The 119713-nt window shown below is 35.8% G+C and overlaps 5 protein-coding genes and 1 pseudogene across 5 annotated transcripts; all 6 read left to right on the forward strand.

Moving 5' to 3' along the window:
- The first annotated feature begins 306 nt into the window (after window positions 1-306).
- Window positions 307-50927, forward strand: LOC135695021 (uncharacterized). The gene is made up of 21 exons (XM_065213958.2): window positions 307-720; window positions 2575-2692; window positions 6857-6935; window positions 8963-9109; window positions 14805-14868; window positions 15521-15595; window positions 16401-16545; window positions 17345-17417; window positions 18076-18121; window positions 18414-18497; window positions 19864-19979; window positions 21205-21274; window positions 22094-22199; window positions 23363-23472; window positions 24073-24225; window positions 26547-26729; window positions 27420-27654; window positions 28462-28493; window positions 42842-42934; window positions 47932-48006; window positions 48587-50927. Exons 1-21 carry the CDS (start codon window positions 556-558, stop codon window positions 48692-48694), a joined length of 2277 nt encoding a protein of 758 aa, XP_065070030.1. The 5' UTR covers window positions 307-555; the 3' UTR covers window positions 48695-50927.
- A 1038-nt stretch (window positions 50928-51965) lies between these two features.
- LOC135695025 (solute carrier family 71 member 1) lies at window positions 51966-63038 on the forward strand. Its single transcript, XM_065213963.2, has 12 exons — window positions 51966-52465; window positions 53039-53134; window positions 54571-54633; window positions 55548-55675; window positions 57104-57218; window positions 57791-58009; window positions 58791-58904; window positions 60120-60191; window positions 60710-60822; window positions 61250-61347; window positions 61639-61802; window positions 62484-63038. Exons 1-12 carry the CDS (start codon window positions 52355-52357, stop codon window positions 62721-62723), a joined length of 1533 nt encoding a protein of 510 aa, XP_065070035.1. The 5' UTR covers window positions 51966-52354; the 3' UTR covers window positions 62724-63038.
- Window positions 63039-64187: 1149 nt separating this feature from the next.
- LOC135694850 (dynein light chain 2A-like) lies at window positions 64188-68571 on the forward strand. Its single transcript, XM_089109754.1, has one exon. It carries the CDS (start codon window positions 66834-66836, stop codon window positions 67377-67379), a length of 546 nt encoding a protein of 181 aa, XP_088965880.1. The 5' UTR covers window positions 64188-66833; the 3' UTR covers window positions 67380-68571.
- Window positions 68572-68723: 152 nt separating this feature from the next.
- LOC135695028 (uncharacterized) lies at window positions 68724-76748 on the forward strand. Its single transcript, XM_065213966.2, has 7 exons — window positions 68724-69816; window positions 70829-71023; window positions 71429-71625; window positions 72796-72972; window positions 73513-73707; window positions 74529-74664; window positions 76219-76748. Exons 1-6 carry the CDS (start codon window positions 69512-69514, stop codon window positions 74660-74662), a joined length of 1203 nt encoding a protein of 400 aa, XP_065070038.2. The 5' UTR covers window positions 68724-69511; the 3' UTR covers window positions 74663-74664; window positions 76219-76748.
- A 3402-nt stretch (window positions 76749-80150) lies between these two features.
- Window positions 80151-110180, forward strand: LOC135695018 (RNA cytidine acetyltransferase). Its single transcript, XM_065213951.2, has 30 exons — window positions 80151-80493; window positions 81544-81635; window positions 82494-82665; window positions 83085-83207; window positions 83546-83607; window positions 84164-84278; window positions 84959-85066; window positions 85721-85854; window positions 86099-86192; window positions 86983-87081; window positions 87828-87964; window positions 88507-88788; window positions 89524-89620; window positions 90219-90335; window positions 90538-90639; window positions 91535-91609; window positions 91961-92086; window positions 93437-93570; window positions 94195-94243; window positions 94772-94871; window positions 95738-95848; window positions 97429-97542; window positions 98878-98933; window positions 99500-99550; window positions 100197-100265; window positions 100750-100848; window positions 101796-101869; window positions 102214-102294; window positions 106227-106251; window positions 109887-110180. Exons 1-30 carry the CDS (start codon window positions 80386-80388, stop codon window positions 109953-109955), a joined length of 3075 nt encoding a protein of 1024 aa, XP_065070023.2. The 5' UTR covers window positions 80151-80385; the 3' UTR covers window positions 109956-110180.
- A 4126-nt stretch (window positions 110181-114306) lies between these two features.
- Window positions 114307-114705, forward strand: LOC135694849 (dynein light chain Tctex-type 5 pseudogene; annotated as a pseudogene).
- The last annotated feature ends 5008 nt before the right edge of the window (window positions 114706-119713 follow it).

A 119713-nucleotide genomic window follows, 5' to 3' on the forward strand; every position in this document is an offset into this window, starting at 1 on the left:
CAGAATTGCAATATGATATTCTTAGGATCCGAATCTCTGGGAAAATTTTCATTACCTCTGTAATCATTTCTCCAAGAAATTTCCTTTCACTTAGATATTGTATGCCCCTCAACGTTATCTAAAGCTGATAGGCTCACTGTCTAACATCCTTCTTTCAAACCATAGGAAATTAAGGGTAATCTCGGGTAATCTCGCTAGAAATTTTTTTTGGGATTTTTCCCACCCATTGATCACTGGTTCCCACCACATAGATGGAATCGAGGCTTGCGGACAAAAGAGGTCTCTCCAAATCTCCTCGAAAAGCATGACAATTGTGAAATGAGAAAATGAGTCGAACTGAAAGGCTGGGTCACGGACATGGCGAATAGTAGCAGTGCAGCTAGTGGTTGAGACAAACACTGAAGATATATATTTGTCTCTTTTGCATTATTCAAGTTATTACCATTATCAAATTAGAATATTGGATACTAAAAATGTAGAAGTGGAAATAAGACACTAAGGATTTTACTCTGGAAGAAGCAAGTGCTGTTCTACACAGTCTCGTTAAAATTGACGATGTCGTTTTTGAGTTGCTTTCGCGGAAGTGCTGCAAAAGAAACTTACCCAGTTATAGACTATAGTCATTCAAATTTGCTTACAGTTCCTCCAGATATCTATGAACATGCAGTCTCTCTAGAGGAGCTTTATTTAGATGGCAATCAGTTGCAGGAGCTTCCGAAGGTACGTTGTAATTGAACGCGAACAGGCTCGATTTTGACATCATATTGTCATTAAATTTTTACCGCTCGCCACTTTGCTACACATTCCAAGAGTGTCAGATGTCGTATTCGTTATTTAATTGAAGTCACTGCAGATCACTTTTGAATGAGCCTGTTCATCTAGATTCCATACTAAGAAGTTTACTCATTGGAATATCAAATGTTTTGTTGAAGCAATAAGTGGAGTATCATTTAAAAACATCTGCTCAGCCTTTATGGATTTTATACCCCACTGTTTTCGAAGGACAAGAAATATTTTTAAAAAATTGTCCTACGCAATTTTTTGGTAATTGTTTTGATGCCATTATAGTTCTGCTCGACTAGGCAAACGTGCATTTTAAACTTTCTTATGTATCGGTATTTCTCATCTCTTTGTTTAGCACAACAGATGCCAGATTCCTTTCCCTTGACCGCTTGTAGTTTTCAGAAATAATTCTAGTGACATGGAATGCAACGATAGAAGAGTGATTGCTTTAAGAGCTCGTAACAACAATGGCAAACTATATAAGCTGGAAACCACAACTGCGAGGACCTATTCAAATTTATTTTGTTATCCTGAATTGATTTCGCTCTGTTTCAGAAAATCTTTAAAACGCCAATTGAAGGCGATTTTTTTATTGATAGGAAGTTACGTTTGCCAAAAATTTAAAGCTTTCACGTATTCTGCTTCTTTTGAAGTTTGCTGGAGATTTGAATAACTTAAGTGAGATTGTCGGTTTTTCCTTTCAGCTAAAAATTTCTGCAATTCCAACTGTCCACATTCATGATTTTCCCATGTGAACCATCCCTATGGACTGTCCAAGTGATATTTCCCTTTAAAATGATTCAGGCTGAGTTATTTAAAACACTGAGGCTAAATTTCCATGACATTACTAAAATTTTAAGTTTGTCAAAAAATGTTAAAAACTTGCAGGTTCAAAAGTACATAGACAAAAATCATAAATCAAATAGACACAATTCTCTTTAAATTACCTATAATCACCTCATCATTCCTTCAAAAATTTGCAGGTCTAATCTAAAAGAATAAGTTGACAATTACAATGGATGAAGTATTACTGTGAAATCCACCAATTTGTCCACCAAGCAAGTTCTCAGACCAAAAACAAACTGTCTGTCATATTTATCATAGAATAATAGAATTTGACTATGCTCATAATTTTCAATGCTTTCTGTTGGAACGAATTAATCTATTACCAATCCTTTACACTCTTCTTTTACAAGAACAATTTTATAAGAACATGAGCCCCAAATTGATCCAAAGTTAAGATCATATTAAGAACAAGCTGAGGCTGAGACACTGTAAAATTTCATTTTAAAAAATGTTGTGAAACCTCATTAAAAACTTCATCTGAAAATAGATGTAGGTAGAAATTACACTGTATATACCTTAATAATTTAATTATAAACAGCAAGCCTGAACTTCAATTTACTGGTTCTTATGAAAAATAGAGTATTGCTGCCACTAACACCATACACCAGAATTGCCTAAGCCATGCAGAGTTTCCAGCTGATATGCAAATGTTGCAAACACTCTAATTTACAGAGTTGTAAGATAAACTATCTATGATCAAGCAAAGCACAAAAGTTTTTATTAGAATGTAATTGCTCATTCCCAGTTTGTCTTAACTGCTACCTGTGAAATAAAACTGTTGTTTTGTCAAAGACAACAAGTTTGATCTACCTTTAGTTAGAAATAAATTCAACCTCCTGTTATCTGCTTAATAAGTTGTTGATTTTTTCAATTTTTTTAGCCTCTGAGCATGGAAATCAGTGTTCAGGGCCTTTTTTAAATTGTGATATAATATCTTCTTTTTAGGCCTTATTCACACTTCAAAAGCTAAAGAAATTAGATATCAGTGATAATGAAATCAGAGCACTTCCATCAACAGTGTCAAACCTGATCAATTTGATAGAATTTGATGCAAGCAAAAATGGTATGAATTTCTTTTGTTTGGATTTTTTATTTCAACTTGTGTAGGGATTTCATGTATAGTTTTTCCTGAAGTATATGATGTACTTTTTAGTTTGGTCTGGTGTTTAAAAAGTTCATATTAATAGATGTCATGTTTGGTTTGTCCACAGTGATGCCTACCAAAAAATCCCCCCCCCCCCTCCCCCTGAGTATAGCTCCTGGAGCTAAAGACTTGTCTAGTCACAACAAATTATGGTTCTGATTGTGACCCTTCCATATTTTCCTAAATAGAATCTGCAGCTTTGAAAAGAATTATAGAAGATGGTTTAAAAGAATCTCTATAATATAAAACCGTTCATTTCTTCTGCAAATGTCCATAATCAAATAGGATTTTTTTGTTAAATGCCTTTTCTTTTGTAATATCTTTTACCTATAGTCATCAAATTTTAAGAGATAGGGCTGGCTGATAAATGCAACATTGATTGGAGGGGGGTTTCTATTTTAGTTAATATGGTACCAGCTAGAAGTTGAATTTCAAGCCTAATTTCAAGCCATTGAAATCAATGCTGCAAATCTTCAAGACATAAAGAAAGTTTCCTAATGTGCTTCTTTATTTTAATCTAAATATAAAGATCACCTACAATATATTTGCCCTCCAGAACATCAATAGTTTCAAACATGATAAATTGGTGATTGAGTTAAAATAACAATATTGCCAAATGCTAATTGTTAAACTGCAAGATTGCTTCTCTTTGTAAAGTCAGGTGTTTAGATTTCTCGATTTTTGATAGCTGTTATTCATATTTTTGATTTTCTCTGCCAAATTATGTTTGACTTCTTTAACTAATTCACTTGACTTTTATGTCATGATTGTCCATCACTGAAAATAAAAAAGAACTTCAAATGTTAATTCCTGGGTGTAAATGGCAATAGAAATATTTAAAAAAGATTTAGAACAGCTGTATCCAAGAACCGTCTGCTTGAAAAATCAGATTTATTTTTAATCAAAGTCAAAGCTTAGTGGTTTTTTATTGTTTGTCACTAACCACATGTTAATTTGCTTTCATTTCTGGAATCAAAATGTTTTCAAAGCAAAGCTCTATCAAAATCTTTTCAACTAAGTTTGAAATCAATGATTACAAAAAGTTCCTTTCTTAGGCTAGAGCAAGCTCAGAATATATTTTGTTGTCATGAAAACTGTTTCTTTGAGATACATTTGTTTAGTTAAAGAGCAACTGCCCTGTGGCTGTAAATTTGATTTTGTGGACATATTTATAAAATAATTATCAATTTATTCATTGCTAATTCAGCAGGACTTTTTGCAGTGGCTTTTGTTTATTACAAGAGAAAGCTCTTCTTAAGTTTGAGCATCTGTTTCATTCAAAAACAGCTCTTGGAAAGTGCTTTCAAATTTTGTTGGGTAATCTGGGACAGTATTGTAACCATATTGCAGGGTACCTGCTGAAAGTTTGATTCTTGTCAAGTATTTCAATTGTGGCACAGTCATGGGGTGTTCTTAGCACATTTCAGTAGCTGTAGCAGTACCAGGCCTTGCAAACTTTTTGCTTTTTGTAGGTGGGGCAGGGGGCCATGTCCCCCATAAATTTTGGTTGCCCCTTGTTTTGCCCCCCAGTTTTTTCAAAAGTTTCTGTTAAAAACTCAATGTTTTCTTCCAAAGGTGTTCAATCGTCTTTTAACTTTGTTAGGGTTGCTCTCATTATTTTGCTCAATGCAATCTTTACTGCATTTATCTAAGAAACTAGGGCCCCAATAAGCGCTTTGGTTTGTAACAGAGGTGAATATTAATGAAATTTGGGAAAATCGTTTCTGTAGTCACAAAGAAAAATTCATTCTTGACAATCACCCCACCCCAAGAAAGTGTATCTTCATGATAATATATAACAAATATATAATTTAAATGATTGTCAAGAATGGCCGCACCGGTGCACCGCAGGGTAAGCCCAAACCAAGACTCTCCGCATCCCATTGAAAACCCTTCTCGCTCTGGAATCCAGTGCAGGGAAATGCCAATACCATCCCAGTATACCTTGGTAATCTACTATTGCTTATCGAAATTCAATGATCTTTCCAACAGAATGATTTGCTTGATCTCATGGAGGTTGGATATAAGACATAACTACTATGGAAAAACTTTACCAATCAAACTCACAAAGCTATTAACCTTTTTATTTTTAGAAGTATAATTTTTCTGTTGAAATTCTAATGCTCATGTATTATTGTTAAACAGATAAAACTCACTGGAGTAACGAACCAAAGATACCTTTGATTAAATAACAAAGGGGTCCAGAACTTTTAGCAGGCCCCAGCAACAATTTTTCTTTGTTTCCAGCAACAATTGTCAGCTTCAATTTTAATGTTGTGGCTCTCTTGTTCCATAAAGTTGCTCCTCAAGTCTTCATCGTTATATCATATTTGTCCATTTGATAACACGTATTGCCGTGTTCATGTTTGATGCCATTTAAAAGCTCTTGCCTCTTCTGATATTTAATCTGTTATCTTTTGTCTTTCCTTGCTTGTTTCATTGTTTTCTATCAACATTGGTCATATTCTATGTGGTAATTTGTTTTACATAAGAGTGTATGTTAATGTATTTAATTTCCCGATAGAATATATCTCTTCTATTGCAATTTTGCTGGCTATTTATAAAAATGTTTCTTTTTTGGGTACTGTAAAGGAGAACTACATATAAATGTTTGAGGCATAAGCTTTTTTTTTAGTATGAGGCATATCCAAGCATTAGAGAAGAGGAGCAAATGCCAAACCCAGCATCTCATCACCTTTCCTTTTTTCTTGCTTACCTATTGGCATATCTCTTCTGACCTCAAAATGCCTTTTTGCCACCACAGTTTAGTATTTTGAAACCCTATGACAGAGTAAAAGCCTACTCTTCTGTTTACAATCCCATTTCATCCACCACCATGCACTAATTATAGGCTGCTAGAGGTTGCTGGGTTTCTTAATGAAACAGTCACGGTATCGCGGATTCTTAAGGATTAATCTGCATTGCTTCCAGGTTTTTGCAGTTTTCCCTTAAGCTTTCGATTTCAGAAGTATCAAACACGATTCTAGTATTATTCAAAGACGCCCTTTCCATGCATTATTTACGTTGCTTCATCTGAATATAAAGTTTTCCGAAACCAATATTGCTCCTTTACATCTGCTAGTTCCCTTAAAAATGCATTCTCTTGTGCTATCATCTAAATTGTGGTACGCAAAGAGGCATTTATTTGTTCAGCATTAAATCTGTCGTCAGGTGTGATAATAGCCACACCCGTAAACACAAATTGTGATGGCTAATACGCAGCTTCAGCGTCCAGGGAGGTGCCTTATAGCAAAATTTTGTTGACCACTGCCAAACTGAGCCATCGATATTTTCTGGATTTGTTTTCTGTTATTCTGTTGTTTTGCAAAATCCCACCTTTCTTCCACAGAAGTATCGTCATGGGTGAATGAGATATTTAAGAGATATCTTTAAGCTGATTAGTAAATTCCCTGTAGTTGTAATTTATCAAGGCATTAGAGCAATAAAATTCTTAAACGTTGCTGCTAGATGAGTCGAACGTTTCTGACCTCTTTGGCTTGTGCAACTAACGAAATTTGGTATCTAGTAATTTGGAAATTTGTTGTGGAGTCAGCAGTCAACTTTGCAATCAAATATGCTAGTGGGGATGTGCTTTCTTTAATTAAACTTATTTTAGAGTCAGCTTCGGTTATGTAATGAGACTTGTCGCTGTCTTTGCCATCTTTGTACTCCAATATTTTTTGCAATAAGCAACAATACAACATGGTAATAAAACAACACGAAAAATATGCCTTAGTTTGAAATCTTCCTATCCATTAAAGGCACAAGGAGTCGGGACATTTTTGTTTTTTAATGGATAGATTGTCCTTTAAGAGCAGTTATCTGAACACTTTTAAAGAGTCATTTCTAAGACATCAATTCATCGGCCTAGATATCAGAGCAGCAAATCCCATTTCACGTGACTAGAACCGTTAGATTTGCCTATCTATGAGATTTTTGAGACAATCCATAAACGTTGTTTGTTGAGCGAAAATCGTTACACGGTTTAAGATGCATGCAAAACAAACGACTTATTTCTTAATCCGTGTCGTCTGGAATATCTCCTCAAAGCAATTATAATCTCAATTCTTTTTCTCCGAATAGGATTTTTGGAGTTGCCTGAAAACATTCGTGGATTGAAATCCTTAGAAGTTTTTGACGCGAGTGTCAATCCTCTTGGGTCGTAAGTACATTTTTCATTTTATCTGCGAATGCGGGGATTGTATTTCGAGCCTATTTGTTTGTATAATAAAGAAATCGTTTCGTTTAATTTCGGCCGAGGTGGCTTCTTACCTACTTATAATTTACCTTTTACAATGCATTCATAAACTTATGTACAAAACCTATGTTTTCAGGAACAGGACTAATTTAAAGTGATGATATAGAGTAAGGAACGCGATTGAAAAATTATTATATAGAAAAGTAATCAGTTTTGAATTATTTTTCTTCTGTGATGAAGGAATGCCTTAAAAGCTCTCAAGAAACCTGGTCACATTTTCTGTCCCCTTGGTTCATGAGCCGAATAAAGATATTTATTTTCTTGAAAAATTATGTTGATATTTATCTTTCAAAAATCAAGCATTAAGATTTGATCTAGTTAACTGGGCACGGGTAAAATGGTATGTGACACCCCAAAGGTTGATATCGTCGTAGGTGAAAAAAAGCTTAACCTATAATTTGCTGAAATTTTCAGAAGCCTTTGCAGAAGTTCGTGTAGGATATTCACAAATCGTAAAGTTTTCATGAAGAACTGCAATCAAAGGTCAAGTTTGGGTTTAATCCTATCGCACACTGCAGGTTTTTATCTGTGATACCTGTGAATTACACCATTGAGCACTAAATCGCGGCACTATGAGCTAAAAAGATTGTAATCGTGAACGAAAGATTCTCAGATCAAATATGTTTGATTATTTTTTTCGTCGCTGACGACCAAAGGCAAAATCGTGCTGTGTGTGATGCCCAACGATAAAAATTGTTGAAGATTGTGAAGAAGACTAGTCAGATTGTAGCAGGAAAAGCTTAATTTGCGAAGAAGCACCATATACTTTCCTTATTGAGAATGCCATGGCTCAGTAATATGACCAAAAGACGTCTGCTGTTAGAAATGTCGTATTAATCATAGTTTGTATGCTCTGTTAAGTTTCTGAATTAATTTGCTATTGAAACCTTGCTGCATTATTTTCTGCATCCATGAACTAACCAAAAGTTTCTTTCTCTAAGAAATTATTATCTTGTAGAGGATATTTGGATAACCACCATTACACTAGACTTAGATTTCTGCTTGGTCTGCCTTTTTTCAGCAAATGAAATATGAATTAGCTTTAAAACGATTTTTGCTGCGTGACTGGGCCACGGAGGACCATGGAGGAGACGTTATCCCCTGAAACTCTGCAGTGCGTGTTAGGTTTTAGGGACTCTCATTGGCCTCATTGCGTTGGCCTTTTTCCGGTTGTCTTCCTCTGGCAATCTCCTTAAGTATCCTTGATTGACTCATATTAAGCTCCGATGTTTTTAGTGGAATCTATTTGGTCTTATTTAACATATTTCCCAATGTAAAAGCACAATGGTCTAAAACTCATATTTACGTCTATAATGAACCTAAGACCCAGCGCCGTGTCCATATCCATCACAACTATTTCTACGATCTACTTATACATACTTCTTGTGCTTTTTAAACCCGTTACGGAAGAAAACTTTTTTGGGTAAGCAATTTTTATGGAAACACCCATATTTTGTATTAGAGAGATATGTATCGAAGGCCCTTGGTTTTTTTGTCAAATTTTTTGCGTTAACGCTGATGCGTCAATTGGTATATTTTGAATGTCTACAGGAGATGTTTTTGAATGTCTCTGTTTTTTCATTGTATTTGTGTAGACGCAACGGAATCAAAGTTTTGTGTTTTGCAGCATCTAGGTTGAAGGGTCTTAATTCTTGTTTACTATAGAAGTAGTTAAAAAAGGCCTTAAAAGATGTCTGGATATTTTCCCAAAAGTGGTATGGCTATGGCCCCCTTATTTCCATTTCTAAATCTTTCTTTGCATAAAATATAGCGCAGGTTTGATATTGATTTCATTAATTTCATTTTTGACTTTTCAGAGCTCGCTATCTTATGAAATCCATTTCCTAAGGATACAGTGTCTTCGACTGTCATTTTATTAAATTTTGGTTTGATTATTCGCTAAATAACTGTTTTTTTCTTATTTTTTCTAGGTTGCCAGATGGTTTTACATTGCTACTTAATTTGACTTATTTGTCTTTGAATGACACGTTCCTTGAATTTCTACCCGCAAATATTGGTAGACTGTCAAAGCTGGAAGTTTTAGAAGTCCGAGAAAATCATCTTACTGCACTGCCAAAGTAAGTAAGACGTATTTGCATTGTCTGTAACTGCCTCGTGAAGGCACCCATTGCCAGCATAGCTAGTCACCATTGCTAATGATTTTCTCTTAACCTTTCCTAAAAACAAAGTAAATTCTGTTTTGGAGCTTTAGGAGAGAAAACCGTATTAATGAAAAATAAGCCTGGGCAATGTCTGCCGTCTCCAACTGCAGTCGAATGAATCAGGCTCAAGCGATTTTTCTTGTTGTCAAAAGCTTTTGGAATGAAGCTTCAGACACCCTCAGACAGTAATCTGCTAACAGCAGTCAATATTTCTAGTCTTGAAGGTGCGTCTGTTATGAGGTCAGTGTTTCTCGTGATCAATATTTCTAGTCCTGAAGGTGTGGCCGTTATGAGGAGTTTCAACTGTAACATTTGCAAAATTAGTCAAATTTGTCTTTTCTAACCAATTTGAATCAGTACTTGTTTACTAAATCTTCAAAGAGAAAAGCGAACAGTGTAGTCTGATGTACAGTGTGGTAAATTCTGGTCATTTTAAGCTTAGAAGGCAAATTTGACTCGTCTGTTAATGTTTCTTCTTTTTGTTTAAACTTATGAAACATCAGCTTGATTCAAAATTTCCATTGGGATAACATATCTTGCATTGTCTGTATACGTTATACATTATTGCATCAACTTTTATGCAGATTCAAAAAATCAAAATAGGAGAGTTCATCCTTTTAGCAAAGAATAAAAGACAGTTATTGCAAGCTTTCTATTGAAAACGCCCTGAACTGCAGGTCTGCTCAAATTTGTTATCAGTAAGCATAAAATGTTTGATTTTCAAAAAATTTCTTTTCAAATCTGAAAAATGATATTGTCCAAAGATTCAATATTTGTTTCTGAATTATTTACAGCGTGAACTATGATTACTTTAGCTCGTTCTACAAATGTAGAAAGAAAAGCTGGCAAATATTTGATTTATGTTTTTTCAACAAAATCTAGAAGAACAAGCTGAAAAATATTTTTCACCCAGCTTCTATTAATTTCCACGTCAACAGTGATTTTCAATGTTCTTTTGTGCCATTTTTAAGTACCTGTCTTCTGTATAACAAAACATCCCTTTTTTCTTTAATGTTAGTATTAGTAGGTAACTCATAATTGCCAAAATCATTGCACCTTTGTAAAGCTCATTCGGTTTCGGGTTAGACCAAACCTCTTAAAATAAGTTAGCCAAAGGGCTCGTGCCACTGTAGAGGGGCAAGTAATGTAAAGAAAGTTTTCTCTTAACCCCTCGCACCCGTTGTTTTGTGGCAAAATTTTTGACGACGCTGTTTTACTTCAGGACTTTGATTCAATGTGTTTGTTGTAATCTATAGGATTATCTAAAAGATAATTTAAGCTGATTTAATCTGGCCCCCTTGCCCTCCTGTGGTGCGGACCCTGAACCATCTATAGCCTTGTCATTTTCTATCTCTCTCCTTGAGCATCTGTAAAGGCAATCACCTTTCGAATTTAAACTTTAAAGTTGATTTTAAACCAGGGGCGGACACTTGATCAAATATTGGGGGGAGGGGGGGCAAGCCTATTGTTTTAATAAGATGACGTCACATTTCCCATTGTTAAGAACAAAATACCATTGTCCTCTAAAGTATTGGGAGGCGGTCGCCCCCCTCGCCCCCCAAGTGTCCGCCACTGTTTTAAACGATAACTGATATAAACTATGTAGTCTGAGATAAAGGGTTTGCGTTGTTTGTCTGGTCCGTGTCAGTCACATGATTGGTCTGGTCCTGTTAACCGAACGATTTTTCTGGTCCTGTTAACCGAACGATTTTTCTGGTCCTGTTAACCGAACGATTTTTCTGGTCCTGTTAACCGAACGATTTTTCTGGTCCTGTTAACCGTATGATTTATCTGGCATGTAACCCATACGATTTGTCTGGTCTTGCTATCCGCAAAATTTGTTTTGTCCTGTTACCCACTCGATTTGTCACATGTTATCACAACCAGGAGCTGCTATTTTACATTTTGTAGTTTCTTCTAGTGCCAAGGTATGCATTACGTTTAATAGATATCCTTAATTATTAGTAAGTTCAGTTCAGTGAGGATACGAAAGGCATGCATCTGGTCCTTCTGTCAACTATTTTATTTTAAGATCTTGTTTTCGCTTACAATGATAGGAAAGGAACCATAAATTCTTATATTTGCAGTCCTTTTAAAAAATAATGCTACTTTCCAAAATCTTTTTAATTGCCAAATTCTTGTTAAAATTTGTTCTACATTTCTGCTGATTTTTATAACTTATTCTAATTTCTATATGATCGAATTTTTCATAATTAGCGAAGATTTTTAAGTTTATTTTCAAGGGACAAAGATTGCCACGAATGCAGTATTTCGAGCTTTAAAAAATTGAGAAAATTTATTATCTACGTCTTACGTATAAGAATCTTCAAGAAAATTCCAAAGTTTTTGAAATGAAAGCTAATACTTTATTCTGTACTAACGATACAAAAGCTAAACCAAGGGTCTTTCTCTGAGCGTTATTTGTACGTTAACGATGTGAAGCTTATGACGCCACCTGCTCTGCCTTATTTTTGTAACTCTTTTTTATCCCATTTCATCTATCATTGTTATCAAAAGTGCATCTTCGAAATTACAAAAGTTACATTTTAGCCCAGCGTCTGCATTGTAGTATAGATATGTTCACTGACGAACTTTCAATGACATTGCATGTTCTTCTAGCCAGTGATTCCTTTAAGTTATTTCAATATGAAATAAAAATTTTCAAAGCATCTGCAGGTCTGTACAAGTGCAACAAATTTTTATAAATTTTCTGCTGTAATGATAGAGATAAAGATCGAAGTGGTCTTCAATTTTTGTCAGTATATGTCGTTAAAATTCATCGTAAAGTTGTTTGGGTGCCTCTAAGGCTGCCATCTTGAAATATATTCCCGTAAGATCTCAGAGTGAAATCTAGAAGAGTTTAGTTATGGAAATGCATTATAGAAAACATCAACTTTTACTTTGAGAAGTTCCCTCTGCTGTTAATCTATGAGTATAATGTCGCTATCTAAGTACATGCAACCTCTGGTGATAGCTAATGAAAAAGTCTTTGAATTTATCAGGATGAGACTTCACTTAACTACGAGTATCCGACGGTTAGGCAAATTTTTTGAAGTTGTTCTTGTTTTGGATTTACACCAGGAAGCTGCAAAGACGACGATATTAATGAATGGATTTTCTGATCACGGTTTAATCTCGCGCCTCTAGAACTTTTCATTTGCTGGTAAATCTAGCCAAATCTTAATAAGCAGAAATGAATCATTAATGCTTCTGGATAAATTGTTTTTGACGAAATCAAAGCCTAAGATTTTCTTCTGCTCTGTGGCTTACCATTTGGCCTATCGCTTTCTGAAGAAGATCAAATTGGCTTAGCCTCGTTATCAGTTCTCATTGCTTCCTCGTTTGTCTGTGCTAGACAGCTAGCTTTCGTTGCAGACTCTACGGAAGAGAAATAAAAATCCAGGCATGAGAAAAGGAATGAGGAATTCCCTTTTTTCTATGGGTTTCCGTTCTTCCGCTGTAAAGTTTGCAACGCAGGCTATTCGGCAACATCATCGAGAAAAAGCACAAAAACTTTGGACACTGTGGGTGGTCATGCTCTAATCACCAATGGTTGTCATATATGGTGTAGAATAAACCCAAACGTTGATTTATGCTATGAATAATCATGTATTGCCATGGACGTGAGGTAGTTAGTTACCCTCTAAACTACCACTCACACCTGTCACCAAGTTGGTGAGACAAGAGGTCTGACGTGAGGTGAACCTTTCCTGCCTTTCGATCTTTCGCAAGATTTCAGCTGTCAATCTTTGTTGCTGCTTGATAGTTTTCTCGCCCCAGTTCTGTTGTTTTGCGACTAGCACTGAACTGTTTCGAAAATTGTTTCAAGCAGAAACTGCCCACTCTATTTTCCACGTATTTCGGAAAACGTTATCTTCTCATAATATTTACCAACGATTCATGCATCGTTTTTACCTATTCTAAACACATTATCCCACCTTTGACTTGTCCTTAATCGTACCTTAAGTTTCAACATAAAACATGGCATTTTTATGTGTCCCATCTTTAAATGCCTGTCTTTTCTCTTTGCTGTGGCCAAGCATTTTATAATGCCCTTCCTTTTCCAGAATTAAACATTTCTATGATGTCACTGAGATTTCTTTGAGCCTGTGCTTATTAGGCCAAAATTTGTAATAAATCTAAATGATTTTATACATCTAGAGGCACTTCGTCATACTCTATTAAACTATTTGCTCTAAGTCCAAAACTTCTTAAATTCTATGTTTTTGACGTCATCACTCAGGGACTCTGTTCCTTGTACCTTGTTGTTAAAGACGTTTTGTTTTCGAAACAAACTAGCACGTATTCGAGGCAAGACATCTTCCTCATGTTTGTAGCAGCAGTATGTCTGCTGCCAGTAATAAGAATTTCCTGATTCTAGCTAATCCCCGTCAAGCAATGATAATAAATTGGTAGCTCGGAAATGCTTCTCTTGGTAGACTTTCGACGAACTTAAACAGCATTAAGCAATCGTAGCAAACTCTGAAGTTATCCTTTGCAAAATGGGTTTTGAAGCCATTTCGTATACAGAAAAGCCAGTCTCTCTAAGTTAATAATCGACTTATTATATACTCAATTACGTACTTAATTAATGAATAAGATAAAGCAGCCACAAAAAGATGATAGTGCTAAATCGATTATTCACCTATCAACATTCATTCAACCGAATTCGGTTAGCGTAGATTTATCCTGAAAACAGGACCTATAAAATTAGCTTTTTGGCTATCAGCAAGGCTTGATGATCGCATATAGCGTGCAGTAATCCTGTATAATTGATTAATTTGTTGGATCTATTTCTGTCTTTGGTTTCATGGTGATTACCTTTCTGATATGATAGAAGAATATCTTGTATAAATCTGCTCTTTGGACCGCAAATCACAAATTATAACTGGCTTATGCGAACGATTTCCACGTCACATGTTCCATTGATTCTATTGCGACCCGAGCTGCTATGAAGCTTTTGCGAGCACTGGGTATTTCTATTTGGCTCTTTCTGTAAATTAGATATCCCCAATAATGTCCCATTTAGGCACCAGTGTGTTTTACACTTCGAAAAAACAAAAGTCGCGTAGCTCTTGATCATTTCGTGTCTGAATTTGCTGCAGCAATTCTCTTGTCATGGATTCTGGAATGGGTCTTGGTTGCAAGGAAAAGAGGACAAAGGGCATTTTAAAAAAATTCAAAGCAATCGTGTTCTTTCGGAACCTTATTCTGACGTTTTATGCTCTGAGGAGTGTCAGACGAAAAAGCTTTTAGTATGTCGTTAAATGTTTGCTTTTTTCAAAGCCATTTTAAAATTCTGTACCGCAAAAAAATTGTTCAAAGCAGATTGTTAGGTGTGTTGCAAGTTTACCGCCCTCATTTTGTGAACAATATTTCAAAATCTCTCTAGAAGAGCCCAGTTTCCGGGTAAAAAATGTATTTTGTTTATAACTTTTTCCCACCTTTTTTTATTGAAGAAAAGGCAAAGTCTCGACCCTGTCGCCCAGTGCCCGTCCTCCGGATATCCAATGCTTTGACACCACTAATCCTTGCTTTGAGACCACCTTAAGAGCTTGAATTGAACTTTCCCGTTTAATTGAATTGCTTGACTAATTTGTTGTTGTTGCAGGTCAATGAATAGACTTGCTCAACTAAGAAGACTCGATATCGGAAATAATGAATTCATGGAACTGGTATGTTCTTTTAATATTCTCATACACAAAGTAATGTACTTTTACTTACCAAGCCAATATCTGTCTTTGACAATCCTAGCACGTATTAATTGTATTTATACATGCAGATGGGCCTTGTAATGTCCACTTTGTAAAACTCGTCGAACTGTTCGCCATGTTTCTGTTCATGTATTTCATGGCAATTTTTTTCTGCATACTTGCTCTTTGTTGTGCAATGCTTACTTTTTAGCTGAAAATTGTATATATCTTTTGGAAACTCAATAGATTTTTATCCTTACATCCATCTGTAAATTACCCCTATCATTGTCCCGCATTTCAGAATCTTCTGATGTGCATTTCATTTTCAAAACAGCCGTTGATGCTTTTGAGCATCGCTCTTCATATCATTGTCCATTGAGATTTTGATATACTGCTTGTGCTTATTTGCATACATTGCTTATGCTTCTTTGCATCTTTGCCTTAATAAAGATTAGCAAATTATCCTTCTCGCTATAGTATCAATTATTCAGATTTGAAAGTAACCAGATTTTGGAACGATAGGCTGATTTCATGCTTTTTCGACCCCATGCAAAATCGCCTATAGATGGAACATTGTTATCATATGACAGTTATCGGTAGTTACGTTTATGATGTAACTTTTCTCGATTTTCAGCCCGAGGTTATTGGAACACTAACGAGGCTGCAAGAGCTGTGGATTGATTGCAATCAAATTGGGAGTTTACCAGCTGTGAGTATTTGCAGGAATATTCATTCTCCTTCAATACAAGGCTCCGTTGAGACAGATCTTTTACTTTTACTTGTAAATGATCTGATCTAAATTTTGCTGTCAGTGTTTTTTATCAATATTACGATCCTTGAGTCACTACATTAGGCCTAAAGTTGAATCTCATTAAGTCGGACCTTCAAGGGATAATAAGGCTCCGACTAAGCAAATGTACGACTTAAATTTGATATGTCCTTTGACTTGAATGAGGTTGAAAGGTCAAATAGGTATAGAAGATCAATCCGTCTGAGTGAAAGTCCGGGTTATCCTTGCTACAACTTAACGAGATTCAACTGTGTTACAACGTAAAATGACAAAAAACACAACAATGAAGGGTTAGAGCATTCGCAGAAAAGATGCTAGTTTGTGCATTTATAAACTAAAACTCTTTAAAACATTGACCCATTATAATGATTGATACATCTGATGACAGGGACACAATCAAACGTTACTTTCGATCGATACCTGGATACAAATTTCTGCTACATTACCCGACGTTTATACTTCGAGAAGTGTCGGAAGAAAAGCGAGAAGTGTCGGAAGAAAAGCGAGAAGTGTCGGAAGAAAAGCGAGAAGTGTCGGAAGAAAAGCGAGAAGTGTCGGAAGAAAAGCATTTTTGGCAATAATTTTGTTGCTAATTCTGGCGTTTACTGTAGGCAATCAATTTAGCCGTAAATGTTTCTATTATTCTTTTGTTTAGCTCATCATGAGTATTGCAAACATGAGCTACACTAACGGAAATGAAATGATGACTGACCTTTTTTTCCAGGAAATTGGAAACCTTAAATTCTTAGAAATTCTCGATGCGTCAGAAAATAGAATAGAATGGGTTGCTGACAAAATTGGAGATGCTGATTCGCTTACTGATCTACATCTGATGACGAACCTTTTAACGCTTTTACCTGAGAATTTATGTAAGTTTACGTTCTTGCGTTCACGTAAATTTATTTTTTTACTTTTTCTTTGGACAGTTTAGTTTTGGTTAACGTTTTTCGATTAACTCTTGCTTTTTATTTGAGACTCTGAGCTTTTTATTAATATATAGGGTGTGTTGTAATTTTGTACTTATTTTGTTCTCATTTTGTTTTGTTTTGCCGATTTCTTTTAATTCTTCCTAGTGCCCGAAGTATTATTAAGATAAGGTAAAGCTTTGTTAATAATGTCATGCCCCTTGCAGCTGCTGCTTCTCAAATCTAAGTGATTGTCAGCTAGGAAAGGTGTTTAGTTATTGTTTCCAGTATGAGAGCATCGTATTTTTAGATTTGTCTCCTGTAGATTGGCAGATTTTTCTAAAAATTCACTGCAGTGTTTCTTGGCTGTTAACTACAGTGGAATTGTTTGCACACTGTAACCCCTACAATGAATTCGTGAATTTGCTCTCTTATTATTCTCAATCAAACTTTCCAAAACGTCAAGTGATGGTGAAGAAATCTTTACCGCTAGCTGATGCCTCTTCACAGGGAAGATGATCACAGGGAAGATGTTTTTTGCCTTGCAAGTGAATTTGGCAGATATTTTTTCTCTGTATTATTTACCTTAGCATGAAATTTTGATAGGAGAACGTACTGTGTGGGTTGACAGTTTTTCGGTTGAGTTATGAGGAGCTGAAGTTGGTTTTGGAGGGAGATGGATATTAGCTCGATGCAATCCTGTTTATAAATGGTTTTTATGCACGCAAGGAGTCGTTCAAATTGAATATGGTTTTTCTTTTAGGTAAATTGAAAAAATTGGAAACACTTCGGGTGGATGATAACCATTTAACAAGTTTACCGACCTCTATTGGAGGGTAAGTTTGTTTTTTCAACACCTTCATCAATCTTTATTGACTTCCCCCTTTTTTTCCCAAAGGAAAAGTCTCGGCCCTGTCGCCCAGTGTCCCCACCTTATTCTCCGGGTCCACAGTTGCACATAGACTCGGCCTTGGTCCTCAAATATTTAAACAAGATTGATCTACTTGCTTCAGTCACTTTTTTAAAGGAGCAAATAAAACCTATAGAATATGGGTTTTTAGAACCGAAAATGAATCATTTATGTTTTTATATCGCAATTAAACTGCCCGTTCAGCTTCGCTTCTACAGTTTCTGTTTTCATTCTTTTTTAACAAAACCTATTGAAAATTTGACGATAACGTTTGAAGAATATTGCAGTCCTTAGGCGATACCATTGAGATCAGAAGACCGTATTATGAGGATGATAAAAACTGCTTAAATCTCACTCAAATTAGATTTTTGTTTCTTATCTACGTAGCTTACCTATACTTAAAACTGATAGTTTTAAGCCCAGTGACAGCTAAACGTTTTTCATTGCCTGAAATGAGTCATTGCCTGAAAGTATGTCTCGGTATGCCAACTTTTTGAAAACCTTGAGTATATTTTTAAAGTTCATGGTCTGACCAAAAAAGTAACAATTTTTCTCCAGTTTTACATTTTTCAATGTTTTTGCAGGTTATCAAGTTTACAGGAGCTAATTGTCAGTGGAAACGAGCTAGAGGTTCGTCATGTCCAGTTAATTCAAATGCTTTTTTCGATAGAAAGATATCAAATACACCTTTCAATAGTTCATGTTTAAAAAGCATTTGTAAGTTTATATATCCCTCTAAAAATGCACTCGGTTTTTAAAAAAAGAAATTTTGTTTTTATTATTTTATAGTACTCTCATTCTAGTTGCCTATCAAAATATTATAACTTTTATCGTATAAAATTTTTTTTACAAAAATTTCCTTCGGTTTTTGCATTTTTCTATTTATTTGAAACAAGTAGCAAACCATACTGTTCTCTTGCAGACATTACCTCCAGGAGTAGGCCTGCTACGGGATCTTGTAACACTAAGTTGTGATGAGAATTTCATTGAGTCACTCCCACCAGAGGTAAGACTTAAGGCTAACCCTATATTTTATCATAGCTTACCTATACTTCACTTTTATTCAATAACTACACATCTACATATAAGCAGAAATCATTGATTGCAAAGTCAGGGAACGTTGAATTTTTGACTTTTTTGTACAATTTCTTAAGTGTTGGCATTATTTTTTTAAATGGGATACTTGATATATGTATAAGTCAATGTTTCTGTATCATTTGTTACTCTTCTTTGGTCATGGTCGATTTCATTCCCTTACAAAAATAGCTTTTCGTTTATGTTTATTTTTTATCTTTTTGTTTGTTTTTATTTTTTGTTTATTTTTATGTTTTTGTTTCTGTTTATGCAGTTTATGCTTATGTTTATGATAATGCTTATGATTATGCTTGTGTTTGTTTAAAGGCAATTCGGTGTAGCTTTAGTTACAAACATTCACTTAGGGAGTCGGGGTTTTCCTCGTGATTACCCCTTAGGGATTTAGATTAGGAATTCCAGCAAATATCTAGAGTGCTTGTAAGCTACAGTGGCGTAGCTAAGCTTAGTTGCATTGAATTTTGGCTCGATAAAACTCATTTTTGTTTGATTAAAATGTTATAAAAAGGCTGCTTAAATGACATGGTCTTGCTTTCTTTGCAATTTCCAGACTGATACATTTCTACAACATTTTGTTTTTAATTGAATGACTTTCATTAGATGAAGGTGAAAATGATAAAGATGAAGAAAGAAATATCTAGGCTTGAGAGAAAAGCCTCCTCGGTCTTGCAGACCAAACATCAACCTTATTTCTGCCACCGAAAAACAGTTACTAGAAAACCCAGATTGTGCCACAAACGATAATAGTCACATGATTCGGATAATTGGCAGAGTCCGGTCGTCGTTCCTTCTAAAATCTTTGATTTAATGTACATGAAAATATGAAAAAGTCATTAATGTGTAAACAGAAAGAATTAATTTTCACCCTTTGACTCACCCATTGGCAAAATTTTCTTTAGGCAAGTGTCACTGATTGGCCCATTTCGATCTGCAACTGATTTGTATATTTCCTAGCTTAGAGTCATTTATATGACTTTTTATATTCTGAAGAGTGTTAGACGAGAATCTAATACATGCTATACTTTTTGCTTTTTCAAGCCTTTTTGAAAGTACAGCAAAGTTTTAAACTGAAATTATATTTCACCAAGGCGCTCTTCTTGATAAATACCAACTACATCCCACTCTGGAGACATTATGCATAACTCTCCAAGTGACGAATCTTACGTTTTTATGGACACAAATCGTCCTTTTGCCGCTTAAAAACATTTTTAATTTTCAATTTACTTATTCCTTAGGCAAACTTTGATTCCGCCGAAGTTTTAGCTTTCTTTTGTTTTTAGATGGGAAGTTGCTGTAAGCTATCTGTGCTGTCATTACGGAAGAATAAACTAGTGTCTTTGCCAGACGAAATAGGCCGATTAGCCAACCTCTCGGTGCTTAATCTCAGTTCAAACGCGTAAGTCATTTGTTACCACTTGTACCTTCTCACGTCAAATCGGCATTCTTTTCTAGTCAGTGGGTCTTGCGCAATCCTCAGACGCTAACTTGAACTTAGTTTTACTCGCAGATGCACCGTTTCATTACAGGATTTCGTCTCACTATATTTACTGCTACTGCAGGTAATGACGCACCTGAAAGCCTATAGTTTGGTAACAAGTCTTTTGCAGCTTCCACACACTGCTAGTTTTCATCCCTATCCTCCTCATTTTTTGAGTGGAAAGAAATATCTTGCTTAAAATTAACAGATAAACAAATGTTTTTATTTGTGGAGCAATGCTTGTCCTACCTTGTTGTTACTCAAGTGCTCATTTCTGACTTCCCCTGTTTTTTAACATATTTAAAGAGATGTAAGCGTCATTACCCAAATACTCAAAAATTGGTTAGCTTATAACTAAATTATAGAAGTCCTTATTCATCCAAGGTTGAAAATTTTATGAAAACCAGAATGTTTTTTCCTAATGTTAATATTAAAAAGACAAGCTGCATTTTTTTCTCCACTCCTCTGAAAGTTTTTGTTTCCAAAACCTTTTATTTAAGTAGACTCTTATTGTCTATCGTAGACTCTTAGCAACATCATCGTGGGCTTTCAGGGCCGTATCATTGTTGTGCTCTTGTCTTTGGGTCATTCCAACATATAGGTCACAAGTGAATCATAGCCAGGCTTTACTTTAATTTTCAATCCTTTTTGGTGGATCAGCAAAATAACTCAAAAGCGTCCCGATGAGTCTTAGAAACCGCCTGGCTGATGCAATTAGATTAATTAGAATAATAAGGGTTCATCTTGAATAAGATATATCTACTCTTGACACCTGTCTTTTGCTTTGAAGCAGTCCTTATGTTTTTGGTGAATTTTTAAACCATCTTTTCACCTATAGATAAAAAAATTTTTAGTAAGAGTATAAAGCAAATATGTAGTAAGTTAAATGGAGTGATATTCATGACAACTCCTCTTTACTTTTTTAGAGTCGGTATCACTCGGTATTACTTGGCAACGCTTCTTTTTCAAACTTCAGATCAAAACGTCCCTTGCATTGCCCTTGGGTCACTGTTAAGAGCTTTTATTTCTGTTTTTATCATTCATTAATTATATTCAATTTTGTGTTTGTCCATTCATTTATATAAATACTATAATATTTTTTGTGCCTACATCATGTACATCGCTCTTACTTTTTCTTTTTCAGGCTTGAGAATTTGCCATTCAGTCTTATGAAACTGAAAAAGCTAAAAGCGTTATGGCTATCAGAGAATCAGGTAGGAAATAAATTAAACTTAAATTTGATAATTTTCATATACGGCAAGATATTGGTGCACCTTTATCGTATAGCCAGTCTTCGGTTTCAACTGCTATCGTCCAGTACAACGAATTGGCATAGTGGTATTTTTGCAGATCAGTTTAACCCACATTAGCCAATGTTTCCTTAACTCGTAGTGAAAAAATATAGAAAATTTGACCTAATGTTGCAAAAAATTGTTGTAAATATTGTAAAATGTGCTTGGAATGTAGTTTTATGTCTACCATTCCTTTTTATTTCTGCCTGTCAAATGGCGTTGTCTTAAGGCAATATTTCCCTTCCAATATTACGAGATGGTGCGTGTATTTCGCTGTTATCAATGTCTTGGTTAATAACCGTCTTGATTTTGTGTTAGGCTTTTCATCCAATATTTCCTAACCTTTTTCAAAGCCGACTTCCTAACTTCTTTCAAAGCCGACCTTCAGTTGAGCTTTTCTTGTGCACTCTCTGCGTCCATCCAAAGCCCTGCCGTCACTTGAGCAGCTGAAAACAGGCGCGCATAGTGCCTGGAAATTGACTCAAAAATCCTCTCTGTGGCCAAAGGGATCTGGACAAAGCGCATGCTTAAGATTGGTTATACCGCGCGCGCGAGCAAAACCTGTCGAGTGAAATTCGGTCTCTGGAGAAAACAAGAGCTTTGTCGAATTTATTTCCCAAGAGCTTTGTCACTGCTATTCAAAAAACAGCATGGCGTCAAGTATAAGCCCTCTACTGTGCATATTAATAATTACTGTGTTGAAATCTTAGGCTTAAACCAACAATTCTGTCCATCTTTCAGTCCAAACCGTTGATTCCGCTGCAGACAGAGTTCGATCCTGTAAAAGAGAAGAGGTTTCTCACGTGTTACATGTTTCCCCAGCATTCTCTTAGCGAAATCGAGGCTGGTAAGATTTTATAGTCTTCAAATCACATTTAACGATGTACAATAATCTATGTCTCATGGAAATAGAAGAGCAAAGATTAGACAGAATAAAGTTAGCGGTGAAAAGAGGCTTAAATTAGAAAAATTTATTGCAAATTTTAGTTTTCTTATCGATACCTTAATCCGGTTTTAATGTGATAAATCTCAGATTCCGTGTTCACTTTCCTTTTTGACTTAAGCCATAATTTGTTGAAGACGCATTCATTTTCAAGTGACCTGGAATTCGCGACGGTTAAGATCATTTGATTTCCAACCTACCTGTTTTTAATCGGTGTTTTTCGTCAGATTCCAAATATTTCTATTAATTATTTAATCTTTCCCAAAATGGATTACTATTTCTTGTTATTATATGAAAGCCTATTTGTCTTGTATGTTATTACCAAGGCGATTTCAGTCTACAATCAAATAAATAAGAATAATTGAATAAATAATTTTTCTTTATCACCCGCATTCATCATTGCAATAAATGCCAGGTCATAGTGTTTTTCATTTAATCTATCAATTGGCTAACTGTACAGTTATGAGTCGAACCAGCTTTGAAACTTTGTCTGACCTAGCTACACTTCTTTCTCTTTTTTGGAAATCATTCAACAAATATTAACCTTTTAAAAGCCATGACATGTCTTTAAATTGTACTTTAAGAGCCTATATGTCTCGGTTTTTTCACTTTTTTATATAGCTTATTTTCTTTTTCTTCCAACCCACAAGGAACCTACCAAAATGGCTCTACTGAATCCTCCCACATTCTCTTAAGAAAATTTGCAGGCCTAAGCTAATAAAACTCATGACCGTTTAATTTAACCCCGGTTAAACGATCCCGTATTCCATCCAAAATTCATCCAGGAATTGTTGAGCAATAAGTTGGATGAGCTTTAAATGAAATGCTTAAACAAACGTGCGGAGAATTTTAGTATTGTTATTGTTGTATAATTGTACCATCCTAAAAATGAAAGAACATGGACAATTCTGAACTTTAGTTTGCTCGCGAATAGAGAAAATGGTTAGGCTTTTATTATAAATCGTGTGAATATCCTGTTACACAGTTTTTTAGGCAAGATTGCTCACTTAAATTGTTACAAAAATGGTTGTCATTTTGCACAAAAAAGTGATTTGATTGTTTTGCAGAAAGTGTAACGAGATCAGATGAGAAAAGCTTCCACGCATCGTTATTCGAAGAGGAGTGGAGAAAACGAACTTCTGTTAACTTTGACATTGATGATGCTGACAGTCAAGCGGTATTTATATGTTTATCTACAACATCCTAAGTTCTGATTAAGATTTCCATCTGATGTTTTTCTTCCAATAACGCTGTTTATTCTCTGTATTATGGAGTCGTTTTTGTCTTGAAACGACTTCAAAATGTTAGATCATTTTACTATGGAAACCACTGATATGATCGTACTTATCACTCGTACATCAATTCAAACACAACAAAAGTCTGTTTTTCAATACAGAAAAAACTTTGTAACTTTCTGACCAAAACTAAGACATTAACAGTTCTGTTTAGATATAATCTTCGATTAACAAAAATATCAAGTTTGGAAACTACAGTTTTACCTGGGTTAGGATTGTGTTCGATTTTGGGACTCCAGTAGTTCCTATACGCACACGGGCACTGATAAGGCTACCTTACTTATCACGTGATTTTGTTCTGCTTGGTCTATTTCAATCCCCAACTTAGCAACTTAGTACTATTTTCAGCTTCAAATTTTTAATTCCTGTTCTGGCGTTTCATATTCTGAGGAGTATCAGAAAAAAGCTTCAGTATGTTTTAAAATGTTTGCTTCTTGTTTTTAAATAAGGCTTTAGATTGAAATCTGTGTCTGACATTTTAGGTTCGACTCTCAAGACAACCAACTCCTTACCAGAAAGACATTCGTGACAAAATTCAGCATTTCAGGGACGTAGCCATTGCCAAACAGCATATTCATCGTGGTGAATTGTCCCAGGTTTACGACAATCCATTAATTTTACAAGAGGAAGAAAAGGTATGCTGCATCCTGTTTTTATGCATTTCCCTTAATTTATTCGATATTTTTGCTGGTAAATCCAACATTCCAATTTATATTTACATTTAAAATCAAAGCATACTAATTTGAAGAAAAGAGTAATCGAGTGCTTTATTCCCTTTCTACGCAAACCCTGTGCATTGCTCCTCACCCATTCATTCATTTGCTTCTTCCCCTTAAGTTTTTTGTTTGCATTTTTTGATATAGAGGTTTAAGTTTTCAGTGTATGTATGGATGAACTAGAAGTAAAATTGATTTTGGTTGTATAATTTTATACAGCTAATGTAGTTCTCCAAATCCAATTCCATTTGAGTATTGCACCAAACTTCATTGTTCACCTTTTCGAGCTCATATTACCAAATATTTGGCCAATTAAAGATTTGGAGTTGCAAACGCATGCCTGTTATTTTGGCTAGGGTCATAAAGTTTCTAAACCAAGAACAACTTAATTTGATATGAAAGGGAGAATTGCCTGTACTCGTGAAGTCATATCTCGGCAAATTTCTGACGCATTGAACTGGTTTTCATAGTAAGAAATAGGTCAAAATTTGATCTTACACCAAAAGCCTTGAAATCTCGTTTTAAATGAACTTCTATTTTATTGTTCAGAGAAATCATTGCTAAATAAGCATGTTCAAAATCTTAAAAACAAGTAGAGCCTGTTACATAACACACCTCGTTGTTTTGCTGACGTAATATTAATTGTACTTGATCTCCTTTAAGCGAAATATATCGCTGCGATACTGCGCCTAATCTCTATCCTGTGCTGGGCACTCTAGAATCGAACTAGGTATTCAAGCTATTATTAATTTTTGCCTTATCTCAATCTCGTCTTACGTTCTACGTTGTATTTCTACTACGTTCCATATAGTTAATCTTTCGACTCTACCGTTCTCTTCACTTCTTAACACCTTATCTTTCTATTCTTTTTTTACCTTATGAAGAGTTATGCTCGAAACGTCGTACCAAATATTCATTTCATGTACAAAGTCGTTATTTTATTGTATGAAATTTTGTTCTTTTTCGACGTACAACACACACAACTTTATTGATAAGGAATTCAATTAGGCACTCAAGGCCGGCATTCAGCAAAATTCTATGCATTGCGCATTTAGTTTATGTGCGTGGAGGGCTAGCAACTTATAATTTATTGTGTTTACTGCGTTGAAACATTTATTATATATAATGCATTCCAACTGAAAATAAAAAAAAAGCCTTTAATTTTCTGGAGAGCTTGTCTTAAAAAGTCAAGCACGTCATTTCTTTCCCTTACCTCCCTTGCTTGTCTGTTTTCTAAAATATTATGCAACTTTAGGTTTAAAATCCTGGTCTCAAAAGTCAAGAAATTTAGATTAATTTCAATTTGCATTAAATTTTTTGACACGGACAAGTACAATTTTTATGGTTCGATCTTTACTATATGTCTTCTTTGCTTCTTTATTTAACTGCAGCCTTTAAAATCTTCCTTTTTGCGTTATACACTCTTTTTTTTAAATAATATTGTCTATTTTGTAAAAGAATATCATCTGTAGGAATATTCAGACTCCAAATCCTACTGTTCTTAAGCATATAATGGAAATATTGCACAGCCTCAGCTCGCATGTTTGTGTCTCATTTATCAGCAGTTGCCTATTTTGCAATGCTCATAACAGAGAATCACATGATAGACATATCTCGTTGTTTCAAAAAGCGTGGTTTCTGTGCAAGAGCTGACGATGTTCCCGTGAAACCATGTCATGGTGCGAGGATGGCTTAGTTGTTAGAGGCGCTGACTACAGACCCAAGGGTTCGTGGTTCGAGTCCCTGGCATGACCAAACTTTCACCCAGAGTGAGAAGCTCTCTGTAATTCCAGGCATAGGAATCATGAGGTGTGGTCACATCGAGAGGAAGGACAAGGACACTGTTCGATAAGCACGAGCTTCTCGGTGTCCTAAAACTACCTTCGGATGCTAGGTAGAAACAAATGCAAAAAAACCATATCAAATTGATAAAAACAAGAATTCTTGAAGAAAATTGTTAGCCTTAAAGAAAACTTTTTTATTGAATATCGAGGCTAAAACATTCATAGCATTCTTATAAAAGTTTTGTACTATTCACGTATGTCCTACAGAGAGAAGTGGTCATGCTTAATATATTTCTATCGTTGGCGTAATATTAATCACTCCAAAGCCATTCTAGCAGGTTGACTTTTTCGCGTAGAGATGCTCTTTTACGTCATCAGAAAAACAGCTGTTACCGTATGCTCTTATCTAGTATTGTTCCATCGGGACTGAAAAGTCGTTTTTTTGTCTTTGCGTAGGCACCGTTGTCGCCAACCAGTGGTGCACCCGTGGGCAAGGAGGGCATAAATGGGGCTAGTGATGACGTCACTCGACAAGAAGAGGAAAGGCTGTTAAGAGACCTGCAGAATCAAGCCATAACGCGAAACGATGATTTGTCTAACCCCACCTCCCCCGTCCACACGATGACTGGTTCGCCAAGGGTAATGTTGGCATCTTTTTATAATCATTTGGTGTAAATTGCCAGAAACTAGTTTCAAATTGAAGTGTTTTAAAACGTCAAACAAGCGGGTTGTGTTTGGTTGGTGTAGTTATACTCCTTGTCATGCATTCTCTGTTCCGGGTTGATTTCATCGATTCTGCATCTCATTATCTTCAGACCTTTCCCAAAAATAGACTTCAGATTTGAAATCTTCATCTTGAAATTAGTTTCTACTGAAAACTTTGTGTCGTTTGGACAGTTCGGTCGCGAGTTACTTTGGTTTTGAATATTTAGATATTTCTTTAGTTTCAGCCGGAATTTTCTGTTATAATGAAAACGTTTCGCTACATCAACAAATTTCATTAAAATTTACAGGAATTGCTAAATTTTTAAACTGGGATAATGCACTGCCCGACAATCCAAACAACATGAAATTTTCGGTGCAAACTAATTTCAACTTGAAGATTTCCATTCTATGATCCATTTTTGGCAAATGTGAAGATAGAACGTTGACCGGAACATATAATATGTTCTTGACCAGTTGCTGCAATGGTTGCTGGAAAGTATGATTCCTTGTTATGCACCTAAAGCTCCCGGCAGAATTAATCAGCTTTCGCCTATACTGTATTCACAGTAACTTGCCCGGTGTCTTACAAATCGAGCCTAATTTGCAAAATTTGCATTTTTACAGTTCCACAAGCATCGTCGAGACGTCAATTCGCCGCCGCTACTTAGTCGAATGGATCATTCCAGCTCCAGTACAAACTCAGACCACGACAGAACAAGCCAGGAGAATGGACACGAGTGCTTTGTGTCCGACGGCGCGCACTTGGGCGAAGATATAAATCCTAAGAACGTAAAGTCTAGCGCAGACTCGGGACTTGGCAGCTCAGAAGTTGTGGACGAACAGCAACATTGGAGAAACGGTACGACGGATTGTCTTGTTTAATCGTGTAATTTTAAGCAGACTTCCTAGATATTGAAGATCAAAACCCAAATTGTACGGATTGTGTGTTTTGTCACGTGACAAAGAGCACAGAAAATCATTATTCGATTGGCTGTTGTCAGTGATAGGCCTGCTTCGACTGCTCAAAAGAGCTGTCAGATTTCTCTTGGCGATAACGTGGCAAACTAGTTCTTCACAAATATTTCAATCGCTCGGTGATTTTAGATGTCTGCTGCCGCTGGCTCTGATAGGAATAAGATTGATTAACAGAAACTGTCCATAAAGCTCATGAATTGTTTGAATTGCACAATGCTAATGTATTTAATTTTTCAAGTTGGCCTTGGGCAGTTAAGCTCCTACAGAATGCATTTACACCCTTTTTTTATAAGAACAATTTTATAAGAACACGAGCCTCAAAACTGGTCATAAATTAAGAACAAATTAAGAACAAGCTGAGGCTGAGCTCTGCAAAATGCAATTTTGAACAACGTTTTTTCTCAAAATCGAGGATTTTTAGCGATGTGGTTGTCTCACTCACTTTGTTGGTAAACAAGGCCTGAACACCTCCCTAGAGCGAAAAAGCTAACACTCGCACTGCTTACACCCTATTAGATTAAGAACAAATTAAGAACAATCCAGCCTCAGATTTTCGAAAAAATTAAGAACAGTCAGCCTGAACTTAAATTTACTGGTTCTTATAAAAAAGAGTGTACCTCCTTTACTAGTATAAAGATCTACATTCTTTCGACAGTCTGCAAATTCTTGATAAATTTAATTCCTTTTCTAGAATGTCCTTCTATTCCGGAGCAAGGTGAAATGGTAAGTCACTAAAGATATGGTTATTCTGAAAAGAACTTATTAAAATGGCGGACTTAATTTATTCCTTTATTGAATAGCGACAAGTGGTCCATTGGTCATTATTCTCACAGTAAACAGTTTGAATTCCGTTAGATGTCGAAATACGAAGCTGATTTTCTTTTTGCTCTTCAAAGTTCGTTTACATTGAGAATGGATTTCCGGTTAAAAATACTCAGGCCGCGTTCGAGCTATGGTTTATTGATATCTGCAAATTACTATACAGCTCTGTGCAACTCCCACCAATAGCAACAGCAATTGTCATCGAAAACAACCTGCCTATATTTAAAGTGTTTTCGTTAGTATTCTCAGGCACATCACAGACTCTCTGACAGTTTCCAAGCAAATCACAAGGATAGACTCAAAGGTAGGCTCCAGGTTCTGGAAGCCATGCTCTTTTCTGCATAGTCCACCAGTCTTACCTACACCTTTCTTCCTATCTTCCTATTCGTACTTTTTACCTATATTTGTGACGGGACGTTGAAGTATAGTTCTTGTCATCGCTGTCAAGCATCCATTTTCTTTCCTAACAAATTGAAAATGAGTAAAACCGTCCATATCATTTTTCAAAGAAACTTTCTTGTCCATGACATTCTGTTTCGTTCACTTAAAAGCTTGTAATTTGCTCGTCAATATGGTTTTATACTAGGTTGTGGCTAGGCTCTCAAAGAAGTCATTTTCCAGAGTATTATTTGTGTGATCTAAATAATTACTTCTTTTCTCGCCGAAATGCGAACCAAAGCTGTTACGGGCGGATGGTTAAGTAAGAATTACAAGGAATGTTGAAATAAACAGGTCCTAGTGAATTGTGGAGGATTTTTGTTAAATATTTTTTAAGGAAACCGTGTTGCTGACTTCCATTGATGGAAAACTCCTTTCGTTTTGACTAGGTTTTAAAAAGAGAAGGTTCTAGACATAGCCGGCCAATTTGGCGTATTTTCAGCAGCTATGCTTTGCTTTTCAGAACATTTTCAATGGCTTGTGTAATGGCTACAGCTGATAAGCTGATGTGCAGTTCTTTAAATAGTAAAGCTGATTTGCAGTTTTGAAATATATGTGCTGTTTCTCTTAGACGTGAGCCGATGTGAATTTTGATATCCTGGCGTGTATACTGCATACAATGTATTTCCCTTGCTGTTATGAAGAACTTGCTTCTTCAGCCCTTGATGTATCGATCAGTTTCATGCACTCATCTCTTGCTGAGGTGTAATGCAAAATATCGATTTTGTAGACACCTGTATCCTACTAAATGACTAACCCAGACACCTGCCATGTTCTTTTACTTGAATTTGCTTACATATTTCATGTCGCGACGTAATTTGCCTTCAACGGACTAGCGATTGCTTTAATGCACTCTAATTACTTCGTGCGAAGAATCTGCAACCGCTCCCACAGCGGTGCTGTGTAGTTACATCGACTGTGTCTACGACTCTCACACTGGTGCTATTATGAAGCATCTGGATGCTATTATGAAGCATGGTTGTCCCATGTCTTCCGTGCACCTGAATAGAAGCGCAGTTACTGGGAAGAGGTACTGAGTTGTTCAAGCATAAATTTTGCAGCAAATAAGGGCGAGGTTTGGGAACAGCGAAAGCTATTTCCCCTACGCTTATGAAGCGTGTTTCTAAGATCAGAAGGCATATGGAGTTTTAAATGACGACGCCGAAAGTAAGTGTTTTTGGAATTTTCAATTTTGACCGCACAATCAGAAAGACCATTATGAAATGTCTCTATATGCAAAATTAGGTACATGTATTGGAAATTTACTGAGATATGGCCACATTAACACATACATTTTCCCCAACAATCAGTATAATTCGACCTTGGTTTTCAAGTAATGAACCTATTACAAACAACATTAATCCATTAGCAAAACTCTTTTACCTACTATGTCTCAGTCAAGTTGCAAAAGATTTAGCTGATTTAGCACTCGTAGAGGTATTCGATGGTGTTCTTTCATGTTTTGTAGTCAAAAGTCGAAAGTTGTATAAAATGAGTCAATGATGTTAAACTAAGGTACTCTATTTTGCCTTGTAGTAGAACTGCGCCCTGAATCTTGTTTCGTTCACTGCCCTCGCTTTTAAACTACATAATTGTACGAAGCTAAGATATTAATTAATCCCAGCATGCCAGCCCCCTTGAATGTTAGGCTGACAAAATACCCAGAAAAATGCACATATCTGTTTTTGCGTGAAGATTCTTTGGCTTCTTCTGTTTGTTCTGACTCGCAAACTTCTTTTAGAGAGGGGGAAAGGAACCGGGTCTTATAGACTGTATGAGTCTTTGTTATTAATTTGTTACTCCCTTTTACATGTGATTTAAATGTATAGGTAAAACGCTGGCAATCCAAGCGTTTTTGGAAAACGGGTCACTTTCGGAACCAAAACCTTCAGCATTCAAAATTAATGATGTTGTGATATTGCAAAAGTCGCAAGTTCCAAACGAAATATGTTTCGACTAATGGACAAAAACATCTTTACAGTCTTGAGTGTGTCACAACGGCAGAAACAACAGTTTTAGAGTCGGTTGGAAAATACGTTGGCTTATTTAGGAACCTTGTTTTTGTTTACACATAAAATGGGATTTGTATAAACCGACATCGTCTTTGCTCGACTCATCTTTGAAAACCACTGGCTTGGAAAAACAAGTAACGATCGAGTTTTTGATAATGTAATATGTTCATTTTTTATGGCTCATAGCCTGATAAGAAGTGTACAAGTAAGAACTTCAGTATTTTCCAAAATCTTCAGTCGTGAAAACCTTCCTTTTTCCTGTCAAAGAAACTGCACAATGCCTGATGTCAGCGGCAGCCTCTAGATGAATCCGTTTTGAAGCGTATTGATTGAGCGTACTTAGTTTGTTCTCAAATTTGAAAACCTCATTACACTCTCTGCAGATAACACAGTTCTGCCTTTTGCTACAGTTCATCCATATAACTTTGTATATTACACAAATATGACCCTTTTTGTCATCAAAACACGTCTTTCGCGTATCCGTGGTTTTCGGCATATGCTTTTAAGCCTAACGAATAGACATCTTTAACCAAAAAACGCAAGCATATTTTTCAATAAATAATTCAACTTCTGTATATATGTTGATTTGGAAATCGTTCAAACCTTCTGCCCAAATAACAGCAACATCGACGTTTATATTACATTCTCATCAATAATTCTTATTAAACATCTTTCGGGTTTTGTTTTTTGGTTTTATTTTTCATTCAACATTTTTCAGCCACGAAATCCATTCAGTTTATTAAATAACGATAAACGTAATATATTACAAAGAAAGTTAATTATAGTAAAAGGTTGGACGGACAACTGTATAGATGAACCCCACTTCAAGAATGCGATAATACCTAAGAGTTTTTTATAGGGGCAACTTTCTGAGCATGTCCGCCATCTTGAAAAACCACTCTTCAAGATGCATATGTACTAAATGGCCGTTGAACTGCCTCTGAAAACGATTATCGATCACTTTCATTGAAAACCAAGTATGGAGGAGCGATTCTCTCACATTAATCTGTTTATAATTAATTATAGACTAATTTTATTTATTTGATATATTTATTATTTTCATTACTTTTGTAATTGTTTTCTTTATTTATAATTTTGTTTGTTTATTTTAATTCTTAATTTTTTTAATTGTAAATTCCTAATCTTAATTTGTAATGTTTTTTTATCTGATTCTTTGAATTTTTCCCAATTACTTTGGTCTATTGGCTGTTATTCCAGTAACTTGTTTCACTTGCTTCACGAATATAGAAATTTTGTGACAATTGTCAGCGAAACACCGAATCGATGGGTGTTTCAAAATCTGAAGAAGTATAAAGGAGTCCTAAGACTTTTAGGGGTCCCTTTTTGTTTTTGGTGATTTACCTTACTTTCTCGTGCAACGGTGCTCTACTTGGTTAAATCGAACTGCTGATCTATAAAAATTACTGGGTCGAGCTTATCCAGTTACAAGATTGTTCTCATCCAAGAAGAGGGCCCCAGAACAGCCACTTTGAGGTGGAGGCCTTAACTATCATTCCTAACAACGTTTTTGGGTCCATCGACTGTCTACATCAGTCACAACGTTGGTTTTGAGCAATGGCTTCCCGCCTCTGTTTACGGTCTCATTTCTTTTGAAAGTGACTTGGCTTAAAACATGCAAGAAGACAGTATGGAGCTCGATCCACTCTACTTTATAGTTGAGCTGGTTGAACTGGGGCGGGAAGCCACTACCTACCCTGGGTTCCAGAGCGTCAAGGGGGTCTCTCCCGCAGCGCCCTATTTCCTCGACGCTCCACTTTTTTTTACCCTTGACGCTCTGAAACCCAGGGTAGTCACTACCTAGACCTTCTGGAGAGCTTTGGAGGATCTTTTGACATACAAAACTACTTAGGATCCCTCCTAGGCCCACTGATCTCGACAGTAAAGTCCCGTTTTCAGTGGGTCCCGTGGTGATTGATAGCCGTGAAAACAGGTCGCCCTCAGAACAAATCTACACTTATATGTCAGTTCTTATCAGTTCTTATTGTTCTAGCCTTCTTCGGCATGTTTTATTCCCAATCTGTTTCTGAATGACGAGCACGTGTTAGAAGAGACCTACAAGATAAGTAAATGGATTCTTACAGAACGTCTATTTGATATCTCTTTCAAAATCGCCGAAAACCCATCCATGATGTATGAGCTCGTTGGAAGTGTCTCTGGATATTCATTTTTTTCAAAGTCAAACCAACGCGCATAAAAAACCTTACTTGCAAAACTTCTGTTGGTTAGCCTCTAGTTTTTTTACCTTTAATAAAGATGTAACTTCCTAAAAATCTAATTTGTATTCAGCTTGATAAACCTAGTGTCGTTATACTTATTGAAAAAATTTACCTATAATGTTTTGAGATATCATCTTTTGAACGTAGACCTATGCAAAAAACTGACATGTCTGTAATGAGGGTAAATTTAGCCTCGTCTCCATGATATACTGAGCTCAATCTTAGGATACAAAGCAAGGTAGATTTTTGCCTCGATATACACACACTCGTCGACAGATCTTCTACATACGCAGAGTAGCCAGTAAGTCATGCATCTCACGGATCAAACTGTAATTTGAACAGATTTTATAAGTTTGATTATACGACAACAATCAAATGCTGTATAATAAACTTGGACCCTGAAGCAATTTCTGTATGGTTATTATTTTGTTGAAAGCAACGAAGATTGGTCTAGTTGGAACACAATGTTCCTAAAACTGATGAAGTCGTTATCTCCTCTTTCCCATGTTAATTCCTTTATCAAAGACTTTTTACAACATATGGCAGTAAGCTAACCAATAAATCTAATATATAAACTGATCATCGTTTTATAATGGAGATAAGAGGAGATACAGCCTAGTGTGTCATAGTAAATATCCTCAGTAAATATGCTCGAATAACCATGACAAGGATCATAGATACCTATTGTTTTCTTTATTCAATGGATATGGTTGTTAGACTACAAGAACATAACAGTCCTTTTCTATTTTGCTGTGTTTGCTCTGAGAGATTCTTATAGCTTTCCTAAACATTTGCTAGATTACAGGGGATCGGTGGATCATTCTGTTGACTAAGACAGGTATTTATTAGGTTCTACATAGGCCTTTCTAAGGGGTGTGTCTTTACAATCTTTGTAGATTAAAAACCTTTATTAATGGAGGAATAATTGCGGTTCACAGAGACAATCTTAAAGTTTCTCCTCGCCAGATACTTGGATGTAATCTGTGAGGGTAACATGACAATATTTTTATTGATTACCATAGAAACAAGGCTAAGCAAACGTCTTTCGAAACCCTTAAAATATTGTTGACTCTCTTTTTGTCACACTTGAACTTCAGTTTGTTTGAAAGGGCCCTTGTTAAAGCTCTTAGATCTTTTCATTGAAGCAAGGCCTTAATGCCAGGCTCTTTACACCTTGTTATGAGCTGATGGAAGAGAGACGTTGTAGTGTAAACCTGCGTAGTAATAGGTGCCTACAATTGAGAACCATAAAAACCCTTATGAAATCGTCATGAGCAGAAACCATGAGGGCGGCTAATGAGAACAAAAACAGAAAGCCACACCCAAACTCCGCCTTTTTTAAATTGTTTTTTTTTTCAAAGACATCCAGTTCAACAGGTCATCTAAGTTTTGTCGTTAGAAAGTTGGAGCACTTTTTGGACTTTTATTGACCAGACTAGAACAATGTCATCATTAATACACATTGGTCTTAATTAATTGGCAATTGTTCTTCATGGTCACGGTCTTCGGGGTGTTTCCTGACAAGGCTGGATCTTTCAGAATTCAGACAACAAAGTCACAGATAAAGTTTATCAACATGCAACGCCCTTTTCTCGGAACTGTCATAGGAACTGTCTTGATGCCGAACATCTACTGCTATAAATGCCCCATGAGCTAACGGTACTGGAGCTGCGATCCTGCAATCCATTAATATTAATTAATGTACAAATTGGTCAGGAGAGTTTATTTCTGGGCGTTGCCACTCAGCCGTGTTTCCCCACCCTTAATTCATAAGAGCAGCTTGAAGACCTAAACATGAATGAATGCACATTAAACTTTTTAGACACCAGGAAGATTGGATACGTAATTTTCTCCACCAATTATTGTGATCTTTCAACTAAGATAAGCTGGAGCCATCCTGCTAGCCTTTGCAAGGCGTTTAATTTCATCGTCGGCAATTTCTGTAACGTAGATTGATTACCTTCGTTGATATGAGACATTGCATGCGTGGTTTGTGATTAAAGCTATCGCAAAAGTTGGAAATTCTACGTGGGTAGGTTTTGATTAATATTACTAATTGATTCTGTTCATTCCTGTGTTTGCTTTGAAACACGAATCTGCGTTTAGTTAATGACATCTTAGTCTTAAAAGGATATGCCATACATCAAAGTAAGATTGCCTACATTTCAGGGGATTCTATATTTTCAGCCTCCGAAATGGCTTTAATTTCGTTTGCATTTACATGGTGATTGTGTATTTGCATAGTGTATTTATTTGTTTGGTTATGCCTCATTATATGTGGGTGATGAAATTTTCTGTTTCTAATATAAGCCATTTTCCCAACAATAACAAATTTCTACCGTGTCATATAAACACAAAGGTGTTTTAAGGGATTCAAAAAAGATCCTGTCGTCTTCCATAAATAATATTTTCTGTTATGCCCTTGCAACTTTGGTTAAGTTTTTGTTATGCACATTATACAACGTTTTGTTATACAACGTTGCAACTTTTTGTTATGCACATTGGTTAGCACTTTGCGGAGTTAAGTTGATGTTTGTTGCCAGGGTTCATATTGTCCTTTCTATCGTATTTATCAATCCAAGTGTAGTTAAATTTCTGATGTAAGTTCAGTACTTCACCATAAGCTGTTTTCTTATCAATCCAGTAAAAGCTTGCTGAAACAAAGCTGAATTTAAAAGTTTCAACCTCACTTTGTTTTGGAATTATATTTCAGCCTCTTTTTCATATGATATTCCTGTTTTATAGCTTATTCTTCGGAATCTTAGTTTCCTAAAAAGAGCATGGCGATTATAAGTTGCTCTGGCGTTGTTCTTCCTCCGAATCAACAACAATTCTAGGTTGTAATGTAATTTCTTGGTTAGAGGTGTAACTTTTCCCCCCTATAACATGAATTGTTTTCGCGGGACCTGAACTGTTACGGTTCCATATAGTTCATTGAAGTTAAAGCTGCTGACTGCCTTCTTGGCTCACAAGCAACCTCATGGTTTTGTTAACAGTAGTCTAAAAAGTTTGTTAGTGCTCCAGACAGATCACGCACAGTTTTCTGCCTTCCTTGAAACAACTTTTTAGCTTTTGAGGTTAAGCCTGAGGTATTGATGGCTTTTGATCATAAAAATATTTGAATGAAGGGAAGTTTTGTTGTCTTTGGTAGGAAGAAGATTTCTGAATTCTTTTGCAAAGGCTTTGTAGCTTGCAATATGGTTAAACTTGTGGTATTTTGCGAAAATATCTTTCTCGCAAAAGAATATAAATATTGGTTTTGGTTGCTGTTTGGCTGTTTCTAAGCAAAACTTAATCGTGAATTCATTGGGTCAGCAGGTCGAATGTTTTTTTTTCGTGCAGAGATTCTTATTAAAATGCAATAGTGTTTTTATCAGACAGTCCGAATACAACAAAAGCAGTCTTAAAGTAATCATCATTATTATTATTCATAGTTTAAGCTAATTTAATGCAACAGTAGAGAGACGATTATTTTTTACTTATTTAAAATTAGATTGCGTGGGACCTGCCATTGTTAATAATGCACTCCCATAGCTGATGTGAATTCATGACGAGGTTCACCCTCAATATTTTATCATTGTAAGGGGGGCTTATCGAGCGAAGAATTAAAGAGAATGGCTTCTGAATCATCCTGTTGCCAAGGTTTGCCACTGAGACATTTTGTAGCCACGATCCTGCACAGCTCTAAGATCTTTTGAAACGTTTTGCCTCTTAGGAAACGTGTGCTCAACATGTTGAGCAATTGATTGATTGTCCCTATCGTCATTATCGTGTATTATGTGCCTTGTATCATCATCATGACATGTATCATGATCGTCAATCATGATCATTAATCATGATCATTAATCGTGATCATTAATCGTGATGATAAATCATCCTTATCATCATCACCATCATGTATCATTATCAATACCAACATTATTGTCATTATGATCACTATCCCGGTATGTCATTTACATCATCATCATTTATCATTTGGCGTGTATCATCATCATCATCGTCATTATCTTCATTGTTATCGCCATTATCAGCTTGAATTTGTATTTAGCCCCCCTTGGATACTTCTTTCCTCGATCTCAAACACGTGGTAGTAGTTTTATCGATGTAAATATTTCGCAGACATGTCATTAAGATTTCAGGATCGCATAAAGGCAGTTTTGATAATAGCAATTCTGCTGCAATGAAGTAATAATATGATTAGATGCAGGTGATTGAGACTTGCATATCCTACATATATATCCACAAGAGGTATAAGTTGCTCATGTTCCTTGTACTTAGGAACGCACTTTCACATTTAAACAGTAGGGTGTAATAAAAGTATGGAAATGCTAATCTTGATAATTGTAATCAGATTATAACTGTTTTAACAATAACGGTGAATGTAATGATAACAAACCCAATCCAACGATCCAATTCTTATTTAAAGTGCTGTGCTCTTATCGATGGGCCTAATTTTTAAGCCATTGACTGTCGACATCAAGTCGGCTTCGACCTGTGTCTACTAAGAGTTCATGCATTTCATTTCAAATATTTTTGAACTGAATAGTACTAGTAAATCCACTCTTGTGTATAAATAATCTTGATTTGTAGATGAGATTGCTGACTATGGCTTTCAAAAAGGTTAAATGACACGATCTGCTTAAATTCATATCGTTAGCTAAAGATCATGCTCGTAAGTGTTTTTCTCATCACCAGTTTGGCTGGTCAGTCTTTCTCAAACTCAACGTGCGCAAACAATTGATTGATAATGAATTTGCCTTCAATAAATCTTTCTTGACGTACATCCTTTAAAAAACAACTCGCTAACCGTGTTAAGTAGACATGATTTCAGGTTTATAGAAACACAGCCACACTTGTGGGACATTCTGTCGAACAAGGACAAAGATTTCATTTAGGGCCTGTTTATACGAGAAGAGATAGCCCACTTAGTTAAGATGACGCAAGACTTAATTCATATGGAGAGCTTAATTCATCCCACTTGAGTTTTGGCCAGTCAATCATTTGTTAAGTCCCTCGCCTCATCGCAGTGGAGCTGGCTCAGTCATCCCTACCCTGGAATTCTCAATATGATAGTTTCATCTTGTTTAATTTAGCTTGTGGCTATTCTTATTGTTAGTAGGGTGTTGCCTAGTTCAATTAAAGAGAGTTTTGCTCTGATGAAGTTATATTATGTTTGAATCGCAAGCAAAGCCACAGTCACCATGAGTAAGGTGAACTTTTTTCCAAAATTTCTAATAAAATCTTCACAGTATTTCTTCGATTGTCTATACCTCAATTAACTGAACCTCTATTAACTTTCGAGGTCACCCGGAAGCCATCGTTCGAAAACGTGTCCCTCGTTGCGTTACGAGAACTTGCCGCTGCCTGCAATTGGACATAAAAAATAGTAATTTTCTGGTGAATCTGCGTTGTATTTCGGTTTGAGTTTATATCAACCGCATCAACATTTGATTTTTATCATTTCAGTTTTTGTGACCAACCACACCCCCCCCCCCAAACCGAACAATTTTTGCGCCGTTCTTGTGAAATTCCCAGAAAATTCGGTTAGCCGGCAATTTTGATCATACAAACCGTTACAAATCTGCGTATGCTTCTTTCAATCAGTTACAGAAGGTTAACTCACCTATTTCAGCTTCCTTCTGAAAACATGCTCTCTTTTACAAGACAGTCATCCCCCCTGTCAAATGGCAATTTCGCTCTTATTACCCCCTGAATTTCGCAGACCCAAAGCATTCTTCATTTTCATTCCTTTCGGCCTCTCCACAACGCGATCATGCTGCCTGAATTGGCTATGTCGACTTGGTGTGTTTGTCAGGTAGGAATCATATCAGGTGTTTTTCTATATCAACCATTCCTTTCTTTGTAGGAAATTCTCCGATATTTTGAACTCCTCTTTTTATGGAACTATCTAATGACATGTATCACTGCATCTGAACTTGACAATAAGGAAATTTGTGTTAACTGAATCCTTCAACCCATTATAGGAAATGTTTTTCGTTCTATTCGGAAGTCAGAATTGCAAGTACAGACAACTGACAAACAGAGTTACAGACAAACTTTAGAGTGTTTCTTCAAACTTTTTTATTAAACTTGACAAGAAAACGACTGATATTTCATCACCAATCAATTCCTTGAATTTGCGCGCTTTGTTGATCAAAAGTAAACTGTTAACTTTAAACATTGTTAATTCGACACTCAATCTTTTGTTTATCTCATCAAACATTTTACTGAAAAAGATCTAAAGAGGAATTTTCTTGGACTAGAAAGCATTGCGAAATTACAACTTTGCGTTGGAGTCGTTTTTTGTCTTCTTTTTCTGTGGCAGGTATTTCCCATAAATTCAAATTTTTTGCTCTGTTTTCTTTCTTGTGAACAATGACAATTGCAAGTGATATTTTAAATAATGCAACTTCAATATTTTAATGCTATTGTAATGGCTTTTTTTTAGCAAACCTAATTTCACAACTGTTGCTATTTAAGATGCTTTCACTCCCTAAATGTTAATGAATTTCTCAGAAGGTTGTTTTGATAGTTTCAATCTAAGCTGAAAGTTGATTATATAATTCATATTTGAAAGTCTTTTTCCAACTTGAAATACTATTCAAAAAAACTTCTGAATTATGGCTAATTTTTGTAACTTTTGATGATCTGGAATTGAAACACAATTTTCCTTTTCGTTCCTTCTATTGATGTTGCGATTGCGAGGGTCTTTCAGAGAACTGTTTGATGCTATTCCTGAGCATTGTCAATCGTCTTTCTAAGAATTTCTTCTAGTTTTTCGTAAAAGATCCCCTATATATTCATCTTATAAGAGAGTTGTTCCAGATTCACACAGTTAGATACGGAGAGTTAAAACCCACGGGATAGCATGAGCTCTACAGAGAATAGTCTTGGCTTTGTTGCACCCTTGCTTGTGGTTGTGCTAGCAGCTGAACTTTATTAACTCTCTTTATGTTATCCAGCGTTGATAATCTTCTCCCTACCTTCAAATTTTCTTGTTATATATTATTTATTATATATATATTATTCTCACTATGCCGTATCACTATTAATTATATATACTTTCTTGTCGATAATTTATCTTCACCAATTTTTAGTCTTGTATATTCTCAGCACAGTATTCATAGATTGTCTTTATGGATTATGATTACGAGAAAATACCCTCTACATAATGAGTATGAAAAGATTATGAGTACAAAAGCATGATATCGTTTTTAGAACTGGGAGCGTCATAAAGCTATGATAAATAGAAATATAGCTTTTATTGGCTACTTTTTCAGTATTCTCATTTTGATGAACTCGTATTTATTTATAATGCTTTTTAGTAGGTTATTTTCATACCTGAATTTGGATATGTTATAAAATTCACTATTGCTTCTCTACTCGATTATGGAGTTTCGGCAGCCAATGTTATTTTCACTTTTCAACGCTCGTATTATTCAGATATTTCATCTTTTATACTAATACTGCAAAATTTATATAGCATTCCATACCAGTGTACTGTCCCTTTGAAAACGTAAGGCCTAAAATCTTACTTATAAAACAAAAGCTTCCACATTCTTCTTGAAAAAGTCATCAATCTAAAATCTTGCAAAAAGAGTACCACTAGAATACTATTAAAAAAAGCAAAATAAAACGATCCTAAATATTTTTTTACATCTGATGCCTTGAATGATTGTGACTTTAGGAGCTTTTTAAAGATTTCGACTTTGTTGCTTTTCTTCACATTTTCTGGAAATTTATTCCATTATTCTATGATCCTACGCTGGTTGTACTGCATACATAAACGGTCTGTTTCCTTGGCTTTTGGTACTTTCGTGTTTTGAATACAATGTACCTGTTAGTTCTTTGGAAGTATCGTACAGACAGCGTATCGATCTTTGGAAGAAGGGTAAAGGAAATATTTACGATTGGACAATCAAGCAAGATTTTGTGAACGAAGCGCTCAATTCAAGAAAGAAGTCGAAAATTCACGCGCCTAGTTTTAATGTTTTAGTGTACTTCAATATCGAATAAACTAGAGCATTTTAGTTTTTATAACCTACATATAAGACTCTCTTTTTGTTCAGTGTGAATTATACATACGCAGTACTCAATTATCAAGTTACAGAATTTAAGATTAAGGTGTAAACAGAGAGACTGAAAAGTTAAGAAAGGACATCATATCGCGTGAATCGAAGTCCCTCAAGTCTGTTGCAGTACATGTAGCAACATGCTGTAAATAATTAAACTCTGCTGAAAGAGCTGCGCTTGTCTGTTTCTACCGAATATGATAGCGAAGAAGAAAATATGCAGAACGCTTTCTTCTTTTATCTTTCTGATAACCTGACTATGTGCAGGGTAATGCAAATTCACGATTCTATTGTTTTGAAGAAAACCAAAATTTTCTACAGGCGGCCGCCTCAAAAACAAAAACAGGTTTACTTTTATTAACCTTTCATATCGTTTCGAGGACTGATCCAGGATTCAAGTGTCTTTAGCGGCACCAAAAATATTTTTGTTCGCATTCTGTTATTTGCTCGCATTGCATCGCATTATTTTCTTTCAGATAGTGACGTTTATAATGTCAATGGGCGTTGGTTCTCTACAATTTGCACACAGTTCGATGCACAAATCTTTGAGCCTCTTTCTCGCAATGCTTACTTCGTTTTTTCTTTTCACCAATGTTTTCACTTGTAAATTCTCTTGGCGAATTCTTAATTGTACAAAAATCATTTTACTCTTTCTATGACACTCCACAAGATGTAACATAGAATTCACGGGTTTTAAAGTCATGTCTTTAATTTTTAATACGTTTTAATATGTCTTAATATATTTTAAGACGCATTATATTCAAACCAAACGAGATGTTTATAACCACCAACTTTACGGTTTGATAAAATTATTTGTGCTATAGGTTGTTTGGGCTTCTTTCTGAATTTAAATCTTTTGAGCCTATTACGTCTTAATAGGATGGATCATTTATAACCATGTTGATAACAACCTCTTTTTGCCTATCATCGACGACCTTGAAAGAATCTCATTTAATGAAAGAATGTCACACTAATTCAAAAGAGAAAACCGTCTCTCGCCCAGGTATGCTTGAAAAACGATTAGCTCGTCATAGGTGCAGAGGGCAGAGTTTCGTTGTCTTGAATTTAATTTACCTGGAGTTTAATAAAAGTTGTCTCCAAGTCATATGCTGGTAAAACAGTCCATGCAAAAATTCTTCCTTTTAGAAGATGGCACACCATCCCCTGTGCCCCATAGGCTTAAGGGAGGGGATGATCGCCTCCGTTGCTCCCATCGTGAACCATGCCTTGTTAATAAAACAGAAAGACCTTACCAGCATAAACCTCTTTTTAATGTTTGGATCTCATTTCATCAATAGATTATTGAGTTAATTTGTTTCCAAAATGAAAAACCTCTCATTTTTCCATAAGATTGATTTTAGAAAGGTATCATTTTTTGAGACGAGGAACTCGAATCCTGCCAGCGACACTGCAGAGTCTCGTTCAAAGCTCACTGCTACTACAGAGGACTTGGATTATTTTCTCAATCTGCGTTGCACATTCTTTTTCAGTTTCGTATTGTGTTGAAGAAGAACCCACACCTTGGATTCAGCATATCAGGAGGTTCTGGTGCTCCGCCTAACCCGTTCAGACCAGGCGATCAGGTGAGTCTAAGAATTTCTTTGTCATACTCGATTCGATGAAATATTATATATTGAAATTTCAAGTTTATATCTTTAAAGGGATTTGCTAATTCGACAAAAATCCAATCGTTCATTTCGTCGCACATTCATTTTGAAAGAAGACTCGTTGTTGACGACAGGAATTTTAGAAAATCACATACTGGCCTAGCTTTGCCGAGATTTATCCTGCTTTCCCCCTATAGTCTTTCTGGCCAAAGAACTTTTTCATTCATTAACGAGTTCTTTTTCCTAGGACTAACACTTCCTAACAAATAGTGTGGTTTTCTCCAATTATTTTTTTTCTAAACTGGTTCAAGCCATTTCATGAACTGCTATCAACCTTGGCTTACATTGAATCATCACATCAACTTTTCTGAAATGTTCATCTTCAACCAAAATTTTCTACTCCGAATGAACATACCACTGCTGCCGTATCATTCCAGCATTTTGAGACTAAGTCAAACAAAAAACGATGTTGAGCTGTCAGCGATTCTGTTTACTTTGCCGGAATTCTCTGCATAAATCGTCCTCGTGTTTCTAGAAACAGCATTTTAGTTCTTCCTTCAGCGCACATTTTTCAATCTCTGACGTCAATGATGATAAGTCACCTTTAATTTTTAATGCTTCGCTCGTTATGCACCTGTCTTGGGTTACAGTAAACTCGTTCAAAACAAAAATTATCATGTTTTTACATCGCGCAGTTTATTTATTCTGAAATCCATCGTCTTATAGATAATGTCATCATTTGCTTCAGTCTTGACATTGCTTCTTTTACTTCACATTTGGCTAAAAAGCAAAACATTTTTCAACTTCATTCCTCTGTGCGTATTTTGAATTATTTTTTCTGTTACTGCGGACAGTTTTTGAGATCTTGATTCGATCGCTTGCTGATTTTTGCCCTTTCTTTTCCAAAATTCTCCTATGGTTTTTGCTTCTAAAAGTCATGAACACTGATAAAGGACGAGATTGATCGCGGTTTGTCCCGCGGGGCAGTTGGCACGCCTCGTGATTTTTTAAGGGAGCCAAGATAAGAAATTAAGCTGCAGCATCTCTTAAGTGGATTTCAAAGCGGTAAACTGGGAGAAACTTTGAAAGTTTGAGGTAAAATCTTTTTTAGGGTTTCGGGATAAAGATTGAAAGATCCTGGTTAAGTTCATCCTTGTTTTAAGCTGGCGCGAATGGCTATTCCGTGTTTGGTTCAATCGAGCCAACAGAAGAAATAAAGGATTTGTAGACTTAATATAATTCAAGGATTTGCAATGGTGCATGGTTTAAAGGACCAGATTTCATCTCGGGTTACGCATGTTTTCAGATTCTCAAGTTTACGAATTGTTTTGGTTCTACTTTTTTAGCGCTCTAAACACTGACCTAGACCTGCTCTTGGTTGCAACATGCACAAACTTCGAAGTAACCCACTATATTTAGACTGTTCGACTTAGAGAGACTATATTGATGTCCTGTTGTTTGTTGGGTTTAAAAGCGTTACATGTTAATGTGGTCAAGGCTACCGCTTAAGGCCAACCATATTTTTGTTTGATTCTAATTGTGTGACGAAAAGCGAAATGCAAGTATCTATATATTTAGCGTGACTGCTTAAGATGGATGCCCTGCCAGTACAGCAGATTCTGCCTAATTCTATTTCTTTTCAAATTTGAAGTAAATAGATAATACACTCTCTTTTTTATAAGAACCAGTAAATTTAAGTTCAGGCTGACTGTTCTTAATTTTTTCGAAAATCTGAGGCTGGATTGTTCTTAATTTGTTTTTAAATTAAGAGGGTTAAGCAGTGCTATTGCTAGCTTTTTCGCTCTAAGGAGGTGTTCAGGCCTCATTTGCCAACAGAGTGAGTGAGACAGCCTTAATTTGCTGACAAATTTGAATATTCACCGAAAAAGCACTCACACATCGCTAAAAATCTTCGATTTTGAGAAAAAGCGTTGTTCAAAGTTGCATTTTGCAGAAGCTCAGCCTCACCTTGTTCTTATTTTGTTCTTAACTTTTGACCAGTTTTGAGGCTCGTGTTCTTATAAAATTGTTCTTATAAAAAAAAGAGTGTAAGCAAGGTTTCTTTTCGAAGTTACCGATTTTCAGGATGTCAACAAACCTGCAGTAGAAATAGATTGAAACCTGTTTGCCAATGCCTGATCAACATATTTTACTGAATGTAGCTGCACTCATAGCGATTACTTTATCGCATGCACTGTCTTTTCTGCTGTGCAAAAAACAGCCGTATGCTATGCAATTTCTTTAAGCAAACGCTGTTTCTTCGTTACTCTCTGCATGCAAAGCCTACTTTTTAGATATGCTGTTTTTCTGTTCATTTTGAAATCTCTGTTGACCTCTACGATCCAGGCTAAATTATCTTGTTTTGCTATCGAATACACTTAAGAAAAGGTTGAGATATATCTAAGTGGAAGCTGGACAAGATAAAAGGGAAGCTCTCATCCAGTTATTCTCCTTATGTTAGATTATACGTGCATAAGTGTCCTTGTGTGTTTGCGTTCCTAAGTGTCCTTGTGTGTTTGCGTTCCTAAAGGCTGATTTCCACGAGGCGAATACGCAGCGAATTCGCGGCGAAATCTGATGAAGGCATCAAGGCATGCGCAGTTTTGATTTTTGATTTCGCAGCGAATTCGCAAGAAAGTAGAAAAGAGTTCTACTTTTTCTCGGCGAAATATTTCGCAGCACCTCATAACCAGTCAAAGCATGGTAAATTTGCTTGATTTGTAAGAAAACAATCTTGGAACATTCGCCATGCGTGCAGGTCTGAAAATGGGCGCCTTAAAGTTGAGTTTTGGCGGAAAATATTATATAATTTCGCAGCGAATTCGCAGTTTCGTGGAAATCAAAGATAATTTCGAAGCGAATTCGCCTCGTGGAAATCAGCCTTAAGGGCCGGTATGAGGTGTCCTAGAAACCCTCGTCGCGTCATATTTTTGTGTAAAACTCGTGATTATCATCCGTATCTACTGAGTTAAGGTGACAATAAATAATTAAAATGTGCTTGTCGTTGTGGTTTGGTGTTTGTCGCAAGTGTTTCTCTGATAAAAATATTAACGAGCATTTGTAGGTTAAGCCCATCAGATATCATTGTATAACCATAATTTTCTCTATTAGGTTCACCTTCGTGTGCCCTAATCAACCAGTATTCGGACAGGTGTGCCCAGCTAATTTCTAAACACGCTGCATATGTCATACTGCTTGTTTGTCTGTTGCGTTTTAATTGGTTCAGCGGCATACCACTGAAAATATCATCGTTCAGAGATCGATCGTCATCTGGAATTATGAAGGATTAAAAGTTCCCAAAAAAGATAACAGGGAATTTATTTTTGTGGTACAATGAGCGCCTTCTTGACCCTAGTATGGCCCTGTGTTACGATCTTATTTAGTAGTGTTTTGGCAAAACAAGCTTTTTGACTTCAGTTTGTTAGGCGAGGTAAAAACATAGTCGCTTCTTGACGCGTTTACATTGAAGAATGTAATCTGCGGTGTTCTGCAGTTGGCTTGGTCCCAGTTGTATTACGGGGTGTGTTTCGTCAAAAGACTTTCATTGCATGATCATACGTCATAACTTCTTTATTTTCGTTTCTTCGTTAAGACGTTTCATCGGCAATCCCTTGTCTAAAAGCTCTTTCAAAGAGATATATGTAGCTTCACTTTTAAATGAGTGGCTTTTTTAGCAATTTTTCACTACGATGTTTGCATTCTTTGCAGCCAAACCTTCAGCTCTGCTTCTTTCATTAACCATGCCCATGATAACAATTAAATAACATTCATAACAATTCATTTCTGGTTTACTCGCCACACTGACAGACAGATATTTTTTGGAAATCAGAAATCACCAAGCCTTAACTATCTGGTTTTTTCATTAGTACAACCCAAATTTTGATTTGCAACCACAAATCCAGTATGAATTCTTAATCTGAGAAGAGCTATATGGAATTCGAGTGAGATCATGTCAAACAAAACATTTTGTGTATGTGTAATAGTTTTTTGACACTGGAGAAAATTTGACACTTGACACAAGATGTTGACACGAAGCGCATTATACGTGAAAGGCCGTATCAGTTTATTGTAATAAGTTCTAAGCGACTTTTATTATGATATGCTATCTTTTCCTGACGAAAATCAGCGCTATGAGATGCATTGAATTCTAGTTTATATCATTACAGTATTGCTTTCTTGCACAAGCGAGTAATGTTTTTTCGAAGTTCCAAAGTAAACAGCGAATGAATTATAGTTCCACAGCAGTTTTGGTTGATTTCCACAAGACTGAAGTCTTAGTCAATCCTCATGACTTCAATCTTACACAATATGATCTTATTCTCAAATAACCATTGTTACTTCAGTTATTTTGATATTACCTTATTTTGTGTAGTTCAATGGACTAGATGTTCTATATCTAATCAAGGTTGATGTAAAAGGGACAGAAAAAGGTCTTATAACCATTTGAGGGTGGTTCTGGAGAAGCAGGTTCAGTAGAATGACCTTTTGAAAAGAGAACTCATGAAATCCCTACCCCCCCCTCTCCCACTCCCCCTCAAGATATTCCATGTTTACTAAGAAAAACTTTGCTCTATGCCCTGGGTACCAGGGTCTCATGAATCCGGGGATAAAGTATTGTAGCCGGCTGCAGTGGCAAAAAATTGAGTGGTTTCCTAGCCTCGCTCAGAAAATATTTCTGTGACTAGTTTCAAACTAATTTGTTGAGACTAAAGAATGAGTTTTTTGAGAGATACTCTGGCACCCAGGGTATGTGCTATGTTGCTAAAAATATTGATATACAACTGCCTTAATTTGCTGGAAACAAAACTTTTTGAAATGTGAATGTGCAAATGACCATTCATTAGATTCGACTCCTTTCTAACGCCCCTCCCCTTAAATGGTTCTAACCTCCCCGACATATGTTGTCGTTAGCCACCAAAGAATCAATTTTCAAACTCGCTGTTCAAATTCAAATTTGCTTTGCTGTTTTGCAGGGGATTTTCATTACAAAAATTTTACCAGATGGTCCTGCAAAAGGAATTTTGGAGCCTGGCGATAAACTCTTAAAAGTGAGTACTAAATATATTAATATTTCATGAGAAGTAAATCTTTTAGCTTTATTTTAAAATAATCGCCGTTTGGAACGGCTTTGATTGATGCAAACTTCAATTTTGCTGTTCTTGGAATCAGTATCCTCCAAGATAATCTCTGTTTGCCTAGTGCATAAGTCCGTCTTACACCAAGCAGTGCTTTCATGTTGACCTGACGACCGTTGCCTTTCAAGATGTAGGGGGCTTGAGTTTATGAAAAGCTTTATCAATCTGTTAAGTCAGATTCAAAAGCTTATTTATTTTTAACGACTGCACAGGAAAAACCTTAACATCTTTAGAATGTGATGTTATATCAATAGTTTTGCTAGTTGCTATTTACAAATGTTATATTATGTTTCGTGAATTTTGGAGGCCATGACTCTTCTTTTAAGTCAGAGATGACATTTTAATTGATCATTTTTTATTGTTTCTTTGACAACCATACTATTGTTCGCCTATGCGTTAAGTCTTGTCATTTACAATATTGTAACTGCAAGCAGTTAATTCATTTTATTTCAAGTACCCTTTTTTAAAGTATATACAATGTTTTTTCTTAAAGGTAAATGGTTATGATTTTACACAGATCACACATTCGGCGGCCGTAGACGTATTAAAATCATGTGACACCGTAGAACTGGTCTTAGAGAGGCCACTCGTCGACGAATGACCTCTTCTGGGTGGAATATTCAGTGGCCTCGTAGTAATGTTCTCTATGAATTTAGTGCATCGAAAATGTTCAGAGCGTACAGTCAATGCCTCTACAAATAAAGGTTTTTGATCCCACTTCAGCAGATCACCCTGTTTCGTATATTAATGTTATGTCTCGACAGAACTGGGCAATTGTATAAAGATCTTTAAGTCTATTTTTTATACACCAAAGTGTTCTCTATGTTTGATACGATTCGCCATTAATGGAATGATTGGCTGGTGGCACCCATGCTTAGCTTTTCTGCAGATATACATAAATATTCTGTTTGCTGTCCAGCCTTGTCAACTTTCATATCAAAGTCATTTGACAGTTTTCAACTCCGTTTCGTTCTGAATTCCCTTCTGCGAAAAATTTTCTGAGAGCCCGAGCCTGCTCCCGTTGATTGATTGCTCTGCATTCATAGAGAACGCTTTGAGATGAGGAGATTTCCTGTTTATTCCTGCTTCTACGTTTTGAAACAGAGTCGATCTCAGTTTTAGAAGAAAACGTAACACGGCATTTATTTAGTCTTCATTTTGGATTTATCACTCTCGCGTTGTTTAATTCCTCTAATGTTATATCATGTTCCACAAGATACTGACTGGATTAAAAACCTGGACCTTAAAGTATGTAAATAATTAATAAAAGTGTAGAAAAATCATTGATAAATTTTGCATATACATTTAGGAATCACTGTACTAGTTAGTCCCATAATTCCATAGGACAATGCGATACACTGATGAGGCGTCTTATCTACCCCCAATCCTTCTTAATTACTAGAGAAACTGTTCAGAATCATCACCAGCCGCAAGAACCCTTGTGCTTTTCCCGGATGCTTTTCCCAAGCTACCTTCTCCAGTTCTCTATTCTCAAAGTTCCTAGAAGCATTTCATAGACTCGGTTTTTTTATTTTCGCAAGCCATTCTCTCCTTCCAATGCCAATGTTACCTGTTCCAATAGCTAAAACAATTTCTCTTTGATACGCAACATAAAAATACCCAGCCAACAACAGCCAAATGTTAGCCAAATTGCCAATAGTTTACCTTTAATCAAAATGATCATTTAGTAGTTTTTATAGTTTCTAGTTTCCATCCTGTTATTTATGCTGCGGAAAAATCACACTGCAAACTGATATCCGTAATGTTATCGAGACAGTTTACCATCGAGAGCGAAGTAGTGTAATCTAACATTTTAACCAGAACATTTTGTTTGAAAGCACGGATGTTATGATATTCTTATTATCAGTGATGAAACCTTGTAAATAGTTTTTGTTGCTGTATTATAAAATGGGCAGCCAGGCGATTTATGACTTGCAAGATGTTGCTCAGGCAGAAACGCAGAAATAACGCCGAAATAACGCCGAAATAACATATTGGGACAGCATAACGCAGAAATACAAGTTTGTTTAAGCCAAACTCTATCGAAACCAAGCGGCCTTACGTCTTTATTCCCATAAATGATCTGCGCTATGGTGATTTGTTGTCAAAGCTGTGCTCAGCAAAAAAACTTCCAGAGTTAAATCCAGATAACTGTTTGGTATTGTCCTGCTAGTTGTGCAATTGATTTGGTTTGAGGCATATACATTAATAAGAAAATCTTTAGCTAATCAAAATAGGCCTTAAATGATGATGAGTTTAAATGTTTTTATAGCGAAGTATTATCAGGATAGGTGTATGGAAGACTAACTTAGTCCGCTGTCTACGCTCATATATAGCTTAGGCCTAATTGCGAGAACTGTTCAAGACATAGGATTAAAGCATCTTGCAATACATTGTACTGGAATTAATTTGTATTTCAACATTTTTAAATTCTTATTTAGGCCAGTATACATCTAAATAGAGTTATCTTTTCACAATTCTGAGCTCTGCCTTGACTTGCTAATCATTTTTGTAACAAATGTGTCATTTGGGGACTTGCAAATACGCTGACACATTCATTTTTGCTCTTAGACCTTCATACTTAAGTCAGGTTAGCTTGAAGAAAAATCAAGTTAGATTTCTTAGAGTACGATTGTTTTTCGGCTGATGCATAAAGGCCAGTGTTTTTACCTGTGAAAAGATAATGTATGTGTTGTTAATGAATTAATTGTAATATAGGCTGTCACCCTTTTAAGTCGTTGTAAGCATATTTTCAAGATTAATCGACCTCACGGTTTCGCGATATAATTATTGTTATTCTTATTGTTATTATTATTATCAATTTTAATACCCAGTTTCTCTCTTTATGTCTTTCTCGTGTTCCCTGTCTATTGACATTCTAAGAAACATGTTTACTGTTTGACTCTTTGCAAAACCAGTTAGCGGCCTGCGTCAATTGTTTTTGTTAGGTATGCATTGTGTGAAACGATAGGTGATAGTTTCGTTCAATCAACCACTGGCAATTGAGCCAAAGAGAGGGTCTTTGAAAATGTTCTGGTAAATGGGATTTGCTTATTTAGGCATTGGAATTTGGACTTAGGTAACTGGAACGAGAAAAATCATCTCGACACGTTAGTTATTTCAAAGGAGTAGACATTTTCATAAACGAATTGAAAAATAGAAACTGCATTGATGTGGGCGTAGTCAAGCATTGAGGAACACGTGATTTGGATATTGCAAGCTATAAAAGAAATTGGAAAAACAACATTTGAAAGAAATTGGAATGAAGAGATATGCTATGAATAAAGGTAACCAGTATAGAGAAGCAAATAACAATGTCTAAGATAAATGAAGTTTGAAAAATTGTCTCTTCGCGAAGATAGAGTGATGTAATAATATTCTACAAAGTCAAAATGAAAACTGAAGTACTAGATATGTATGTTCACGCACATTTCTATGTGTGCAGAATACAGGCGCGTTAGTCCTTCGTTCTTAGCACAATAAAAGCTGTCTTACAAGTAAACCAAGAGGAACTCTTAGCTACTGAACCAATGAGTGGTTTATAATTAGAATGTTTCAAACGTTATGGGCGTGACTCTTGCTTACATTTGTAACGCTATTCTCTTTCTCTTGTTTAAATTATGAAAGATCAAAAACGATAATAAATTATTTAAACTAAACTATACTTTTATTGGTTCTTGATCATTGCCGAGTTCTTGTCAGATTTCTTAATATTCTTAGGTATGAAATCTTTTGGAAAATATCACACTTTTGACATTTCTTGATTTGAATTTTTCATGCTCAGATTGATTGGAAACGACATTATCCTCTCTTCAAGAAAAGTTGAGGAAACGAGGTGGCATTTCTTCCCATTATTGCATAATAGCCTCTCTCTCGCAAAGAGGTTGATAGAACAGGACAACAACTATGCAACACATCATAGATGCATGTTATTTCATATTTATAATATAAGGATTGGTCCGAGAGGTTGGATTTCACATTAGATACAAAAATGCCGCGGCTGTGTAACAAACATTGATAGTATACTTTTCAATAAACAGTCAATAAGCAGAGAAGAAGTTGTTGCTACAAAAGAGCTGATAAATAATACGAGATCGAATCAAAATTTGGTGGTGCCATTAGGCCTGAGCGGATGTCGGAGAAAAGACTTACCGGTGGCAATATTTTATGCCCCTTTCCAAAGCTGACTGATTCGACTCTGTATCTATAAAGACACTTTATTGAACGCATGTGTTTTGTTTTGATACACTAAGCTGTCCAGATGATTAAGATATCGTCCGGAAAGAAGAAAATAAAAAGAATCCTGGCGCTTCCAGGTGCCGCGGCCACGGGAAGAAATTGGCGTAGAAAGGAAGACAATAGGGATGGTTCTGTAAGTAGATTAATTGCCTTGGGAAACTTAATTACTTTCAGAACTTCATGTAACTGGTTAAAGATATAAAAAAAGCTCTTACTAAAATTCTATTTAACGAAAATAGATTGTGGCCACTCCAGATAAAATATCTTGCGGTTTCAAGAAAAGTAACACTCAGTGATGCAGAATATGGAAAAGCTAGGGTACCTGTAGTAGTGATGTTTATCAGTTCCATTGATCACGGATTAAGCCTGTTTATTTTCAAATAGTTAGTGCAATTTTGTTAAAAATTTATACGAAAAATTTGGATGCATACCCTTGCCCAAGAATTCGGCAAATATACTAGTCGTTGGTTTAGGGAGCTTTAAAACAACTTGGATACTGAATGATATGTAATTAATATATTACCTGTTGAAAAAAAATCTGTCAATGACATGATTAAAGCATTTCATGGTATATATTTATTTACTTTGATTTCCTTTGCCTTTTATTAAATTCATCCATTTATTCATGTTTATAAGAAATTTTATAAGATCATTGAAATTTTTTCATATAGAAAGTTTATAAGATGATACATATTTTCATACCTAGAGTGAAGGAACAGGCAAGCCAAGTGTTTATCATGCGACTGTTATCATCTTCCTGGAGTTCTTTGCATGGGGCCTCCTAACCTCTCCTTCAATCACAGTATGTTGTTTTTTGACAATTCTAATTTTGTATATCTGCTAAAGGCATTGAACCAAAATCTGCTGAGTCATGATTTTTGTGCTGCAAAGCTTTTGGTTGACCTTGAACTGGTCACATGAACTTGCCTTGCACTGATCAACAAAATAGTTTCCATCAATAGCAAGTTGGCGACAACAGATGCCAATATCACATGAAACTGCAGTGATCACACCAAAACCAAATGACGCCCCTGTAAAGAAGGACTATTTAGCATGACTTAATTCCTTTGATTTATGAACATATTTTCTATATTATTAATGTGTATTAATCTATGTCTGAAAAGTTATATTACTTTAAGCAGCCCACACAGAGGTGGTACCAGAAATTTTCCAACAGAGGGGCTGGAGCTTCCGACAGGGGGGCCTAAAATGACTAAAATAAGCAGTTTCATACGTTATTTTGTCAAATTTGCTCCGACAATAACCTAAAATTTCCTCCGATGGGGGGGGCTAGATGCTTCCAACAGAGGGGCTGTAGCCCCCCTAGCCCTCCCCTGGTGCCACCACTGAACCCACAGCCTACCATTTTAAAAGGCTATGCAAAAAATTTCTCAAATCTAAATGTAAATATTAATGTGAGATAAGATCAAGTTTATTAAAGTTACTGAAGTATTTAACACCTAAGTCTGTCATATAGCTGCTGTATAGGCAGAGATATACATACTTTTGTGTATAAAACTGGACCATTCTATGCCGCAACTTTGAATTTCAATCTTGAAACTATCATCTGGAAAAACTATCGTCTGGAAAAACTATCAGTATCAGTTTATGTATTAATTGTGATTTGTTTTTCAATTTCCACTTAAGTAAACATCATTCTAGATACAAGTGATATTTATCAATATTCAGGAAATATATTTCCAATGAATCTAAATATCTTTTAATTGTTTTGCAAAAATGGCTATTTTCTTTCTTTGTTTTCTTTTTGAAATAGAAAGTTTTGATAGATTTTCCTAAATAAGACACTTTTCAATGGCTTGAAATTATTTTGTTTTCCAATAAGGTAAAAATATTTCTATTTAAATCATTTTTCATTGCACAGTTCCTGGCACTGCATTTATAAAACTGCCTTCCAAAATATGTTTTTCTTTCTAACCTGAACCTGGATTTGATGGCAATGATAGGTTTAAAAAATATTGGCAAGGCTGGAATTAACATGTATGCATATGGTGTCAATTTGTAGTTTTAAAGATGTCTTATTGCAGCCTTTGTATGGTATATAGATCTATATATTGGTCATTGCTTGCACAGATATATTCGTAAATTATAATCATAAATTGTTGAAGTAATTTGTCTAAGACAATGTTTATAGGTAAATATAATATGCCCTTTGATGCTTAGCAAATCAAATATTTTGTTTGAAAGCCTTTGACATTTGCTTTGCTCTTTTTTTACTAGGTCCTTGGGGAAACTTTTGGTGAGCACACCTTTTTAATGAATGGACTTATTCAAGGAGTCAAGGTATAAATCAGTTTCTCCTGACGGCTTTTTCTGTGTGTATCAGTTTTGTAGTCATAAATTATTTCCATTATTGAAAGCCTATAAAATGATATCTGCTAATGAATGATTTCTTATTTTAATTACAGGTAAATAAATCAATCCATTTTATTTTCTTAATTTATAGAAAAAGTTGAAAAAAAGGTTTGAAAATGTAAAATTAATTCAAAAAAGAATTTCTCATTAAACTATGATAAAGCAATGTGAACAACTTACTATTATTAAGATGGCAAAATGTACTTTAGGTTTTACAATTATCATCTAAAAAAGTACTATCATGATATTCTTCCCATAAAGTAGAAAGAAAAAAATTGAGATTTGACTAAGATTTCATATTTTTGTAAGCTGGTTTTTCATTTTAACAAATTTCCATCAAAAGATCAAACTTTTGATTATTTCAGAAGTAATTTTCTAAGAATGAGTGTTTTTCTAAATGACAGCTGCATTTCTCTGTTTAGATAGAATGTCATTGCCATCGTTATCCTTTTTCATGTGCAGCAGCACTGTGCCAGATAGACAAAAGTGATAAAACAATTAACTTGATTGTAGATCTGATTAAACTTATGATACAAATTATCATACTTATAACAAAATGAGTTTCTAAATTAACATATCTTCTGTGGGAAAAGCAAGTGATAGGAAGGGTGTGTCAAAGTGAAAAGTAAAATGAATAGCATAACAAAGATAAAGTAAACAGGAAAGAATAGCAGAGGCATAATGTGAGAGACTGAGAATGCTGTAACGTGAGCATGTGATGGAAGGAATGAGAAGGAAAACTAGTTTAAATAGGTCTATACAGAGAGTTACTACAACTTCTCTCCTCTTATTCAGAAAAATCTTGTTTACTTTCTCCTTATTCGTATTTTTACCTCTTCTAGGGGCTCTTGTCATTTCTTAGTGCACCTCTCATTGGTGCATTGTCAGATGTCTGGGGAAGAAAGTCATTTCTGCTAGTTACAGTATTTTTCACTTGCCTTCCAATCCCTATCCTTAGGTTTAATCCTTGGTAAGTTTTATTTGCATATTTGCTTATATGTATCTTGAAACAAATATTTCAGGTTTTTAGAACAAAATTTATGTTTGGGGACAGGATACTTGAATAGTATCAGTCTTTGATGTTTTCACAGAAGTTAATATATCATGAAGATAATGCAGTATATGCGAAAAGAGTTTTCAGAGCATATTCATTTGAATCATATCCATTAACACACTATCATGGGCATTAGACAAGCCAATATGTGCTTCCTCTACCATAATCTAGAGCTATAGGCACATAGCTAATTGCCATGACCTAGCTGCTAATCACAAGAAGTTTGTCAATAAATGTTAGATGTAGAATGAAGAATGGAATCACATTTCACATCATATGTCACATTTCATAATGGATTTGATTGTGATAGGTTACTGCAGGTAAAAATTTTCACCCAAAAGGATTTCTTTGGTCAAATTTCTCATAAATTTGTTTAAATTTATGTAGGTATACAATTGATATCAAGAACATTAGCATCATGAAAACTTATGTGTAGTCTTAAATTCAGGCCCTTAATTTCAATCTGAAGTCAGAAAAATGTTTTTCAAAGTATTTTTCAAAATGAGGCCAATTGATTGACTGTTATATCATGGGCCGTGCTAGAGGGGTGGCTGGGGGGCTTAAGCTCTCCCACTTTTTGCAAAAAGCTTGTTAAAGAAAATAAAAAAAAGAAAAGAAAAGAAATGGAAGAAAATTAAGTGCGATAAATCCTTTTATTGCTTAATTTCCAAGTAATATGCTGAGGTCTATGAAGCCTTATAAAGTAATGAATTTCATTTAAAGACAGGGATTAATCAAACATACTAAAAGTGTGCCTTAAAAGTAGCAAAATGTTTTTCATTATTGCAAGAAAATCGAGCGCTGCAAGAAATATTCTAAAATGTATTTTTAGCTTATCTAGAGGGTGTGGTCGTAAAAAATTTCTGCTCTTTACGCCAAATGTATAACTTTACTTTAACCCTGAAATTGGAAACAGCTGTATTTTAATAAAGTATACTTGTTTGTAAATTAATTCTGGAATTTCCAAATGTTTGTAAATCAATGTTGGAATTTTCAAAATATTTTTGTACATATTCTGGTATGTTTTAAGATGTTTCATTTAATAAATATTTTGATTGAATATTGTTCATAGACATTAATATATTTGATATTTATTGATAAAAATATTTAATGAAACTTTAATTCATCGTTTCTTTTCAATTAACAAACATTTAAGTGAATAGTTTTCAATTATTGGTGTTGGTGTTGAACCATGTTTTCCATTTTTGAGAGAATATAATAACATCCAAAGAATGTTTTGTTATCTGTCCTTTTGTTGTGACTTCTGTAGCTTCATTGTGTTATTCTACTAAGAGCTCCATCTGTCATTTGTCCGTGAATTTAAATTAAAGTCTTTTCTTCTAGGTGGTTTTTTGCCTGTGTTTCAATATCTGGAGCATTTGCAGTCACATTTTCTGTAGTTTTTGCATATGTTGCTGACTGTACAGATGAGTCTGAGAGAAGTCAGGCATATGGACTGGTAAGAAAATCTTAGTGTAGATTGGTCTCATGATTTGGAGTGTACAGTTGAATACTTGGATTGCACAATGCTGTTTATCTGTCTGTTATTCATATTTTTCTCTATAGTATTTTAGAAATTTTTTGCTGTAATGAACTTTAAGTAAATTATTGCACATTTGTGCCAGAGATAAACTGCAAGGTAAAATGAAAGAACCATTAGCAAAAACACTTTTTAATAGGGTCATAATGGTAAAAAGAACTTTTTGGCACCAAAGTTGTGCAATTGTGTGTTAAGACTCTAACTATCTCTAACCAAATTAACCTGTGCTGAAATCTGCTGTATGTATTGAATTCAATGTTTTTAGTATGAGTGAAGTATTTGTTTACTCATTGTGAAATTTGATGCTACAATTAGAATGTTTTGTGGCTTTTTGAACATTTGATTGTTACATATGCAAGTTGGTTAATCAAACCAGGATAAAATTTGGTGGGGTGAAGGTTTATATGAAAAATAAAACGTTTTTCTCCAATTTTTTTTTTATTCTTGAAAAGTAGTAATATCATGCTTACAGTGATGCAATTCTCTTGCAGATATCAGCGACATTTGCTGCAAGTTTGATTACAAGTCCAGCCCTTGGTGCTTATTTAGAAAAATATTACCATGATGGTTTTGTCATTGCCTTGGCAACAGCCATTGCATTGTTAGATTTGTTGTTTATTCTACTGGCTGTTCCAGAATCACTTCCAGAAAGAATGCGACCAGTTTCATGGGGTGCACCAATTTCATGGGAACAAGCGGATCCATTTAATGTAAGAAACCATTATATTTTGTTACCTAATTTGGTTTGTTGTGAAAATTGTGAGCTTGCAGCTCAAAAAGATTATTTTATATTTGTAGCTGTTTTTTGAAGTACCCCAAAACTTATTCCTAGGCTCTGTCATAGTCCTAGCAAAATTTCAAATCCTGTGTGAATTTCACAATCTTTTTGCAAAAGTCTGTTTAATCAATAGACCATTTTCAAGAATTTTGCAGGGTTATCTCTCTTGCTTTTTGAGTATTTACATTTTCAAAATGGCAGGCTGTGTTTCTCACAAAGGTTTGTCTGAACCAGAGAACAAAAAGGACTAAAACAACTGTAGCTTTTATCCTAGATACAACAAAATTGCTTGTTTTGCATTGCAATTTTTCTTTGAAGCAGAATGGCCAAAAATAAGATATTAATCTGAAAGCACATATGAAGAGAGCTTGAGCACTACTAGGAGTTTTTTTTAAAAACCTTCATTGTGGTTTGATTATAGCTACAACTTCTCAATCTTTATGTTTCTAAGATGAATGATATTTGTAATGAAATACTTGGTATAATAGTCATCAATTAAAACTACTTCATCACTGTCTCCATCTTTGCTTGATGTTTAAGCATTTGTCTCCTCTGAAAAAAACATTGATAGCATTATCTTTTTAATTTGAACTCAAAATGCAAGTGTACAAAATGCAAATGTACAAAATGGAATGCAAAATAAAGAACATTCTATTTTGTAATTTTCTATGAACTGGATGTTCTTTGATTTATTGTGTCTTTTTCTCTTTCAGTCTTTAAGAAAAGTTGGACATGACACAGTCATACTTCTTCTATCAGTCACTGTATTCCTGTCATATTTACCAGAAGCTGGACAATATTCTTGTATATTTTTATACCTAAAACAGGTAAATTTAACTCAAAAATACTTTGCTCTTCATACTTACAAATGGCCTGCATTTTCAGTATTTTATCCATAGGCCAGTATTTTTTCAGTATTTTATTTGCCGTCTTTGAAAGCTGGGACCATCCCTCAGCCTGTATTTCTTCTTAAAAAAAATGCAAGTTCCAACTGATATAAATCCTTGCTTTCTCCAACCAATTTAAAGATTTTTAAGGCATTGCCTTCGAAGCAAAAGATTGGATTGTTTTCAGCCCTTCCTTATAGTTCATTTTATTGCCTTTGAACATAAATAATTAGGTCAAAAGGACCCAGAGGTTGCTCATATATATTTAGGAAAGCGGTGCTCAGCCTGGGGTACATAACATTCAACCAAAAAAAAATAACTTCTAGCTTAAAAATACAAATAATTTTTCTTCCCTCTGCACAAGAAAGTTTGCAATTTTTCTATATTTCTTTGAATTTCTATATATTCAAGACCCCAAAAATAAGTCATAATTTCCTGAACTCAACAAGTAGTTTTACAATTGACTGGCCCAAAAAAACCTTACCACTCCTATCCTAAAAATATTTAAATACCCCCCCCCCCCCTGGCTGAAGGTAAATGTCCAGATAGTAACATAATTTTTTATTAAACTTATTAGAATTCAGCATGTGATCAGACTCAGTTTGTAGAGGAGACGTTTCTTTTTCTGATCAATTCGGTAAATCTAACGAAATACTGAGAGTTTATCAGCACACCTTTCTCAAAAGCTGCCAATTGCGATCCAAACTGAGTTAAATTGTAAAACTCAATTTTAATAATTTTCTTTTAATGCCATTAAGCATTCGTAAAGTCAAAATAATCTCCTCTGGGCGATAATACTGCTTAGCTTTCAATGTTATAAACCATCTCCTTTGATCATAGCAATTTTTGTCTGATATGATTTTCTCTCTCTCTAAACTTTGTTTCTACCGTTCTCTGTCAGGCTCCGTTACATACCTCCTTTAACAACAATTGTAATTTCTTTCTAAATGAAAAAGTGTTTTAAAGTTTTTTCATTAGAGCTGGGTTTTTTAACATATTACTGTTTTAAGTTGCTAAAACTTTTTTAAAAACTATTTTTATTCTAGATGTCCTTTCGTAAACCAAAGTTTTTTATTATCATTCCAAAATTTCGAAAAGTTGAAGAATATATTGTAATATTTTCTTCTATTTATGTAATATTGTTTTGCTCCGTAGGTCATTGGTTTTGACTCAGAGGACGTGGCAACATACATTGCGGTTGTTGGTCTTCTCTCTGTCATAGTGCAGGTGTGCCTTGTTAACAGATTAAGTAGTCACTATTTAGAAACATCTTAAGTTGCAGTCTTTCTTTAGCAGGATGCAAATCAGGTTAATTTAGCGAGAAAAAAGTTGAATTATTGGTTCATAATATAATTCTAGCTACTTATGACTTTAAATTGTATAGATTAAATACAGCGGCATTTGGCTATTGTAGGGATGCTGACCAAGCATGAATAATTAAACGAAATTGTTAATTTCATACTCGAGGTCATTGCTTGTGGTTAAAACTCTAGAAACGATTTTTTAGATTCTAGAGTTTTATTCAAAATATTATTTTCACTCAGAGGTGCATTGTACTTAGGGCCACCCGCATTTTCTTTTGTTCAGTATTGCATTTTATCTTATATATAGGCAAGGTATTGGAAGCATTTGATTGAAAATGCAAAAGGGCCAACATTAACCGTAATTGTCTCGCAGAATAACTATGTAAATGCAATGCTTTGATTATTCTCAGTATTGTACACTCATTTGTCTTTGCTTTCTAGACTTTGGTTCTTGGAATTCTCATCAAAACTCTAGGACTAAAAAATTGCATCTTGCTAGCTCTTTCTTTCCAAACAATGCAGCTCCTTTGGTACGGCTTTGGTACACAGACGTGGTGAGTGGTGTTTTTGCTCTCTTCGGGCTTGAATTGCTTGAGCTTTTGAAATACTGAAATCGTTTTCCCAGTGAACAGGAAGAACTGATTAAGCTTATATTCAAGATAAATGTATAGTTTTGTAGTGGTTCAAATAAGTGCCTATTTTTCTACACATTGTTGTCTCTTACTACCTGTGCACCTCCAAATTTGAAATGAGTTTTCGTACAGCAAAATTTGAAGATTGCACCAAACATAACATACTAAAGCATTCTTTGTCCGACGCTATTTAGAATTTCAAACATCGGAGAATGACCGAATGTAAGCTGAAAATTTATATCCAGACCAAAAGCATTCGCACCTGCACAGTTGTAAAGCTAAATATCTAAATATCGAAATTCTTAAAGCCCTAGAGATTGAACTAACACTATAAGTCTCGTTTTTCTAGGATGATGTGGGCAGCAGGCTCCCTTGCTGCAATGTCAAGTTTGGCATACCCAGCAATCAGTGCAATGGTGTCATGTAATGCCGATCCGGATCAGCAGGGTATGTTTCCAGTCGATCGGATTTTTAACTGATCGTCTTTTTTTTGGGGGGGGGGGACTGCTTTGTATTGGCCGCTGTAAATTGTTTGGGTCTTTAGCCAAATACAATGTATTGGCGATGGCTTCGTAAATTGTACTCTTGTTGTTCCTGCTTTGATTTCTAAAGTCGTTGTTTTGATAATGATATAAAATGTGTATTTTTAGTGTGCTAGTTTTTTAATTGTTACCTGGCATGCTTGTTTTCTCTAAAGACTCTGTAATCAGCGTTTGATAAATGCATCTCAAATTTTAGGTGTGGTTCAAGGCATTGTCACTGGTATTCGAGGTTTATGCAATGGAATAGGCCCTGCTTTATATGGCCTAATATTCTATCTTTTTCACGTGGATCTCAGTGACAAAAAGTCCACACAACTACGTAGCAATTCAACCCTGCTCCGTGGCTTTGATTCAAATATTGTAAGTAGCATACTTCTCTTGTTCAGGTTTTTTATTTAGCAAGCCAAAATGACTATGGTTGGGGCTGTCTGTGTGCAAAGGTTTCTTTGATCTGAGGTTTGATATTTAAGGTGGTTGTATTAGCTGTTTTTGAAAGTTTTTAGTTGTTAGTTGTTGTTTGGAAGTCTTAAGTTGGCACAGGCTTCATTTTTCTTTTTGTTACCGAGTCGATTTCTTTTGTAAAATTACCTGTATTGTGACAAGCATAAACGTACCAGAATAGTGCTCTGTTTTCATGAAATGGTTAGGAAAAACGATGAATTTTTGGAAATTACTGTGTTTATTAGGTAAAAATTTTTGGTTCCCCTGTCACTTGATTGGTCATTCTTTGGTTGGCAGGTTTTTAATCAATCAGATTTAGTAGCTGGTTTCTGGTACATTATTCAGTAGCTGATACTTTCCAGGAAGCCTGGAAATGATTGATTTTAAGGGCCGTTTTTTAGTTGGTAATGTTAGGGAAAGGCCTGGGAGCCTATAGCGAATCCCGCACAAGGGAGGCGTTCCGAAGAGAAGGAGGAAAGATTAGCTTGACAGTTGTTTACAAATTAATCTGTGATGTAGATAAGAACGTGTAGTGCTAAGTCCGTCTATCTTCCATTGCAATATTCGTTCTTTACACAAGGTATTCGTTCTGCTTTTCAGACCACAACGATACCCGGACCTCCGTTTGTGTTTGGCTCCTGCTTAGCACTGCTAGCTGTTCTTGTTGCATTTTTTATACCTGATGGCAATGGAATGCCTAAAAAGAATAGCGTGGGCTCTCCAGGCAAGGCACGCCAACGATCAAGGACTTCGCTTAGTGAGTATGAAAGCGGTACAGATACACAGCTAAGTAATCAAGAGAATGTTTGTCTATTAAGTGATAGTAACAAGCCTGGTTGAACCCGCATCTTCATATATGTGTTCTCCTATCCGGTATAAAGCTCTCCACCCCAGATGGCTTTTGAAGAGTTAAGTCAGCAATCATCATTCGTGTCTAGGCCTCCAAGGGGTAGGACAAACCGAGGCTGCTGCTATCCGCCATGATCATATGGAATTTACTACGAGTCATTCAACAGTCATATTGAAAACATTCCATTGAAAATGAACTCCAGTTTGCTAGATTTTAATTTGTACGTATTTTGGAGCTTTAATCCATCTTGAATGTGTAATAGTTTTACTAATGTGCCCCTTGAACTTCGGAAAATGACGGTAGGGCTAGATTTTGATCCCATAATGTCATCTGTGCCATGATTTGCTCATCTGGCTTTTAAGTGATCCTGTATTGGCAGGCCAGCCCATTGCCCAAATCTGCATTACACATATCGTTGTACTCCGTAGCAAAAAGGGCTTTATTTTATTCGCCTCGTATCTCCTTCCTGTTTGTCTCGTTTATATAAAACGTTGCTATATTGTTGGTATAACAGCCAGAGTAGATGAGTGCTTTTCCAATACAATGCTTTCCATCCTTACAAATTTAACGAAACTGTGCATATATTCATAATTTTAGACACGTATATACAACTACTAGAGGTACGTGTGCGTGTGTTTGTACAGAGACTGACCCCGAAACACTTGCTAGGTAGCATGCGTGAATAGTGCACGCATTGGAATGTCGAGTTAGTAAAATCCTCGATATTTTCCATGTTGGATTTCAAAACAAAAAAGCAACACTATATTTTTTTCTAATTCTCTCAACATTTATACCCATCTGGGTTTAAAATAAAGTTCTGAACAAATTAAAGTTATAAAAAAGATAGAAAATTGATTTTTGTAATAACTGTTACGCTTTGATGTTTTATTAATTTAAGACTACTTTTTGTTTCAAAACGTAACTTTTTTTAATCGAATAACTACACGATATGAGAAGAAGCAAAGAGGTTTGATCTTCAAAATTCACTGCAAATAAAGCGCATGTTGCAATTTCAAGAATTGCATTTTAGATCCAAAGAAAAAAATAGAATAGATAGTTAGAAATTTATGTATCATGAAGAGTAATTTTATTATTTTATTCATCTGATTAGATGTTTTTCAATCAAGTGTTTAAATATGGTGTATTCTGTTTTGTTTATTTTGTATTCAATTCCCTTTGCTTTTTGTACCTGGGAGTGCATTAATTTGCCGGGGGCCAAGACATATTTATTTTGTATTTTTTCCAATTCCATGTTCATGCTACTAGTGCTGAGGTAAAGTAGAATGTGAAGTACCGCTCTGTTGCTTTTTTCCCTGTTATATTTTCTTCACCGCAGTGCAGTACGACCTGCGCAACCGAGAAGACATTGTTATTGTTGCTGAATATTCTGATAGCAAATAAATTCCGAAGGAATCTCGCAATACTTAGAGCTGTTTTGCAAGCTCTCAAATAAATGTCATGACACATCCTTGCGGCTTAAGTCGCCTTGGAGCAATGAAGCTGCAAGGGCAGAGAGTGCAGTTTGTTCTACTGGGCGTTCTTCTGTTTTGTCTCTAGGTATATCTCTAGGGGCGAGGTTTAAAAACCATTCAGTTGGTTTAGTCCTAACAGCTAATTCTTGTTTCTTATCGACGACATAGAAGTAGTGGGCTGTTTCTATGGCCATGAGACTGTTTAAGCGTTCGTAAGCGTTCGTAAACATGGTCGTAACTCTAGGTCCTAGAACGCCGTAAAAGCATAAGCGTTTTTAGTTATGTATGAAGTGATCTGCAGCTAAGTTTGTGTGTTTCCTTTCGGGCTCATCCTGAAATATGGATCAGGGACGCCGGATCACATTTTAGAGGAGGGAGGGGGGGCTCTATGCAAACTATTATGGTAGTTTGGCATCATTATCTTTGACGTGAAATGCTTTAGCAAAGAATCGAGGGGGCTACGGCCCCCGCCCCCAGCTCCCCGGCTCTGGCCTGCCTGTGGATTATGAGAAGACAGAAGCAATTGCATATAATTATTACTGTGCAAATTTCTAGACCTTTTCTTAAAACGATTGCAAAATTCTAACCTTCTTCTTTGATTTATTTTTCTTTTTAACACATTGCAAATTATGGTTGGGTGTTGGTCAACATGGCCTTGCATTGGTGAAGTTTAGTTAAAAATATCACTGTTTGCGCAGCAACCTTTCTTGCGTTATATCGCACGCCTTCACCCCGTTGGCGTTATCAATATTTACCGGTTTAAAGAAAGATTGTGCTGACAGTCAGTCTCTCTACTAATGTTGAGGGAATAGAAACAGGGGCTGTTACTCAACTGCAGTATTAATATTCTTCTATCATTCGTAAATATCAGTTGAAATTGTTGCTGATATTCAATAAGTATTATACGAAATGTCCTACGCGTGCAATTTGCAAAATGTAATTAACACTGCAATTAAAGTTTGAAAACATGAAGAAACTGATCGGAGTTTTAAGAAAGAAAAAAAAGGAATATTAATCATTTGTAGAAAGGCATCTAGACGGAGGCTTGTTTTGAAATAATCAGCAAAGTCGAATAAGAAATGCTCCAAAATTGATTGGTAACATTAGGATTCTTCAAATCTCCTTTAGTTTGATAAAATATGCTGTGCCAGAGCCAGGGCCGTGGCTACGGTGGGGTGTAGACTGTGACACTCCCTTGGCAAAGATTTTTGTTGCAAAAACAAAGGAGATTCTAGCCATTTAGGGGTGCTTAGTCGCTAAATTTCCAAAATTATCGGCAAATAAAGGATGATCCGACAAATTGAACCTGATGTTCCCCTATGAGCACAATAGCTAGCGACGACCCTGTAAAGGATTTTGTTTCATTTGTTGCATCTTGAATTTTTATTTTGCCTTTTTTTATGGTCACTAATTTAAAGTGCTTTTGATAGCAGGTAGATTTTGAAGGTATAATTTTAGACTTAACTGCTTTTATTAGTAGAGAATAAAACAACTAAAATGAGCTACAAGCAGTACTTACGAACTACGAATGTAAACATACGAAATTCAAAAAACTTTCTTCCAGTTGGAGAGGAGCAGGGATTGCGCACCAGTTTAAAACAAAGGGGCGGAAATGGGTGTCCCAACAATTTTTTGAGGCCACGCCCTCGGAAACGCTGGTAAACACCCCTTTTAGAAAATATTGCTTGTTTCTATTCCTTTTTTTCAACAGTTTGGTTCAGTAAGGATATCAATAACTTTGAAAATAGATTATCACGAAGGTAATAAAACATCAACCAAGTTAGAAAATACATCCTATCATTAAACAAGATAAAACACCTAGAAAATGAACAAAAAAGGTTTCCCGTCAATAAGAACTGTTACTACATAGGAGGAAACTATCCAAAGTTGCGTTAGAGTAAACCTTCCAAATTTTTTTTAGCCTATTATCGCAAAACGTGAGGGGGCTATAGCCCCTGCTAGCTGCGCGGTGCCTGGAGAGGAAGAGACTCCTACAAGTGACTACCACTACATTAGGTACCAGAACGCAGAGCCTAAAAATTCGACTTTCCCTTCCATATTTTTTTAGATTCTGGTACCCAGGGATCTGTGTAAAAGGGGCCAACAGACTATTGCTAAAACGGAAACTTCTGATTGCTTGTGTTCTTCTATCGACGCCAAAAGGAAATTATTGAAAATTTTTATCTCGCGTCATTCGAGCTACCAAAATAAACTTTAGCTGTAGATTATGGAATGCACAAAGCTTTAGGAAGCTGATATAGAGGCTGATGACGGGGTAATGTGTCATTTGTGGCACAAAAACAATGCGGAAGCAGGCAGCAAAATCATTAGGGGCTTGATAGCCTGACATGAAATCAATATAAAAACATGTTAAATTAGATTAGTAATGTCACAAGAACAGCTTGGAGCTGGTGCGGGTTATCATCACCGTCAGCTGGTTCGTATTTTAATGAAATATTTATAGCTACCGCTGCTCTTAAAGCGTGAAATAACTGCGGTGATTTGTTGACGTGTTCAACAGGCAAATCATCTCTATGGCCTAGCTGTGTATGGTCTAATCATTGTTTTTGCTTCAGATTTTTGCTTCAGATTTTGCTCAGAATTCCGTATTGTCCGAAGTAGAAGAAAATGTCTGGCCAACGCGGAAGCATTCGCCACAGAAGTTCCAGCTTCTTCGACCTTGAAGAAGTAAAACTTCATGTGCTTGAGAAACATGCCTCTCCAAGTTTAAAAGGGAAGTTCGCCGTGACCCACGAAGAGATTCCTGTTCATAGCCGTTCGTCGTTATCTGAAGAGGTTGGCGCGGTGAAGAAAAGGACGGGAAAATCGTTTCAAAATACTTTCCAGGTAGACCCGCCAAGTCTCTTTAATCCTTCGAAAGTCAAGCAGATTCTGGAAAAAGAGTTAAAGTTTCTCGAAAACGTTGATTACGAGCCTGAGCAGGCAAGACTTACAGCTATCGACCTCGCAAATACTATAAAATCGCAAGTGAAGTTGCTTTTTCCGCGATACAAAAGTGTTGTACAAGTCACAATTGGTGGAAAAGGCAGTCAAGGAATAAAGGTAGTAAGCAAATTTTTCTGGGACCAAGAGCGAGATAATTACGCATCACACACAGTTACGAGCTCTAGTATTTTCGCCGTCGCTACTGTTTACGGCCTGTATTACGACTAAGACATAAGTCTTTGGACGTCTCGTGGCGTTATTACGGCAACGGGAATCATCCTAGCACGGAATAACATTAACAGGTACAAATCGTTGAAGATGTAAACTTTCCTGCAATGGGGGTGAAAATGAACAGTTGACGTGGATAAACCGACGTCGTATCATTCAATGAATCCAGAGACGCCGAAAGAGTTTAATTTTTACATCAAAGTTTGCATGAATTTTAGCATCAAAGTTTTTCGTGATTTTTACATCAAATTTTTTCTTGAATTTTTACATCAAGGTTACAAGAAGCACCATCCAGCGGAATGAGAATAAGTAGAGTCCCTTTTAAGAACTTATGTTAATAAAAATGGAAAGATAACCCGGGATTTATTAAAAGGAGCTTGATCGGACATAATGCAAACTATATGTGTGGAACATGGTAGGAAACAAATAACACACCCTCTTAGAATTAAAGCAACCAGGTCATCGCATCCGGGTGCTTTAAAAAAAATCAAAATTCCATGTATTTTTCAAAGGATTTTAACTGATATTTTCCATCTTTCGGAAATGAAGGCTACAAAAATGTAAATTCCTTTTTTAATATTCTGATAACTGTGATTCAAATTACCGAAAACCTTGCTTTCCCACGGTACCGTTTCATCTCCCACGGCACAATCGGGGTAGTGTCATATTCCAGTCTCATGATTCTTTGGAATGCCGCATTATTTCGTTAAACCAGGGTTAGGTTGTTCAATTATGTCAGTCTCATTTCATCCCTCGATCAACCCTTAGGCTTCGCACAAAACAGTCATCGTGAATGAATAAGGCTTATACTCAAGAAAAGCTTCACAACCAGGGCCCGCGCCACAAGGGGGCGGGTATGGCCATGCCCCCCACTTTTTTCCGAAGGAAGTAGTTCTACGGCTGCAGAAAAAGGGGTAAGGTGCCTTGGCCCTTTACTTTTTCTAGCCTGCCCCCCCCCCCCACTTTCAAACTCGTGGCTTGGGCCCTGATAACTGCCATGAACAATTATTTATATTCAGATCATAAATTTATGGATAAAAAATAGACCTTCCTACATGTATATTAAAGTATATTAGAGATTTATTAGAAATATTTGCCATAGCTGTTTGAAAAGAAGAGAAATTTCGTAGTTGTAAGTAAATCTTAGTGAACTTAGAAATCTAATTGGTTTCTTATATAAAACTACGAACAATAGTTGCAAAATTTTTCAAGTGTTTCCCTTATTGATCTTTATAAATGCCATTACCAACTTTAACATGCTAAGCTTTATTGATAAAAAACTTATTCATGATTTTATAAATTGATAGCAAAATAACGACGAATTTATATAGCGCCCTTACTTCTATCGAAATGCACGATCATTCTTGTAAACTGAAGGAAGAAGATGAAATTTATCGACCATAGTTGCTGTTTTTTTCAGGGGCTCTTTGGCAGGGTTTTTCCCCCTGTGGGCCAATGCCCCCATCGATTTATGTGATGTCATTTCCCTGAATTTTTTACCCAAGTTTACACAGCAAACTCTCGACATCTGAACAGAGCCGAAGAATTAAGCTGCTCTTGCCTTTGTTTCCTCGGTATGTTTGGCATGTTTGAGAGATCTTCTGCACCGTCATTCTTTTTTGGCTCTTGCCTTTGGTAAACTGAATGTTTTAAGCCGCAATGTTTAGCAGCCATTTAGAACCGCAAGCCATTGACAAGTTTTTCTCGATCAACTTAACGCTAAATGAAGATTTTTATTGCATGAAAAAGTGTCATTGCGATGTTACGAAATATCAGCTGTCAAATATATTTTGACTCGGGAAATTTACTTTTAGGTTGTAGTTAGGTTTTATGTCTGATTCGAATGATCTATACTTCGTTTCCTCCTGTTTACTTCATAGTGCGCTGCTTCTAAGAACTTGTAGGAAGTGCTTCTTTTCAAATGAAACGAACATTGAAGAGACCCAGAAAAGTTATTCAGTTTTACGGGTATTCCTTAAATTGAGGGATTTATTAACTAGGTCAAAGGGACAGTTACGTCTTTTGATTGTTACCCCGGCATTTTCGTGATACGTCTCCATCAAAAAATTCCGCGAAAGCCTAGCCTCGTTTTAGGCACGAAATCATTATCAAAGCAGGATGACAACAAAGTTATGGCCGAAGTTGACAGAAGATGTTTGCTAGTTTCAGCGGAAGGAATCTGTCTTGTCTTTGTGCTACAGTGTGTGTTGTTGAGATGCTCGTCCTGTCCAACTTCTACACAGTATTATGCAGTTCATTCCAAAGCTTCTATATTTGTACGGGGCCTAAGCCAAAACAACATGGACTGTTCCTTCAATATCGCACGTGGCAATGGATTTGGGGAAGATTATTTTCTCGAATTAAAATGGATAGATCTTACTGTGCCAGATAAAATGCCAAGCTGTGAAGAGTCGTACATCGAGGTTTTTTTAACGAGGTACGTTGGACGATTTTGGACAGTGTGATAGGCTAGGCCATTTCAATCCAAATGATATCAATATCAAACAAATCTAATACCCCTGTGTAACAAGTCCGGTGAGCTTTTTTCTTCACGGGGAATAGTGGGTAAATATAGCAAGGGCAGCGAATTTCGTTTCGGACTGTCAGGGGTGGGATGTTATGCTAAACACGGAACTTAAGATTGACTCTGGACAAAAAAATCAGCTTGTAGGGAACGTAGGGAAATTTGAAAATGCCTTAGGCATTTGATTTTTCGAAAGGGGACTCACCCTAGACAAATTTCTCGCCGGGGACGGTTCTCACAAGGCTTGTTACACAGGGCTTTATTATTGTTTATATTTGTTGCTTTTATTTCGCGTGGAGACAATATATTATACTGCCTGCATACTATTACTTTACAATACTACTTAAACTGCTTCCGCTTACGATACTGCTTTAGGGGGCAAAATCCAATGTCTACTAAATGCAAATTACACATTTCAGAGAGGATGGACCCAGCTAAGGAGGCCAAAATGTGTCCCCTGTATAGCACACTTGCTGTTTCTTGAGGGACCTGTTTGGTTCGGTTCATTCAATTTCAAAGTCATTTAAAACCCAGTTTTGATATAATTTGACAATATTGTATACAAATATATGAATACATAGAAACACATACAAGTTACAAACTGCATATGAGAAGGTATCAAAATTATGTGGTTTATTGCATAGGGAAGAATTTACTAAGGAGGAGCTCTCTCAGCAGGTACAATGATCACAGTAATTGACAGGCACCACAGAGTAGAGGGGCTGGGGGGCTAAAGGCAAAATTTAGAAATGAATCACCAGTCAAGCCTCTTTTTATTCAGTTTTAGCCCTCTCTACTTTTCTCAGTGCTCTGTGGTGCCCTATTTGTTTCATTAAAAAGCTCTTTATCAAAATTATTCATAATTCATGTTACTTCTTTATGTTTACTTTTTTTATGAAACTAAGGTATTTTCTGTACTGCACAGGTCCTACAACAGTTTGGGAAGAATTTGTACAAGCAATATAGTTAACACTTGGTATGTATTCACAATGTATTCATATGATGGAAATGCAGAAATTAAATATCATGTTGGAAAAGAAGCACAAAACTTTAAATTCCATTTGCAAATCAAGCTACGAAGCAGAAAAACTGAGTATCTTGGTTCTGGAGTCAAGTGCTAGTAAGTGAACTTTTTCAATGAAATATTGAAAATATTATTGCAGTGTTATGATATACAATATTTTGGAGCCATGTTTCCTCTCTTTTGGGATGAGAACATTGAAAATAATGTTTTTCATCTTTGTGACCCAGAGTAATGATTCTTCATAGCACAATACAGCCTTGGCCTGCAAAATGATTATAGAATATCAAACCAATAAGGAAATTTCAAAGACTTGAATTTATGTAACTGAGGACCATTGAGTCTTTTTCTTCTGTTTTCCACCCTACTTGTTTATGTCTGGAACCAGTTTCACTTTTTTGGTTAAATCTCCTTCTGAAAGTGTTAATCTGAGTACCCTATGATAATTTTGTGAAAAAAGGGAGCTGGATGGTAACTGATGCTTCCTTTTAAATTTTCTTGCAGCAATGCAAGATTGACCCGTGGCTCTGGAAATTTGTTCTCATCAGGGTGGCCAAGAAGAGGCTATAATTTTAGTTCACCTCCTTGTACACATGAAATTGAGCCTAATTCAGTTTCTGAGACCAGACTCTATTTTATGGATATCAGCCTGAAACGACAGTTCTCTGGCTGTGATAGCAATGATATTTTGGTCATTAAAGGTTTGTTATTGTTTATATAGTACTCTATGTATTACCTGGAAAAACTTGCGAGAAAATGTTGTAAAATGTAATCTACTTTGAAATACAAATTTGCCCCTTTAATATACCAGTTTATTCCAGAGAAGTTTATGATTCAAAGATCTAATATTTGATAATACTTATTATGACCAGGGCAACTAGTTGAGATATTACCAAATGCTGGCTGCATCAGCACAAAATAACAGAAATATATCTAGCTGGCTTGACTTTGTACTGTCAGCATATTCTGCACAGCAAAGGAATGCTATCCTTAAAAATTAGCTGGAGGGCTGTGCTCGATCCTTGAGAAACCACATCCCTGATCAAAACGCTATAACTTAATAATGGGCCAACACAGAACTCCTCCAATAAAACATGTGCTTGATTGTTAAGGTTTGCCGAGGCAAATTACTCTGAAGGTTTGCCAAGCCCAAAAACCCCCCAGCCCCCTCCACATCATGCACTCCCTGATTCTACCCTTTATATGATTTGACAGTTCAAGGGGTCAGTGTCTATGATAAGCCATTGTGATGATGAAACTGATAAAAGAGAAACAAGAAAGTAGATAAATACAGTTCAACAATGGCTCAGAAACAAAAAGCAACATTTAGAAAAAATAATCACTAAATTAGTTTTACCCAGCACTTTTTCAGAAAATTTAGAATCGAAGAGCGTGGAATACATGAAAAGTGATGTTGTATTTTTAAAGATATAAGAAGTCAAAAATAGGCTAAGTAAGAGAAAACCATGTGGTCCTTCCCAACTACGTAACAGGGCCTCCGTCGAAGGTAGGGGAATTCTTAACACTTGAAACTGCTTGACTGGCTACATTTAGCTTTCAATTTATCAAATTTTTTAACCACACCGCACCACAAGTAAAGATTGCCCTAAAATTCAGGCATTAAGAAGGAGAGAGGGGAATAACCATGACACGTTGCTAGAGGTTTTTAAGTTACATGATACGTAAAGAAAACAAGAAGTTTGCCATGAAATGTAACAACGGTGGTCAGGCCAGAAATGTCGGACAGGAATCTAATCCTTTCAGTCACTTCAATGCCCTTCACGAAAGCTTATTATAGTTCTTCTTGAACCATTTAGAGGACCCTTGACCCACTCCATTCCTTTGCTAAGATTCCACTATTTTGTTTACAGGTGCAGAAAATCATGAATCATATGAAAAAAGCACAACCATCAGGAAGGCGATTTGTGGCGACAAATCCTTGTTAACTTTAACAGTGCAACACACGAAGGTCTATGTCCGATTTATAAGACATATACGAGGGAAGAATTACAATGCGAGAGGATTTGTTGCTGGATACTTGAGTTATGGTAACTTTCCAGCTTTTTTCAAGCATCCCCCCCCCCCAGCCCCGTTCTTATTTTCGAACATTCCAAGTGCTTTCAATCAAATTTCAATGAAGAAAATGTTGAGAACGGTTTGCTATACACCCTTCAATATGGTGAAAAAACTCTTGCATCAATGCAAAAATCATCATAAGATGGTACTGAAAATTTACATGTTCTCTGATCTTGGATATTGCTTGCTTTGCTATTTTCCATAAAATAGACCCAGATATTTAACAGTTTTCAATGAGAAATTCAAAACCACGATTATGAATCCTACTGTGCCCTGTGTAGATTTTATATTTCTGTCTGGTTAAGGGTTTTATATTGCTTGTTTTGATTATGAATTGCGCAAACTTTCTTTTAAGTTTAGGATAAATTCTTCAATAACATGTATTTTAAGGTTTTGATAGCGTTGACTAGCGTAATGGATAGAAAGGAACCGAACGTTAAAAAAAGAAGTTATTGATATTATCAATTAATAGTATATTCATGCTTGTTGATTCTCTGTTTTCAATTTTTTAGAAATAGAAGAGAGCTCTATGAAGTCGGTAATGATAGCACTTGTTGTTTGCTTGTTCGTGGTTTTGGCAATGCTTATCGCTGCTTGCTGTTGGTACCGTGTCATCAGAATTAGGAGGCGTAGGCACCAAAGTGCGGTCCCTTCAAATGAAGATGCCACATTAAGGGTAACGCAGGAGCCTGGAAACAACAATGGAGGTCAGTACGTCATTGGGGGCTGCCTGTGTCTTATAAATCATACATGGAACTTCCTGTGTCAACAAACATAAATGATAATTCCCTGTAGAACGAGCGTCTGCTCAGTCATAAGCCATCAATTTAAGTTGAGCTTCTGACGCCACTCATCCTCCCCAGGGTACTACTGCTGTTCTAAGGTCGGTTTAAAAAGTTGGGTGCTACCTTTAGGCTGGCTCACTTAATCTTTGTTTGAAAGCAATCTACTTCCTTTCTAAAATGCTAGGTTAATACTTCTGGAAAATGAAAAGATTGAGCTGCAAAAGACTAGGTTTACACGACTTGCATAGCTCTAGTAGTCGGGTAGCCCTACCATCATGTTTTAACTTATCCTTGATGATTCGTAAAATGTTACTTCAAAACTGCTTCTTACTATCTTACTTCTGCCACTTTCAAACCCAAAGAAAAAAGTCAAAATCTAAGCCTGCCAACAATCGATCATACACTTTTTCTGTTGATAACATGCAGCCCGAAAGGTAACACTTAAGAATTCTTCGGGCCTCAGAAGTAAGGCAAATTTTAAGGACCTGGCAAATGAGAAGCATTCTTAGCAACTGTAATCGTATAAGATGAGGAGTTGTAGTCTGTAACTTTCAGAGTTTAGAAGTCCTCATTTATAAGTCGTTAGAATAAAACACCAATGGGGCAAACAAATCACTGATGAAGACCCTGAATTCATTTGTTGCATGGACTCATATGTTTGTTACCCACAAACTAGATTCGGAAATTCTTTCCTTTTGGCTCTGTATTTCTTATGAGACTCAACTTGTTTATCATCTTTGTAGAAGAATCCTGTGTCGCATATGTGTTTGCCCTGCCACCGTATTCTGCCGAAGATCCGTTCCCAAGATCACAGGATCACTTACCTCCTCCTTATAACGAGACAAATCTCAACGAAACGCAGTCCACAGAAAATTGAAAGTAAGTTCCTCTGTATGTTTTAGATGTAAATAATATTTTGGGTAACATACATACACAGAAAAGTGTTGAAAATTCCCAAATACTGCTGTAACTCGTTAAAGCTATACCATTGGCTCCTACTTACATAACCCGATATATACACGTGAATATTTGTTGAATATTTTCTATTTCTGAAATGAAGCCCAAAGTAAATACCACGGAAGCACCACGCTGTACCACGGTGTTAGAATCTTTGATTGAACAGTTTAAAATAAACTTGATTTGAAACCTAATGAGAAACCTCTTTTATTCTATTTTTGATAATTTCTTTGAACGGGTTTTTTGTTTTTTATAAGCAATTTTTTTAGATTTCTTGAGTGATTACGTCACAAAAATCTTTCTGAATTTTGATTCCACAACCTGAAACTCATCATGAAATACCTCTAAATGTGCAAAATAAGTTTTATGTGTGACAAATTGGCTGAGATTTGGCCACGTGAGTACCGGCTATTTTCTCATCCAACCTTTGTTATTTGGTTTCTGTTCATAACTTTATGAAGAAAACAAAAAATAACAATAACCCATTAACAAACTTGAAATATTCCATTGGCAATATCTCAACTGATTTTTTACATTTAACTGATTTTGCATAATTAGTATTTCATTGTGTTTTTAAGGTTATTTGTTTTTTTAAAATTTCAAAAATATATTTTTCATGCCTTCAAACTTAAGAACTTTATTGCAGGGTCCACTGAAATTCAGCTACCTAAAATGAGTCACTCAGCCTTTCAACGAAATATATGACACTTGGTCCCAAAATATTCTTAAAAAACGATGGCAAAATGTTCTATATCCTAAAAATTGTGTCCTAGATGCAAAAAGCAAAGCTTTGTGAAACACAAACATTTATATATTGTCTTAGATTTATTTGATCACTGCCTAAATATTATTAATGCAAAAGTTTTCGCTGTTTTCAAAGAATAAGAATTTCAACAACTACATTATTCATTATCATAGATGAACGGGCATCTTGTGTATGGTTCAAAAAAGATTTTGCAATAAAAAATGTCTCCATCCAGCAATTTTATGTTTAGTATACAAAGTAACAAAGCTTTCATTTATCGTTTAGAACAGCTTTATCAAGAACCTGTCTTCAGCTAAAATGTGCCCTTAGCCTTTTGGGGAGGGGGTGGGTGGTTGGAGGGTCGTTTCCACAAAAAGGTTTCTTGGTTTTGTGAACAGTGTCCATTATACATTGATATATAGTTAGTTTATGTACTCATTTTTTTCGGTTGAAGCAAGGTAAAAAATTCAACTAGTTGAAGATTTAATATGCTTATTCTACCTATACTTCTAAAAATTATATCGTCAAACCAATCGAAAACTTGTCTAATTGGCTGTTTAATGCCATGAAATCACAATCGATGTTTTGTAGCGTAAGGCGTAATTAGGTGAAAAAACTTTCAAGTTTCCTCTTCTTATGTTTAGCATCTATTTTCAGGTAACTCATACTTTCAATTGTTTTCTAACCCTTAAGTAATGTTTTAGACTTTCTGAATGCTTGTCTGTTTTTAGGACTTTTTCGACATAGATTCATCATAGAAAGTCATTTTGCTCTACAAGAAATCATATATCCAACTACAAAATAGAAGCAGATTCCTATACAGCTATACAGTTTTTGGTGATAAAAACAACACAGAATATTGTGCCTGACATTTGTATATTCATTCCGTACTCTAAAACCCAGTGGCGGCGCCAAGGGGGTATGGAGGGTAATTACCCCCCCCCCCACTTTTGTCAAAAGATGGTCTCCATATTTCTTCTAAAACTGGATTAAAAAGTGCTAGGTACTTAAACAACACAAAAGAGGAGTGGACTTACTGGCCACGCCAATTACCCTCCGACTTTGTAGTACCAGGCGCCGCCACTGCTAAAACCGTTTATGTATAATAATGAACCCTGTATATAACTATGTACTTTCAAAATTTAATGAATGCAAATTGTAGTTAGTAGAATTGAATGGAGAAAATGTTAGTGTAATATAGTTATATAATGATTTAGTCAGTTTTGCAATTTTAGTTGTTGTCAATATATTTTTGTAGTGTCTCAAAGTGCCCTTTCTCCTCTACTCCTCCTCAATATATGTGGCTTCCTCCCGTATGATCATGCAGTATGGATATTTCAAGTCTTTGCTGGACATTGGCTGTTTTAAAAAAATCAAACTATATCCGCCATTCCTCGAAAATATTATCGAATGTGTTATATCCTTAAAAATTCACTAACTGGGTATTGACAGCGTGCACAAAGACCGGTAGTGTAACGTTAAAAAACTGGCCAAGAACTTAATACGCAAGTTCCGTAGATCGTGTTTCACCTTATACACCTGTTTTTCCTTTAAATCGTAGAAACTCCTGTTCAAGACTTCGTTTGATACTAACAGGATAGCCAACCGGAGTTCTATTTCCTATGTATTTACTCTGCTCTGTTAGAATCGACCTATTGTGCATTTTTAATCAGGTAAATAATTCATGCCACTTAGTCAATCAATAGTTATAATTGGGCTTCGGTACTTTATTACCAACAGAGTTTATTCCATCTAAATTTTATTATAGTAATGTTATCAAAATTTCATCAGGTCATTTATTAATGAAGTATTTGGATCCCCCATAATAGCTTGCTCTTTTCTAATCTTGCAAACATACCTGAACCCTTTATCTAACGGTAATTTGACATCATTGGTGGTATGGCAGACCACCTTCTAGGGCTGAAATGGGAACTCGATGTGGTTTAACAAATTATATGCTCTTTTGTGAAACATTCTGCAAAATATTTCAATCTTCCTTTAGTATTTCACCGGGAATTTTAAGAGAGCTGGTTCATTAACCTCCAGCAACCTAGAATCCTTCAATGTTGGAAAATCTGCTACTTTCTGCTTTGTTCTTTGAAGGGCTGTTGCATTTTCGTGAGTGGTTTTTATATCAATATTTCTTGTATATAGACATTTCTTATATGAATGTTTTTAAGTTATTTAGAAAATAAACTTTGGCACCATTGATATTTTATTCTCTTGTTGACGTGCTTTCACTTTTTGTTCTGTATATTTTACTTGATAAATTGCATTCTGTGTTTGGTGGCGTATGTTTATAAGAACGTTGGACGGTTAAAAGAATTCATTCACTTTCTGACTTGTGGTTACTATTTTTGTCTCGTTTTCATGTATACCTCGTTTAAGATTCAAGTTACATTTAATTGTTACAAAAACTATGAAGTTGTTGAGCTTTCCAGAATGAAATTAGTTGATCCAGATGCAAAAAGACATTTGAAGTGGGCCCACGCAGAGTTTGTTGCCAGGCAGATTTTAGTATCACACCGGTGCGGACATTTTTGTTCCTATTTTGCCTACCGTCGCGCGATTTTAACCCCTAATTTCGATCCAGACCCCTCTCTAATACGCCCTCCCTTTTAGCAATTGCAATGTTATTTCTGCAAGTAGGGCATTCACATGAACTAACATATATAATCTAAGAGTTTTCTGCTATTACCACAAATAATGGGAAATAAAAATTATCATTTTCATTTTAAACCAGTTTCTTGATTCACAATGAAAATGCTTTTTTGAAAGACTCTGTACTGAAAATGCCCCTCCCCATGCTAATTCAAATCATGACGATATACCTAATTCATTTTCAGTTACAAAGAAATCATACTCATTTAAGAATTTAACAGGGCGTCCGAGGAAGGGGGGGGGGGACATGGCCTCCCACTTCTTGCAAAACAATAGAACTTTTCACAAAAACGTTTGTTATAGGTGTTAAATTTTCCCTTGCACCCATCCCCACTTTTGGAGCCCATGTTTAGCGGAGATGTTACTAAACAAAACAAACTTACTGTATTTCTTTTTAAAAGAATATTCGTAATGGGTGCCTCTTGTCAAGCTACAGTGAACTTACATTATTAACCAAAGAATTTTTATGTTCATTATGTTCATAGTTACTTGTACTTCTGTATTCAATCCTGTAAAGACATTCTTACAAAGCGATAATTCAGCTTTGCACTTTAAGAAACTAAGCAACTGAAAACGTTTGCTATGATTCATTTGGTGGGATAGCTTCCACTGTGACGTCATCATCATCTTCAGTTTTGACCTGGTCCTTCTTTATTTCTCCTGTTGTTGCATCTTCTTTTAACTTTGTAACGTATTCTTCGTCAAGTTCTTCAATTTTTAAACCTCCTCTTTCATCTGTTAGTTTTTGTAGTTTAGGGACGTCAACAATAAGATACCCGTCTTTCGAGAAACTAGCTTTTACCTTGGTCAAGTCTGAATGTTTTGGAAGCAGATATTGGTACCTGAAAAAGCTCCTCTCAGAACATTTTTTGTTTTCGTCCTTGCAGCCTTTCTTTCCAGAAATTTTTAAGAAATCATCCTCGACCTTAACTGAAATTTCATTTCTTTCAAAACCCTTTAAATTCATGGCAAAATTGAACTGTTTGTCGTCGTTTTTGACAACACGAGCAGCTAACTGTGGAATAGCGAGGTCCTTTTCTTTGGTCTTTGTAGTTTTCTTGCAGCTGCTTTCTTGGGTTTCATGTTTTTCAGCTTTTTTGCAAGACTGTGAACTAGGCTTTAGGACTGGCTGGTCAAAGAAGTTTTCGAAATCGTCGTCGTTGAAAAACGGATCACTTGTGAAGTGGTCAGCGAAAGCTTTCGTCATCATGTCAAATGTTGTCCAGGGTCTCAAAAAGAATGGATCATCGAAAAATGAACGTCTTCGTAGGCCAAGCCGTCCTTCGGTTAATGACATGCAAGAAACAGTAATTAAAATTCCAAAACAGATAAATTTTTCCATTGTTACTGAAAATTGTTAAACTCAAGAAAAATGTGTTCTCGATTTTATTATGCTGCCGCTAGCACCCCAGATGTATCGAGAGTTGACTGCAATTTACTGCTGCCTTCCTACCACAGGCAATTTATTCTACGCTACAATACACGTGGCAGTACAAGAAAGCCCCAGCACAACAAATAAACAACATTGCCTTTTCTCATGCAACCAGGAAACGTGCAATCATGCACACGCACCTCCGCAGAAAATCGTTTTCTAGAACCTACTGCGAGGCACTGTCAGTGACTGCGAGGGCAATCGCGAGACCTGCTTTGTGAAAAAGAAAAGGCCATTATTGAGATAATTTTAATCAATTTTATTCAAATAAAGGATGTGGCCATTACCAAAACACAAAATAGACATTTAAAAGTCGAAGAAAACCCTAGAAAACTATTGACTCTCTTTCTCGACAAAATTTGCGAGGTTTACAACTCGGATCGGATATGTGGTGTATTTCGCAGAAATAATAAAAAATCAGCAATAACAAAAATGAAAATTATCCAGGAAACAAACAGAAAAGAAAATTCAAAAATACCCTAAATGATCATTTAGTAACCACTGAAACCAACTCTACAAAGAATCGATGAGATGATAAAATCAAAACAATCACAGAATAATCTCGTTTCTGTGTCTGATAGTGAGGTTTCTTGAGAAGCACGAGGGCAAAAAACAGAGGCCTCGGCAAGATGTCTAAAGTTTGTTCTGCATTTGTGATTTGGGAAATAAAAGTATGAAAAGTATTATTTATATCGCCAAAGATAAATTGAGTACGTGAATTTCAAAGCAGTTCAGAAGCTGACACCAAAAGAAGTTAAGCACTCAAGTCGCTGATTGTGCGAAACAGTGCTAACCGGCAAACAAAATGGTGCTGAAGAAAATAGACAACAGAATTCGAGTGCTGATCGAAAATGGGGTTTCAGAAAAACACAGGACATTATTTTTCATAGTCGGGGATCATGCAAGGGATCAGGTATTGTATAAAATGCCTATTTTGTACATGTTTATTTGTTACCTTATCCATTTTACAACAGGGGGTTTTTTCTCTACAATCTGCCAAGCTCCTGAGATGGTTGGAATTGGATGGTTCCTCCATAAGAAGTTCTTCTTCATACAATTTATTGTCTGATGTTAAAATCTCAAAACATTGCTTTGAAACTGTATTTGTACTTAGGCCTACTTTTTATTGTATGTTATATTTTGTTATTAAATTGATATTTTGTACTTGGTCCAGTCTGCATTTCTTGTTTTAAGGCAGAAGTTAAGCAATCTATACAAAAGAAGCAGTCTCGACCAAATTTGAAGGGCGTGATTTCAAGAATTTTTTTCCTTGGGGCAAAGCTTCTTTCCTGTTCATCAGATTTTTTTAATTGGTGCTTCAAATGGATGAAAAATTACTGTGCTATGGTCTTCCCGTTACTGGAGCTATGAATGAAAATTGGAATGTAGAGTGGAGTTTTAAAGAAGGCAACAAAAACTGAAACTGAGTTTTCCACTTTTTTGGAGGGGAGATGAAAGAGGGTTATGTTTTGCAGTTTCAAGAATGATTTCTTGTTTTTGTTAAATATTATATGTACAAACTCCATATTTTCTATATTTAAGACAGAAACCAATTTCCATTGCACTCATGTTCAAAGCACCTTTTTTAAATGATGCAGCCATTATACTCCATATCAGGAATTTATACTCCTTAGTGGAATATAAAATTGTCCTTGTGAGGCCTGAACAGCAGTACAGCTACTACTACATGCTCTACCTGAAAATAAAAAAGAAGGGTTCCAGCCTTCCCAGAGTTGACAAAACTGTCAAAATTAATTGCTTGTTGCCATATCAAGCTTGTTGCCATGTGCTCCTTACTTATTTTAATATAAGCAAAAATATGCAGTGATAAAGTTCTTAGATGCAGCGAAATTCAATATTTAGCTGATGCCTGAGGCAAGATGCCTGATATCTTGTCAAGTTATATGTATTTTAATCAAATATTTTCAAGGAATGCAATAGACTAAGGATTTTATATTTTCAGGTTGTAATTTTACATCATATGCTGTCAAAGGCACAGGTAAAAGCAAGGCCTTCTGTTTTATGGTGCTACAAGAAAGAATTGGGATTTAGCAGGTTTGAAATGTTTTCAATTTATTCATTGATATAATCTAATTTTTGGCTATTATTTTTTACTAATGACAATTTTAGACACAACTTATATACTGTTAAATATTTAGGCATAAAATTGATAAACTCAATTAAAGTTTGCTAAAGTATTGAAAATTCTTAGCACATCCACTGGATCTAGACCAATTAAAATGTTGGAGAGCTAAAAAAGTCCATCAACTGGTTTCCAATAAGCCAGAGTTTCAAAAAAGAAAAAAAGAAATGTATCTTTACTTTTGCAAACTCTTTCAAATAAGAAACTTTTACATAACTAATCTAACCTTTATATTGTTGGAATCATTTCAAGGCCACAATACACATTACAATGTAAGGTTTTCTGATTAAACTTATGAAGCAGTAAAATTTGCAATTTTCTGGGTGTCCTTTAAATGAGTACATTCATTTTAGAAGGTTATTATCAGGATCACCCGGTTGATAAATGTTCTTTCCATACTATAATGTGTATTTTCTATGGCTGTCATATTTGTTGCTGAAACTCAAGCTACTGAAGTTACAGATTTTCGTATATGTAATTCTAATTATTTTTATTGCTACATTGAAATAGATTACACAGAACGCTCAATAAATTGAATTTTTAAAGGCTGTTTTGTGTTGCAAGCAATGTACTTTAAAACAGAAGAAAGTGACCTATTTCTGCATTCATTTCTTTCTGACAGCAAAGCAACCTGACAGATTCATAAAAATAATTTAGTCAATGTAAAAAACAAGTAATATCAGTTATAGGCCTTTCTGATTAACTTTTATAGCTAACCTTTAAATCTATATTTTGCTGTGTTGTGATCATATTTTGTATAATATTTACAGTCATAGGAAAAAGAGAATGAAGCAACTGCAAAAGAAAGTTAAAAGTGGTACTTTGGATATGAAAAAAGATGACCCTTTTGAGCTGTTTATTGCTGCAACTTCAATAAGATACTGTTATTATCATGAGACCCATAAAATTTTAGGCAGTACTTATGGAATGCTTGTACTTCAGGTAATTTGTAATTGCTATTTTTTTGAATTACTTACCTCATTTACTTTCTAATAAAATACAAGTTTGCTGAGAGACATAAAAGGATTCCGTAACCTGACCCCCACATTCCAGTTTTCAAAACATTTGGCATTTTGGTTTATTTCCTAAATTTTTCCCATTCGTTTTTACATTGATGTGAAATTAGATCCAGCTAATGGTTGTTGCTATGTCAATCATAAGGATTTTTCAAGAAGGAACTTGTTCTGCGATATTTGAAATGTTAATGGGATTCTTCAAATTTTATCCTTTTTTGTCTGTATTTGAAAATTACCAACATATGGTGTTTGGTTAAGCCATTGTATGAAATTTCAGTCCTAGAGTCATCAAATTATGAATGAGCAGTCTGGGTGGTTTTTGGCATTACTGTTCATTTTTTGCAGGATTTTGAAGCCATCAGTCCAAATCTACTTGCAAGAACAGTTGAAACAATTGAGGGTGGCGGAGTTGTTTGTATCTTGTTAAAAACCATGAAGTCACTTAAACAACTCTACACAATGACAATGGTATGCAATATTTAAAGAATCTAGTTATATCAAATACTAAAAATATGTAGAAATGCCACACTTATGGTACCACATATAATTTTTTGAAGCTATTTTCCAATAAAGAAAATTTAGTTAAGCGTTTCTATGTAATTTGAAATTGTCTTGCTAGCTTTTTGCTTTTGTTAATAATTTCAAAGGCTTTTGAAGGGCATTATATTTGGAGTTTTAAGTTGTAATAGTCTTTATTGTCATGTTAGTTTTTAACTCATCTTTATTTCAAGATCAATAATCATATTTGTGAATTCTTACACAAATTTCAAGAAAATGTGTTGGTTAGCTTTGTTCCTTTCTTGAAGGATGTTCACTCAAGATACAGAACTGAGGCACATAAAGAAGTTGTAGGTCGGTTTAATGAAAGGTAAATTCCCATCTTTTGTTCTTGAACTCAACAATCAAAGTGGCACCCTATTTAGAAATGAAAAATGCAAGGGGTTTTCAATTTTTCTTTGAAAACTTTCTGATTATTTTTTGTTTTTTATTTTTTCTTACATTTTGTTTTGGTTTGTTCGTGACTATCAAAATATTTTTTCATTGGAGAAATGCAATGGAGGCAAAGAGCTTTGTCACAGTTTGCTAAAAGTGCTTAATGTTACCCACCATGAGACAGAAATTTATTGGAGAGACAAAACAACATCTAAGCTCACCAATATCATACACAAACGAGAGCTGTACAGGACACAAGGCCTTAACTATATAATTGATTATGTTAATTTATGTGCAATGAATATTTCGAGAGTAACACTAAAGTAAGCTTCAGCCTGAGGTCTGTGACACTAATTTATGGTATATAGAAAGTATAAGTCTGTGTTACAGAACTTGTCACTCAAGGACTATAAATGTTATTTGTTGGTTAAATTGCCTTTTTTAACTCTCTGTCTTCTTGAGAAGTTTACAATTGACTTGAATTTTGGTAGGTTTTTGCTATCTTTGGCTTCATGCAAGAAATGTCTCGTTATTGACGATCAGCTCAGAATTTTGCCATTATCAACGGACAGCCGCAATATCACTGCACTTCCACCAAAAACGAAGGTTCAGTGTTTTATTGTTTATTGATGTTTATTGATGTTTATATATAAGGTAGTATTTCAACTGTTTCATTAAAACTGGAAATCCGACCCATGAGAGGGCAATGGTTATGTTGTTTGTTTATGTCCGCTGCTAAAGCCAGTCCACTCATTTGCTCTTTGAAAACTACAATGTAGCATCACGGGGTTGGGGAAATTGCCACACATAGTTTGTTCTCCAAAAACCTGCTGCTCTTCAAGAATTGATGTCAAATATCGGTTATCTCTCTCTCATGTAGGGATACATAATTTTAAAATTTAACAAAAGCCATATCACAGCTTCACAATGTATTTATCTCGTAATATATTGCTCACATTTGCAATGAGGCTAGGATCGAGGAATATCCGTTCTCTCTGCAACTGATCATTAATGTACCTCCAGCATTTCAAACTGTCCCTGATTTTTGCCGAAAAATTTCCTTAAAACGTGTATCATTTTTTACCATTACCAAAAAATTGTTTAGCCAACTCAAGCAAAGTTTTATGTCTGTTCATTTATCATCAGGAAATGTCGTTGCAGCTAAGATTCGTTGTGTTATTAACCCTTGATTGGCATTCCAATATTCTAGAATCAAGAGCGTTTAGTGTAAGATCAGGCGTATTTGTCATTGATTAAAAGACCTTGATTTTGTTCCTTATGTACAGGAGGAATCGTACACCCCAGAAGAAATCGAATTGAAAGAATTGAAAGAGTCATTGCAGGATACACAGCCTGTTGGAAATTTAGTGAATCATTGTAAAACTGTTGACCAGGTATTGATCGTATTCATTGAGTGACCAGGTTTTGATCGTAATTCAAATTACAAACTGGTGTTTTGTTACATCTAATCCTCCTTGTAGCGAGAATATCATTACATTGAGCTACTATCCATTATCTGTTATGCTGAAGATTTTGAACGTGCATTAAAAGCTTTGGGAGTAATGACATATACTTAGTTTTGTTAAGTCCGAAGGTGCGATTAAGTAAAAACCGACCAGGTGGGGTGCTGTTGAGCACATGACGTCAACTAACGAGTTAAACGAGTTGTATGTTATATATTTTAAATGAATGAAATGTCATCTAGCTTATCAGTTGAAATTCGTAGTTTCTTCCCTTACCCTAACCATTAATGCTTGCAAATCCATTATCCTAATGATCAGCGTTAGTTTAACCATTTGTCAAAAAAGTATTATTGGCAATATTAGTAGAAATCAGTGTTTTGCCGTGCATCGTGCACTGTAACTTGAGTGATATTTCTTTATGGTCTTTCCTTAGACTTTCGAAAGTCTTTTATTGTGATGAATTTAGTGACATAAAGAAATACACATTCTAAGTAAAAGAGCCATCTATTAGGGCGCTTTCAATAAATCGAATCAAACCTTTTACTACTTAATTCATTTGTGCAATGAGAAATTATTTTGTTTTAGGCCAAATGTTTGCTGAAGTTCATCGAGGCCATATCAGAAAAGACACTTCGTACGACAGTTGCTTTGACTGCTCCAAGAGGTCGAGGGAAGTCGGCATCAATGGGCTTGGCGATGGCTTCTGCTATTGCTTTTGGGTATGTCATTTATTAAAAACATTCTCTGTTAGCATAACAAGTCAACTTTATGTCGTCATGTCAATGATTACATTATCACTACAGGCTCTTACTTGAGGAATAATCCCTGGTTTTTTGGTTTACAATTTTCGTTGATTTAATTCATTTTAAAGACCCATATTACATAGTATTTTCCCTGATGATATCTTTTAATGTCGTGCTTGTTCCCTTGCTTAATTTTTTTCATTCTCTTTTTTTTGCTTAGGTATTCGAATATTTTCGTGACGTCACCAAGCCCAGAAAACCTGAAGACTCTTTTTGAGTTTGTTTTCAAAGGATTTGATGCATTAGAATACCAGGTTTGATGGTTTGAATTGCTGCAACTTTGTTTTGAACTGCTGTAAGATACAGCGTCTAGTATTGAGGGGTGGGCATTAATACCTGTAAAGTAACTTTGTCTTATTCTAGATACAGTAAGCATCCGTGTGTAGGAATCTAGTGGATTATACACTCGTTTTAAGAACCTTAGGGGTGAAATTTTGGAATTAGACTCCCTTCAACAAGAACCAACTCAGCCTAAGAATTGGAAAAGGTTGTTTTGCTGATCATTAGAAAATTAAAAATGGAAAATTATGCAACAAATACGTACCAATTCTTCGCTATGTATTTAGTAAAATAAACATTGAAAAGTTTAACTTTATGCAGTCGTTTGTGAATTTAGTGTTTTATATTCCTACTGAAAATATTTAATGGTGTTGATCCAAGAATACGTTGTGGTGTTCAATAAAACTCTGGAAGAACACTATGGATATGAACAAACTTTGAAAAAATGTTAATGCCCCACTGTCACACTGTCAGAGCTCATAAAGCCAAATTTTCCGTTCAATCTCGTTAATCGTTTTATAAGAACTCATTCAGCCTGAATGGCAAGGAGTCTTTTACGCAGTTTTTGCTATAAGGTACATTTTATGACAGTAGCCAGTAGTAAGATATTGCAATGAGATTACTTTTTGAACTATGCCATGTAGTTACAAGATTAAATTGGAACTAAAAGATGTACATGTCTTTCATAGGTCTCATAGGTTACTTTTTCAATATATACTCAAAATACCAATATTTGCACCAATGAGATGTTTCTTTACGGTCTAGGAGCATCTCGATTACGAATTGATACAATCTACAAATCCTGATTTCAACAAAGCTGTCGTTAGAGTCAATGTATTTAGGGAGCATCGACAAACCATCCAGGTAACGTTGTGAAATCAAGTTAGAAAGATTACTGTACTTATTGAACCTAGTGAAGCACACATGTCTTAGCGATTTTGCCTACTTAGAAGCAGAGAAGGCCAAGGGCCGCGGAGCATTTTACAGATTGAGGGGGCTTAAATGTTTTTTGGGGGATGCTTAACATGCTAGAATCAAATACAGGGCGTATTTTTGTAAAGCTTTAAGTCTATTTTGGAATTTATTGGGTAGGGAGGGGACTACACCCCCTGCTTCCACGCTACCTAAGAAGGCAGCAGTTTTGAATATATATACACAGAATATTTGTCAATCTGCCGATTAACTGCACTATTTTCCCCTCATTCTTCAAAGCATTTACATTTTTCAAAATGTTGGTTCGTAATTCTTGCCTGTGATGCCCAGCCTTCTGTTGTCTCAAGTGGTAGTGTACTCTCAAGTGGAAATGCTTATCTTGTTTTTTGAAACTGGATTTCAGGAATCGCTCTATTTATTCATGCAATTGAATTTTTAGAAAAGCCTGTCGTTCAGTTGGTTTTTGTCCTAAAAAGTGTAAAAAGATTTGAAAGCAAAAGATTAGTAAATTGTGATTGCAGCATCCTACCGGATGGAATTTGTATATGTCACACTCTCGGTCATAGAATTGATAGAACATTTTTTGGAAATTCGTGGGGGTTTAGCTATTACAAAAACCAACCAACTTTCTCAGCTATTCGAGTGCTGACTATAATTCACAATTTTGTTTTTCTCAGTACATTCACCCATCTGATGCACACAAACTTGGCCAAGCTGAACTCGTTGTTATTGATGAGGCAGCAGCCATACCGCTACCTCTTGTCAAGAAGCTACTTGGACCTTATCTTGTGTTCATGGCATCTACTGTCAATGGGTATGTTTAGAGTCTCTTTGCAACGACATTTTTTTGTCAAATGAATATACATAAAGGCATGCTCGAAAACATTTAACTCTGCTGTATGCCCTTAATTTGTTTCTTTTTAATTTGCTCTTAGACTGGTTTCGTATAAATATACTATGTTTTTTCACATAGGAGCTTTAATCGCAACGATCCCACTTAAAGCAGTTTTTGTTTACTGCAATTTGACTTTTTAGGTTAATAAGCATGCTTTTTAATTTGACTTGTATATGACGTTTTTCAAACTATAATCAGTGCTTTAAAGAAAGGGAAATCTGAGGAAGTAGTATTTAAAAAATGAAATAAAATGGATAAAAACAAGCCTCGTTTCTCTTAATTTTGCCAAATAATTTTGGTTGGCATTATATACTTAAAGCATTTAGTTATTTGTGTGGTTTTTTCCCATTAAAAGTTATCAATCCTTTTTTGTTCTGTCAAAGAGAAGTATCGTATTATACTCTTTACATGATAACATACATGTAGAGAAGCGTTAACTGCTGGTTTCTTTCTTTCTTTAGTTATGAGGGCACAGGGCGCTCACTTTCCCTTAAACTCATTCAACAATTGAGAGAAAAGAGTGCAGCTAGTAGCAGAGCAGCCTCCAAAAATGGAGACGCACCCAAAACGACGGATGCTGCCACGCCGGGTGGGCGTTTGTTGTTGGAACTGTCGTTGAATGAGTCAATCAGATATGCAAATGGCGACCATGTTGAAAAATGGTTGAACGAACTATTGTGTTTGGATGCTAGTGTTGTCCCAAGGATCCACTCGGGCTGCCCAGTTCCAGAAAGTTGCGATTTGTATCCTTTTGTTTTGTTCCAAATTTATTCAAGTCAATCCAGTTTTTTTCAGTTTTATTGAATTTCAAATGTTGCTGCGAAAGCTGTGTATGAATGTGATTAGTGGAGCTTTTCGACAAATTGTTCAAAAGACATGTTTGGACAGTTTGACTTGCAGTGTAGCATATTACTTTCGCACTCGCAGTACCCTTACTTTGACACATGCTCGTACTGCTGGTATCAGGGGCGGATCCAGAGCGAACTTGAAGGAGGGGTAGTTGGTAGTTGGGGCGCTAAAAATTTTCAAAAACTGATGACGAGAGAACGCTGTATACAACAATTTCAGATCCATTTTCAGAATAAACAACATAACTTTGAAGTAATCCTTGAAGCAAATTAACCTATTGGTCTCAGGAACTTTTTCACCCGATTCTCATTCTTCAAAAGGGGCGCACAATTTCCAAAAAAGGGGCGCCATACTTGCTTCAACTCGTCGAGGGAGGGGCAGCTGCCCCTAGTTGCCGCCCCTTTAAATCCGCCACAGGTTGGTATAGAAACTCTTCAATCTGGAACGTCATGGTTTTTAGTTTTTTTAGAGATAAATTTCAGCGATTTCTGTTTGTCAATTTAAGACATTCAGTTGAAAAAGTGTGACATTTCCATATGTATAAGAGAAACTCTTTTGTTCTGTTTCTGAATATTGTTTCTTTTGTGTAATGTGTTTTTTACTGATGCATTTCCCTTGACAAGCTTTAGGTATTATGTCAACAGAGATACCTTATTTTCGTACCACAAGGCGTCAGAAGTATTTTTGCAAAGAATCATGTCATTATACGTTGCTTCTCACTATAAGGTAACAGTATTTGATGGATACAATAGTATCTGATATTATATATTCTATAAGTATAGTTGTTTCATTTGATGTAAAATTTTGATAGTTAGTCTAAAGTTGCTATCGATATGTAGGCACTGTAGCTTGCGTTTTTGATTCATACAACTTTATGAATAGTTCCAAACCTTTCAACAATCCATTTTACAGACAAATTAAGTATTGAATCAAGTTTAAGTCACTAAAAAGGGCCGTCGGGACCGGGGGCACAGGGGCAAATGCCCCCTCAACATTTGGAAAAATGCACATTTTCTTTGAAGTTGCCTCTTGAGGGCTTTTGGAAAAGGTCCCTCTCTAAGACATAGTGCCCCGTTCATATCGCTGCCCCACCAACTTTGAAATGCTCCTTACATACTTGTCACTACAGGATCTCTTGAAAATGTTTTGAGAAGCTTCTAATGTAGTTTCTCCACTGATCATCAACAATGTACTACTTTTCCTTCCTACATTTCAAATTGGCATTTATAAACTGAAGTTTTATTTTGGACATTTTTTCGTAGGCAGCCGTGTATTCACTTCTTAAGTGTGAAATGTTAATGACTGTATGTATTTGCCCTTCTAGAACACACCCGACGACTTGCAACTCATGTCTGATGCTCCTGCGCATCATCTTTTCTGCCTTCTCGGCCCAGTGGACCCTAACCAAAAGACCCTTCCCGAGGTTCTCTGCTTCATCCAGGTGAGACTTCTAGTAAATCAGTGTTTCGTATGGTTTGGTTTGATCTTATCTCTTGATTTTAAATAAAAATCGTAAGCGAAAGGTAGTTAAGGAAGTCAGAAAATATCCCGGCGTTTTGAATTTTGACCTATTTATTTTTTTATAAACCATGAGTGTAAAATTTACCTTTTGGCTTAATCTGTTTCTTGCGTGTTTTAATCAGGTAAGCCTTGAAGGGGAAATATCAAAGGCAACTGTAATGAACAGCCTAGCAAGAGGTAAGCGGGCCTCTGGTGATCTAATACCCTGGACAATTTCTCAGCAGGTGAGCTCTTTGTATACTAAAAGTATCCTCACACTTTATCTCACCGTCCAGAAATGTACTCACCCTTCCGCACGATATTTTCACCAATATTTTAATCTTCCTCCAAAGAACATTGAAGACAGAGCGGGGTTTTGGGCGTGATCTTTAATTTTCTTTAGTTTTCAATGGCCCTCATCACGGTCTTCCAACCTCCTCCCTGCAGGGACTGCCATATTTTTTGGGCTATTCTTTGTTTGTCAGTATTTGTTTGGGATTCATGTCATTCAACATCGATCAATTAAAAATAAAAAAGCATAGGTATCTAAGTCTAATTTTATTGCGCACACGCTCTAAACAAAACACAGAGGGCTGGTCAGTAGCTTCCTCGTAAGTTTGATTCAATTATTGTTACTAGCAACACTGTTTCACGATGTACAGTTTAGAAAGAGCACTTAAAATTGGCGCCATAGAGTAGGAGGACTTAACGTATTTAATCTTGAGTATAAGGTCTATTTCAATGACCAAGTAGCCCTATATCAATTTATCGCGAGTACCCCTTGATACTGAATCTGATAGAATTCTTTGTTTACGTCTTATTGGTTAATCTTGATTCAGTTTTTTTGTATCGTTCAATGCTTCAAACTAAAGAGTAATCCAGCCAAAATATTTGACTACTTTTACAGTTTCGAAGTTTCTGTTGCATTGAGATTGATGAATTTTGTTTTGGAAAAAATAAGGCTATAGGGTTAAAAAGCTACCGAAAAAATCAAAAGCTGGAAAAGACGATTTTCGGTAACATTTTGGACGTCACATGGTTCGGTTTTCGTTCACCGTGAATGGCTTTGGGCATCAAAGTATCTTTAAAATGCAACCGAGTTAACCGAAATCAACCGATTTCATGGTGTTTCTCTTTCAGTTCAATGATAGTGATTTTGCCAGTCTCTCTGGTGCAAGAGTTGTGCGAATCGCCACCCACCCAGAATTCCAGGGGGTATGTATAAAGACGTTGCTGCTTTAATCATACTTGTTCATACTAACCGTAAAAGGAGTTATGCGTTTTCTCGTAATTTCTTTAAGCTGATTTTTGCCATGAAGTGTAATGAACAATATTTATTGCGACCTTTCGTTCCATACCCGAGCTACAGTTGCCTACGTGATCTTCTTTCGCGAAATTTCTCATTTCTTGAAAAGTTTATCTTTGGAACAAAGAAACACATTTTTAAATTAACATTTTTTTTCGCCACATTATATCCACGCTCAATATATTTTGCAGATGTTTCATGCCATTAACTATATGGGCGAGTTAAAACCTTTAATTATTTAATTCATTTTTCTTTTCTAGATGGGATACGGCAAAAGAGCCCTTCAGCAGCTTGTGGCTTACTACGAAGGCAAAATACCAAATATAACTGAAGATGGTGACGATTCAGATGCAGAATTAAACAGAAATACAGAAATTGAAACAGAGGTATCTTGTCTACAAGAGCACAAGTTTTTCTGTATTGTCTAGCCATTTTGAATAGTAATTTTGGCTGGTCTATAGTTGGGGCTCAATATTTATTTTTTTAGATTTTTGGCGAGTTTACTCCAGTTTTTAAATGTATCATAAAGACAGTTCGATAACAAAACACTTACGTTAAACATAAACAAAACATAAGTTAAAAAACTTTTTTTTACATTCTAAAAAGTTTTATGACAAGTTACTGAAATACCTTTAACTACTTTACAAACACTACAAAGACGATACCCCGGGGAGCATCAACTCTGACTACCCTGGGGCCATAGCATAAAGGGAAAATAAGAGGGGGTGGGTTGGCCTATGAGAAGTAAGCTTCAAATGAAGCGTTTGGTTTCAAAAAGATACTTAATTGTGATATTTAAAATTAGCTTGTTAGCTTCAAAGGCCAAATCTTTATTTCCATATAAAAGGATTTATTGTCATCCTTTATTGTCATCTGGAGCCTCGGGTCTACCACAAGCTTTGAGTACATTTTAAACACCAGCGAGGAGATTTCTTCTAGGTTCCTTAAAGGAATGGCATAGCAGCAATAAACGTTCCGTGCTTCTATGCCATCGTTTGTTGGACATAGTGGGTTTATTGTTTCTTTGAAAATATTCTTGAATTTATGGAAATTTAGTTTGCTTAGTCCCACCTTTAATTAGTTAAAAGAAGGCACACCAACAATCCAGTCTCAAAATTTAGAATCAAGGCCGTCGTATACGGGCAGTCTTCTATAAACTGATCAAAGTATTTTATGGAAATATCGTAAATCCTCGAATCAGCTCCCCGAGGGCTTATTGATTTTTGATATTTTTGGACGGGGTCTTATTCAAGGGGGGGGGGGGGCTTATAAAATTATTGTTGGCGTTAAGAAGACATTATTCAAAGACCTCGTTTATTTTAGTAGGAATTTCTTTCTGGGCATTAAATTAATCAATACCAAAAACATGAATTTTTGTGGTAATTCAATAAAACGTCAAAGGCAACCTCAGATGGCAACTATCATCGAATTTTGGGGTCCAGTTCGAGAAGTTGCAGTAGCAGTGGGCAATTCGAGAATTTGCGGTATATGCACTGAAGCTGTCACTGTCTGGTACCATTAGACCTTACTTTTGGAAATCACGTTTTATTGTGATTCTAGCAGGCTTTTAGAAGACATTTTTACCAGCATCAAAATTTATGTTCTTGGCCAGACTGAACCTCCATTTTAGCTAATTTTAAAATTTAACTACTTTATAGGGATAATTTCAGAAATGTTTGTGGAATTTCTTTGGCATGTTTACGGCTGTGTAGTCAAAAAGTTAATTTTTGTTTTAGGATGCTGATATACTTGAGGAACATATCGAGCCAAGAAAAGACCTACCTCCTCTTTTGTCAAAGCTAAGTGAACGAAAGGCTGAAAAACTGGATTACGTCGGAGTTAGTTTTGGCCTAACTGCAGAACTACTCAGGTTTATTGCTTTTAGTACAATTTCCATTACAGATTCATTTAGCCCCTCTCACTGTGAAGCCCTCCTTTCTTTCAATCACTTCATCCAATTTAATAAAATATATCTTAGATAAGACCCTGTGTCTTTGGGGGTCTCCAAATCTTGCATTAGAAAGTTGATAACGCCAAGTTCAAGAATTTCTAGAGTCTGGTTATGAAATTTCTATCTTGCCTTTACTGTCTATCTTGCTCTTATGCCCATACTGGACAAAAAAATATATTGAATGTTGCCTTATTTGAAATCATCTTGCTTGTTCCGATGGATCTGAATTTTTTGAAGCTTTATTCCCTTCAAATCTATATTTTATCGTAGCTCTAGCAGGCTTTGTTATACAAGGGCGAATTTGTTCGTCCATAAAACTGAATTATGCAATCTAGAACTTCGCTTGAGTTTTTGCCAAATGCCCTCAGAGTCTTTTGCAACAGAGATATAATTATATTTCCGTCGAATATTTTCGTCGATAAGCCCATCCTCCTTTCTGCTGTGTCACTACGATCGCTGTTTCATTCTTTTTATGCCTTAGAACAGAGTTTTAAGCTGTTCCTGATGCATTTTTTATCAATTTGTGTAACCTTTTTATCGCAGATTTTGGAGAAAGAGTTTCTTCATTCCGGTGTACGTACGTCAGACAGCTGTAAGTGTCTTGTTTTTATTACACAGTGCACGACAATATTATGCAACTTGCGATGTCCTTTGTCATCTTATACATATGTATTTATTTTTTTGCTCAAATCAACATATTTTGAATTTAAACATAAATTATATCTCTGTCTATTGATCTTTCAAAATGAATCTTTTGAGCATTTTGAAAAGTTCATTGAACGAAAGATCGTTTAGAGCCAGTAACATAGCCGGATTTTGATCTATCTGCATGGATTTTGACTCAGTATTCAAGCAATTTTGATCATAAAATAATTTGAAAAAAAAACGGTCCAAGAAAAACACTTTATGAATCCTATCAAAAACTTTATGATGTGAATACTTTTTCATAACTTATATCAAATTGCACTTTTTGGACAACTTATTGTTTTTCTCATTCTTAAACCTTCACATATCCTCTCTAAAAACTCTGGCCACGCCACTGCTCGTAGCCATTCCAGTTTCAAGAACTACGTGTTCTTTATATGTGTACCCTATAGAGGATGCTACTTTTGTTTTCAAGAATGACTTAACTGGGGAGCATACATGTATTATGCTGCGGACGCTAAATGAAGAAGAGATAATTGATTCGGACGCCCTGTGGCTGAAATCATACTGGCAAGGTACCTTTATATATCTTAAAATAGTTCTTACCATCTTCTCTGGTTTTATGTATGTAGTACATTCAGATGAATTGGTTTGTTGTTTGAAATGCGGAAAGAAAAAATATTGTATGTTTGAAAAGCCACAGTAAGTTTGCAACCAGTTCCACAAAACAAAGGACTCGTCTAAACAACGGACTAATCAAGCAATGGAACGTACCTCAAACAACGGACACCTCCCAATCAACGGACACCTCCCAATCAACGGACACCTCCCAATCAACGGACACCTCAAAACAGCGGACACCTCAAAACAGCGGACACCTCTTAACAACGGACACCTCTTAACAACGGACACCACTTTACAACGGACACCTTCTAATCAATTCACAAATAGTCATGAAAGCTCTTTCCTATTGATCTCTATACAGATGTTTTGCTATAGGGGTGTTGGAGATTAATTGGCAGTTTCCAGACATGCCCTCTACAGTCCTTCTCAAAAGCTCTTTTTAGCTTTCAAATGCTCATACCGCATAATTTCACAGTTAACTCCCCTTTCCCTAAACAACACTGATTAGCATTCGTATTTGACATCAAAAGGCATGATCTTAAAGCATTAGCATATGAATAGCCAACATTGTTTTGGGAGTGCAATGTTTTGCAGGGATGGTTTCTCTGGTTTTCACTGTAAAGTGAACGAAAAAATGTTACGTGAAATGGCTTTGTATAATTACTGGCAAAAAATTGGTTATTCGATATAAAATGTTGCAGACATTCCTGACTGTTAAAACACTTCTTTATGTTAATAACGTTTCCTTACAACTTGCTTTTATTCATGCAATAAGTTATATTAGCTGCTTTAAAGTGCCTTGCTCTTTTCTTCTCAGACTTCAGACGCAGATTCATTGCATTGCTTTCCTATCAGTTCCGTGAATTTACCGCTTCTCTTGGCCTTGGTGTTCTACAAAACAAATTCACAAAAGAGTCTGATTTTTCAGGTACTTGATGGATAAATTGTTAATTAGATACCAAATGCAAGGGTTTTGCTTTCCTGAATGTTTATTCCAAATCACAGCTTTGAATTCAAGCGTTTATCCGGTTTAAACGAAGCTTACAATATCACATCATAATTTCAGAACCTTGTTACTTTACAAGTTTCCTTCGTTAGAGTGCAGTTACCCAGTAGCTTTACATTCTATATAATTTATGCTCATTGAAGTCCATCAGTGCTGTCTCAGTCGTAAATTTGAAACCCGGGAGGGAGCCTTATTTTGCCAACGTCTATTAGGGGGGGGGGTTTATTCGAACGGAGGGCGTATTCGAGGACTTAGGTACGTGTTTGAAAGTCTTTACTAGCCCAGACTAGCCCAGACTAGCCCAGCTTTCGACTTGGCAAATTTCGATGGGACTACGGTTTGCTTACTGATACAACCTCCATTATACAAGCAGTGTGGATATTATCTGGACCATTCCGGAATTACCTGATTTTACTCTGATAATCGTTGTCACATGAAAGCGTTTGTACATAAAAATACCCCTACTTTTGGTAATTTGCAATCACCTTCCTTGCGTTACGAGACCTAAAACGTCATTAGAAGATCCGTGGAAACTGAGAAAATAATCTACAAGGAGGAAAGAAGACTACAGGATTTCACTCCATATTCACTCTAGATTATTACGTCGTTGAATCTGCGGTGCATCTTAAGAATTTTTTTTTCGTTTGTCACAGGGTGCGATAACGCAACGTAGTCACATTCCATTCCTGTTGGCAGATACATATCCTGACCAGTCGCATTTTCAACTCCTTCGCTAGCTCACAATTAGTATTTTCGAATCTCTACAGTCTAACTACTGTTATTTCGCAATCATGGCAATTTTGTGGGCTGTTTTTTAATTGTAACTTCGAGTTACACAACACGGCCATCTGCCGAACTCAAACATGGTGGTCATACGGTCACAGACCTCGAGAAAGGCCGAAAAATACAAAGGAAATCGAAGTACCACACACCCAAAACCCTGCTTTGTTTTCTTTGTATTCTGAGAAAAGTTTTCAAAGCTTGGAGGAGAAGCTTTGAACTTTCTAAGGGCTCAATTGAAAGCATATCACGTGTTGAGAACCGTGTCGTTCTTGTTTCCAAATGAACATTTTCAGTGTGATTATGTAATTTTTGTTATATAACTATCTGCAGTTTTACTGTAAGGAGATGCCCTTTTTTTATATAAATTATTCACAGAACTTTTTTTTCAAGCAATTTAATATTTTAATATTGATTTATTTTCAGCATCACATCGTGAATTTTTACGTTCTTCCTTTATTGTCAAAAATTGTGACACTTAAGTAAAGATTAGCAAAAACGACGCGCTTTTGGTTATTCACAGCAACACGGAGGCAACATACCATTGTAGACTAAATGTTCAGCTGCTAGCAATGTTTTGCTTCTATGCAACTAAGTTATAATTTTTCAATTGAAGTTGATTGAAAATTTTTTAAATTCACCCAGCATTTGATTGAAAATGTAAGATGGATGCTGTTTGCTCTTTGTTATCATGAAGCTTGCGTTCTTTTTGTCCTCTTTAGACGTTCCAAAAGGCGAGCTCGATCTTATATTCACAAAATATGATTTGAGAAGACTTGATCTCTACTCACGAAATTTGGTTGACTATCATCTTATAATGGATCTTCTTCCTGAAGGTAAGATATCTGTCCAGTTTGGAAAGTTAACGATTATGCTTGTGCTTGTTCAGCTCGATAGGTGAAATCATATGGAGGGGAAAGAATGAGCTAGTAGATGTTAATCACAAGTGAAAGAGTTGCTGAGTGATGACCTTAAAGAATCTAATTCTTTACAGTAGGAAACAGGCCCCATTCTCTTTACAGTAGGAAACCCCCATATATAGGAAACAGACCCCATTCTCTAAAAAAGGGGTCCTTTTATAAGAAACAGTTTAAGGCCTGAAAAAAAATGTTACTTAGTTTCAGGTTTTTCATAGTTTATTCCCGAATACCAAATGAGGAAGTGTAATTGAAAAATGCTAAGTACTTGCAGAATGCAATAGAGCACTTTTCAATCATTACACTACACATTTTTGGTGACACTCATTTTGCTATACTAGTTGAACCCAGGGGAATGATGAAATGGTACAATATTCTTTATTCTCAAAAAGGAGTTTTAGGATGAAAAATTTAAAGAATCTGCACAAAGAGCACTGAAAATACTGACATGATTGGAAAGAACATAATTACTCAGACAGAACATAATTAATTGTTTGATAAGTTAAATCTCTGTTTGGTTGTATTAGAATAATTTTTAAGCAACTGTCTTTATTAAAACATTTTAACATTTTCAGAGCATTTCCATTTGGTTGAATCTGATTATAACAAGTTAAAAATTTTCTGGAACCCAAAATGTATTTTCTGTACTTTCCAATGTGTTATTGATCTTAAATGCATGAAACATTTTAATGATATTAGACCATTGTACTGTGCAGTATGTATTGTACACTACTGCCAGTAATTTTCAATACACATGCATGCATGGTACATTCACATACCTTGACTTGACTTGGTTTAACTTGATGGTACTTATGTATAAGAAACTTTCACCCTGATTATTAAAAGGTCTCTTTAAGTAAGAAACTTTCTGAGGCTTCAATTTAAAAAAGTGGTTTCCATCAACCTACTGTATCTAGATTAATCTTGATTTTGTTATCTGAAAGAATTGATCCTAATGTCAAAAGACAAAAGGCTGAGATCTTTCTACAAGAGCATATGCTCTTTCTATGTCGAATTGTTATTTGGAATAATATTGTTTATTAGGTTGTATAGCCATACAGTTTTAAGAAGTAATCAAATTGTTTTGTGTTGATAAGAAGTACGAAATATTATCGATGAGAACACATGGTTTTAGTAGATAGAACGTTCTGCAAATTCAGTATCCACAATTTCCGCCAAAAGTCTTGGTATACTTGGATAATGTTTAGTGCCATAATGTTATGTAACATTAAGATGTTTTTTCTTTTTTTTCAGTCTCCAGACTCTACTTTTCAAACAGGATGGATTTCAAGTTGTCGACAGTGCAATCTGTGAGGAAATTTTTTTTAGCTGAGTTCACCATGATTACATTTTAATGCACTGTTGTTATGGGAAATGAATTTGGAAAGACTGATAAAAGTGGGGTATAAATACTGATAAAAAGTGTAAAGGGGTTACAAGCAAATATAACGGTAGCAAGACGGGGGTTACAAGCAAATGTAACGGATAAAATGCGAATAGACATCTTTAGAACACATGTTTTTTCATCCAAAAAGGGTTTTTAGTTACGTTCACTTGCTATCCTTTCTGATCATCTAGTGCAGAATTATTGTAATAGAGTTTGGTAGAAAGAACCATGAACTTAACATTTGTTAGTGGTTTTCCAAGGGGGGGAGGGGGGGGTTTATTCAGTCAATTTGATTTTCAGTGTTCGTCTCATGCTTGCAAGTAGGGCTTTAGACTTACATATAAGGGTTGTTTTCTTGCCTTAGTTGTTAAACGTTATTGATACTTGAAATGAATAGAGTCCATAATAAATAAATTGATAAATTAATAAATTAAATAAATTTATAAATTAATAATAAATAAATAATAAATAAATTTTATTTTCAAATAGGCTATTCTTCTGGGGATTGGTCTGCAACACAAACGTGTAGATGAATTGGAGGTAATTTCAAATTTTATGTTTTACAGTCTAGTGGATATTTTACATTTGAAGTCTCGTCGTGGTTTCTTTTCTGCAGTGAGCTTCTCAATATTTAGTGCTATAACAAAGTTAATGCCTGTAAAAAGCAATCGGTATTTCAATAATCCCTTATAAAAACATTCGAAGAGTTTCTGAAATATGATCCTTTTTCTTTAGGATCTTCAGTGCACTCCTTATCTCCAATACTTGTACCATTGATTGCTATCAAACCTTTTTCATACTGAAGCAAAACAGTGATCTTAGGTTATCAATTGTTAGGTCTTATGTTCTGAAATCTCTGGCAAAAATCCCTTCTGTATGACCTCTAATGTTCCCTGCTATCTAATGAATTATATCTGACCGACCAACTAGGCATCTCTGTATCGTTGGTATTATAATTTTTACAACCAAAATTTCCTGTCTTCCGCACAAATATAAGGTAATAAGCGAAAAAGCTTTATATGCAGCTCTAATTTTTTGCTGTTCCACCCTCCTATAGAATAATAAATCCATAAGTTGGTTTGCACGATTTCGTTTGAATTTTCTTATGCCTTTTTTGCTTTCATGAGCTATTTACACGCAGTTGCATTCTCAATTTGTTGTTGTTATTCATTTTTTTGTTTTTTAGAAAGAACTTGATTTGCCTGGGAGCCAGATTCTTGGCCTGTTCAATAGAATGATGAAAAAAGTAACCCAGGTGAGCTGCGTTTAACAGAATTTGGCGATAGGTTGCTTATAGCGATTTTCTGGGTCGTTTAGGGATTGAAACAAAATGAACCAAACTCAAATCCTTTGTTGCTTCCAAACACTGGCCTTTGGTATTAGAGGGTCTTTGACGATTTGAAACTTATCTAAGAAGCTGTGTGGTGTCGTGCTTCCGTTTGTGTGATTACTTGTAAAAATTATTTTTGATCACAAATGGCTCATTATAAAAAGGGATGATTCGAGGAATATTTTGTGATTCAAAATGACATATAAACTGACGAGAATTCTATTTACTGTTGTTAATATTTTATCAAATTACAACTAATATTCGATTTCATTTTGAATGTCAATATAAGCAAACAATTACCCTTACCCTTACATCAGCAAACAATTGTAATGCTGTTTTTATCGTCAAGTTCTTTCTCAAAATAGTTTGGTTACTAATGTTTTTCACCGTACCTTTTTATGCATTTCAGTATCTGAATGGCATTGTCGAGAAAGAAGTTGAACAGTCTCTAGCACCGAAAAAGTCTATCATCATGGAACCAACTGCCAAGTCTTTAGATAAAGAACTGGTAAGGTTTATCACTAATAATTCTAAGTCAGCCTCTTGTCCTTCAAAATTTTAGGTTAGCCCGCATAAGCGGAAGCGTAAGATACTATACAGGACGAAAATGCAATGGCAGGACTCGAACCCGCGATTATCAACATTGTACGTCATTGCTCTATCAACTGAGCTCAAGTTTTCTCAGCTCCAGTTCCGACTCATTTGAGTTATTCAATGTTTCTACTTTTCCGCGCTATCTTCAAACACTTAAATCTAAGCCGAAAGACACGGGAAGTCCTTGACTGTGAAGAACCGACGAAATGAAGTTGTAGTTCCCTTTTCTCGCTGCTTTCTTGTACACCGAGTACCCATTTGCTGATGGTTGGACAGGATGCAAAGCTTCTATGTCGTCGGTCGAGCATTGGCTTTGATGCACAATACTGTCAGTGATCTAACACATGTCATGTAGGCCTTCCTATATGTTGGTACTGCTTGATGTAAGACAAGATCTCTTTTTCATCAAAGTCAATACTAGGCCCGAATTCATCGTCATGGGCGGTAAAAACCATTGCTTTTGGGCACTTGACAAAATTTAAAAGCTGCCTAGGAGCAAAAGCCTGGAAATTTCACTGCAAAGCAAATTGATGCTTTGCTAGAAAACTAATGAAGGTTTTTTGAAATGAATAAAAGTTTCAGGTTAAGGTTGTACGCTCGAGCCCACAAATCCCACTTATGGATCCCAGAGCCCAATTCACTACAAAATCTAACACTAGTTTTAAATTAATTGACGTTAAAATGCATTTAGAAATGAGTGCAAATCGGGAGAAACTTTTTCATCTGGCTTGAACACGAGTACCTTCGATTCGCACGAGGCCTAACTTGTTTGACAGTATTACGATGTTCTGTTTATAAGCGCAAAAGCTGTACGACTGCGAAAAGTTACGTGAATTTATTGTTTTAATCTTCTTTATAAAGGATGAGGCTGAAAAGGAATTCAAAGAGAAGCAAAAACAGGAGATGGAGAAACTCAAGTCGATAGACTTTACTGAGTGAGTTTAGAGCGTTTTAGAAGTTGCTGTACTGTACGTTTTGTGTTCCATAGCCTTTCGAAATAAGTATTATCCCATTTGTAAGTAGATTTCTGAAAGGAAACAGTGGTTGATGTAGTTAATCATTGAGATTATTACGTAAAATATTTTAAGAATTCACCAAGACTGCAGTTCGTCTTTGTGAGTAAAATATTATTACGAGTATATCATCTGTATTGGTGAAAAATTATGCTCTCCCTGTTATGGTGCAAGCATTATTTCAAATAAACGAGAATAATTACATTGATGTAAAACAAGTAAAATAAAAAGTGATTTCCTGTGTAAAATTGAAAACTACCTTGCAGGTTTGCCATTTCTGGAAACGAGCAAGAATGGAATAAAGCTCTGGGAAAAACAAAAAAGCTTGGAAACATCAGTATCGGCAGGTATTGGCCAAATTATATTATACTCAATTATATTTGTAGTATGATTATAGGTTCTAAGAATGTGAATTTATTTTATATTATATTTTATTTTATTTTATTTACCATATTTTCTTTTATTTTACTTATTATTGTACTAAGTTTTTCTTATCGTAAATTGTCATGACACCAAAAATTTTTGAGGCGTCGAGACTGAAATCTGCTTACATATGATTTTCCGCTTTTTGGGATCTTGATATTTTTTAATCTTTAGAATGATTAAAACTGCTGTTTGTCACAAACGGCTCGATACCGTATAGACAGAGCTGTACACGTTTTTGGTGTATTGAAAAGGAGGCTGTTACACCAAGTAGCGTAACTATGAAAATATGTTCAAAAATGTTTGGATCTGTTGAAGCATCCTTAAAGTGAGGCTGTAGCGAAACAGAGGCTCATGGAGTAAGTCTATTTGGATCAATTCAAATTTTCGCCTGACGTTTAACGGCTGGCGTGGTTGCCTGGCCTGTCCTTGGACCTGCTTCTGCCTTTAGGCATGCAAATTAAGAAGAGAAGTTGTAGCGGATGAACCTCGCGTTAACGGATGCTTCAGACTTGCGCTGCAGGCACCGATCCTTATCTTGAATGTATTTCTTACAACCAGCAAGCAGTTCGTGTATTTTAGAGAATCTTTTGTATCTTTCATCAGTGACAGCCGCAGTTTGTCAAATAATCCGAGATCCATGTCGGTTTTTTGTTTAATCACTATTGCAAACCCGAGATATTTAACTAGTTGACATCATAGCCTGTAGTTTGTTGTCTTATTTTTCTTCAAGATCTAATTTATTCATTATTTCAAAACGTGTTTTTTGTCCCTATTTTGCGCTCGATCTGATTTCAAGCCTGTTTTCTCGCAGTTTGTGCGCTGATAGTCGTAAAAGGCAAACCTTGTTGAATGATCTTTTTCCTAATTTGATGTTTAATCTTCCCAGCTTGCTGGTTTTAAGGTCCTAAATCCTGATAACTCTAGGTATAGATTTTGTATTAAATTTTTTCCAACTGATATTTTATCATGTTTGAGGGCAAATCTAAATCACCGAGTTTTGGGTATATTCAGGTTTTTTGACTGAGTTGTAATAGAGATTGATTGCATAACTTCATCTCGTGGGACAGCTGGCAAGAATATGTCTTCGTCTTCTTCCTCTGTCGCAAACTCAAGATGCGCTTCAGGCAAATCATTCCATGAAAATCTCGTTCAACTTTAGTGCTCGTCCTTTTTTTTATCTTAAAATTCCTCGAAATCATTTTGTTTTCGTTGAAATCCGCTCACGCTATTTACAAGAGTGAATTTTCCGTCGGTTACAGTAATGCATCTTCTTCTTGTTTCTCGAAAGGACGAAATTTTCGACAAAATTCTTGCTGTTCTGAGCAATGCCGTCTGTTATTGTGATTACTGTACTTTCATCATTGTTATCTCCAGTTTAGTTTGGTTCAAATGGATTTCATTCATAGGGAAGATTCTAGCAATTTTGGCTAATCGAATATTACTTATTTTATCAAGAGTACCGGCATTAAATGGAAAACACAACTAATCGCTTCTTCCTAAGAGTTATTGAAGAAATACCCCCTCCCCCCCTTCAAAATGGCGTTTAGCACGGAGAGTTACCTGTGTCTAGTTGTACTGAAAAAGGAGAAGCTTTTCGTGATCGTTATTAACTGCCCCGTTTTTAGTCTAGGAGACCTTTTTTATCTCAAGTTGGAAAGTTTAAAATATTTTTTAGATAAGACTTTTGATGGGTAAGAATATGAACATCTTTCGATTTACATTTCAGGTCCTTCTACCTCTAAATGTTTTATTGCTTTGGGCCACCTCCATTATTGAGCGAATATCACCTCATTTTGCTTTCTCTTTAAGTTCTATCGATTAATCCATTGAGGATTGTACTATATAGCTCGATTATCGTACTCGAAAAATATGTCTTTGTTTGTCAGAAAGGCGAACTAATGACTTTCTTTCTCTTTGTCTTGATAAATTCGAAACACTTACGTCTTTGCGTAGGCAATGCAGATTGCCTTTGTTGCTCCCTGTTGATTTTGTCACTCAACATCAGTTATAATCGCTCTTTCTGCTCAGTACTCTAATTTTATCAAAATCTCACTTGTGAAAATTTGCTTACTCATTTTCTCACTAATTGGTGCATCCTGTTTTTCTGATTTTCTACCACATTGCTGCAGCTACCAAACGTTTTATGAATTATTCAAAGTTATCTGCCATGACCTGAACAATATTTTAAATTTGAAATGGAAAGGAACTTCCATCTAAACGGTCGAGCATTTCACAAACATTCACCAAACATTTTTTTTTAAATGTTGGGCTCGCTAGTCCAATAGTGATCAAATAACCAAACATTTTGTCTAACAATTGAGCCAAACTTTATGTTTTTTGATCGCACTTTATCCTACATCGACTCGCTCTATTCTCTATTCAAGAATCATGAAGAGAAGGTTGTCTAGCGCTTCCCTGAGACCACCTGGATCGGTTAGTCTCCTTGATCTCCAGAGCATGATTTTAAGCTGAACTTTATTTTCAGTTAGATGAAGTGTCAGCTGAGTTATCGAAATCCAGTCCGTATTCTTTCTCCGTTATATCCACTGTAACGTTCTTCTGTTTGAACTATTAAAGCGCATTACTTTGATTTCGTCTTAAAATCACAACAAAGAGCAAAAAAAGAACAAATCGGCGCCAAAATACTGCTACATTCGAGATACGCGTGTGCACGCCCTGCAATGTTGGCTGAGGTGTTCAAACAACCGAAAATTTCACCGAAGGTCTCTTTAACACGAAACTCTTGTCTCGTTGATTCCTGATTGATAGTATGACCTTGTTTTGTTGAAAAGGATATATTACCATGTGGATAAGCTATTCATTTATCATGATATTTTAAAACATTTATGTTATGAAAATCATGCATGGATATTTTCAATCTTTTACATGTGATTTTTGTCGAGTTAAATGATATCAATACAGAAGGACATATCCATGTACCGACGAAGTTTCAGTAGCATAGAAAATAAGAGAGAGAATGAACATTATCATCTGTCATATAAAAACACGAAAAAGTTTGAGAATATCTCAAAGGAAAGACCATATCCGGAGTTCGCGACGCAATAATGGAATTCGATAGTTCTTTAGCTAGTTCAAATCGCGCAGGTGGGACAGACCAGCGAAAAATTCATGGTGGATTTCGTTTGTAAAATTTCTTTAGAATAAGGAAAAATGCTTTTATAATTGAAATCTGAGCTACAGAAGAATTTACAAATCTTGATGATATAGGCCACCACTGTATTTATTGCGATTTTTGCCCCACTTGTATCATCGAGTCACGAACTCCGAGATTGTCTATAGCTACATTGTTTAAATTTTACAGTTACTTAACAGTTCAAATGTACTTAAAGGAAATTGACAGTGCACCGTAACTCATTCAACTCAATACCAAAACTTGACTTTACATGATACCCCTATTTTGTTTAATCTATATCAAATCGAACCAGTCAGTTAACATCTGAAATCAATGTTATTGATTTAAACCTTAATGCATCAATGTTTCTAAAATATTTTTCTCAAATAGAAAAAGCCTAACAAACAGGATATAAGTTACAAAAACAGTTGGTTTGATCCCAAACTCGATTTTCTAGAGTGTTTTATTATACTTCAGTAAATGTTTGTTGCTGGCTTCTTTAAATCTTTACCAATGGCTATTAGCCAATAAAACGAAATTATTGTTTGTTTTGGTGAAATCAGCTTTGTTTTTCAATGGAGGTTGGATTACTGTATAAATGATGGCGATAAATACAACAGTTGCATTGTTCTCGTTTCCTTTATGCTAATTGCAATGTCACATGACCGTTGTTTTCTATTGGAGATTTTAATGTTGACCGTTGACTCTCTTCTTTTTCAGTTCAAAAGATAAAAGAAAGCAAGATGTAAGTTGGCTGTTTATTCTTACATCTTCACAATTGCATTTTATTGTTGATTACTTTTATCCTCTGTTTGCTTTGAGAGTCGATTTTCTACTTTAAGTTGACCCAACGTTTTAATTTTTTCAGCTGTCATTGACATAATCAGGTTTTCATTCATTATTGTTGCCTAATTGTTTCCTTGGGTCAGTCGCTGGGTCTCAGCCCTGCGACAAACTGATGCATTGTTAGGTCCGCAATCGTATCGAATCCGAGCTTTCTCTTCAAGAATTACCGGTCCTGGGTCCTGGGCATATCTCTTTAGACATCAAACCTAACAATGCACAGCCGAAACGAGTAGATGAGCCACAAACTTGCCTGGTCTCGTTGTGACCACCAGAAACTTGCCTGGTCTCGTTGTGACCAGAATGGATGCTCATCTACGAATATTCACCAGATTGTATAATCACTTTGTCCGAATCTGAAGGAAGAATTCGGATTGAGCAAAGGGTGTAATGTCTAGAATCAAGCAAGGATTATTTTGCGTCTTACTTCCTTATACAACCTTAACCTTCAAAGCACTTTTTGTTTGTGCAAGAGTGCTTCAGTTAAAAAATGGCCTATCCCCGCTCAGGATGAAGTGTTTTGGCTGTGACTCAGTTCGAATAGAGAAACGAGTTTTCTGCTCAAATGGAAATGATTCAATATTAATGATTTTTGATGCATCAAACTGATTTATATTAAGATTTTTATGCAATTATGCTAACACGCTTTTTCAAATTCTCATAAAATCATGCGATATTTTTATCGATTGACCTTTGTAACTCACATAATGTTGATAGTTATTGATAATTTGAAATATCGCAATCTAATATTTGAAACTTGCAACCTAATATGAATCTTGCATGCGTTAATTTAGTCTAATACCGGAAAAGATGAGATGTAAAGCTGGACAAAGCTGGACGCTGTAGAGACATGTTGGCTTGCTTTGCGTTTTAAAGGCTCTTGCGCAACCAGCATGCTTTGCAATTATAATTCCAAAACCGGCCTAATATCATACTGCATGAAAGTACAAAACACAGCCTTTATCTCAAGACAGCTGCCGCTAAACATGTAGGTTGCGCAAGACCCTTGGAACTTCAGTTCTTCATATGCAGTTAAAATTTCTGAAATAGATGACCTACTTGAAATGCTTATCTGAGAGCAGAATTCAAATATCCAGACCTGCAGCATTGCGCGCCATATTACAGCAAAAATATATCAGTTCGCTTGCAGCAAAATCTTTGAGTTAGCACATTTTATCACATGCGAAGATTGCCTTTTCTTCTGTGTAAATATCACCAAAAGACAATCGTTACCTGATCGCAAACTGATAAGGTTATTTTATCTGACATCATGTTGGATCGCCGTCGCCGATTTTCATCAATTTTATCTTACTTGGAAATTACGCAAGTCTGCTAGATGGCTGCGAAACTTTTTCAAGCAAAGAATTAATATATATTTCCTCACTGTGGTTTAAAAAGAGTTGACCTAATTCATATGGGGATTTAGAGACAATTAGCGCGACAGGCATATCATTGCTTACTGTTTTGAAGACACAAATTTATAAAATTGGTTTTGATGACTCTTTAGTGAAAACGTTTACTTTATAATCCTAAAAATTTGGTGAAGTTTTTTGTGTAAAGAGAACGGGTATTTTTCATTTCAGCGTACGGAATTACGTCTCTGTGTACTCAAATTCCTTCCTTGTTCATGATCGTTATCCAAAGAACCCATTGAAAAACATTTTAAACTTCTTTTAAGTCAGATGCTGTTTAACTCAACCGAAGCCTGTTTAAATAAGATCGCGTAGAAATAAGATCATGAATATTTGTGTGGTAGTCTGCAAGCATCATGTCTTGGTACACTTCTGTTTATTATTTGGCTTATTTCCGCTTTTTATGGGGCTCATTGTGCGCATTAGGAGCTTGCTCACGGTTGTTAAAAGTAAGAGGTTTTTGATCGTGAATGTATATAATTACGTCTTATTACGGCATTTCGATCAGTCGGCCTTGACCTTGCGAAAACACCAAAATATTTTCTCAATCGCCACCTCAAAAGGTATGTCATCGAGATTGTCTGTGGGAATTCGTTTGTTGGTGGGATGAAAATTTCATCAAATAAGGCAAAGAATTCAATTCTTGGTCTGTTCGCAATTCAAACTCAGTATATGCCGCGTCTAGTCATAAGCTGCGTTCAACACAGGTTTCCAAGTAGCCTCTAAAATAGCAAGCAATAACAGTTGGGTTCTGCTACCACACTGATATGAACCAGACATCACTTAAAAGTGTATTTGAGGCCAAACTGCCACGGCAGAAAGCTTCTATTATAATCGTTAAACCAAGACACCTGGCTCGAATAATCTCTTAGTTGTTCGAAGCAATATGTTTTCTTTATTTTCGCATTTTTATGTCTATTTTTTTTCCCTAAATACAATGAAACTGAAATGAAGCTATCAGTTTAGGACCATCTCAAATAACAGGCCAGATAACTGAATTGAAGTAAGTTACCTTCTAGAGGTGTGAGGTCTGAAAATCGTCATTAACTTGCTATACAAAAATAGTTGCAGGGGTTCTCGAGCAATTGTCTGTGCCACGACTCAAGGAAACCTGCGAGTATTGCCTTTACAAGTCCATGATTATTTTATTTGCAGCCTTGTATTTGATTTCAAAAATTTTAAAACGTAAATGTGCTAAGAGACTAGAGAAAATGTTTTCTCAAGCTAACATGGTCTTCAAGTAACATGATATGTGTGACTCGACAAATGGCCAGGTTCACATGTGGTTGAAAAAGTGTGTCCTACAAAGATTAAGTCTATGATTAAAAAATCTTTAAGCGGAAAATCACCTGTGCTTAATTTTCTGTGGCAGATGTAAACTGGTTTGTCTTTGATATTTTCTCACGATTAGGAAAAAAATGTTTCACGGGTGTCGCGATCCTCGTCTGTATCAGGTTTAAAAACTCTTCAAAAAGAAATTGTGATAAATTGCAAGACTTGATAAATTGTAATTATAATATAAAAAGTACTTCTTGTGAAACACCTATAGTTATCAGGAACCACGGAAACGGGGGCGGGGGCTTGGGGGCTTTAGCCCCCCAATAATTTCTAAAATATACTTGATATAATAAAATAAAAACCATACAAAAATTGCCTTGCTCTTCGTTTTTAGCATCTTCGTTTTTAGCACAACAGGGTATGGTCTTGAAAATGCACGTTTTCTTGTAGCATAGATATGGCTTACAATGCCATTATCCTTAAAAAGTCCCAGACATTGAATAGCTTCAAAAGAGAAATTAAAAACCATCAGTTTGATTGCAACTGTAGATTGTGCAAACGATTTGTTGAAAATTTACATGAAAGAGTTTTTATGATAGTAATTTATATCCTTTTTGTTGATAGATTTATACTTGTAATCTTGTTCAATTATAGCCTTGTAATGTATTTAACATCAACGTGTATTTAAGTTTTGGTTAGCATTAGTTGGCAAATTGATTAGCTATACGAGAAGCTCGATGGTAAAGTACAATATTTTCCCCGAAAAAATTTTAATAACAAATTTGATTGGCTTTGAATATGCTACTTTGGGCCTAATCTTCAAAATGTTTTTGTTTTGTTTTTTTAGATGCCAGAAAACGAGAAAAAAGGGCCTAAGAATGCCAAGAAAGCCCGAAAAAGTGACTCAAGAAGGTAAAGTGTTTTTGTTTTTTTATAAAAGCATTGGACTGAGGACTATGTTTAGAAGATCCAACTGGCATCGTAGCTTTGCAGGGAGTTTGACCAAGACTTGAAACCCTTAAAGTATCTGCCTATTAATCGCTCATGTGAATTTCAAGACAAAACTTTTGATTTACGTGAAAATTTGTATCCCTTATGAGATTGTAGCAAGTTATCGTGGATTAATGAACCTTGTTGTTGACCCGTCTCTTTTATCATCTATACTGAATTGAGTATCCTTTCTTTCAAATTTTCTGAATTTTCACTGAATTTTCTCATATCAATAGTATACAGTATATAGATATATTGTCGAAAAAACTAGATTCGATTTTCATTTCAAGCTCTGACATTAGTTTATTATTCGACTTTAAATATCATCGATTTTTCTGCTTAATGTAAAACTTCGTAACTATGTGCCCTAGGTATTGTTGTTGTTGGCTTTGGTTCCAGGGTGGCACACAGCTCAAATATTCTTGGTATAGTAAAGCAACAAAGGCAAACCATTGAATACAGTGCCATAGAAAAAATAGAATTATTGGGGGGAACCCCGTGTTCTAGAAAAACAGGAACAAAAGAAACTGTCTGCGAAACATCTGCCAATTTTCCATAACTAATTGTTCCAGTCCCTTTAATACATTGCTTTTCTATCGAAACCCGAATAGTCCGCAAAAAGATGTCAGTACTCATACAAAGGATTTGGAGAACAGATAGATCAGAAACCCTTTTGTCGCTTGTACACTTATCATTCGGTTTATCTCAATGTCCCCTTGACCTTCACGTTTTATGTAAGTGTCTCTTTTCTATCTACATATAAAAGAATTAATCGATTTAGACATTAAATTTAGCGCACCCAGCTTTAATCTAACGAATCCTTTTATATAAATATTAAATTCTCTTACTCAAAAAAGCGTTTGGTTTATGTATATTGGCGCAGCGTATGTTTGGTTTGCAACCGCAATTGCTTTATTTGAGATACCCAGAAACTATTGTGCTCTGGGATTGGAGGATGTTCAGGGCTCATCTGCTAACAATGTGAGTGATACATCCTCTTTTGCTGACAATTTCAAAAATTCATTGAAAATCACCCCTAGGATGGCGAAAAGCTCCTTGTTTTGGAAATGAAATTTTTTAAAAGAGTTTCCCAACATTGTCCAAAATTACCTTAGTAGCTCAGCCGTAGCTCTTAACTTTTAACCAATTTTAACCAAGGCTCGTGTTCTTATAATTAAAGAGTATCGTCAACTCCTCACCCTTTTAATCCAAATAAGCTTAAACAATTCATATTTATTGTCTACCCCAGACACCATGCTGATCGACTCTTATTAACTTGTGTGTCCCGTATTTCGTCACGATGTTTGGTAAGGACTGGATTGTTTCTGTTTTAATCTCCCTTTGAATGGTATTTATTCGTTAATCAATGGGAAAGTCCACCATGTTCGTTAACGGGATATCTGGTTTGATTTCATCTGACGTGCAGCCAGGTCTAAATAATCTCTTGAATTCGATGGCTAATTATAAATTAGTATATGATTTAGGAACATCGGCGCAAATTCAATGTCTAGTCTGACAATTAATTGGTTGATGCCGGATTTTGTCTTTTGGCACGATATTAAAGGTCATGCATTTCAGTAGCTTTAACCAAGGGGTGTATCACTCATCCTAAAATCTCGATAACAGAAGGTTTTTGGCCGAAAACGTTCGAGATTTTTGTGGAGTGATATGCCCCTCGGCTTTAACTGAAGAGGGCTGAGGGGGGTCATAGTAGCTTTAACTGAAAAGGGTGTTGGGTCTTACAAATCTCCGGGTGATTATTTGGAATGAGGGAAAGTCGCATGTAGCTGGTTAGCAGCTGATTTTTGATTCACGAAATCATACGACTTGGCCTTGGGATTTTCGAAACTTTTGCAGGGCTGTTTGTCATTAAAAGCAATGTGGAAATTTTATTGTCAAGCGTGATTTGGAATCGAAAATACTATTTTTGTTTTTTCCGCTTATTTAGATACTTGGAAATGTTGCAAGATTTGATGTTTAAATGTTTGAAGAGATATCAAAGGTTGGTCTAGTCACGATCGATTCGAGACGATCGATTAGTGGTTTAAAACTGTGCTTTCACTGCCGATTCATTTGCGTGCATTCAAAGCCTGTCTTTGCCAAGGCGGTCTTCTTGTGAGCTTACGTTTTAAGCATCGATTATTTGCCGCGAGTATCATGCTTCTTGGGATGCAAATAAATGAGTGCCGTTTCGAAAAGCAAGGTTGAATCGATTTTCTCTCTAAAAGTTACCCACACCCCTTCTCCCCACCCCTCTGGCTGTGGTATTGCAATCTTGCTTGAATGATCCCCCAGTCTCTACTGATTGGCACATCAGGTACTTGATGTGCCAATCAATAATGTCTATCCTGTATACTGAAAATCAACATAATCCAATGCCATCAACCCCACAGGCCTCATCTCCCCTCCTCCCCCTTAGCACTCCCTTGATTACAAGCTTTATCCATACGTACGTCAATTTCACCCTGCTACAAATACCTGATAATTTCTTAAAAGTTCTTTATTCCTTCAACTGAGTTTTGACATTGATTCTTAGGGCTTTGTTCAGATAATCATGTGACATCCAGTCTTGCTTTCCTACTCAATATCATTGCTGAACAGTGTAACATGCTACGAAATTTATGCTCAAAAACGTGAGCCAGTAAATCCTGCAAACTCCTTGTCAAGTCCCTAATTAATAAAAATCCGGATTCTCTTCTTGTAAATAAACAGATTTCGTGTTTATACGTCCGATTTCCAGAACAAGACTGGATTAACTTTTTCTCAGTAATCTGATTGTATTTGCCGTTGATAGGATTAGCAGTTCGTCGCTCTATACTGACTGAGGGAATGATCTTGTTACGGGTTCTGCCTAGCATACAGATAGCATTATGGTTTCCGGTGCGCTAGGACAGCGGCCAACACTAGAAAATCTCTTAATACTAACGCTGATTGGTTCCGGGAAAATGTCAGCTGTGGACATAAATTATCCCGGACGTGTAGCTCCGTAAGAGTATTAACTATCTATAATTGAAGTTCGGATTGCTTTGCCAATGCTCATTCAAAAACTCTTTAAAGGTGATAAGCAATCGGAGATCTTTGATGGAAGTTGTCTTTTTGGGTACCACTACCATTTCGTTTCAAATAATATTACCAGCTATGTTTCTTACACTTAAGTTGATATTATTTCCCTGCCCACTTCTTCTCCCTATATGCCCATATCTTTCTCGGTCAAAGGCCAGTATCCTTAAATCGATTTCCCGCTAATGGTTTACAGTCTCTTGATTATATCAAACAAACCATAATGAGACTGAGGTCAGCTTTTGGTCTTAACTTTATACTGAAGTCAATGGCTCACAGGCTACAGTTATTGTCTATGTGGGTTTAAAATGGTGATTCGTTTGAAAAGAGGATAATTTATTATTAATGCAATGAATAGAAACAATTATCCGAAAGGATTCAGTTTGTTGTAGAAAGTCAATAAAGCATTTTAACAGTGCCTAGGCCATATTTAAAGATCTTGTAATTAGCTACTCAGAGATTGTGTTGTCTGAATGCACTCAGTTAGGCCTCTAACTCCAGATTACCAGTTAACAAAGTAGGCTGGTCTTTTGGCCTACACAAAACGCTGTTTAACCACTCATTCTTCTTTCAAATAGCATGATTTTACAACCAAAGACACATTTGTCGTGAATTTTGCATGAGATTGGTTTATTTGTTGAGAAATGTCGCTGGTACATCTCATAAAATCTAACTTTTGTGGTCAGAACGACTTAAAAAATTTCAAAGATTGACTTACGATTTTTTATCAGATTAAAACTTGAGATTCATAACTAGAATCAGAGAAGTTAGTGTTTGTTGTCACAGCATTCGGAGTGTCGTTACCGCATCAGCATTAATTTTAAGTGGACTGACATGCTGTATATAAAACCTTCTAGTTAAGTCAAGTATTTTGTATTCGGTGATAATGTTGTGTTTTATCGAAAGTATCGTGCACCTTCACAGCGAATTGAGAATAGCATCAGGAGTCACAGTTAATCTTACTGAATCTGCTGTTTCAATTGAGAAATGCCAAGCAAAAAGGAGTTTTGGTGGGTTTGCTAAAAGAAGCTAAGATTGTACTTTGGTGTTCTTTAAATATAAATTTTTGAGCTAAAATTTGATATTATTATTAAGATGTTAAAGGACTTATTAAGATGTTGTTCACAAATATGATGAAAGTGGAATACGCGAGTGTTCTTTGTAAGATCTAGCAATTTTTGGGTTAAAGAAACTTGCACCATATATATATACTTAAGATGGATGACAAGCTAGACCTGAGTCACAAAACAAGACCGGAATACATGCCTACGTATAGACTACAGCCAGTAGACGGGACCCGGTTTAATGTCACTGAAGTCGAAGAGTTAACGATGAAAGTATTGACTGAAAAGCTTTCGAAAATTCAGTATGAACCAACAAGGTCGAAAAAACTGATTTGTGAGATTGCTAATGAAATCAGAGAAAAACTGAAGAAGATGAAAATGAGAAGATACAAGTATGTTGTTGTTGTTCAGCTTGGAAGTATGGATGGTCAGGAAGTGAGTATTGCCAGCCGTTGTGTTTGGGCAGATAAAACAGATAATTTTGCTACGGCTTCATTCCAAAATAGTTATTTATTTGGCGTTGCAACAGTTTACGGGTTATACTACGAATAAAGTACACAGAACCGCGCCCGTATATCCTGTCAAATTATCCCATACGCAATATAAATGTTGCTCTTTATGATACATTTAATGGACATGTTTACTATGCCTCTTAATCAGGACAAGGTCAAGCCATCATCTGAATGTTGTAAATTTCATCAAAATGGCGTGATGTAACTTTTATTTTTGGACAGCAGAGACATTAAAGCTTAAAAGCTCTTTTACCATTTTGGTATTAAATAAATGTTTTCGTGCTTTGCAACAGAGGCTCGTGCAAATCAGTCTTGGTGTTATTTTTGAGGGTATGTCTTACTTTGCTTTAGTAATTTTAATCTAACTATTTGCTGTGTACGTTCTCAGACTGAAGTCAGTAGAAGGTTGCCACGCTCAAAGTCCTCTATTTTTCATGCTAAAGATTAAAGCAAAGCTTTGTTGAATGCCGATGAAAAGGCTTTCTCGTTTTATCAGTTTTATGCATCTTTGTTAGTAAATGCAGATTTTGTTTATTAAACGTTGAAATTCATTTCCTATTGCTAAATACCTTTTAGAACCGAAAGTTATTTGGACTGTGCAAGGGTCAAAGATAAATTTAATTGAAAACTGAAGCTGGTCTCAAAGTTTTATTGTCGTTCTTTGTTAAGCAAAAGTCCCTTTACACATGTCACTGCTGATAATAGTTTAGTTGCAACACTTTTATTGTGCCTGCATGCTCGGCTGCAAACTAATAATACACGTGGAAATGATTTAACTGCTTTTGGAAAACATTTATTGTGAAAGCTATTTTGCGTTGTTCATCCAAATCCAGTGGCTAGGTCAAACTCGTACCTGACACTGCCACAAGTGGCTTGATAAGAGTCTTATAAAACCCGCCTCTTTGTTAATAATCTGAATACTTCTGTAACTTCTCTGATCAGTTCTTTTACATTTATTAGTCGGCCAGATTTGAGAACGCTGGACTGTCTTCAAACAGCCTTCGAAGCGTGCGACTTGCCAAAGTTATAGAGTCAGTGATTCTGATATATTGTAAACCGGCCTAATAACTGACGAGATTAGTTTCCTTGTTACTTGGTTTCGAGTATGCAAATCCCTAGTTGGGTCACAGAGAGTGATTATTAAGCCTCCTGAGAAATATCGAAACAATTATCGCCGTAAAAACTGCACTGTTCACCAGCTGAACATAACTTCAATTAATTTATCTTTCATTTATACAAATTTCTCGGCGCGGCTTCTGTCAGTTGGACAACTTACCATGCACATCACTGCTAGCCATTTCGTTACGTTTTTTAATAATAAAAAGACATTTGAAATGACAGTTTTTATAGACGATTAGATATTTGGTTTTACGAATTAGTAGTGCTTTATAAGAGGGAGCAGCTGAAACTCCAATAAGTCGACGAGCATTGTCCATTCACCTCCAAAAGGTTATAAAGCGAGATAGTTTTACGAGGGTTTTTACCAGGCCTTCCAAAGTTACAAGATAATTCGTTCTGGTAAGCCTCCAACAGGACAGTTGCATTTTGTCAATGCTATCTCTTTGCCGTACAATGAAAAACTTGTTAAGTGTTTGATACAGTACATTGGTGGCCGGCGTGAGTCGTTCCGAGTAGCTCTGCTTTCATGAGGTTAGTTCACATCACATGAAGTCTCAAATCTAATACCTTTCTTTTACAAAAAGATCTTTTTTCGTGTCAATTGAGAGCTCATGTCTGAGATGTCAAAAGTCAGAACCATGATGGATTGTCAAAACTACTGCACAGCGGCAGTTTTAGGGATTGTGGGGCCCGGGGCCAAAAAACATCTGCGAAGCCCATGTTCTTTACGATTTTTAATCTTTTTCTCAGGTGTGGGGCCCCTTCTGACTACCATAAGAGCGAAGACCGTGGCCTCCTGGACCTTCCAATCACTTTTAGTAGAGTTTGTAAGAAAAGTGCGATCGTTTTGATACAAAGAATCCGGCGGGATTTCTGCAGATTGTACCGCGCTATGAGTCCTTTGTGTGGTTAGCACGCAGAAGAACTTCTATAAACCCTGAAATTTTTCTTTCATAACTCTTCCGATGCCTGCTCATTGATCATGTTTTGCCACCACGAATCGGTACGCCCAGGCTTGACCCAAACCGTTCTTTTTTTTCGCTGTAATCCCTTTAGTTTTCTTGCCTTCAATTTATGGAGGTAGAAATTTTTTTTCTTGCCAAGGATATTCTCATTCCCATGCCTGAAGGACAGCTAGGAGTTGGGATAAAAAAGAAGCAACATGCTGGAAGGTAGAATGAAATTTGCATGTAAACATGCGGTGATTTTATCCCACTTGCCAGCCCATATGCTGGAAGGTGGGATAACTTTGCTCATATATACAGGCCCTCCGTATGTGGTGATTACTTGTGCATGATTACTTGAAACCGCAAAAATAAGAATCGAATGGCTCGGATTCCTATTGAAGAACAGTTCTTCCATTTAATGAACAGGGCGCTTTAAGAGGTTTCTGTAGTTCTGCTGTTTTTTATAACAGTGAGCGTATTGAGTTTAGTTAAGTTGCATCATTGAATGTCGCTGGCATCTAGATCTTGATTTGACTCAAAGAGCTGACAAATGGCTTTCTGAGAATATGCGTTTAACAAATTAATTACCAAAAAATAACATACGTATTCTTTTTTAAATTATTTCCCTGGTCATAAATTATTTAAATAATTCCCATATTTTTATTATTTGCTGTTATTTATTTTGCGTAGGTTCTTACGTAAGTTTGAAATTTGGTGGCCAAGGGTAAACTTAAGAGTGGCAACAAAAGATTTTTGCAAAAAGTTCCTTTGCGTCGCAGCTTTTGTTGTAGAGCGACAGGTCTTGCCCAAACCCCAATAAAAAACTTGCCAGATTTAGGTGTTGCTTAATAAAGTTGCAAAAAAGCGGAGATTATTTGAATATGGTCTTAGGAGGTTTGTTTATATGACAAAATATTTTGTGACCAAAAACAACTTAAATCTATTCTCCAGCCCCTTGCAACAAAAAATCTCCCAAAATAAAACATATTTGTGGTTCAACGGGCAAAAACGCAAAACTTTAAACATTGCGACGCCAAGGGGGACTCGCCTCTCTCAGGTCGCTTCTGCAACTGCCTCTGGGTCAGAGCCAATTATGTCTGTTATTTCAAAATAAGTTTTGACACGCAAACTATATATATCCTATTGCATAATTGACAGATATCTCTTATGTACACATGCAATAACTTCTGCCGCATGCATACAGAAAACATCTGCTAATGCCCAATTTGTCAACTTAACCGTATTAAACCTAGAAGCATGGTAGCTTTATCTTCGAACATTCAAATCTTTTCTTTCCATTGACATGCATTCTTGGTTTATTACGTCAAGGACAGTCAAAAGTAACTCATGGTTTATGCAGATATGTTAATTCAATGTAATATTTTCTAGCAAAATCAAACGATTCTCTCAAAACACGGATGCGATGACAATAGTGAAATTTTGAAAACAAATCAAAGCTTCCCTCAAAACATGTAGTCCTTTGTTCTCTTTTAAGCTGAGCAAGCCTTGTTTTCGCTAATTCCTGAAGATAATACAGCCTCGAATTTTGCTCATATAGAAAACTGATAAGCAAACTCTGTTAACTCTTCTCTGATAATCATCATATTGATCTTTGTTGTCACTGTTGTTGGCTTTGCAGTAAGCCACGTGCAATTTGGCCATCTGCCATTAGTGCTCACTCTACAGCTTCATATTTATATAAACTATTGAACATTTATTCACCTTCGAAACATCTTGGGCTACATTTTCTGGGCTGCTTCATTACAGCTTGCAGTTTGTGTCGGTCAAACCACAGCAGGGTCCATTTTAACATAAAAAATAGTGAGAAAATTACTGCATAGGCCCTTGGATTTAGGACCTATTTGGCCCACAGATTGGCTAATGATTCGCCACTAGTCAGAACTTATTCAAATTAACTCAATTAACTGCTCTTTTTTGTTGCCTTCTGTGTCAACTCCATTGCTACTTGTTTCTATTTTCACCCTGTATGGTCGCACCATTCCATTCTTTCTTTGCCATTACAACACAGCTTCCTTCAAAGATTCTCTGAGAGGGGCCAGGGGCGTTGTGGGTAGTGAATCTTAGGGATGAACAGTTTGCAAATTATCCGACAACTGGTTTAAATTCAAATTATGACGCATCAAGGGCATGCCCAGTTTTCAGCAAAAATGCTGAAAGATGTGACAAACAAAATGTATCCTTTGCAGCATCACTTTTACGGATTTCAAAAAGTCGATCAAAGGAAAGCCAGCATCCGTACTCGAACATGGGATAACCATAATCATCAGTAATCAGTATCTGTGATAAACAGCATATCTCGCAAAAGGATAAGACTGATAGTAAATATCTTAAGAATCTAAAGAAACGAACTGGAAGTCTCAATAGCAATGGTGTCCGCGCACTTGCTGAATGTCTGAATGTCAAAAAGTCAAGCTCAACTTTGATCTAACCTCTCTTGGGCCATTATTGATCACAGCCTATTCTTTACACACTTGAACTTTAAACATGTGATCTTCCATTTAGTAATACCAATTGGCAAGCCCTGCCATTTCCTGTACAAATGTACAGATTTAGATAGGCTGGCTGTAAAATAAATAACCATGAGTTTTACTGTCTTCAGAACTTTTTCTGTTTATATCTTCCTTATCATACTTATTATTTGCTTCAAACTCTCATGCTTTTCTATAAACAACAAATATTATTTTGCCGAAAAGATAGGAAATTTCCGGTCAATTGCCGAATGGTCGATGAAAAAGGGGGCCTGCCCCCTGTCCCCTAAACTACGACGCACCTGGAGGGGGCTCAATCAACTCTAGTTAAAATTCAGAGAGATAACCAAGCTAGTACATGCTTGGTTGGACGAAGTCTGTGTTGACTATAGATAACGTCATAGATTTTCCGTGAATGAGCTATTTACTGTTAGTCTTTCTGAGTCTGTGATTTTTTAAATGATTTCATATGCACAACAGGGAACACAAATGA

The sequence above is a fragment of the Rhopilema esculentum genome, chromosome 8 (assembly GCF_057945365.1).
Source record: "Rhopilema esculentum isolate cy_ngs chromosome 8, ASM5794536v1, whole genome shotgun sequence".
NCBI classification, from domain to species: Eukaryota; Metazoa; Cnidaria; class Scyphozoa; order Rhizostomeae; family Rhizostomatidae; genus Rhopilema; species Rhopilema esculentum.

Excerpts from the sequence above, each read along its gene's own strand:
- LOC135695021 (XM_065213958.2), top strand. The coding sequence starts at position 556 with ATGTCGTTTTTGAGTTGCTTTCGCGGAAGTGCTGCAAAAGAAACTTAC. Across the intron at positions 721-2,574 it reads AGTTGCAGGAGCTTCCGAAG|GCCTTATTCACACTTCAAAA; the intron begins GTACGTTGTAAT and ends TCTTCTTTTTAG. Across the intron at positions 17,418-18,075 it reads TTACCGACCTCTATTGGAGG|GTTATCAAGTTTACAGGAGC; the intron begins GTAAGTTTGTTT and ends ATGTTTTTGCAG.
- LOC135695025 (XM_065213963.2), top strand. The coding sequence starts at position 52,355 with ATGATTAAGATATCGTCCGGAAAGAAGAAAATAAAAAGAATCCTGGCG. Across the intron at positions 60,823-61,249 it reads GGCTTTGGTACACAGACGTG|GATGATGTGGGCAGCAGGCT; the intron begins GTGAGTGGTGTT and ends TCGTTTTTCTAG. Across the intron at positions 61,803-62,483 it reads GTGGCTTTGATTCAAATATT|ACCACAACGATACCCGGACC; the intron begins GTAAGTAGCATA and ends TCTGCTTTTCAG.
- LOC135694850 (XM_089109754.1), top strand. The coding sequence starts at position 66,834 with ATGTCTGGCCAACGCGGAAGCATTCGCCACAGAAGTTCCAGCTTCTTC.
- LOC135695028 (XM_065213966.2), top strand. The coding sequence starts at position 69,512 with ATGGCCGAAGTTGACAGAAGATGTTTGCTAGTTTCAGCGGAAGGAATC. Across the intron at positions 69,817-70,828 it reads ATCGAGGTTTTTTTAACGAG|GTCCTACAACAGTTTGGGAA; the intron begins GTACGTTGGACG and ends TGTACTGCACAG. Across the intron at positions 71,024-71,428 it reads GGTTCTGGAGTCAAGTGCTA|CAATGCAAGATTGACCCGTG; the intron begins GTAAGTGAACTT and ends ATTTTCTTGCAG.
- LOC135695018 (XM_065213951.2), top strand. The coding sequence starts at position 80,386 with ATGGTGCTGAAGAAAATAGACAACAGAATTCGAGTGCTGATCGAAAAT. Across the intron at positions 81,636-82,493 it reads AAAGAATTGGGATTTAGCAG|TCATAGGAAAAAGAGAATGA; the intron begins GTTTGAAATGTT and ends TAATATTTACAG. Across the intron at positions 95,849-97,428 it reads AAAAGAGTCTGATTTTTCAG|ACGTTCCAAAAGGCGAGCTC; the intron begins GTACTTGATGGA and ends TGTCCTCTTTAG.